This window comes from Heteronotia binoei, chromosome 11 (assembly GCF_032191835.1).
Source record: "Heteronotia binoei isolate CCM8104 ecotype False Entrance Well chromosome 11, APGP_CSIRO_Hbin_v1, whole genome shotgun sequence".
Lineage (NCBI taxonomy): Eukaryota > Metazoa > Chordata > Lepidosauria > Squamata > Gekkonidae > Heteronotia > Heteronotia binoei.
The window spans coordinates 32,645,985-32,790,163 of record NC_083233.1 but is presented as its reverse complement, the minus strand read 5'-3'; the positions used below and the strand labels follow the sequence as shown (position 1 = coordinate 32,790,163).

The 144,179-nt window shown below is 45.1% G+C and overlaps 1 pseudogene; it reads right to left on the bottom strand.

Moving 5' to 3' along the window:
- Positions 1–57,218: 57,218 nt before the first annotated feature.
- Positions 57,219–116,209, bottom strand: LOC132578969 (mortality factor 4-like protein 1; annotated as a pseudogene).
- Between the last annotated feature and the right edge of the window lie 27,970 nt (positions 116,210–144,179).

The following is a 144,179-nucleotide window of genomic DNA, read 5'->3' as shown; positions in this document are numbered from 1 at the left end:
ACTTGCCCAATGGAACTACTCTAAGAGAACTATCCCCCTTAGGGGATAACCAGAGGGCAGACATATGAACGATAGGCCCTGGAATGCCACCTGCCTACTCTTTGGATTGCCGGGTCAAGGTAACCCATTGCAGCCGCTGTTGATGTGGCTCTGATCCGGAATGAGTGTGTACTGAACCGCATGCCACCCAACTGCAGCTTGGCTAGGGCCACCCAAAATTGATACTTGGTAAGGAGGGACCCCTCGCTATGGCGAAACAATGGTCCCTCCCCTTCCGGTCTGATTGTTGAGTACTGGCACAGAGCCTGTATTGGGCATAATAGATGTGCCCCTTTGCTGCTGATCTGTCTTGAATTGACAGTCAACACCACCTGTTCCCCTATAAATTTGACATCACTATCCCGTAATGCCCAATTCGACTGACTCCGGCGGGATTGCACCACCAGCTCGCTGACCCTAAATGCCTTGAAAAAGGCTGTCAGCGCTGCAGCATGGAACAATACACATTCATACTCAGAAGCACAGACTTCAGGTCACAGCCGTCTTAACCCCGCAGTACAGAGGGTGATATGGGCTTCCGGGCATCTGCCCGTGGCTCGCGCTCTCTAGTCCAACACTCCAGCATCTTCTTTATGCGGAAGTCCCCCGTTACTTCGGGGAAACCTTAGCTAATAAATGCTAAGACTGCCAGCTGTCCCTGAATGTATTTTACTGTTACTCCCCTATCCCTCTGATACATAGAATTGCATTAGGTGGCCAAGGGAACTGGCCAACTATCTGATAACCCCCCGTCCACTCTAAATGCTCTGAATTGCAGTACTGCCCTCTCATATGCTCGTCTCATGCTTGGGGCCAGAGCTAACAGGATTGCCCTACTGGCTGCGGCCTGCAAAGCTGTCACAGGTCCTGGGGCATTCACACTGGCCAGGGAGTCAACTGGCATAATCGCTCCATCTGTCAATGGGACAGAGTGTCCGGCACCCCGTTACACACACTGGGAATGTGCCTCACCAGGAACAACATGTTCAAATGCAGGCAGTGCAATGCAGGCAGTGCAGTGTGAAGGCTCTAATCAGGTTCATTACCGGCGCCAATCTGGACAACGAGTTGATAACATGTACCACTGCCAGGTTGTCGTACCAGAAGTGCACCACGTAGTTGGCCAACTGGTCTCCTCAAAGCCAGACTGCCACAAAAATGGGAAAGAATTCCAGGAATGTCAGATTCCTGCAAAGATCGACTGCCAACCAATCCTCCAGCCACTGCTCGGCATACCAGTGTTCCCAGAAGAATACCCCAAAGCCTGTGGAACCTGCCGCATCCAAGGAGATCTGGAGGTCAGCTTCAATCTTCATGTCCTCCCTACAGAAGGAAACCCCATTGAAGGATCCTAAAAACTCCTCCCACACCTCCAGGTTCCCTCGCATTTCTGCAGTTTTCCGTATCCTGCGATGGGGAAAGTGGAGCAATCCCATTGCATCACAGAGTCACCTAAGGAATACCCTACCTGGCACCACCACTTTACAGGCAAAGTTAAGGTGCCCCACGAGCTGCTGCAACTCGAACAATGACACCTTGCGCCTTAGTTTGAGGGCTGCGAGTCGAGTCTTAAGACCCTGGACCTTGTCCACAGGAAGTCATGAAGCTCACTGGAAGGTGTCCAATTCAATGCCCAGGAATGTCAAAACAGTTGCAGGGCCCTTGGTCTTCTCATGCGTCAATGGCACCCCGAGTTCCTTCGCCAGGTATATAAATGATTTTAATAACCAAGCACATCGCCTGGAGCCGGCTGCACCCACAAAAAGGAAGTCATCCAAATAATGAACTGTCTTCTTTAACCCGGACTTAACCTGCAGCGTCCATTCCAAAAATGAGCTAAATTGCTAAAAGACAGCACAGGAAACTGAGCACCCCATTGGCAGGGCCCGGTCCATATAATATTTCCCTTCAAACATAAACCCCAGCAACTCAAAATCCCCAGGATGAACTGGTAACAGATGAAATTGTGACTTAATGTTGCATTTTGCCATTTCCGTGTGCAGCCCACAACTACGCACAACTTTGACTGCTTGTTCAAAGGATGTGTATCTTACTGAACATAGGGAATGGCATCATTCACCGACCCCCCTTTAGGGTACGATAAGTGGTATATAAGATGGAATTCCCCTGGCACCTTCTTAGGCACCACCCCCAATGGGGAGACCCGCAGACATGTAACTGGAGGGATATCGAAAGGACCTAGAACCCGTCCCTCCACACATTCCTTGGCAATCTTTGCCCTTACCAAGTGCTTCATTCCCACAAATGATCGAAGGTTGGATGCCATACAAGGGCCCCTGGAATGGAATCCGGAAGCCATAAGTGAAGCCATCCAGTAAATAGGCCCTGTTGGCCACCAAAGGGAAGCCCACCAGATAATGCCTAAGTGTCATCAGGTGGATGGGACTGGGACCTTTTCCAGGTGGCAGGTTGCTGCCACCACCCGGGCGTTTAGTGCCCGTCTTTGTTCTGGACTTACTGCAGGTGGAAAAGGCATGCGATCCACCACATAAGGGGTATTCATGCTTGAACTTGCAAGCGTTATGGGCGCATACTCCCTGGAATGTAAACTCCCAGCACAGCAGTTGGGGTTGAACCGACTGGCCCGCCACTGGGCAGGCTCTGGGCGGATTAGTCTGCTTCTGCACTAAATGCCCACTGTCTGACCTGTCCCCGGCACTGGGCTTCTCAGGGGACATCAACTGCAGCCACAACTGCTGGTTGATCTGATCCCACAGTAGGGAAGGATTAACAGCCACCCTCATTTGAAAAGCCTCGTCGTATTGCAACCAGGCAGCTCCGACGAAATCAGTGTATGCCCAGTATACAATATTACAGTACTGGAGCAACAGTGCAGCCCTAAACGGCTGCGCCCATGCAATAACTCCAGCGTATATCAGGAAACCTGGCAGCCAATTGGCCCAGGTCCTGTCAACCTTCCTGCGTTTGAGCTTTTCTTTATCCTTCTCGTTCATCTCATCCTTGTTCTTCTTCTCCAATTCCCTAAAAAGTAGGCTGAATACATCCACATATTCCCCCCTCAGGATCTTGTCCCCCGTGGCCAGTGTAAGATGATCCCTCAATGGCACGGCTGTATCTCCAAACGGTAGGGAATGGAACAGGACTTACCTATAAGGGCTAGGGGGATAGGCCCATGTGTTCCACTGCGCCCTGGGCCATTCCATGGACTGGGACATCAGCATGTGCCCACCCCACGGTAGAACACCGGGTGGTGCCTGAGGTGCAGAACTTCCACTTAGGGTTGCTGCTGCCGCCATAGAAGTAGGTGTCTGGCTTGATCCCGTTAAAGTACACTGGTCCTGCCTCTTCTGTGGGGGTGCTGACACTGCCCAGGATGGACCAGGCTGGCAATAGCCTGACCATTGACCCACTTGCCCCATCAATGATGAACCCACAATGGGCATACTGGTGGGCCCAGGCATACCGCCGTGGCCCCAAGGTCATGCTTGAGAATGGTGTAAAAAGGTGCTCCTACCATCCACAGCCATAGGTGTTACTGCCACTGCCATAGGCTCAACCGACCTCTCAATCTCCTCTGCCATCTCCTGCTTGTGGACCACCTCCATGGGCATCATGCTCCTGCTTGGCCCTGCCCATTGGCTATGGTAAGCGTTGGCACCAGCATGGTTGCTGCCCTCCTGTAAAGCAGACAATCTTACCAGCACCTCTTTTTCAAAAGTTAACGTGCCAGACCAACCCGAGGCTCTCTGACACCCCGCCCAGGCCATGGTACCCCCAGCTGCCCCCCCTCTCTCCTCAGGGCCCCTAGCTGGTCAATGATAGCCTGGTACACTTGACTCTGATCCTCCCTCTCTTCCTCTGGTGGAACAGGCACGCCCTTTTCTTTGGTGGTTTTGCTGGCTGCTTGCCTTTGGGTGACCCCTGCCCCTTTTTGGGCCCCATACTGAACCTCTGATGCACAAAACCCTCCGCTTAATACAACAAGGGGGGGAAGGAATAAGGGTCAGCCAACAACACCCTTACTTGGCACCGAGTGAGCTCCACTCACCCCCACTGGGCTTGGAACTCTCCAAATGGGGCAGAGGGGGAGGGGGGGGAAGCCCACAGCCCCTTACTTGCCTAAGCAGACCTGCTCCACTGTGCCCTGGGGCACCTTGAGCTTCATCCCTCCGTTGAGGCCTCTCAACCACTCAACTGGTCCCACTGCGCCATGCCCTGCCAACCCCACCCTGCCAAAAAGGCCTTCAGGTCCAGCCATTCGCTGTCTCCTCGGTCTGAGCCTCCTGGCCCAGGAAGCGCCCACAAACCTGGCTGCCCAATTCAGAAGTGGGGGGGAAAGGACTGTCACCATCCGGAGGAGCCGAGCGCGGCTCGATGCCATCCCTCGTCACTGCTGCCACTTCGCCCTCACCCTGGGCGCTGAATTGTCCGAACCTGCTTTGACCAAAGGCCGACTACCAATGCCGAACCCGCCGCAGGCCCCCTGCTCTCAGCCCCAGAGCTAAAGTGCGTCCGTTCAGGTCAAGAGCCGAATCAAACTGCACCACTTGGGGGTGGGGGCGGGGCTAATATAGCCCCGACGCTCTGCCCCACACACAGTTCCCTGGATGCCCGGGAAGCCAGGCAGCCTCCCATCCTCAGGGGAGGCAAATGGCGGCCCCGCAGCCTGAAGCTGCTGCGTGGCGTGGGCAGGGTGGGGCCGAATTCTCAAAACAAAATCTTAAGGTCAAAATCTACTGCCATGGCCTGCTAATGTTTTACAAAGCACTTTGTACCGAGTTGCCAATGACCTGGAGAAAAAAGTATTCTACCCCTTTGATATGATAATGATCAGGTGATGATATTAACCTTCCTTCCATGAAAAGCCTTACCTGTCCATTTCCACATCTTAGGTCTCTATTCAATGGATAGGATATTTTTCTCAAGGTTGTTGTCAACCCTACATCTGACAAATGAAAAGAAGCACCCTCTCTTAGGTGAACTAACGTTTACTATATTGCCATTGCTCTAAAATAATCTGGTGGTGTGACTCACCAAAGTTCTTTTTGTTCAAAACATGAACCAAAACATTTAATGATTCCCTGCCATGTAGAAAGCATATATCCAGATCAGGGCATCGAAAGTGAGTCCCTCTTAGTCAACTTCTCATTTAGCAGAAGCAGAAATTACAGTTTGTCCTTGCAGGATTGTAGTACTCCTTTCCTGAAACCCAGCCCTATATGGCCTGGGACCTGCCTACCTGAAGGACCGTCTCTCCCCACATGTTCCCCAGAGAGCACTGAGGTCAGGAACACAAAACCTCCTCACTATCCCTGGGCCAAAAGAAGCCCGCTTGAAATCCACCAGAGAAAGGGCCTTCTCCGTTATGGCCCCTACATGGTGGAACCAGCTGCCGGAGGAGGTGAGGGCCCTGCGGGACCTTGTTCAGTTCCGCAGGGCCTGTAAGATGACCCTCTTCCGGTTAGCCTACACCTAGCTAAGATGAGAACAATGTAGCTTGCCAGACGTCTGTTTTATATGTAACTGGAATGTTTATTGGTTTTAAGGTTTTAACTGTTTTAAATATTTAATTGCCTATATATTTAAAAGTGTTTAATTTTATGTTGACCAATTTTTGGAAGCCGCCCTGAGCCACTTGTGGGAAGGGCAAGATATAAATCCTAAATAAATAAAAAATAAATAAAAAATAAACACAACAAACACTCATAAGAGAACATGCAGAAGGTCCAGTGTACACACCAAGTGTAACATGTTGCACATGCCCAGCTTTCCACATCTCACAGAAGAACATAGGACAACCTAATGTGTTTCAAATTAGCACAAAACAAAACATAATGCATTTGAAGAACCCTACCATTTGCTTACTTCCAGTGCCCAAGAGTCATTTAACAAATAAAGAGCAGAACAAATAAAGACAGTAAGGTGTAGTGGTCAGAATTCTGGACTACAAATAAGGAGACAAAGAGCCAAATCCCCAGTAAGACACAAAGACTATGGGTGAATCACACTTATTCACCCTAATCTACCTTACAGGGTTGTTGTGAGAACACAATGGAAAATGGAAGAAACATGTGAGCTGAATCTGAATTGCTTTTAAAATCTTACAACCCTTAAACAAGCCAAACATTGTTACGCTGTTGCATTCTTACCTGGAAGAAACATATTTTACATGCCCAGAAATTTACTAAGGAACTGATTTAATAATAATAATAATGAACTGTCAAGTATCCTGGAGGTGGGTGCCATGTTGGGGGTGTGTGCTTGTGTGTGTGAGTGGACTTGCCTTACTTGTTTCCCACTGCTATATAAGGTAGTGCCACCACTCAAGTTCTGCCCCTTTTTGTCTATCTACCTGTGGGATGGGATGCAAGAGAGGCTCCTTGTGTGTGGGGTGGGGAGTGTGTGCTTCTAGGTCTCATCTCATTTTTTCCTGTTCACTAATCAGTCTCACCAGACTAGGAGATTCTAGCCTATGTATGGAAGAAGGCCAGCAGCAAAGGTGAGACCATCAGAATAGAGTGTGAATTCTTTGCTTACTGTGACGCTGTGATAAACTCTAGAACTGAAGTACACAAGTATACCATAGTGCTGAAGGGTTCTTGCAGAACTGACAAATGGAATAAAACATATTTAACTTATTTAAGCTCAGGAGTCACTGATGTTACCTTGGCTTCCCCCTCTTTGGGATAGTTGCTGCTGAAACACTGAAAAAAGAGACTGATCAAGGCAGATGTGGCTCAGCTCCCTCCTTTGTACTTGATGGATGGAGTGCCTTTGACAGGTGACAGAACTTTTTGCCCATCCACCCCTCAAATGAAACACTACACAAGTTATGGGTTAAACTGGGACTTTATTTACACAAAAAACTGATCTGCACTATTACATACATCATAAAGCACAGGTTACATTGAGCTTGCAAAGCAAGCTTCCTAACAAGGTTTTTGAGTTATAAGCTTGTGAGAGTCAAAGCTCCCTTCTGATGAAGCTTATGCTCCCAAAACCTTGTTGGTCCCTGAGGTGCTAAGATGAAGACAGCAAGTGGCTTGAAGGCATGACAGATGGGGAACAGGACCAGGGTGGTGGGCCAGAAGCCCCAGAGGGAGCTCTAAGCCCCAGAACCCCAGAGGAGGTGTGCCTAATGTAAGGTTTTGCCAGTTGCTGACCCGAAGTATTCAAGCACATATAAATATGGTCAAGGTTTATTGGAAATCAGGTATATAGCAATGACCTTCTACTAAAAGGCCATTGCCGAGAATGGTTTGAATACAAACAATTCGGCCCCCACCCAGCCGAGTGGCCAATCGGCCGCGTTAGGCTGGGGGCTGTCCGTTGCCTCCCCGGAAGGAGGAGACAGTGGACTCTTCTCTTTTGGAGGCGGGGGCGTGGCCGGCTTTATAAGGCCAGCTCTGCCACCCGTGGCGCAGTTAGAATCGCGCTCTCGGCCCACCTGCCTGCCCGTCATGCAGTGCAGGCATTAGGCTGGTCGCCTTATTAGGGGCCAGGTAGGAATTTTTCACCTTCAAACATATTGGCCGGTTTGTGGCGTGTTTTTGCCTACCTTGTACTGTTGTCGATTGGCACTGGCAATTGGTTTGGACGGTGCTGTTAAATAGGTTGGTCACTGGCTGTTTATTGTTGGGAACATGTTGTGTGGGGTATTGGTGAGCTCCCGCGGCACTGCACCATTTGAGTGAATGGTGTCCCTGGGGTGACCGTTAAGCTGTATGGCCCAAGGTTGGCTCCAGGGAGCCTTGGGATCCCATCACTTGGAATTGTCCACATCCCGGGCTGTACGGCTTGGGGGATGGTGGAGCGCAGGTGAACGGGATCTTGTGCCTGGCCGGCCGGGTTTGAGCCGTTGGGTTGGCTCCCACCCAGGGCCTGGGGCTTGCCCAGTTCCAGGTTAAGGAGGTGGTCTGGTTGACCCCTGGCTTAACCTGTACCCACTGTTTTCCCCCTTGCCGTTTAAAGTTAATAAAGTGGCCCTTTAATCCATATCTTGTTGTCTGTCTCGTTATTCCGACTGGGGTGGCAATGGCGCACAAAAGTTAAGCTCTCCCTAGTATCCATTACAGTTCTCAGGCTTTGGCGTAAATGTGAGACATCTTCCCTGGGTCTTCAAGATTACAATGCATTCCACCACCACCCCTTTACTATTCTAAGTTGTTACCATAACTACCAGATAAGCCAGCTCCTTGTGATAGCTACCCTCCAGCACAGCATGGAAAAAATATGGTTACAAGCAAGCATGCAAGGTAGATACTACAACGCCTGTTGGGTAGATTTGTGAACACATGAAAAATATAATATATCCAAGGGGACTGTGGGACAGGGACAGCATCCCCAGGAGTGCAAAATGACAGCTTCCTTTAGTCTGGAAGGCACACCCATGTTAGAAAGCTGTGATGGGAAGGCAGCAAGAATCAACTTGGTGGGGGCACTGACTCTGACGCTCTGCATCTGGTGACTGGTGAGGCCAAGGAGGATCCCCAGGTGACTGACTACTGACCAGTGGTTAGGCACCCAGTCTGAATCCATGGGCAATGGTTACAAAGATCTGGAATCAAGGCAAGTAGCACCTCAAAGACCAACAAGGTTTTGGAGGCATAAGCTTCATCAGAAGGGAGCTTTGACTCTCAAAAGCTTATAACTCGAAAACCTTGTGGGTGTCTAAGGTGCTACTGGACTTGAATCAAGCATGTAAATCTGAAGGATCACTTGCTCAATGCCTGCCAGTTTTGCAATTATGAAAAGCACAGGAGCCTAAGCTGATTGAGACCATAGTTTGCCTGGAGAAGAGGTGGGGTGAAACCACAGCTCAATGATGGCAGAGCACTTGCTTTGCATGCCAAAGGTCCCAGGTTCAATCCTTCCATCTCCATTTAAAGGGAGCCAGATAGCAAGCATTGAGAAAAAAAACTCTTCTTCACCTGAGATCTTGTAAAGTTGATGATCTGAGTCAGTATAAAGCAGTTAAAATAGGTTTATTGATTAAAATGTGAAACATGTAACTGTGGCAGAATAATATACCAATTCTGGAAGCTGGTAGGTGGAACCAGAATCAAAGATGACAATAAAAATCATGGGGCAAGCAGGGAAGACACTATCCAGATAGGAAATGAAGGAGCAACAACCTGGTCCTCTCCAGAGAAATAGGTCACTCAGACTAAAGATCAAGTCATAAGGGTTTATTGTGCAAGGTAAAGCGTTCTTAGTCCCTTGGAACATCTAACTAACTGATGCGTCAAAAGAACTCAGCCTGGGCTTGACAGGCAGGAAGCTTACTGTGGGGGATGCGGCAGCTGGAAGGAGCTTAGAAAGCTATTGAAATAGGAAGCAGAAGACACACATTCCTGCGGGATCCAATGTTTATAACTTTATTGAATCAAGAGAAGCCAGCGAGCTGTCTCAGCGGGCAGAGTTGGCCCAGGAGGGCATCATGCCTAGGGATGCCAACAAATTTTGCATCATTCAACAGTTGCATCAGCTTTTTTACAAAACAAAAAGGTGCAAAAATGCTGCCAATTCAAACAGATCCACACCAGTGTTCCCTCTAAGCAGAGTTAGCGTGAGCTAGCTCACAGATTTTCAGCCTCCAGCTCACACATTTTTGTCTTAGCTCAGGAAGGATGATCCCAGAGCGCACTCATTTATGCAGTAGCTCACAACCTTAATGCCAGTAGCTCACAACTTTAATGCCAGTAATGCACAAAGTAGAATTTTTGCTCACAAGACTATGCAGTTTAGAGGGAACATTGATCCACACCCATTAAAGTCAACAAGAAGTACTTAGATGAACACTGAATGGCAGGATTTTTTTTTAAACAACACCATTTATTTATGACCGATTTATATGCTTTGTGACTGACTTAACCATTTACGATTTATATGCTTTGTGACTGACTTAACTATTTATTCAAACAACTGCCTGCCAAGTGAAGCAGTAGTGCTGCAAAGACAGAAGTAGCAGGATTATATTTGGCTATGCCAGAATGTCCATGTGCAAAAAGCCAACTGCGCTGTTAGAAAAGATCAGGGCTTTTTTTTTTTTTTGAGCAGGAACACAGCTCTGGCTGGCTTGGCATCAGGGGATGTGGTCTAATATGCAAATGAGTTCCTGTGTGAAACAATGGTGATGTCAAGGGGGTGTGGTCTAATATGGAAATGAGTTCCTGTGTGAAACAATGGTGATGTCAAGGGGGTGTGGTCTAATATGGAAATGAGTTCCTGGTGGGCTTTTTCTACCAAAAAAAAAAACCTCTGGGAAAGATTATGGTAAAACAAATTGCTGAATAGCTACAAATGGGTCAATGACTAGATGAATGGTTGATTGACAAACCAGCTCCCTGTTTGCAAATGTTGAACAGGACATGAATCCAAATGGCAGATGTTTGAGCTTCCTTTAGATCACAGTCCTCTGAGCATTTCACTTTGCCATGACTTGGCTCACCATCACTGGGCAGTACAGCAAAGACCCAGAGGTTCCTGACTCTATTCTTGCAGGCCTGTGATAGACCCCTAAAACAATGGGTAGCAGGGGAGGCTGTTACAATTCCCTGTAAAGTGGGTCAACTGTGCAAGGTTGAAGGTTGAGCTATCTAGCTCTTGGGGATGCTTGGTGAAATAAAGAAATACAGACGGGGACTGAGTATCAGAGAAGGGGTGGGGGAGAAGAAGTAAAGGCAGGGGGGAATGCGATGCTCCGCTCTGCAAGTTCCTTGCAGGTCCCTCTTTTATATATATTGCATACTTAAATGCCTCTAAATACCATCTGAAGGCACATATATAAAATAATACAATGTGCGAACGACAAAGCTATCAACAATAATGCAATATGCAAACTACAAAGCCGTCAACAAATAATTGTATTATTTTATATATGTGACTTCAGTTGGTATTTAGAGGCACTTAAATATACAATATACATAAAAGAGGGGACCTGCAATGAACTTGTGGAGGGGGCATAACATTCCCCCTGCCTTTACTTCTTCCCCACCCCTTCTCTGATACTCAATCCTGATCTTTTTTCTACTCCCGCAGCTTCAGTTACTCACCGCCTCTTTCATTCTTCCCATAACCCATGTCTGTTAGCCCTACCTCTGCTGCCAGCTTGGGGGAGGGGGAGGGGCAGCAATGACTCCCACACCCCTGTCACCTTCAGGTTTGCCAGGTCGGCCAGTGGGGAAAGCAGGTATTCTTGTGCTCCCCTTAGCTTTTCCAGGTCAGCAAGAAGGGCAACAACAACTCCTGCGCTCCAGATTTGCCAGCTTGGTAAGCATAGAGAGTGATGACTTCTGTTCCCCTCTACAGGGTTGTGAGCTTGGTGGGGGGAGGGGCAGTGATAACTCCTGCCCCCCACCTGCTGGATATGTGTGCAAAAAGTCAGTTTGGTGTAGTAGTTAAGTGCATGGACACTAATCTGGGAGAACAGGGTTTGATTCCCCACTCCTCCACATGAACCTGCTGGGTGACCTTGGGTTCCTTAGAGTTCTCTCAGAGCAGTTCTCAGTCAGAGCTCTCTCAGCCTAACCTACCTCACAATGTGTCTGTTGTGGGGAGAGGAAAGAAAGGATATTGAAATCTGCGCTGAGACACCAAGTGAAGGGCAGGGTATAAATCCAATATACTCCTCCTCCTCTCTCCCCCCACCCCCCATCCCTGCCATCTTCAGTTTTGCCACTTCAGTGCAGACTACAGTATTGTTTTGGGGATATTTACCTCCCCTCATGTATTTTTCTAGTTCCAGATTTTTCTGGAAACCTGGGGTATCCCTCAAATTTGTGGAACCATCTGTTTTCTGCCAGTGTGGGTCTAATCCATGGATTTAGATATCTGCAGATTGGCCCACACTTGGCTATTAGACATATAGACAATGGCACACATTTTATGAGGGAAATAGGGTGCAAGGGAACAATGATGTCAAAGAACCCAGCTGCAGGTTCAGTTTGGTGTAGTAGTTAAGTGCATGGACACTAATCTGGGAGAACTGGGTTTGATTCCCCACGGGTGAAGCAAAATCAAAAGAGGATTTGTGTGTGTGTGTGTGTGTGTGTGTATGCATGTTTGAAACAGCAGAGATGAGTAATTTGGTATCATCCTAGTCTGAGATAATCTTCTGTTGGCTGGTCATAAAAACAAAGTTTATACATTACAATGCATTATTGGAAATTTTATTTTTTTTAAAGTAACAGTTCCATATTGTATTACTTTTCCATGTCAAGTCAGTTACTGGTTTGTTTTGTTCTCTCCACACCTGTCTCTCTATACCTGTCTCTTAGAAGCAAGAGACAGTGAGCTAATTCTATAACTTCCAGTCTTCTGCATTTCTCTGCAACTGTGACATCTTTTCTTTCATACCAAGGAAGAATGACCTGAAAAATTTCTCACTCTCTCTTTAAATTGATGATTTATTCACAAGTAAATATTCAGTGACATTTCCAAATGACATGCTTGACTTGAATTCTTAATATTGACTTTCCAATTGGGCTTAAAATATTTGGAACTTTATAGAAAAGTTTAATGCAAAGATCAATAGCGTCATTTCCGGTTACAAATGTCAAGAAGTCTTGGCGGCCGGTGGTGGTGCCAGTAAAATCCACTCAACCATGAAAATAAAGCACAGTTAAGCAAACAAAAATGTTTATTTTTGTCTTCTTCATTTCCCTCCATCTCTTCCAATGCTGTTAATTAGGCTGAGTCCTATTTTCTTGGTCTTTCCATTACAATGCCAGTGTGATAAAGGCACATGAAATTCTGCATCCAAATTCAACTTATTTTTCATTATGATTGCCTAGCCCCCACTCCAGTAATACATACTTGCTGCCTAAATGGTAAAATACATATGCACTACTTAAATCATAGCTCTTAACTATTATTCTTCAACCAATTTGGGAGGCTAGCTATATCTATTGTATGCCAAACTAATTCCAATTATGGGAGCTCTATAAGTGAGATTATATACATAAATTTGTATGACATCTCTTATTTGAAATAATTGTTTCTTTTCTAACCATGGGAGCTTCTGCCCCTGGCGAGACCAATTCCCTGCTGCCCTATGGGAAAACTGACTATTGATTTTTACTGTATATTATTGATTTTGCCATATTTTAAAACAATTTTACTCGGTTTCAAAAATAGCATTGTGTTGTAAACCACCTCGGGGACTTTTTTATTTAGAGTCAATTTATAAGCCAGTGCTCACTCAACTATGAGCCTCTGTGTCTAAATGTGGCTTCAGACTGAAGGGAGGGGGTTGCTGCACACCAGGCCACCTCTCCTTCTTCAAGGTCTCTATTGCTGGCAACTCAACAGAGAGGATTAGAAGAGTCCTTGTAAGCCACCAGGATCTTGCATCTGGTCCAAAAATAATTTTGCAAGCTTGCCAGTTTGTTTTGAACATCCCTGTTTCAATTCCACGGCTCCCTTATGAGGAACAAACCTGGGTGTCTTTATTTTCACCTTTGCTGCTTCCTCATCCTGAATGTTTCTGGGTGCAGTTAACGCCCTTTTATATGTGGTGCAAAAAATGGAGCTTACATATAGACAGTGTGTAAATGGTATAAAGCAACCAGAAAAAGCATCAAAAGGGAGGGCCGAAACCAAAGCCAGCATACAGGTTCCAAAAATAATGAAAACAGCAATTCCAGTTCACCCCCTGCTCCTGCAGTTTCCTTGATGCAAGCCTGACACTTTCCATATTCTTCTTCCCCTGAAATACACACACACATACAAATTGCTACAGTAGACCCTCCAGGTCTTATTTTGGAATCATTCTATTCAGGTCTGAAAATTAACATGTTCATGGAGTCTTAAATCAGACACCTGAATTACAGGTTATGCCTTGCTTTTTCAACAGCTTTCTAGAACTAATCAGCTTGAGTGGGGGGAGAACGTAATGACATTCTAATGACCAAAGTAAGAAACAACAACAGAGTAGCTTGTCCTCCTTTGAAATTGGTACTATGCCTCCTACCGTGATACCAAGTTCTCACAGTATGCTTGCTGCTCCACTCTTGCCAAACAAAAACAACCTGAAGCCTTTAGGGAACCTCGCTCTTCAATAAGTGCAACTGTACAAGGTCTTCTTCATTTAAACGGGGGAAGGGAAATGTTCACATTTAATTATTCTAAGCTCCCTACAGGTGTCTGAAATAAGGGCTGAAGTTCACTCCGGATGCAACGAGGCAGCCTTTGGTGCTCTAAACCAAAAGGATCTTTGTGAAAACAGAGCTGCTGAATTTTGGGTAAGGAATAAGTCAAGTTTGTAGACTGACTGCATTTAGACCATTCAGTTTGTGACTTTGTTTGCTCCATTCAAAAAGGATGTTGAATTTAACACACAATGTCGTCAAATGTCTACAATTCGACACGGTCTCCACTTTTGCAATTGAAGCTTTGAATGTAAAAACAGTGAGATTTAAAACTGGAATTCTGAATGTAATATTGGTCTTCTTTTAGAAATCCTAACTAGGTCTAAATGGAAGTAAGTCCTATTTTATTCAGGGGGGCTTACTTCCTGGAAAAACTGCAGTTGTTTGGATTTTGGCAGGAGCCTCATAGGAAGCCTCCTAAACTGTCTATTATCAAATGCTAAATGAGCCTGCTTTGGCAGGAGGGCAGGATATAAATCCAAAAAAACTAAGCCTACTGCATGTCACAACTGGATATAGCTGAATGCCACTATATGTCTGCTGGACACAAACCAAAACTACTGCACATCTGTCGAAGCCAAACACATACTAAAAAACCCTGCACTGTGGGCTGCCCATAATCCAAATCTGAAATTAAGTATAATTCAACATCAGATAATGCTATTGAATTTTACAGATTTCAGAACTTACCTGTGAATACTGATATCATAATTCACAGAGGAGGATCTTTGTAGGCAAATTAGTTTTTGTTCTGAAGTGGTTGTGGTACAATATATGCACTATACTGGACAAGATGGTGGCCCATGAGGAACTGTGGGAAAAGAAGGGAGTGTGGACAACACTTTCCACCCTCCCCCAAATTGCCCCCTTAAGTATTCTCTGAGCTCTGATAGGCTTGAGCAGACTGGTTTCCTATAACCCTTATCCTCCTTTTAATGATGCTCAGCTGTGAATATTTGGTCGCTTCTGGAGCATGCTCAGTCCCCACCAGGCTAGTTTTTTTTAAGTCCTCCACTCTTTTGTTTAATTTTAAAAGGGGTTTTTTTTTTTGCATACATGGTTGTACCCCGGGTAGGTTGTTCCCCAAGTAGGTTGGGGGAAAAAAACCCTGCTATTTGTTTCATAACTGGTGCTAGTCTAGTTTTACTGCTCCTGCCAGTGGCCAGCCAGTTTACTATCAGAAAGCTTTTCTTCTGCTTTACCATTTGAATGCAACAATGCCATACTTCATAAATGCTTTTCATACCCTAATCTATACAAAGCAACTCCAGAGCAATTTATGTAATTCCCAAGCAGTTTCTGTATTCTCTCTGTTTCTTTTTGTTTTTCGTAATGACCCTGCGCTGCTGTAAAAATCATATCTTTCCCACATCAGTTTAGTGTTTGTGTGTGTGTAAGAAAGCAAGCAAGAGAGAGCGAGACAGCTCACAATACTTAAAAAACAGATTATACCAGGGCTTTTCTTGTAGCAGGAACTCCTTTGCATATTAGACCACACACCCCTGATGTAGCCAATCCTGCAAGAGTTTACAGGAGTCTTAGTACAGGCCTACTGTATGCTCCTGGAGAATTGACTATATCAGTGGTGTGTGGCCTAATATGTAAAGGAGTTCCTGCTATAAAAAAGAGCCCTGGATTATACTATTTGGGTATTCAAGGAAAAGTCCCATCAATAGTTCACATACTTTTCCAACTGCATTGCTAAACCTATATTTTAGACTTGATATGAAATTGGAAGGGACCATGTCCACTATCACTGTACAGAAAAGCTGGCCTACGTGCACATCGCCTTGACCTGGATAGCCTAGGCTAGCCCAATCTTGTTAGATCTCAACGGTTAAGCAGGGTCAGCACTGGCCAGTATTTGGAAGGAGACCTTCAAACAATACCAGGGTTGTAAGACAGGCAGGCAATGGCAAACTACCTTTGAATGCCTCTTGCCTTAAAAACCCCACCGAGTTGCCATAAGGCAGCTGTGACTTGATGGCAGAAGAAGATGAAGAAGAAGGAGGAGGAGGAGGTCTGTTTTGCTTTCCCCTCTTGGTTTCTCTGTTCTGAAATGACACTGAAGCAATCAAACAGAAGTTCTTCATGAGCCCCATGGAAATAAACAGGTGTCATGTATAGTGCAACCCTAAGCAGAGTTGTACCCTTCTAAGTGCATTAAAGCCAATGGTTTTAGAAGGGTGTAACTCACTTTAGGATTACATGGGTAATGGCATAATGGTGTGTGTGATGGCAGTGGCGTAGCTAGGGCTTTGGGGGCCCGGGGCCCAAGATTTATGTGGGCCCCCCTATGTGTGTGTGTGCACGCCTCCAGAAACAGGATATGATGTCACTTCCAGTGATGTCACTTCCGCAAGATGGCCACCACTTGCGAGGGAGCCCTGCTGGAAACAGGAAGTGATGTGACTTCCCTCATTTGCATATCAGAAAAGAAACAAATTTGCATAGTTGTAAATGAGAAGTGTTTCTTTCTCTGTGGGGTGTTTAGCAGCTTGTCAGAGAGCATCAGCGGGAGATGGGTGTCTGGTTGTGCCTACCAAGATGGCTGAAGCAGCATGCCTACCAGCGGGGAAGGCACCAACAATGTCTGTGCAGTTGCCTGGGCCAGTCCCATGCAACACTTGTGCAAAAAGCCAGTGTGGTGTAGCGGTTAGGATGTCAGAGCGAGATCTCAGAGACTCAGGTTCAAATCTGCACTCTAAAAAAAGCACATACAGGTTCCTGTTTCCAACCAGCAAACAGGAACTGAGGTGAACCATCAGGTGTCCCTATGAAAGGAGGAAAGATGGTATGGTATATAGCCTGATCTTGTTGGATCACAGAAGGTAAGCAGGGCTGGTATTTGGATGGGAGACCACCAAGGAAGGCTGCAGAGGAAGGCAATGGCAAACCTCCTCTGCTTTTCACCAGAATGTAATCATTAAATTCATTTAGGAATAGTAGTAATTAAGCATTCCAAGCCTGATTTTCTTCCCCCTAGGGCTCAAAGTGGCTTACAAAACTATTTAAACAAAGAAAGAAAAAGATATATAATACAATTTCAACATCCTGAACTGTTCCTGAATCCACTCCACTGGTCTGACTAAAGAGCCACAGAATACCTTAGGTTCACATCACTGCCCACACCCAGGTTTTAATACCTGTAACCAAAGCTCAGCCCAGATCTCTCTTAGGTGTTCCCAAGATTCCCCTCCCTTGCTAGAAGTGAATCTTGCTAGAAGTGAATGTTCGGGTTTAAACATCTGTGACACTTACTGGTTTTTACAGAGTCTATGTAGACACATATGTAACTATGTAATGAAGTGAATGATTATTGCCTGCTACATAAGTAAAGAGTAATTAATACTGCTAACTGTCTCCTAGCTTGTTTGCCCGGGAGAAGATCCCACGGTGTGCACGGAGGTTTAGGATTGCGCTTCGTGGGTCTCTCGGCATGGTGTGTGGGGTCCGGCCGGCTGGCGGGATGACTCAGAGAACTGGGCGCTGGGGGGGGTACTTTCCAAAGAGGAAGCCCCCTGCCCGCCTTTCTGGTGCAGGTTAAGAAAGAAGCTGCTTGCCTGCCCAGGGCTCTGGCTTGAGTTATTTGCTCGGGTCCGGCAGAATCATCGCCTTTCTCTGCTCTCTCCTACCAAATGCGAAACCTATGCACAGCTTCCTAGGAGGTAAGCCCCACAACGAGACTTGCATCCGAGAAAGCATGCTTCAGATCAGATGGAGGAAGTCTCTCGCTTCACAATCGGCTAGGACACACAGCCCTAACGGGACTCTGATCTGATTGTGGTGACCGTGAAACCGCCCCCGCCCTTTGCTCGTGTCGTGTGTTTGGGTTCTCATGAGGTTATTGAGTGCAGGGAGTGAAAAGAGAGATTCAAGCGTTAGCTCCTCTGGCACGCGCACCTTCTGAGGCAAGGCGAGGGAGGAGAAAAAGCGACGCGCCGCCGCCTTTGCGTGAGACGGAGAGGGGGGGGGAAAGGGGAGGGGGAAGGGCACAAGGAGCCCCGATGTGCACGCGCGCTCCCCGTCGCTGTCGGGCGCCGCGCCTCCATTCTTTTTCTCCCCCCCCTCGCAGCGCAGCAAACACGGCGTCACGGCCATTGTTTGGGGGCCCCCATTGCCAATGCGGGGACCCCCAGACCCGGGGCGGCGCGCTCCCCCCGCCCCCCCTCCTTACGCCACTGTGTGATGGCTAGAGCACTGAACTGAGAAGACCTGGGTTCATATCCTCAGTGCTGTGAATTTCACTTGGTGGCCTGGGATCAGTCATTCTCTCCCAGTTTAGCAGACTCTAAAAGGTTGCTAAAGGGATATATTGGAGAAGGGGAGAATTATATATGCTACCTTGAGCTGTCTGGGAGCCTGGAAAACTACTGCCAGTCAGATTAGACAGTACTGACCATGATAGGCCAAGGGTCTGATTCCATATACGGGAGTTTCATGTGAACAAACAGCAATCTAGCCCTCCAGTTTCTGCTCAGACATTAAAAATAATTAGACTTCACTTCTGAATATTTGCCCCATCTTATTCAGACAGCCAAAGGAAAACAGCGGCAAGTTGTTGCTCGATCTTTAGGCAGTAATGTAACACTCGTTACTGCTAGTCAAGTGTGAACCTTTACAGAAGCGGTACACATCTTTTAGCAGCTTCTGCAGTAAACTGCTGAATGCTAATGTTCCCTTCCTCTATCCAAATCTGTTAATCTAGAGGCAATCATTTTAAGATTACAAAGCTATCTTCCTTTCTTCTTCATTTGCTTGTCATCAACATTTCTATCAAGTGTATAAGTGCCTTTCAGCATCACAGAGCAATCTTGTCATAATTCTGATTCTTACATCTGTTCACAGTAGCTGCAATCCAGGACAATGATGCTGCCAAATCCTATTGATACCAATGGATCTTGGGTTGGTTTATCTGGCTGCTGAATTGTAGTCAATGTTTATGCAACTTGGAGTATTGTTCAGGATACATTTGGAAGAGTTTGCAAAAAACACCAGCAGGGATCTTCCATAGATTTCTCAGATGTGAGAGAGGACCAAATAACCACTAGAGATAATTTCACATTTCTCACCCCTATCATTTTGAACCCCTTGCCAAATCTCCTTTTCAACTGCAATTATTCCTTGTGAAATTCACATTGGTGATTCTTTAGAGGTTTGAAGAATGATCTCATACTGTCCAAGATTCTAGCCCCCATAACACTCATCGCTTCCAGATCAGTTTTATTTTGTTCCATCTCCATTTAGTGGGCTGCTAAATCTTTGGCAGTCATTTTGAGGATATGTGACTTAGAAGTGAAGTAAAATAGTTAAATCATGATGAATTGAGGCAAGCTATAACCAGACTCAGTCATTTCTTATGTATAATTGAACAAATCACTATATTTAAAGGGCTAAATAGTTGCGTGTGTTGATATAATATCAAAGGAGAGAGGAGAGGTAGTGGAGCTCAGAAGCTAGTGGCCATCTTGGTTGGTGCCATGCCATGCCCCCCCTCCCACACATTTCAGAGAGCTCTGAGAGAGAGCAGATAAGCAGTGCTATAAGGGTGAGGACTGGCTTTCTAAACAGCTGGGGAAATTGCAGAGAAGTCTGAGTTGTGCGCTTGCTGAGAATTTCTGAATTTGTGCGGTTGCTGGGGAACTGCTGTTTGTTTGGTTTGAGTGGGCTGAAGGTGATTGTTGCTGATTGATTAGGAGTGACTGTGTTCCTGGGGCAGACTGAGGCCCCACCCTCTTTGCATTATTAAGTTGCGCCTTGCCAGAGGCGCGAGCCGAAGGGCGAGAGCTAAAGGGCTCTTGGCCTGTGGCTCTTAGCCTGGGGGCTGTGTAAGGACCAGGAACCCAGATCCCTATTTTCTTTGTGTTCCCAATAAGGTAAGTAGACCCTCCAGAAGGAGAGCCACATAAACAAACAGGATTTAAAAGGGGACTGTATATTTTAAAAAAGCTATCATGAAGGTAGAATGCCAGCAGGGGGGTGAGGGCTTTCCAGTGTTTTGCACTGAGTGTCACATGTATGACTATCTGCCCATGGGATAGAAGTCTTGGGTGTGAGCTTGATGCCAGGAGCTCCTGGTACTCAGGGAACAAGTTCGTACCTTTAAGGCCGAGGTGACTGACCTGGAGAAGCAGAGACAGTCTGTTAGGCACTCGAAGAAGATTCTTGGGGATGTATTAGATGAGCCCCACTCTGAACGTGGCTGCCCCATTGCTTCCAGGGAGCATGAGGGTCGAGAGGGAACAGGGCACCGTGCTAAGGATAAGGGGAATGCGCCCTCAGAAGGGACCTCTTCTTCAGTTGGTGAGTGGGTATGCTTTCGCGCCAAGGAACCATCCATGGGCAAGGAGACAGGTGGGGTCTTAATAGTTGGTGATTCAATCCTTAGGCAAATAGACAGCTGGGTGGCAAAACCGCGTACTGACTGTATGGTGACTTGCCTGCCTGGTGCGAAGGTAACGGACATTACGCGTGTTATAGATAGGCTGATAGTGCTGGGGAGGAGCCAGTGGTCGTGGTGCATGTTGGCACCAATGATGTGGGGAAATGCAGTTGTGAGGTCCTGCAGGAAAAATTTAGGCTGCTAGGCAGGAGACTTAAGGCCAGGACCTCCAAGGTAGCCTTCTCAGAAGTGATACCTGGTCCACATGCAGGGCTGGAGAGACAGGCACAAATTAGAAGTCTCGTGTGAATGAGATGATGGTGTAGGGAGGAAGGGTTTATGTTTGTTAGGCACTGGGATGCTTTCTGGAATAAGCGGAAACTGTACAAAAGAGATGGTCTCCACTTCTCCCCAGATGGAACCAAGCTGCTGGTGCTTAAAATCAAAAAGGTGGCAGAGCAGTTTTTAAACTAAATCTTGGGGGAAAGCTGACAGGAGATGAAATGTCTCTAGTTTGGGAGGACTCATCTCAAAGAGATGAAGGGTTAGCTGTTACTTTTCTACTGGGTAATGGATCAGAGTTGTTCACTGAGATGGTGACAAACAGTATGGAGTGTCTGCCAAAGTCTTGAGGCAGCAGGAGGAAGGTTGCGGGCCTAACTTGCCTGGGAAATTATAGATGTTTGTATACCAATGCTAGACGTGTTCAAAGTAAAATTGGTGAGGTGGAATGTTTAGTGATGGGGGAAAACATAGACATTGTGGGAATTTCAGAAACTTGGTGAAATGAGGAGAATCAGTGGGACATGGTGATTCCTGGATATGTTATATCGGAAGGATAGGGAGGGAAGGGTTGGAGGTGGGGTGGCTCTGTATGTCGGAGAGGGTATACAGTCCAGTAAGACTGAGGTCAAAGAATTCGATTCCCTTCTAGAAATGCTTTGGGTCGAAATAGAGGGCCCAAAAGAAATTTAGCTAAGGGAATTTGTTATCCACCAAATCAAAAGATAGAGGATGATTATAATATGATGGAAGGATTAAAGATAGCGGCTAAACATAAAAACTGTGTCGTAATAGGTGATTTTAACTACCCGCAGATTGATTGGGGCAATATGTGTTCAGGTTGAGGGAAAGAAATTGGGTTTCTAGATGCTCTCAATGACTGTGCTATGGAGCAGATGGTCAGAGAACCTACCAGGGGTGGGGTGATCCTGGATTTGGTCCTAAGTAATGCCCAACACTTGGTGAGAGATGTAAAAGTGATCACACTGCTTGAGAGCAGTGACCATAACGTTATTGATTTCACCATTTGTATAAATAGAGAGTTGCCCCAAAAGACCAGCACAACCACGTTTAACTTTAAAAGGGGTAAATTCTCTGAGATGAGGAGGCATGTGAAGAGGAAACTGAAAGGAAAGGTAAATACAGTCAAAACCCTTGGGGAAGCTTGGAGGCTATTTAAAACTATAATCTTAGAAGCTCAGATAAAATATATACCACAAGTTAGGAAAGCCACAAACAGGTATAAGAAAAGGTCTGCATGGTTAACAAACAAAGTAATGGAAGCTGTAAAAGGTAAGAAGGACTCCTTTAAGCGGTGGAAAGCTAGTCCAAGTGAGATTAATAAAAGGGAACACAGGCTGTGGCAAATCAAATGCAAGATTGTGATCAGGCAGGCAAAAAGAGACTATGGGTGCGGTCACACTCACCATTAAATCCATCTGCAACGTGCCTGTATTATAATCCGCACAATCAATTTTCCGATCAGACAACAGCCAGGCTCCCGTTCTATCCCATGTGGGTCCCGTCGCTGGTCGATCAGATTTCTCTACCGGACCTCGTTTCATGAGATGTCAATCTGCATTAGCGCAAGCGCAGTGATGCTCGCTATCTGCAGCGTGTCGCTTTTAAATGGGTCAGATCACTAAAGTTTTGCCAGTCCGTTGGCACTACTTTTCCAGCACAAGCACTATGCGTGCAGAAAAGAACCCAGGAATTCAAATCAGTTTACATCTAGTTCACATCTACTTTCAAAAGTGATTTTTGTTTCCGGACATAAGGGCAGGTAAACGATTTATCGAGCCAACATTTGCTCGCTCATGCACTGGCACAGTGATATCACTTGCAGGGGCTTTGGGAGGGAAGCGGTGGTGTGCTTCCGACGAGTCGCCAACGATGGAGCGTTCAAACAGAGAAACTCCACTCAGGAACCGTCAGAAGGATTTTGTTCCTGATTTAAAGCAGTATCAAATTAGTCTGCGCCCCAGTCGTCTCAACGCGGGACTCAAACAAGCTAACCACCATTCGCAGATGCTGATGTTTGGACAACCGCTTAAAATCCGACATGCTTCCGGACTCCACTCATGTTCGTAGCAGGATTTTATGAATGTCTGACCTCACCCTATGAGGAGCATATTGCAAAAAGCATAAAGACCAACACTAAAATTTTCTTCAAATGTATTAGAAGCAGGAAACCAGCCAGGGAGGCAGTGGGGCCCTTGGAAGACCAATGGGTAAAAGGATCACTGAAGGAGAATAGGGAAATGGCTGAGAAGCTGAATGCATTTTTTTGCCTCAGTCTTCACTGTGGAAGATGAGAAGTGTTTGCCCGCTCCAGAACCACTAATTTTGGAAGGGGTGTTGAAAGACCTGAGTCAAATTGAGGTGACAAGAGAGGAGGTCCTACAACTGATTGACGAATTAAAAACTAATAAGTCACCAGGTCCGGATGGCATACATCCAAGAGTTCTGAAAGAACTCAAAGTTGAACTTGTGGATCTCCTGACAAAAATATGTAATCTTTCATTGAAATCTACCTCCGTTCCTGAGGACTGGAAGGTAGCAAATGTCACCCCCATCTTTAAAAAGGGTTCCAGAGGAGATACGGGAAATTACAGGCCAGTGAGTCTGACTTCAATACCGGGAAAGTTGGTAGAAAGCATTATCAAGGACAGAATGAGTAGGCACATTGATGAACACAAGTTATTGAGGAATACTCAGCATGGGTTCTGTAGGGGAAGATCTTGCCTCACTAACCTGTTACATTTCTTTGAGGGGGTGAACAAACATGTGGACAAAGGGGACCCAAATGATGTTGTTTACCTGGACTTCCAGAAAGCTTTTGATAAATTTCCTCATCAAAGGCTCCTTAGTAAGCTCGAGAGTCATAGAGTAAAAGGACAGGTCCTCTTGTGGATCAAAAACTGGCTAATTAATAGGAAGCAGAGAGTGAGTATAAATGGGCAGTCTTTGCAGTGGAGGACGGTAAGCAGTGGGGTGCTGCAGGGTTCAGTACTGGGTCTCATGCTCTTTAAGTTGTTCATTAATGATCTGGAGTTGGGAGTAAGCAGTGAAGTGGCCAGGTTTGCAGATGACACTAAATTGTTCAGGGTGGTGAGAACTAGAGAGGATTGTGAGGCACTCCAAAGGGATCTGTTGAGGCTGGGTGAGTGGGCATCAACGTGGCAGATGAGGTTCAGTGTGGCCAAGTGCAAAGTAATGCACATTGGGGCCAAGAATCCTAGCTACAAAAACAAGTTGATGGGTTGTGAACTGGCAGAGACTGACCAAGAAAGGGATCTTGGAGTTGTGGTAGATAACTCATTGAAAATGTCAAGGCAGTGTGCTATGGCAATAAAAAAGGCCAACACCATGCTGGGAATTATTAACAATTATGCTGGGAACTAAAAACAAATCAGCCAGTATCACTACCTTAGGGACCGCCTCTCTCCATATGTTCCCCAGAGAGCACTACGATCAAGTTCAAAAAATCTTCTCGAAATCCCTGGGCCAAAAGAAACCAAACTAAAAACTACCAGAGAACAGGCATTCTCTATGAAGGCCCCCCAATGGTGGAATCAACTGCCGGAAGAGGTGTGGGCCCTGCGGGATTTTAACCAATTCTGTAGGGCCTGCAAAACTGTCCTCTTCCAGCTAGCTTTTTAAGACGGAACCCCTGATAACATCAATAACACCGAGCCATCTTATACACAATTTGATTATATTATAATGTTATATTGTTTTATTGGTTTTACTGTTTAAATTATTAATTATATTATATATTGTTTTATTGTATCATGGTTTTACCATGTCTTGTTAGCTGCCCTGAGCCTGCCTTGGCGGGGAGGGCGGGATATAAATAAAAGTTGTTTTTATTATTATTATTATTATTATTATTATTATTATTATTATTATTATTATTATTATTATTATTATTATTATTATTATTATTATTATTATTATTATCATAATGCCCCTGTATAAATCGATGGTGCGGTCACATTTGGAATACTGTGTACAATTCTGGTCACCGCACCTCAAAAAGAATATTATAGCATTGGAAAAAGTGCAGAAAAGGGCAACTAGAATGATTAAAGGGTTGGAACACTTTCCCAATGAAGATAGGTTAAAACGCTTGGGGCTCTTTAGCTGGAGAAACATCGACTGCGTGGTGACATGATAGAGGTTTACAAGATTAAGCATGGGCTGGAGAAAGTAGAAAAAGAAGTACTTTTCTCCCTTTCTCACAATGCAATGAAATTGCTGAGCAGTCAGGTTAAAATGGATAAAAGGAAGTACTTCTTCACCCAAAGGGTGATTAACATGTGGAATTCACTCCCACAGGAGGTGGTGGCGGCTACAAGCATAGCCAGCTTTAAGAGGGGATTGGATAAAAATATGGAGCAGAGGTCCATCAGTGGCTATTAGCCACAGTATATATACATATATGTGTGTGTGTGTGTATAAGTATGTATGTATATGTGCGTGCGTATAAATATATATATATATATATACACACACACGCACACATTGGCCATTGTGTGACACAGAGTGTTGGACTGGATGGGCCATTGGCCTGATCCAAAATGGCTTCTCTAATGTTCTTATGTTCTTATGATGATGCTTTATTGTTTGGCTCTGGCTTCTTTCAATTGTACTTTCCTGTAAAACTGACCTGTTTTCTGGCACCATTCATACATCATATATATATATATAAAGCTGGAATGGGTCCAGAGGAGGGTGATGAAGATGGTGAGGGGTCTGGAGACCAAGTCCTATGAAGAACGGTTGAAGGAGCTGGGCATGTTTAGCGTGGAAAGCAGGTGGCTGAGAGGTGATATGATCACCATCTTCAAGTACCTGAAGGACTGTCATATAGAGAATGGTGTGGAATTGTTTTTTTTGTGTCCCCAGAAGGTAGGACCAGAACCAATGGGTTGAAATTAAATCAAAAGAGTTTCCGGCTCAACATTAGGAAGAACTTCCAGACAGAGTGGTTCCTCAGTGGAACAGGCTTCCTCAGGAAGTGGTGGGCTCTCTTTCCTTGGAGGTTTTTAAACAGAGGCTAGATGGCCATCTGACAGCAATGAAGATTCTGTGAATTTAGGGGGAGATATTTGTGAGTTTCCTGCATTGCACAAAGGGTTGGACTAGATGACTCTGGAGGTCCCTTCCAACTCTTTGATTCTATGATCTTTAAATCAGTACAGTTTATGCATACGTGACACACTTGGCAATTATAAATATTATTTAAATGCCATAGTAAATCCCATCTACTATGCATGTTCAATACAAACAAATATATACAATGAATCACAGAGGCACGGAACCAAAATGGCTGACAAAAAGAGAGAGAAACATAAAATGAAATGGGATAGAGAACACTCACTCAGTCCTAAATTTCCCTACTGTAATAATTGCCTGCCCTCCCTGTCTGAACTGAAGAATAGAATTTTCAGAACTTGTGTCTCTGGGAAGACTGGAAGTTCCCACCCTCTTCACCCAGATGTATTTTGCCCTTTTTGCTGGGGATAAATGCATCTTTTGTTGTCCATTTCTGAAAAAAAAGTTGCACCTCTGAAGCTCCTCAGGAGAGTTCAAGCATTTAACTCCACTTTTGACTTTGGAACACTCCTTTAAATATCTATTATTTCCCTTATTCTCCAGACACACATGACAGCTAATGATGCAAAGGTTTAAGAAAATTAAGATCCGCCATTCCAAACTACAGGGTTATAAGAATGGCTTTGTTAAATGATTAGTTTAATTTTTTTTCCCTTAAAAACCCCTGCACTTTAATGCCCTATAAGAGCAATTAGAATCAGTATTAACATTAGCCCTGGCAGAAGGAATTTCAGAATTATTTCTCATCCACATTAATGAGGCTTATTATAGAAAACCCTGAGGTATTTTATATCTCACATGGAAGAATATAATTAGACACAAATTGATGGGCTTGTGCCCAATGCAAAATTAGAGTTTATAGCGGATGATTCAGAATCTATTGTATATTATCCCAAGAAAAGCATCTCCAAAAGGGGTAACTAATCCTGTGAAATAATCTGTAACCAATCTGCCTGACGCTTCCCGTTTTCAGATACACAAACCATTATAGAAGCAGCCAGGTGCATTTTCTTTTACAGCTTTTTACTGAACACTATTGAATGTGTAATGACCTTGGCAAAAAAAAAAAAGTTATCTCCAGCAGAGTCTGAAGAGCTTTGTGAAAACATCAAGTTGCTTTCTATTGAGTCAGACTGTTGGTTCATCTAGGTCAATATTGACTACTCCGACTGGCAGTGGCACACCAGAGTCTCAGATGGAAGAGATCTTTCATATCATTGACTCCCTGATCTTTTTCACAGAAGATGTCAAGATTGAACCAGGATGTTCTGAATGCTAAGCAAATGTTCTACCATTCAGCCATGGCCCCTCCCATGGGTGTTCTTATGATTTAATAGTGGGAGGCTAGAAGGGAAATCTGCAATGGCCTCAAAAGCCACATAATCCAGAGTCCTTAGTTTATGAATAGTCAGCACTTAGCACTGTATGGTTTTAAAGATGCACATAAGCGAGATAAGGAACACGTGGGCACATTCACAAATGAGCTTCATGTATTGCAGGCATTGATTCAAGTATACCAACTGGACTGAAGGATAATCCCAAAGTTCACTGGGTAATGCCAGACTTCAGTGACACCCTTAAAGGGGTAGCTTGGTGAGCCAAGCACAGCAAATCTATATAGGTAACTAGAGGCATCTTCAAGTCCAGCAAGATTTCATTCCATAATTGACTTCTATGGACTAGAGTCCACTTCAGCAGATGGACAGAGTGGGTCCTAACTGAACAGTCATTTTATATATGAGGTTATGGGAAAAGTAATTAACAGCAGGGTCAAGGGGTCAGGTAATGCAGGAAGTACAGGGTAGGAAGTAGCTTGTAAAGTCCAGAAATACCCTTCACAATAGCAAAGTCATGAAAGGAAGGCCTAAACAGGATCACCATGTTTAGAGTATGTCTCTAAATACCAGTTGCTGGGTGGGCTAACAATGGGACAAGGATTGCTTCTTTCATGTTCCACATGTGGGTTTCTCAACAGAATCTGACTGGCTGTTGTTGAAAACAGGATGATGAATACAAGGATCCTTGATTTCCCTAAAAATTATGACCTAGTCCTGGCTCCAGATCTCTGTATTCATCCATCCCTCACATTTTATCCTTGAAGATAGATCCAAGTGGGCAGCTGTGTTGGTCTGAAGCAGTTGAACAAAGCAGGAGTCATAATGTATAAAATAATGTTGATAAGTATATTAGGTGGACTACAGCTAGGAAATGCATGTCCTTTTGTGCTTTACCTAGATTTGCAGAAACACCAACTGGCAGGAAACGTTATTACCTTTTATGGCTATCCAGACGAAATGGCCAAGCCACACTGCTTCACCATGTGATCACAGTCAGCTTGCCCTCTTAATCAACAAACTGCATGTATTTCAGCCCACAATACTTGATCCCCTTGTCTGATGAAATGTGCTTAGAGAGCACACGAAAGCTTACGTTCTGAATAAAACTTGGTTGTCTTAAAGGTGCACCTTGAATTCTGCTTTGTTCATTTTACCCTTGACTTCCTACAAAGAGCTCAGAGTGGCACATGTAGCTAGGATGAGCATATTCCTACCCCACAATTATCATCATCATCATCACCATCATCATCATCATCAAAAAGCAACTGGCCAAGATAATTGAGTTTCATGGCCACAGTCTGAATTAGGGATGCCAGCCTCAAGGTGGGACCTGAGGATCTCCCAGAATTACAGTTTATCTCCAGACTACAGAGATCAGTTCCCTTGGAGAAAGTGAATGCTTTGGAGGGTGGACTGCATGGCATTGTACCCCACTAAGGTCCCAGGCTTCCTCCCCAAATATCCAGCAGTTTCCCCACCTGGATCTGGCAACTGTATCCACCCATCCCCTGCCAGTGGCCTCAGGGGACCTGGCAACCCTAGTTTGAATCGAATTTAAACCCAGGTTTCTCCATTTCAAGTCCAATCGTCATACTACACTTGCTCTCTTGTATGTGTGGAATGGTACTGGATGTCTGATACTTAAGGCTTGTTTCTGGGGTTTATCTGAATTGGACTTAGGCTGATTCTTCTATTTCATAACAATAACTTTTTCCTTTTTAAATGTTGCAAGTTGAACTTGCATACAGACAGAAAGACAGATTGATTTGTTTAGAAGTCGTACTGAAAGCTCACTCATGAATCATCAAGGCTTTAATTCTTTGTGCTGGATTCAGGTCATGAATTCCGCATATCAAATTTGATTGCCAAATTGTCAGCAGCACTAATGCCACACTGAGTGTTAATCTTCCCTGAAACTTAATGATAAAATTTCCTTTTGAAACTCAGATTCTAGAGGGTTTTTTCTTCCCTTGCTAGGGACAAAGATTCTTGTTTTTAAACTTCCTAATTGGGTAGAAGAGAAACACTACATTTTGACTTCAGTGACTTCTAACCAGGAGCAAAAACTTTGTGAAATGTACTGTAGCTAGGCAACACAACTTTCTTGATTATTTAAAGAAGCAGCGCAGGACACAAAATGCATTAGTGAAGGAATTTATCATGTGAACCAGATCTGCACAATGACCCACTAAACTGCCCACCATCTGCTTGTAGTCACTGGAAGGATGCATCATCAAGAAGAAGGTACCGTTGACCCATGGAGGACACTTGCTTTGTGTGCAGAAGATATCAAGTTCAGTTTTCAGTGTGTCTGTCAGGCTCTGTTCATTAATACTATTGCCAAATACTGACTACTAACCATAGTAATTAATGCCTAGATATGCTCACTAACACAGGGGGGTGAAATAGTGAAGAGGGAGGGGGGGATGTAGAGAGTAGCTTCCCAAGAATATCAAAGGTTGCCAAGTCCTCTTTGAAGTAAGAAGTATGTGCCAGGTTCTCACCTCCTCCCTAGCGGCGGCAAGGAAATTGCCACCGGGAAAATGTAACCACCAATGGAAAAGATAAGGGGAGAAGGTTGTGAAAACTCTCACATGCAAAAGCAGCCTTTGTTTTGGGAATTGGGGGTAGAAGCAAATGCTCTGATGTAGAATGTTAAATACCAATGATTTGAACTGCTCTCCATCAGTTCCAATGCCTACCAAGCTGGAGTAACTTTGGAGTATCCAATAAATGCAACTTTGTTTCAAATGATAAGCCTGCTTATTTGTGAGCTTCAATGAACCCCCGCCTGACAGTGTCCAGTATTTTAAATAAAGGATTTTAGGAAGCAGGTGTTGTTAAAGACCTTTCTCAGCCTAAGATTCTGGAGAACAGCTGTCTGACACAATACCTGATACCAAGGCTCATTTTGTAGCAGGAGCTCCTTTGCATATTAGGCCACACACCCCTGATGTAGCCAATCTTCCAAGAGCTTACAGGGCTGTTATTACAGGGCCTACTGTAAGCTCTTGGAGGATTGGCTACATCAAGGGTGTGTGGCCTAAAATGCAAAGCAGCTCCTGCTACAAAATGAGCCCTGCCTGATACCAAGCTAATGGTATGAATCAGGACTAAGCAGCTTCATATGATCCATAAGATGCTTTGGTGGGACTCCATAGGTAACCACTGCGTACTGCTTTGCGACTCACAAAAAAGAGCTCACTCATATATTAATTTGGCACAGTGAGTTTCCTTTTGTGCATGGTCAATGGCCTTTTGAATACTGTAACTTCATTTTGAATGAATGAATGATTCATTTGTTTGTTTAAAGGATTTGAATGCTGCCCTGCCACCCAATCAGAGTCAACAAGGCAGCTAACATAAGAACAGTAAAACATTTAAGCAATTAAAGTTAGTTAAAATTATAAAATTCAATTAAAAACATGAACAAACAACACTAGAAAGAGCACCAATAACCATTATTGGGGGGTATGTCAGATGAAACACAAGTCTCACTTGCTGGTGAAAGATACCAGTAGAGGAATGCAGACAAATCTTCCTGGGGATAGCATTCCAAAGTATTAGTGCCACAACAAAGAAAGCCCTTTCTAAAGATGCCTCCTCTTTTGACTCACATGGCAGGGGCAACTGGAGTGGGACCTCCAAGGATGACTGGAGTGAGTGGGTAGATTCCTATGGGAGAAGGCAGTCTTTAAGGTATGTTGGTCTCCGGCCAGGTTAGTAACAGTACCTTGAAATGATCCTGAAATCAAATTGGAAGCCAGCATTAATTAAAATGGAATGATATGGTCCCTTTGACCCACTCCAGCCAGCTCTCTGACCACAGCATTTTATACCAACTGTAGCTTCCAGACAGTCTCCAAGGACAGCTCCACATGCAGTGCTTTGTTGTAATCTAATATAGAAGTTACCAGACCATGTTCCACAGTGGCAGGATCTTCTCTGCCCCCCTGACCACTGCTGCCCTCTGTTTATCCAACAGCAAGCCTGGATGCCCAAGCTACAACCCTGTTCCTTTATAGAGAGACTGTGGAGTCTTATGAGCAAAAATTCCACTTTGTGAGCTACTGCCATTAAAGTTGGAGTGAGCGATTTGGCTGCTGCATAAATTAGTTTGCTATGGAGCCATCCTTCCTGAGCTAAGACAAAAAATGTATGAGCTTGAAGCTAAAAAACTGTGAGATAGCTCACTCTAACTCAGTTTAGAGGGCACACTGACTGCAGCTCCATCCAGAAGAAGAGATAAGCCATTAAATTTCAGATCGTTAGCCCTTATCCATTCCATAACTGCCTCAAGGCACCTGTTCATGGTTTCCACAGCCTCCTTGGGATCTGGTGGTAGTGCAAGATAGAACTGAGCATCATCTTGGTGGCAGCTCAGCCCAGATCTTCAGATGAAATTAACCTGATTCATGGAAAAACTGCTGAGCTCGTTGTAGAATGCCCCACAGCTCAATATACCATATCTTCTGTTCCCTGCTTTGCAAGTTTGGTGTAGTGGTTCAATGCGCGGACTCTTATCTGGGAGAACCCGTTTTAATTCCCCACTCCTCCACTTGCGCCTGCTGGAATGGCCTTGGTTCAGCCATAGCTCTGGCAAAGTTGTCCTTGAAAGGGCAGCTTTTGTAAAATGCTCTCTCAGCCCTACCTACCCCACCTACCTCACAGGGTGTTTGTTATTGTGTGTGTATGTGTGGGGAGGTAGAGGAGATTGTGACTGCTCTGAGACTTTGAGATTTAGAGTATAGTGCAGGATATAAATCCAATATCATCGTCGTCATCATCGTCTTCTTCGTCTTCTCTTCCTGTTCCCACTCTGCTTCCTGACTATGCAAGTTTTTATTTCTTGGCTCCAATGATTTGCTGCTTGCTCCTCTCTTCCTTGTTTTACCCATTCAGGGTGAACTGAGCTCAACATGTCCTTCTGTTGGTTGTTTAACTCCTTGATTAAACACGCTGGCACCTTATTGAAGAGAACTGTTGACAATCTCAAACAGTTCTACTTAGACATAAGTTGATTTTTTATTCAGTGGAACTGACTCCCAGGAAAGTACTTTTAGGATCACAGCCTGAATCTCCTTGAGGTAAGCAGTCTATAAATGCTGTAAATAAGAGCTACAACATCCCCCTCTCTCCAGGACCTCTCAAATGGATCAAATTATGTTACATGGGTTCAAGGGAGCTAATGTACCATTAGGTCCATCCTCTGACTTTACACCAAATGGATGATCTACTATCTGCATCAACTTCCTTTGGGGAAGAACACGCTTGTTGCATAGGAATGACCTATGAGGGCACCCAAACTATCCCTTTTTATAAGCTGTCAAACACACACGAACATTCATAAATGGATCATTTGGATGTGTGATTGTCTTAGATTTCAGTGGTGTTCTTGGTCTTGGGGTGGGTTTTTTTTTTTTTTTTTGCAACATACAGAGACTGTAATTTTACACAGCAAGCTGAACTGGGAGAAACAGCTGAGAAAGGAATGAAAACCTCAAATTAACGAAGAAGGGTGTCTGACCACATGTGGAGATGCGGAGCTAGCTGGAGTGACAAGGCCTGTCTATCAGTTCCATGTGGAAATGTCATATGGAGATTTCTGCAGGGACTTGCTTAAAATGGATACATTCTCCATCCTTCCCCAGCATGCAACTGTCTATCTTTTTTTTACTTATAAAAAATAAAATGACTGTTCTTGGCAAAATACAGCTGTGGGGGAGCAACTGTTTTTCATCCTCAAAGAAAGTTGCTAATCCCCCCAGGCCTTACAAAGAAGAAGAAGAAGAAGAGATTGAATTTATAATCTGCGCTTCACTCAGAGTCTCAGAGTGGTTTACAATCTCCTTTCACTTCCCCTCCCTACAACAGACACCCTGTGAGGTAGATGGGGCTGAGAGAGCTCTTTCAAGAATTCCTCTTGAGAGAACAAGCTCTTTCAAGAACTGTGACTGACCCAAGGTAACCCAGCAGGTGCATGTGGAGGAGTGGGGAATCAAACCTTGTTCACCTCCATACACTGAACCGCTTCACCAAACTGGTTCTGGTTCTTCTTCTTCTCCTCTCAATGGCAAGATAATGTTATAAGGAAAGCAAATAAGAAATCACATCTCTCTCCCCCCCACCCCCTCCCAGCCTAGGGTACCATGTGTGCTGGAATGAATACATAAAGCTTTTGTATTTGTCCCCTTGCCCAGTCATTTTAGAGGAGCAGGCAGTTTTGTGTAAGAGATCCTGTTTCAGACATGGAATTGCTCCCTTCATTATTAACAAGTGAGGCGAGAATCACACTGGCATCTTTCACTGAATCACATATATATGCACAGCCAGTGAACAAATAGTTTTTACTGCTTTCTGCCTGCTTCCCTAAGTGAGTTGTCTGATGGACAAGAATGATATATGCTTTGAAATCTCCCAAAGAGTAGAAACAAATTAATCACATTTATGGCTTGCAGTTGTTCTAACAATGATGAATGACAGATTAGTTTGGGAGTGTTGCTGAATCATACAATAAAATGTTTACTATTAACGGTTGGTCTCAGCTGCAGTTCTGCTGACCTTCAATATGTTCCTGACAGGCTCAGTTATCAAAACCCAGCATTTTGGCACAAAGCACAGAACCGTGCGCTTCTTCATACACAATACAAGTAATTGTTGATAAGAGCAGCCACTCGCTTTGCTTGCTTGTGACTTTCCCATTGCAGAAGAACAATTACAGAGGGATTGTCCTGAAGATTGAGTTCGGTACCATGAACCTATTTCTAGATGTCAAAAATATAGTGATATCAATGTATCTAATTCTCAGCATGACACCATCTGTGGATACTTAAATCCAGAGAATGGGATCTTGTACTGATAGGACAGATCTTTCTACAAACCTGAAAAAGCCCTGGTTTGCAGAAAAATCTGAAATCCACTCCAAAAAGAAGGATTAACTCCACCCCAAATAATAGAAGCAGTATCTATAGCTTTCAGACTCAAATGCCTTCTCAATAGGCCTTATGGCTATGCTAGGCAACCACAACATTATTGCTGGCTCTCAAACCTTGGTTTCTGTCCATAAAAAGCAGTAGGAGGAGACATGGCCCTTTCCAGACATGGCTATTTTGACCTTGGAAGAAGGATTCATTGGTTGACTTGCATGACTCGCATAACTCACCAAGCCCAGCTGCTCACTACTGTTCAACAGCAGCCACCCCACAAAAGCCAGTGTGGTGTAGTGGTTAGTGTTTTAGACAAGGATCTGGGAATACCCAGTGTGAATAAAGGTAGGGTGGCTGGTGAGTGTAGAGAAGGAAGCAAGAAGAGGGGAGAGGTTTTGTAGACTTTCAAAGAACAGAAATAAGAAATAGTTGGAAAGGGGACAATGAGACATCTAAAAGGTTCTTACAGGTCCTCTTGTGTCTATGTACAATACTCAGAAGAACCCCTGTTACAGACATACAGATAAAGCTGTTTAACATTAAGCTGAAATGTTTAGAAACTGGCTGTCACCTGACCTCTCTGCTGCCTTTCCCATCACCATGATGTCATGGAACTTTCACAAACATTTTAACAGCTGATGGATAGGTCTTCTGGCTATAATATCTTGATGCATTGCTACAGTGCAGTTTCTGATATGGAAGCAAAAGGCCAGTTGGGCTGAGGAAGCAAACTTCTCATCCAAGGACAGGCAGCTCCAGAGGGTAGAACGCCAAGCATTTCATGAGGTCCCAAAGTGGGTAAATCAGGAATGTCATTCTAACAATGTTATGCTTGGAAGGTTCCTTGATTAAATGTTCTTCAAGTCCTGGAGATGGTACTGAGTGGCCATATGTGGCTAGCAGGAAGGTGGACAAGGAAGGTGGAGGAGAGAGTATTGGAAGCAGGAGGGGCAGCAGACTTCAGACCAGTAAAAAACAAGGGACAGTGGTAGCAGAGACATGGCTGGTTAGGCTCATCCTGATCTAAATGCTAGCCAGCATATCTTTAAGCTCTGCAGGTCTCTAACAAGGCCAGATAATTAACTTAGAATAATAAGAGCATGTCCAAAACTAGCCATTCCCGTATTTTATGAATGAGCTACTGCTGCTGTGCCACATGGCACATTCTTTTCTAGCACATTGGACAGAGCCAACAATCTTTCCAACAGATTCAAAAGGGTAGGGATGGTGGCTCAGTGGTAGAGCATCTGCTTGGTAAGCAGAAGGTCCCAGGTTCAATTCCTGGCATCTCCAACTAAAAAGGGTCCAGGCAAATAGGTGTGAAAAACCACAGCTTGAGACCCTGGAGAGCCACTGCCAGTCTGAGTAGACAATACTGACTTTGATGGACCAAGGGTCTGATTCAGTATAAGGCAGCTTCATCGGTTCATATGTTCAATACCACACAAGATTCTATGCATGAGATTCTGCATCAATTTTTTTGATGTTTCACACATATTTCATTTTGCACATCTGAAGCTGTCTCCACCGCAGCCTGCATATATGATGGATGAGTGTGCAAGTTGCACTGGACATAGAACTCTGGAAGAAATTCATATTGCTTTGATAATCTTAGGCAAGTTAAAGACGCTAGTTGGTTATATCTGTGAGGGGAAGATCTTAAAAGCAGTGATAGATCAAGACATCTGAAGATCTAAGGATGTAAATTTTCATTCTGGGTTGTATTCCACTCACTCCAGGGAAGAGAACCCTGTTGTATAATGAAAATGCTCCAGATATGCTTCAATTGCAATTCCAGTGATAGCAATTCTAGCTTTAAAATGTGTTTATTTTAAATAGAGGGTCATTTCTTCAATACAGTATCTTAAAGACTTCTTACATTCGCTATATAATTTTTAAAATTTTATTTATGGTTCTTAGGTAAATATACATAGAAGTAAATAAGTATACAGTATTTTTTTCTAAAAACAAATCATAGCAGAGAATAGCGCTTAAGCTACCAATAAGCCATAATAAACCAATAAATCAATAATAATTAGAAATATAGCACTTGAGCATCTAATGGGTTAAGTGGAACTGTTCCTTGTGTTGCTAAGTATTCCACTATAGGAAACTAAATAGAGATAAATTTTGCCTCATGTTTGTCTATAGACGATATAATCATTAAACTATAAATTTTTGCTATAACAAAATGTTCCCACAGGCATTGTTGCCACTCAACAATTGTCGGTTTGGAATTAGATACCCATTTTGCTGCAATAGTAGTGCGGCCTACTGATAACAACATGTGTATCCCCACATTACTACTAAAATAATTACCTGGGTCTGACCATTTACTTAGTAATAAGACTTTAGGGTCTAAAGGTAGTTGACTATTAGTAATTTGCTGTATTTCTGTTATTATTTGTCTCCAAAAAGTTTGAATATATGTACAAGCCCACCAAGAATGAAAAAAGTCTTCCTTGAGGCCACATTTTTTTGTGCAATGAGAATCTATACTTGTGTTTGAATGAGCCATAATGCTTGAAAGTATATATACCATCTTGAGATGAGTTTTAGCATTTGGAACTTAATACCTTGGAAGTATAGCAAGAAGATTTCCAAATAGTTAACCAGTCTTGATTACTTAAAGTATTGTTTCTGATATTTTCTGTTGCCATTGTTTCTGATATTTTCTGTTGCCATTGTTTCTGATATTTTAGCAGAGAGGTATTTCCTATTTTTAAAATTATTTTAAGTATTTTAGATAACAATCCTGTAGTGTTACTGTTCAATTCCACCAATAGTTCTTGAAATTCAGTCAATGGTCTTTCCATAGTCTTTTTTATAGGCAATTCTAGCTTCATTGAAGCTTCTGGTAATTGTGGGCATCAAAGTGGGAATATATCCAGATAGCAAACCATTTTTGGCACATGATCCCTGTACTAAGGAGCAATGTTCCCTCTAAGCTGCAGAGTCTTGTGAGCGAAAATTTTACTTTATGAGCTACTGGCATTAAAGGTGTGAGATACTGCATAAATTAGTTTGCTCTGAGGCTATTCTTCCTGAGCTAAGACAAAAATGTGTGAGCTGGAGGCTAAAAATCTGTGAGTTAGCTCTCGCTAACTCAGCTTAGAGGGAACACTGCTGAAGGGTGATTGGAAGGGATTGCAGTGAAGGCGACTGGATCTTGTGTGAACCGCTCTTGAGTTTGTATTAATTTCCAAGATATAGACAAACCAGGTAAAAATGACTATGCTAAAATTATAGCCTTCAGAGTATAACTGTGGTAAATACCACTTTGGTAAGAATACTGAAATTACTATATTTATCTTAGAACTCCCCCATTACAGTAATTTACAACACTGTAACTATAAAGTTTATTATTACTTAATATCAGAGTGGTAACAACTAAATTCACAGCTGTATATCAAATTATACCATTGCAAAGTCCACACGGTCGTCAATGTGTACCTTCAAGAAATGCACTCTGTAGCCTATGTTTTACAATAACTCAGGGGATTCACTCAAAGAATGAAGAAATTATTTACTCCTGCATTTCCCTGCCAAGCGTTCAGTGCTTCATTTCTAGTAACAATACTGAGCAGCTGTAGAATGCTTTTAAGAGTTCTAAGAATTTCAGATCTTTTTGCTTGTTAGAATCCTTGATGCAATCCTATGCCAGATAGGTGTTGGAAATGTAAAAAGCATGAAGGCTCTTTGTACCATATGTGGTGGACTTGTGAAAGAGCTAAAATGTTTTGGCAGATGATTCAACAAGAGATATCTAAGATCCTAGGATATGAATTTAAAAAAGAAGCAGAGACATTTCTGCTGGGATTACAAATGGAGAATTTTCCAAAAGAAGATAGAACTTTAATATGGTACTTGCTCTCAGCTGCTAGGACATTGTATGCGCAGTTGTGGAAGCAAGAAAAAATACCAGAAAAATGGGACTGGACTTTAAAAGTTATGTCATGGAGTGAAATGGATAAGCTAACAAGAAAATTAAGAGACTGCGATTTAGAACTCTTTAATCGGGAGTGGAAGAAATTCAGAAGATATGTAGAAAAAGAGTGGAAAATAAAAGGACACTGGACAATTTTTGAAGATTAAGACCTTTAAGACAAGAATATAACTTTTGAAGGGTTTTTTTTTTTCTTTCTGAATCAATTTTTGTTTTTTTTCTTGATAGTTAAAGGTACCTTTAATATCTGTTTTCTAAAAAATAACACTGGCGGGGGTCAATTATTGGGGGGTGGGGTGGGAGGAAAGTAAGATGTGGGGTAGAATGATGCTTTCATCTTAAGGTTTTTATAAGTTGTAGAAATAGTTCTACTACCATATGTTACTAATAAAATTGTTTATACATGAAAAAAGAAAAGAAAAAAAGAATCCTTGATGCAATCCTGCAAACTAGGTCAGTACTGTCATTCCCATATTAGAGCTGGGAAGCTGAAAGAGAATGGTTGGTCCAGGACCAGCAAGAGTGCTCATGGCATAAGCAGGATTTGAATTGGGGTTGTTCTGATTCATAGCCACTATACCATGCCAGATCATTTGTAAAAGATATAGGGTCATTCAATTCTGACAAAGAATAGAATATAGCTAGCAAGGTTTTTCATAGCAACTTTAGAAGCTGGAAGATGTTGGTGGGGTTACTGTAGCCCTGGTTCTGGAAAGGATTTTTCACATGTCTTCAAAGGAAGAGTCACATTTACTGTCCTGCAATTTTTTTAAAAAAGAAACTCAACGTATCATTGACATTTGTGTTCTATTTTCTGTATTGTTGTGCCAGGCTGGGGAGTTTAAATGACCCAAGAGCAGGGGTGGAATTTTAGCAGGAGCTCCTTCGCATATTAGGCCACACACCCCTGATGTAACCAATCCTCCAAGAGCTTACAAAAAAGAGCCTTGTAAGCTCTTGGAGGATTGACTACATCAGAGGGATGTGACCTAATATGCAAAGGAGCTCCTGCTAGAATTCCACCCCTGCCCAAGAGCAAACCAAGCTGAGAGGCTTTGTGGGGCTGTGTACCAACACAGCAGGGGTCCCTCAGCTCAGACCAGATGAGCAGCACGGATGACCAGTGTGGGAGCTGACAGCAATCACTGTGGCTGCTGATGTTCTGAGACAAGCAACCGCTTTAGAAGGGACCACCAATTTCCAAAACAACATTGAACAGATTCCTTAAGAATGCAGGTTTTTAAAGTTACTTTTGACTCAAATGTCAGTGTGATGGAGTGGTTAATGTGTTGGAATAGTATCCTGGAGACTCAGGTTTGAATCCCCACTCATTTCATGGAAGCTTGCTGAGAGACCTTGGGCTAGTCACATATTTTCATACTAAGCTATCTCACAGGGTTGCAGTGGAGAATAAAATGGAGATGAGAATAATATAAGTTGCTTTGGGTCCCCATTGAACAGAAAGGTGGGATATAAATGAAATAAAACAACAACAGCAGTGGTTTTCTTAATGTCAAAAAAAGAAGGAAAAGTGATCAGTCTTGGCTTTCTTTCGCTGGTCATCATTTGATTCTTTAGATAATCTATATATGGGATAAAAAGGAACTTACAGAAAAGACTAATACTCAATATAATGAAAGTTGAGGTTAACACCACTAATTATGTTTGATTAAAACTGGACATGGAAAATGTGAGAACAGTCTGCTAGGTTCTCATCTGTGAAATTCCTTCTTCACTTAGGTGTCAAAAGACATCTTCTGTATCCTACTGGCCCCACAAGAACAGAACCACCTCTTCTGGAATGATCCCTGAGACAATGCCTTGTATTCAAGGCCACAAGTCCAAAGATTTGACTCTTAAGTTTACCTAAGGGAGAGTATCCATTTCTGATGATTCTCCACTACCTCTGCAGGCTGCTGAGTCCCTAGAAATGTTGTTCTTGGGGGCTAAGTGGAGATTTCTAATGGGAGAGGGAATTGGCAGAAATCATCACACCTTCTTAACTACTCTTTGGACCTGAATGATTGGATACGGGCTGAGATCAAGAAATTGTACTAAAATGTGTACAATGCTTTTAAAATTTTCAAGCCAATCTTTAAAAAACAGGATATAAGACAGGCCTTACTGAAAAAGATCAAAAGTCCACTTAGCATTCTGGTTCAAACACATACCAACCAATTCCCTCTTGGAAACCAAGAGGCAAGATTTATTGTTCCTTTGAGACCACCTACCTCCACCCTTCTTCCTTGCTTTCTTGACTCTGTTCATATTGCAACTTCTTCTGGGCATATTCACAAAGCTGTCTTATACTGAGTGAGATCATTGGCCCATCCTCTCAGACTGGCTGCTGCTTTCTAGTGTCTCAGGCAGAGGTCCATCACATCACCTATCACCTGATCCTTTTAACTGGAAGTGCCAGGGGACCTTCTGCATGACAAGTTGATATTCTACCACTGAACCATGGCCCATCTCCTTACAGGCAGGAACCTATAAAGCACAATGACAGAGCTAAATTCACACACATGGTGGTAGTTATATTCATCTCAAGGTCTCAGATAAGTAAAGCAGCTCACTATAAACCTGATAAAAATGGAAGTGTGTCACATTACCCAATCTAATGTTCCTGTAAAGCCGGAGTCCCCAACCCCTGGGTTGTGGGCTGATACCGGTCCATGGCCTGTTAGCAACTGGGCCGTGAGGCAGAGACACCACACTGCACCACCCCTTTTGCCGGCTGGGGACCCAGGTGGATGAAAGAGGCAATGTGGCCTCATTCTGAGGCACAGCAGCCCCACAACACCTTCTGCCCACCTGGGACCTGGGTGGACAAAAGAGGCAGTGTGGCCTTGCTCCAAAGCACCACCTCTTTCATCTGCCCAGGTCCCAGGTAGGTGGAAGGGGCAGCTAGGCAGTGACTCTCATCTACCCCTCATTTAAAGACCCCCTGGGGGGGCAGGGACGGGCTGGAGGGGCAGCCTAGGGCAGCAAAATACCGAGTACTCCCACACACACCGGTCCGTGGAAAAACTGTCTTCCACGAAACGGGTCCCTGGTGCCAAAAAGGTTGGGAGCCACTGCTGTAAAGAACAAGAAATGGAGGAGGAGAGCAACTGAAAAGGTTACTTTTTGCCTGGGATTTTTGCGCCAACCCCAGTAACAGTGCAGTGCTAAGTAGAGCTCTATCAGTTGAAAACCATGAACTGAGAGTGGTGTAATACTGTGTCAGACTGCACAGCAAAAAGGCTCTGTGCAACCCATTTTTCTTGCAACCTCTGTTGTGTGAGGAAAAAAAATATCCATCAGCACATCTGAAGACCTTTCTCTTTTTGCATCCTTCCCACTCCCAGTCACAAACGCCTAGAAGGCTCTTGAGAAAGATGCTGTCGGAGCTGCACCTGACAACACATTTTGAACCTGCATAGAGTAGAAATGAATAGAACATGAATAGAAAGAGAGTAGAACATGAATAGAAAATAGAGAGTAGAACATGAATAGAAAATACATGTAGCACAGATCAGTTATGAAGGACATAAGTGCATTTACATTTCTCCTTGTGTGATCTAGCCTCTCTGAGCCTAAACCATAGTGAGAATTCGGCCCCTTCCCAGCCGAGTGGACCATCGTCCGCTGAGGCTGGGGGCTGTCCATTGCCTCTCCGGCAGGATGGAGGCAGTGGAACAGCTTAACTTCCGGGCGGGGGGTGAGGCGCGGCCTTAAAAGGCTGGCCCCGCCTCCAAACACGCAGTTGGAAATCGCTCTCTGACAGGGAGCAGAGCGGCGTCTGCTTTGTCCGGAGCGGTTCGGCGTTGGGGCCTGGGCTCGTGGAGAGGATGGGTCGGAGTGCGTGGCTGTGTCAGCATTTGACGTGCCGCATTGAGATTGCTTGTACCTTGGCTGCGTGGCACGGCAGCGGAGAGTGGAGCCCGTGGGGCCTCGTTTGAGGGTGTTAGCGCTGTTAAGGCGCAGGACAGTTCGGTTGTTGGCTTTGGGGGAGGATATTGGGCGTTGTTGGTGCTCCGAAGTGGGTGGTTGCCCCTATAGGGGGGTGAAAAAGGGGGTCTTGCCTGTTAAGTAGGGGTTTGGGACCCCCCCTTTTTTACCTACCCCCCATTTTTCTTTGTAGGCACACAGGGCATTGTTAGTCAGGCTTGTGTAGGGGTTGTGTGCCCTGCCTTGGATGGTCCAGGATAGCCTGACCTCAGAAGCTAAGTAGGGTCAGCCCTGGTTAGTAGTTGGATTAGAGACCACCAAGGAGATCCAGGTTCACCAGGGCATTTTTCCAGTAGTTTTGGGCATGGGGCCAAAGAAGGGTCAAGGTAACAAAAAGGGGAAACAACCTGCTAAGAGGCCACCTAAGAGGCCTCCCCCTGACCAGCCCTTACCTGAGGACAGTGAGGATGTGCGGACCAGGCAGGCTATCATGGAGCAGCTGGCTGCCTTGGAGGAGGCAAGAGGGTTTGGGGGCCCTTCTAGGAGAGCCAGTGGGCTCATGGGTTCCAGGAGAGTGGCCACCATTTCCTTCCAAAAGGAGGCGCTCGCTTGGCTTTTTGTTTTGCAGGGTGCCGAAGGAAGCAGCGGTGGAACACGGGAGGTGGTGCTGCCTGAGGAGGAGCAGAGGGAGGAGCCTGATGCAGTAGTGGTGGTGCCGCCCAAGATTGAAGGTAAGTTACCAGCTTGACAGCTGGGTGTGGTATGGCCATGGGGTCCTTGGAGTCCCAATATGGCATCGGGTTCTGGGACGGCTGCGGGGTCCCAGGCATTAGGGGCATGCTATTTGGGGGCGGGGCTGCCTGTAGTGCAGCATTCAGTTTTAGGCATGCCGACCCTGCAAGTAGGTAGTTCGGCCACTACGTCTGCAATGGAGGGTGCTTGGGTGCCGTGGTACTCAGCTCCTATGGCAGGAGGTCAGGTTAGTGGCACGGGGCCAGGTGGGCATGCAATGGCGGGGGGGGGTTACTATGGGGCTGGCAGCAGACCCCTTCCACATCATCATCATGCCCCCCACAACAGAGTGGGTTTGGGGGGGTTCCATCTCACCCACCAGTCCCTTAAAGCTTGGTGGATTTTCACGCTTTGCCATTTGGAGACCCGGCTATGCCTCTAGGTGATCATCTTACTGTTGCCACTAGGGACAAGATTTTAAAAGGTGAATATGTAGATGTGTTTAGTCTTTTATATAGGGATTTGGAAAATAAGTCAAAAGACAAACTTGACGAAAAAGAGAAGGAGAAGCTGAAGCGTAGGAAGGTGGATAGAACGTGGTCGAATTGGTTACCAGGTTTCCTTATTTATGCGGGGGTCATAGCCAGGGCCCAGCCTTGGCGGGCTGCCCCCCTTTTCCAGTATTGCAATATTATATATAGGGCGTATAATGACTTTACTGGTGGGGCGTGGCTTCAGTATGACGAGCAATTCCGCATGCGGGCGGCGGTTAATCCTAGCCTCCCATGGGACCAGATTAATCAGCAGCTTTGGCTGCAGTTTATGGCTCCTGCAAAACCAAATGCCGGGGAGCAATCTGATAGCAGCCACCTTGTTCAGAAGACAGCGACTCTTACTGGCTCCCGTGCGACCGCGGCGCAGTCGGTTCAGCCACGGCTGCTTTGCTAGGAGTTTACCTTCCAAGGCATGTGTGCCAGGAAGGCGTGTAGGTATAAGCACGAGTGCCTGCTTTGTGGGGGGCCACATGCGTTCACGGCCTGCAACAGGTCAAAACCAAGGGGTGCTAATAAGCGGCCGGGTGCCAGGCCAGGGCAGCATGCTGCAAAAGGGGCCCAGCCCCATTCAGCTGAGGGTTCTTAAGGATTTGTTATGGGATTATCCATGTTTGGACGAAGCACGTTACCTTTTGGAGGAGTTTGTTCATGGGTTTAGAATTCCTTATCAGGGTCCACGGACCCCGTTTTCTTGTTCAAATTTGCGTTCAGTGAAGGGTTTAGAGCACACTGTGAGGGCAAAGATAAAGGAGTGTGCTGAAGGCCGAGTGTTAGGCCCTTTTGCTACCCCACCGGTTCCAAATTTGCAGGTTTCCCCCTTGGGGGTAGTGCCTAAGAAAGCGGCTGGCGAATTCCGGTTAATTCATCACCTGTCTTATCCCAGGGGACAATCAGTGAATGATTCGATACCAGCTGAGCTTTGTTCGGTAAAATACACTTCTTTTGACTGGGCCGTGCAGATTGTGCGGCGGTGTGGAGTGGGGGCGGAGCTGGCGAAGTGTGATATTAAGTCTGCATTCCGCCTTCTCCCAGTGCACCCACAGGATTTTGAATTGTTAGGCTTTACGTTTGAAGGGTGTTACTACGTAGATAGAGCGCTGCCAATGGGATGTTCAGTTTCATGCGCCGCTTTTGAGTGGTTCAGCACCTTTCTGGAATGGGCGCTACGTGCTAGAACTGGGTTGTGGAACACAGCACATTATCTGGATGATTTCTCTTTGTGGGCCCTGCAGGCTCGGGGCAGTGCCTTTTTCTGTTAAGGTATTTTGAGGGGTTATTCAGGGAGCTAGGGGTACCACTGGCTTCTGAAAAAACGGAGGGCCCTTCTACGGTTTTGACCCTTCTTGGTATTGAACTCAATACCATGCGCCAGTTTTCCAGGTTGCCCGAGGATAAGCGAGAGAGCCTCCTGGCACGGATCAGGTCCGTACAGTATAAGCGCAAGGGCACTCTCCTGGAGTTGCAACAGTTGGTAGGCCATTTGAACTTTGCATGCAAAGTGGTTACTCCTGGTAGGGCCTTTTTAAGGCAGTTTTGTGACGGAATGGTCACCCTTCATTTGCCGCATCATTTCACATGAGTCACTAGGGAGATGCGCGACGACCTTAGTGTTTGGGAGGCATTTTTGGAAGAGTTCAATGACATTTCCTTCTGAAGGGGGGATATACAGTTGGAAGCGGAGTTTCAGATTGTTTCTGACACTGCTGGTACCACAGGTTTTGGGGTTTATTTCCCGGGGCACTGGTGTGTCGAACAATGGCCACAAGAGTGGCTGGGTTCCGAGTTACGTCGGAACATGACTTTTTTTGGAATTTTTTCCTGTTGTGGTGGCCATTTTCCTTTGGGGTGATGCTCTTTCTAATCACATGATGCACTTTTGGTGTGACAACATGAGCTTGACATCTAAGTCCCCCCCAGTGATGAGATTGGTTAGGGCATTTACCCTGCGCTGTCTGAAGTTAAATATTTTGTTCTTAGCAAAGCATGTTCCTGGCATTTGTAATGGTGTGGCGGACTCTCTGTCTCGCCAACAGATGGAACTCTTTCGGCAGCTAGCCCCAGAGGCTGACCTGTTTCCCGTGTGCATTCCAGTGGAATTGTGGCAGATTAGAGGGATGAAGTTAGCCAGGCAATCCACCTCGCCATAGTGCCCAGCACCAAAAGGTCGTATAACCGGGCAGCTAGCCAGTTTTTTGCCTTCAGGGAGGGGGGCGGGTTACCAGATGTATGGCTGGTCCCTGTCAAGCAACTGTTGCAATTTTGTGTTTTGCAAAGGGAACGGGGCCTTTCTGTAAAATCTTTTAGGGGACAAATGGCCACATTGTCTTTTTTGAGTAAGGCGCGTGGGCATTCGGATGTTACTAAGGATTTTCGTATCCTAAAAATGTTAGAGGGTTGGTCTCGCGAGACCGGCCATCGGGCTGATGACAGACAACCCATTTCGCCATCCATACTCTTGGGGCTTCATGCCACATGGGCGCTTGTTTGTGGCTCGGTTTATGAAGAGGCGCTTTTCCATGCAGCCGCATTGACGGCCTTTTTCGGGGCTTTTCGAGTGTCTGAACTGGTTGCACTTTCCCGTAACGATGCTTCTGCAAGGGCCCTGCGGTTGGGGGATGTTAAATTATCTGGGGATTATGTGACGTTACGTGTCCGTTGGTCAAAGATGGACCAAAAGTAGCAGGGTTGCACGGTCACTCTGGGGCCGTGCTCGGAGAAGGAATTATGCCCAGTTGCTGCGCTGATACACTACATGGAATTGCGAGGAGGGTCAGAGGGCCCTCTTTTTTGCCATGTAGATGCATCACCCTTGACCAGGTATCAATTTTGGACTGTTACGAGCCGAGCATTGGTGGAGCTAGGTCTCGGCGGGGTAAGGTTCGGCACCCACTCCTTTAGGATTGGAGCCGCTTCTACGGCTGCAGCGATGGGTTATGGGGGGGGAGGATATTCGTCGTTGGAAGTCAAGGGCCTATCAAACTTATGTTCAGCCGTTACGGCCTTGAGACCTGGAATTAGACGTGTTAGCTGGCCATACCCTTCCTCCCCCCCTCAGTTTCTTGTGTGACCATTGGGGTTAAAGTTTGTTTTGCTGTTCAACAGTTTTAATGGCTTTTTTCTTCTAGGTGCTGTGGCTGGCATTGAAAGGAAAAGGATCCTTATACGTGGCCACAGTATTGTGTTTTGGGCGGCACATCAGGCCTGATGGAAGCCGGTTGGTTCGCAGCTGGGCCTGAGCGACAGAGCTGTCATTGAGTGGCAGGGCCGCGGGGCATGAGGTGGTCGGGGCTCCCGCCACTGCTATTTGGGGGTGCGAGGACCCATCCTTCCCAGATTTTGGTGATACATCTGGGAGAGAATGACTTGGGTTTGATGAAGGGGAAGGCCCAGATGGATATTGCCTTGATTGGCAGGAGGTGGCTGGGTGTCCTTATCCTGTGGTTGGCCATGTTGCCACGCCGGGTGTGGCGAGCAGCTTGGGACCCAGCAGGTTTGGAGCGTGCCCGCATTAAGGCCAACAGGGCCTTGCGTAAAGCCCTTGGTAGGGGGTTGGGTGTTTATGTGCCTCATCCTTCCATTAAGGCGAGTCTTGGGGACTTGTTTAGGGATGACGGGGTTCATCTTTCTGCAAAGGGCAATGAGGCCTTTTTGGCCGACTTGCGGCAAGGGCTGTTGCAGATTTTAGGGGTCGGGTTGGGTGCAGTGGCCTAAGCAGAGGCTTGGCACTGTAAGTGGCTGTTTGTTGTTGGAAATATGTTTGTTGCTGGGAATATGTTTTGGGATTGGTGAGCTCCTGTTGCATCGCACCATTTTTGGTGAAAGGCCTCCCTGGGTGACTGTTAAGCTGTACGGCCCAAGGTCAGCGCCAGGATCCCATCACACAGAGAGTGTCCACATTCTAGGCTGCACGGCTTTCAGGATGGTGGAGCTTGGGTGAGTGGCGATCATGTTGCTGGGCCGGCCAGGTCTGAGCTGCCGGGTTGGCTCATACCCGGGGCTTTGGGGGCTCGCCCATTTTCAGGTCAAGGAGGTGGTCTGGTACGACCCCTGGCTTGACCTGTCCCCACATTTTGCCCTTGCCGTTAAGTTAATAAAGTGGCCCTTTAATCCAATTTTGTGTCTTCTCATTATTCCAACTGGGGAGGCAATGTCCTCTTGTACACCAAATAATGCTAAATCATATCATTATTAACAAGCACTATTATTACATATATGATTAGACCTAGAATCACATACATTCAAATACACACATTGCTTTGGGCCAAGCAGGCTAATTATGTTACACAAGAATAATAACAACAGAAAACTTCCATTTTTATGTTTGATGCTTACACAGAAAAGAAGCATTTGTGCATCACTGTCATTTTGAGAACAGAACACTTCAGAATAGATTATCAAAATCAATTGTCATTTGGCATTCTGCAAAATCTTGCATCAAGTCAAGATGAATTATAACTACCAGCTGGGCTCACAGATCCATCTCCCTCCCCCCTAAAACAAATAAAAAACCTGCTTACAGTAGCAGAATTAAGAACAAACCACAAATATCGTCAGGGTCTAAAAATCCCGTAATGTATTCTGAGCCAGAACACATTAAAAACCCTCCTTGCAACGTTAAGCTAATTTTGGGGATTTATACGTTAATCTTTGGGAGGCAGATATATGCTCTCATAGAATCAAACAGTAAATTTAATGCAGGAGGGAGGGGAAAGCTGGTGAGTGGAAAATTGTGCAAGGAACACAACAACAGGAACACAATGAACAATGGAATAAATCAACATTAACAATGAAGCACATGTGAGTTGAAGGAAAACAAATCACTAAAATAAGAACCTTTGGTATTCATATTCAAGAAGTACACCATTCCTTTTAAGGCTTCTATAGTATAGCTGCTTCCTTGATCAACATATCCTGGGTCTTACTTATGAGAAGGAACACCCAAAAACTCAAACTGGGTGGAAGATTAAACCCAGGAAACAGTTCAGGGTGCAGTCATGAGGTATAACTGAAGACCCCTAAATCCCCAAAGATGAGTGAAGTCTCTCTCACCCATAAGTGTAGGTCTGCCTCCATCCTAAGATTCTGATTCAGTCCCTAGAACCAGATGTCACACTAGAGGGTTCATCCTCCACTGTTGCATCAAGCCTCAAAACAGCAGGATACAGATATATTCCAGCTTCAACAGAGGATGACTTCTTTAATTGAGCAGGTTTCTCCAATGAGTCAGAGGGCATGAATCATTGTGAGATGCTGAAGCAGGCTGTGGAAAGGTCCAGGAAAGTGAAGAGAGGGGAACAAGGGTGACTGGAACCCTCTTCTCCCCTTTTACTCAGGCTATCTTAGTCATTGTGAAAAGATCCTGGAAGTTGATCAAACCCAGAAACCCAATCCCAGAGGAACATCTCCTCAAAACTTGATATGGTAGTTGGGATGCTGATGAAATTTTCTATGACTATATTTTAGGCTACCCACTCACCAGCACAACAAATCAAAATGGAACTCAACAATATTTTTTCTCATATGATTGTCTACACAATTATATAGTAGTTATTCAACAGGCTTTTAACTCTCTGAGAACCATTATATCATGCAGAGAAGTCCCCAAGATATGCACCCTGAGGAACAACAGCTGATCTTGGAGGCCAGGGCTTTATTCCTCCCATCTCCTGCACTCCCCAAAGCCCCTACCACACCCTTAAAGAACAGAGCATGACTCCAATATTGATTCAGCCAAATATCTATACAATACACTGTAAAATACAACTCCAAATACATATTTTCAGTTGAAACACAGAGGAAAAAAATAATTCTTAAAAAGAGAGCAGAAGGGCAGAGAAAAGGAATGTCTACACATGGATAATCAGAGAAACTATTATGTAATGAAAATGGGAATTTGCTTTTCCCTAATGCTAATTTATGTACAAGAAGGGAAAATCAGCCACTTCAGAATTACTAAATTTGTGGGAAGGGGAAAATATTTTCTTTTACGATACTTCAGGTAATATTTATCAGGATTCTGGTCCTCAGTAGCAGTCAATATATTGGGCTTAAGGGCCTTATCGATTGAAGCACTGGTGGTATACTTCTGAGGTACCAGCACAGACTTCAACACTGACCGAGAAGCCAACCAAAACTCAATCAAAAGCCCCTTGAGCTGGAGCCACCATATTGGAATTCTCTAATATGGCAAAACACCCCCCCCCCCCCCAGCTTCTGTTGTCCTCTATGTAATCCTCATGATCCACAGTCCCTGATCTTTGAATTTGACTGAAGATAGGCAGGAAACAATACGAAGCTAGGCTCCAAGTAAGGAAGCTTTCTCTTTAAGGCATTCTGCTCCTTAGGAAGGGGAAAGCCTGGAATAGGCAGGAAGTTTTGTGGGGAACATTAGAGCTGTCTGAATAGCCCCCTTTGTAACTTATTAGAACAAGTTACCTGGCTCCTTGGAACTGTCCATGGTGCTGATGTGACAGATGACTACCCCTAATCTCCTTGTTCATGATCAATCTTTGGTTTTGATTTAGAATTGGATGCAGCTCCTGACTACTGCACAGATATTTCCTGATAGGTACACTCAGGCAACTCAACCCCAATGCAGCAAGCCCTACTAAGATGAGACAACACTTGTCTTTAACAGTGGTTTGCACATGGATGTTTAACTTCAGTGTCTGACAAATTGTCTGGCAAATGCAAAACTTTCTCCCATTTGCCAGATAAGTTTGGCCTAGCAAACTACTGGAGAAAATTGTTGGGCTTCTAAAAAATGTATTGCAACCCAAACTGGCACACAGAATGGAGATTTCCTATATAAGACCTTCTGAAATGAAAGGAGTGACACTGGAATCAAGGAAAGTTCTTCTACAACTCCTATTCATTTAAACTGGAGGTCTTTTCTCTAGATTTTAACCATGGAATATGAACAATCAAGTATGAACGGGCAAGAAGGTATTGATGGCTTCCTCCAAATCACGGGCATTCTTATCTTACCTCCTCTAATTCTGAACTTTTTACTATTTAGATCATATAAAGTGTTGTGAAAATTGTTATGCATTATTGCCCAAATCTTTGATTGTGTCATATATATTTTAGATAAATTCTGAACAATAGATACAAAACTTCTTGCATTTAGTAGGGTAACTAGATCCAGGTTGGGAAACTCCTGGAGATTTGAGGATGGAGCCTGGGGAGGACAGGGACAGTGGGTGACAATGCCATAGAGTCCACCCTCCAAAGCATCCATTTTCTCCAGGGGAGCTGATCTCCGTCATCTGGAGTTGAGCTGTAATTCTGGGGGATTCCTAGGTCTCACCTGGAGGCTGGCATCCCTAGCATTTAGTAAAGTAGGTCATTGCCTTCAACAGGACAGTTAATTGTTAGGGTATCACAGCTCTCTTTGCAGCTATAGAACATGGAAGATAGATTCACCAGGAGAATGACATTATGATGAACCAAAAAAACCCTAAAAGAAATTGACCGATAGATGGCAGTGTTATCATTGGGAAAGAAATCTTCAAGCAAGATTAAGTGCCATCACTTAAAAACATTTATGATTAACAATGAATTAATAAAGCCAATTATTACAATGGAAATTTTAAAATGGCATATACTGCTCGGATTAGATCAGCTGCCAGCACTTTTAAAATGTGTTTCGGTCAATTTAATCATCTCAATGGCCATCCTTATGATGCTAATATAAAGTAGGCTTGAGGATTTCAGAGGAATAAACTCCTCTCTTCCAAGGAGATAGACCATCTTGGGTTCAGAAACAGTTGGGTTTTTCCCTCTTCCCAGTTCTGCATTCCTAAGTTTTCCACCCAGGTAAATTTGATCTTTCTTTAGCAAAGGGAAGAAGAGATCAATAGCTGCAGTAGCAGATGGGAAAAGTTCCAAATAATTCAGAGGTCTTGCTGAGGAGGAGACAATCTCTTTGAGATGACTGCTTTCTAAGCTACTTGCTGTTCTGACATTTTCCCTCGCTCTTATGCATGGACACTTTGAGAATATTCATCACTATATTTAGCATGGTGGAACCAGGTATTATTTGGTTAAGATATTGAAAGTTAAACATTTTCAGTGTTTTAGATTATGCTGTGCTCCCAGAGAAGCAGGTCTAAATTAATGTCACACATAGCAATCACATTTAAAGATATGAGACAAGGATCCCTCTCTCTCCCTCACAGACACACACATACACACAGAAATGTAAATAGCTTAAATACCAACTTAATCTTGGGCAGAGAGTTTGGAGATAAAAAATGTCTTCACATAGTGGCATGATTACCTTCTTTTCATAAAAGGAGCTATTTATCTGAAATACCCCCAGGGGAAAAAATCTACAAAATCAGAGGAAGTACTTGTTCTGAATTTTTTTTAAAAAATGTAAAAAGTCTGGAGTTTTCCCTCTGGCATTACAACTATTGTATCACAAAAATATAATTGTTGAACTACTATGGACCTATTAAAATATTGTCTCTAAGAGAGTAGCACAGACTTGGATGGCATAGGAGCCAAGTGCAATGCAGCTGTTAGACAGCTGGACTCAGATCTGGGACACTCAGGTACAAGAGACAACCAGTTTGGTGTAGTAGTTAAGTGCGCCGACTCTTACCCGGGAGAACTGAGTTTGATTTCCCACTCCTCCACCTGCAGCTGCTGGAATGGCCTTGGGTCAGCCATAGCTCTCATAGGAGTGGTCCTTGAAAGGGCAGCCTCTGTGAGAACTCTCTCAGCCCCACCTACCTCACAGGGTGTCTGCTGTGGGGGAGGAAGGTAAAGGAGATTGTAAGGCACTCTGTGACTCTGAGATTCAGAGTGAAGGGCAGGGTATAAATCCAGTATCTTCTTCTTCCTCAAACCCTGGCTTGGTTGCAAAGTTTACTGGGTGAACGTTTGCCAGTCTCCCCTTGCTCAGTGTAACCAGCCTCACAAGATTGTTGGGGAGGGATTGTGGCTAAATGATAGAGCATCTGCAGAAGGACCCAGGTTCAGGACCCAGCATCTCCAGTTAAAGGATCTGGCAGCAGGTGATTTGAAAGGCCTCAGCCAGAGACCCTAGAGGGCTGCTGCCAGAGCAGTCTGAGTAGATAATACTGGCTTCAACGGTCCAAGGGACTGATTCAGTATAAAGCAGCTTCATGTGTTCAATGTCATATGCTGGCCTGGGCTCTGTGGAGGAAGGGCAGGATAAAAATGAGATTGATATGTGATAGCGAGCTCCTCGTGTTCTTCATCCCTTGTTAACCAGGCACAGGCTTGCAAGTGAACCGTGAGAATCAGGCACCTCCCACCAAGCCTGAGATTTTTGCCTGAAGGCTGCATTTCTGACAGCCATCAGCAGCTGACTGGGAAAATTATAACCCTGTCATATCTCTAACAACAGTATGGAACACCTTAGTAAGCCATCCCTCCTGGAAAGACTCTTGCCTTTTCTTTTCCCCACAATGTCCTTTCTTCATTTACCTTCAAGGTTAGCAAACGAAGGCTTATTTTTCAGTGCTGACCATAATCTGATTTTTGTCTTGGAAATGGGGAGAAAAATGATTAAATTCCTTTAAATGGTAATAGCGGTTTAAAGGAGAAAATATGTAATTGTAGGACTGCAAAAAAGGGGAAAGAACGCAGCTGGAGTGTAAGCTCTTTAGAAATATAATCTATAGACTCATGTAGCATAAGCAGATCTTAATTAAAAATTGTGGCAAATGGGAAAAAAGGATTCTCTTCCCCTCCCCAAAAAAGACACCCGCTGAAGATCATAGATACCCAGCTCCTCGTGTTACTTTTAATAAAGCCATCCTTTGATTCCCAACCCCCCAAAAGTTTTAAAGAACAAATTCTCAAAGCTTGTCAGTATCATACTGTCACAAAACATTGGCATGAGCATTTCAAGTAGCTGCTAAAGATTGAGACTAATAAACTATATGCAAAGCTCATTCCATGGAAGATGACCTGTCTGTCTTCCCAATCAGCTTCCTGCAGCTCTGAAAGATCAAGGAAACCACCAGAGCAGTGTGGTATGTGGTATCAGGGAGATGTCTTGTGGACAAGTGAAGTTGTGTCTAGTCTCTGGCCACCAAGATGTTTTGCCACAGCCATTAAATGAAATATTTAATCATATATTTTTCTCCACTAGATCTAGCACATCTGATGGAAGTACAATATTTTACACTGTATTTCATCCAACTAGAGACCTAAATGACAAAAGAAACCGAATGGGGCATGTCTGCTAAACATGTCAATGTTTGGGAACAAATGACTGTCTAGGTTACTGGAATAAAGTCACTGATATCCTGTTAATGTCCTTTTAAAGTTTCACAGTGTCTGCAGAAAGGAGGAGAAGGACAGACTCTGGCTAGGGATGGGCACAAACCAGGAAGATGTGGTTTGGTTCATGGCATGCCTGGTTCGTGAATCATGAACCTACACAAACTTTTAGGTGCCAAATGAACTGGTTCTGTTTGTGAGGTTTGTGATGCAGTAGAATGCCCCCCCCCAAGCATGCTAAGAGGCATCAAACTCTCAGAGGATCTCTGGCTGACTCTCCTTTACTTGCCCTCCAAGTTTTGTGAAGATTGGACTTACAGGGTCTACGTTATCCCCTCCCCCAAAGATGTGGTCCCAGAAAAGTGCTTTCTGAGGAAATGACAGGCATATATCCAGGAGTGTATAAAATGGATCCTTTGCAGGCTAGAGACATCAAACTGTGTGGGTCTCCCCCTAAAGCTCCTCTACGTGCCCTCCAAGTAATAGGCAGATTGGATTTAAGGGATCTGGACTCCCAAAGCAGATGCCTTCAGGAAAGTGCTTTTGGGGAAAATGTCAGGCACAGGTTCAAAAGTGCAAGCTTCACACATCAAAAGCACAGGGAACCTATTGGTGTTTCCAAGGCTGGAGAATTCCACCTCTCCCCTTGCTTTGAAGTTGCTTTGTCGGTTTTAAGTTTGGCAAACATTTTGTTTGAGTAGAGACAGTGTGTCTGGAAAGCCATGGCCTGCATGAAAATTCGTGCTGGTTGACCTGGGACAGCCATGAGCTGCATGAAAGTTCGTGCTGGTTGACCTGCCACGAACTTCAGTTTGTGAATCACAAACTGGCCAAAATTCATCACAAACTTTAGTTCGTGAGCCAGTTCATGCCGATTCCTAACTCTGGCTCCCCCACACAGGACAAAGTACAAAAGGGCATGTAGAAGGTCTTGTCTTTTTCCTCATAGTGAAAATATGAAGATGGAAAAGAGCACTCTGGCCCCAGCCAGGGTCTATTCATTGCCCCTTCCCCATATGCACAGTTAACCAATGCAGCAGACCCTTGTCCTTTCCAATCTGGGAAACACACACAGAGTTACTTTTTCTACTAAGGAAGGATCAGGGTCTGTCTAGGCAGGAAACGAAAAAGATAATAGGTGGGACAGAAAATAATAGAAGTAAGAAAAGCAAGATTTGTTTTTATTTTCTCTTCCTTTGTATCTTCTTTTTTAAATCTGTTTTAAAAGAAACAACCAGGCTCCCTATCTGAACAAAGGGTTAGTTCCCACTGTTTTGTTTCACCCATCTTATTATTAAAAGCAATACAATAAGATTGTTTAATACAGTAATATGCAACCAAGAATGTTGTTTAAAAAGAAGAGACTCCTTGGGAAAGCAAAAGAGATCCAAGCTATCAATTTGCGGCTTGCTGGTGAGACTTAAAATAATGCAAAAACTGTAGCACTCTTTTCCGCCCACTGAATAAAAATGCATCCAACTGTGTTTTGGAACAGACTCCAGTCTCAGTCATAGAACCTCCCTTTCTCCTCTCTTCCAGAAAGACCTGGGACACAGCAGATATTCACTACAGTAGTCCTTCAGTTTTCTTATTTGAGGAAACCAAAGTAGGGATGAAGAGCCCCATGGCGCAGAGTGGTAAAGCTGCAGTACTGCAGTCAAACTCTCTGCTCATGACCTGAGTTCGATCCCAGCGGATGCTGGGTTCAGGTAGCTGGTTCCAGGTTGACTCAGCCTTCCATCTTTCTGAGATCGGTAAAATGACTACCCAGCTTGCTGGGGGGACCCCATAAAAAGTCTGCTACAAAAATGTCGTGATGCGATGTCACCCCAAAGTTGGAAACGAATGTTGCTTGCACAGGGGACTACCTTTACCTTTAAAGTAGGGACAGTTTCCCATCACTGGCCTCAAGAAAGGTGAGTGGAAGGTTGCTTCTCCTCCTGTCCCCTTTTTCTTCTTAGGTAACATTTTAAAATATCTATGGAAGATGTGCATAGCCCTTGGTTGTTGTTGTTCAGTCGCACAATCGAGTCCGACTCTTTGCGACCCATGGACAAAGTCACGCCAGGCCCTCCTGTCTTCCACCATTCTCCGAAGTCTGCTCAAATTCGTGTTTGTTACATTAGTAACACTGTCCAGCCATCTCATCTTTTGGAGCAAGGTATAAATGGAAATAAATGAAACAGTTCAATTCCAGAGGACAGAAATAATAATAATAAAAAAAAACCTTATGCCAAATATACAAACAGAAAAGTGCTTAGTGAATTCTCACAGCTGCCTAGGTTGGTCAACTCTTGCTCTTTCCTGCTCTACAGAACTGGCCAGAGGCCTGAAGACATACCCAAGTAGTTTGTGGGTGTTTTTTTTTTAAAGTTCAATTCTGCACTAGTATCACTTGGTCTGTGGGATTAATGGTGTGACAAAAGGTGTTCATGGCAAATTTATTTTTTTACTGAGATTCCCTCTCCCCCAAAACATTAAATATTACAAGTTCTGGCATAGCATTGACTATTCACATCTTTCTCTGCACATTAAGAGGAATGCTGCATATCAGCTGCAGGTGGGTAGCAAGAATGGTTTCAGAACCCAGTCAACTGGAGAGTGTAACAGCAGACCGTCCTGCTGGCTCCAGGCTCCGTCAGAGGGACGTTGGGGAATCTTCAGATTGCATTGCTAGCAACCAGCAGCTTTGCTGCTAGGCTGCTGGGTCGATCTTTGCCTCCCTGGAGGGGAAGGGAGGATTGACAGCCCGTCTGGGCGCACGTTGAAGAAGGCAGGACTTGGCCATTGCATCGGCTGTACACCCGCCCCCAGCTTCTGTTCCTCGTTGGAAATTGGGCCGGTGGGAGCATTTTCTTTCACTCCTGGCTGGCTCATGGGTTGTTTGCAACACTTATCAGTGATCGGATCGCTGATAACCTGGGAAGGAGCGGTGCAGCGTCTGGCTTATTTCAGCAGCCATCGGGTGTGGGGCTTTGGAGGAGGAAGAGGAACTCCATGACAGCCTGTGCCTGAGTTGTTGTTATCCCCCCTCCCCCGTTTTTCTTGTTTTAGCTGAGTGGGGGCAATTGTTCTTCCTTTTGTGGAAGGGAGTGTGTGGTTTTTTCTGTTGTTTCATGATTTAAAGGGCAAAAGTGGTTTTTTTGCTGGGCAACTCCTGGTTGGATTGGAGGTGTGCTGTCGAGTGGAGTCAGACATATTGTGCTTCCCTTTCCTTGTGTGTGAGGGCGGCCATATTTGGTTCCCTTTCTTCTTGGTGGGACAGCGGCCATTTTAAGAGGATTTTTGAGGGAAGCCATTTTGTGGGACTGCTCTAGTTGAGCTGGCTTTCCATAGGCAGGGTTTTCTTACAGCTTTCAAGGGCTGCTATTTTAGTGGTGAGGAGGCTTTTGGGGTGGTGTGAGGTGCCACGTGGGTGTATTCTGTATGTCCTTATTGGTTCAGGGTTTCGCAAGATGTCAGGTAGAAAAGGGGCAGGAAAATCCAAAGGGAAACAGCCTGCGCCCAAGACCCCTAAGGCCCCACCAAAAAGGCCGCCACAGCCTTTGTCTTCTTTTGATGAGGGCGATGACGAAGTTCAGGTAGCGATTATGCAAAGGCTGCGGGTGCTTGAGGAAGCGTCTGGTATTCCTCCCTCAGAGAGTGTAAATGGGGTAAAGGCATCTAAAAGGGCGCTTCGGGCAAATTTGTTAACCAGGTTATCTATCCTTGAGGGCAGGGCTGGTGGAAACATCGTTGGCAGTGCCGTGGGTCTTGGTGTTTCTGATGTGGGATCAGTGACATCGTTGGGAGCTGCTGGGCCCGGGTCGACGTTGGTGCCTATAAGAGCGGTAGGTAAGGTTGGGAACTTTTCACAGGCTTATTCTGGGCTGGCTTGGCCTTGGGGTCTGTGGGGGCAGGCCGCACCTGCTGCACCTGGTGGGGCTGCAGGGAGTTCTGGTTTTTCTCCCTCCACAGGTATTGGCTCGCAGCCAAGTTGGTCTTGGCAGCATGGACAGGCAGGCCCTTATGGTGTTTAGCCAGGTGTGGGGCAGCAGGGTTTTGCAGGTTCTGTTATGGGGGGTTGGGGCATCCCTTCTCCTTATGCGGCGGTCCCTTTTACCACCTTACCTTTTGGGGATGTAGCTTTGCCTTTAGGGGATCATTTGTTGCCTGCAACAAAAGATAAGATCCTAAAGGGGGAGTGTGACGGAAAGCAATGGGTTAAGCATAAGCTGAAGATGCACAGGGCTGCGTCAGGTGACCTGAGGGTGGGGGCAAAGTGCTCTGAGCTCTCAGGGAGGGAAAAAAAGTTAGTTGAGGGAGAGAAACTGCTGAGGCAGGAGTTCAGTCAGTTGGAGTCTGACAGAGTGGAGGCCTGTCAGAGAAGTCTGTCAGTGGGGACCTGACAGAGACTGAGAGGGTCAGTTAGTGCCGGCCAGAAGGGCTAAGAGGGCAGTTGATCCTGTGAAGAAGCTGGAGACGGGGAAGTCTTCCAGAGACTGCCAGCTGGACAAAACCAGCCAAGAGGGCTGTGTGTGTGTGAGTCAGTTAAGACCAGAATGGTCACAGACACCGGGAAACTACTCTAAAGATCTAGTGAGGAGGCTGAGGGAGTGGATGTGGGTCTGAGACACCAAGAAGGGCTGAGAGGAGAGACTCCAGTCGAGGGGTGAGACTAGACACATCAATCCCAAGAGGCCAGACCTTGGCTAGAGGTGGAGAGTGAGTTAAAGGGAACGGTGAACTGTGTAACTGTGAGAGATCCAAGAAAGTAAAAGTGACTGTAAGCTTGAAACAACTGAACAAAGAATAAGCCTGTGTAAATATCTCCCATATCCCCAGTTAAGACTTTTTGTTACAATAAATCTGTGGTTTAAGTTAAAGTTCTCGTGAGCCTATATATTTTGTGGGAAGAATAAACAAAGCTGCTGGGGTCCCATCAACAGAACAGGTAAAAATACCCCGAAGAGACGAAAATATAGAGATCCAGTGAGGCCGTGAGGTGGGCGCTGCTATAGGGAGTATGTTGATATCTTCTCCCTCCTGTTCCGGGAGTTGGAGAAAAAGGATAAGGAAGACCTGGACAACAAGGAAAAAAAATTGAAGAAGCACAAGGTGGATCGGACTTGGGCCAATTGGCTGCTTGGGTTTTTTATCTATGCTGGAGTGATTGCACATGCCCAGCCTTGGGGGGTGGCTGCGCTCATCCAATACATGGATATAATTTATAAAGGGTACACTATGTATAGTGGGCCTGCCTGGACTGAGGAATTCAGGATGAGGACTGCTTTGTACCTTTCCCTTCAGTGGGATCGTATTCACCAGCAGCTGTGGCTACAAGTCATGTTTCCTGTGCGTCCAAATTTGGGCAACCGTTCCGATAGTGGTCATTTGCTGGCCAGGTCAACAGGAACCTCTTCGGCTTTGGCTGCCTCTTCCCGCAGTTCAGTGGGGCAGGTGGCTCAACCCTGCCTGCTTTGTTGGGAGTTTGGTTCTCAGAGAGTGTGTAGCAGAAAAGCTTGTCAGTTCAAGCATGAATACCCCATGTGTGGCGGCTCTCACTCCTTCAGTAACTGCCCAAAGGCCAGGCTGTGTGAGAATCAAAAGAAACCAGGAGGTGGGGGAGGTAATTATCAAGAGGGAAAAGGGGCCCAGTCCAATAAAAGTGGGACCTCTTGAACACTGGCTGTCCAGGTATCCGCGAAAGGTTGATAGTGTTTACCTGCTAAAAGGTTTTAAGTTTGAATTCAAGATTCCTTTTCAGGGGCCCCGGGTTCCATTTATGTCCAGGAACCTTAGTTCAGTTAAAGGTTTAGAGCAGGTCGTCAAGGATAAGATTGCCTAGGAGTTGGCTGAGGGCAGGATTTTGAACCCATTTCCCAATCCCCCTGTGCCTAACCTTAGGGTTTCCCCCTTGGGCGTGGTGCCTAAAAAGGCGCCTGGGGAATTTTGTTTGATTCACTATCTATCCTTCCCCAAAAGGAAGCCTGTTAATGCTGGGATTCCTGAGCATTTATGCTCTGTTAGGTATACCAGCTTCGATCAGGTCGTAGCTGCGGTTCGACGCTGTGGTGAGGGGGCAGAGTTGGCAAAATGCGATATTAAATCTGCATTTCGCCTTTTACCTGTTTATCCTGCTGATGTCATGAGGCTTGAAGTTGAGCTACAGGTCATGCCTGATGCTGCTGGGTCTTTAGGTTTTGGAGTTTATTTCCGTGGACACTGGTGCGCAGACATTTGGCCAGACTCCTGGATTCAGGTAGGTGTGAACCAAGATCTTATGTTTCTTGAGTTCTTTCCCATTCTTGTTGCAGTTTGGCTATGGGGGAACTATATGGCCAATCGCACAGTTCATTTTTGGGGCAATAACATGGTAGTAGTCCACGTCATTAATTCCCTTTCATCCAAATCTCAGGGGGTTATGAGGTTGGTGAGGGCCTTCACTCTGCGTTATCTGTGGCTTAACATATTGTTTTTAGCCAAGCATGTGCTTGGGGTGAATAACGGGGTGGCTGACGCTGTCTCTCGTAAACAGATGGTGAGGTTTCGTCAGCTGGCCCCAGGTGCCATCGAGAGCAGGCGCCAATGCCCCAGGAGCTATGGCTGATTGGAGAGCTGAGGCCTGCAGAATGATAGGCCTAGCCATTGTGCCTAGCACCAGGAAGTCTTACGAATGTGCTATGCGGCAGTTCGAGGACTTTAGGGGTTAGGTAGGGTATTGCATTGTTTGGCCCCTCCCGGTGGAGCAGTTGCTCCACTACTGTGTTTCTCTACAAGGTAAGGGACTGGCCGTGCAATCCATTAGGGGGCACCTGTCTGCATTGGCTTTTGCTAGCAAGGTGCTGGGTATAAGGAGGAAACAGCTGATTTTCGTCTTCAAAAGATGCTGGAGGGGTGGGCCAGAGAGGACGGACCTAGGCCTGACATGTGAAAACCTGTTTCCCTTCTGATTTTTAAGAACCTGAAGGGGGTTTGGTGCACGGTGTGTGCATCTTATTTTGGGGCCACTCTGTTTCATGCGGCATCCTTGGTAGCCTTTTCAGAGCTCTTAGAGTCAGTGAGCTAGTGGCAGGGTCCAGAAATGACATTTCTGGTAATGCTTTGTGGCTACAGGACCTGAGGTTAGTAGGGGGAAAGGTGGTCATTACTCTACGTCGCTCTAAGATGGACCAGCGTCAAAAAGGTACTGTGTTGGAGCTGGACACCTGCTCTGAGCTTGAGTTGTGCCCAGTTTCCACGTTGGCTGCTTATCTGGCAGTTCCGGAGACCAATTATGGGTTTTTGTTTTGTCACTGTAACGGCAGCCCACTGACAAAGCATCAGTTTTAGGCTGTGACTTCCCGGGCTTTAGCTAAGCTCGAGTTGTCTGGGGTGCGGTTTAGTACCCACTCCTTTAGATTTGGGGCAGCCTCTACGGCTGCTGCCCTGGGATATCCTTCCACCTCCATTCAGAGCCTGGGCTGTTGGCACTCATCGGCCTACAAATCTTATTTTTGACCTTGGCTCAGTTCCTAGCTTCATTTGTTTGTTTGAAATATTGCTGGTTCTTGTTCTAGTTTGACTGTTTTTTCTTTTTTAGATGCTGTTGTTCCTGGCCAGAGGAGCCGAGTTCTCATCTGTGAACACAGCTATGAGTTTTGGTCCACACATCAGACTCGGAGAACTTTGGTTGGCTCTCAGCTGGGACTCAGCCAATACGTTTCTAATGAGTGGCAGGGGTGCCGGGGTCTTCAGTGGCCTGGCCTGCTGCCTTTCTTATTCCAGGGGAATGCGGGCCCTCCTCTTCATGTTTTAATCATTTACCTGGGAGGGAATGATCTAGGGCCAGTAAAAGGCAAGGTGTTAGTCTTGCAGGCCCATGAGGATTTTCAGTACATTAGGGAGAGATGGCCTGGGACCACCATAATTTGGTCAGCCATGATTCCCCGCCAGGTGTGGCGCAGTGCTTTGGACCCTGCAGGTATTGAGCGGGCCCGTTACAAAGCTAACAAGAAAATTAGGAAGGCATTGGTAGGTGGGTTGGGCCACTATTTACCCCATCCGGATATTTCTTCGAAATTTCCTGACCTCTACAGAGGGGATGGGGTGCATCTCTCTGAACAGGGTAATATGCTTTTCTTGAGAGATCTCCGGCAAGGGCTGCAGGTAGCCTTGGGCATCCTGGTGGGTGCTAAGCCCTAAGTAGAGACTTGGCCTTAGTAGTGGCAGGTTTTACTGGGTTTATGGTGCTATGTGGCTAGGGGAGGACCATGAAGCATCCCCCTTTTGGGGAATTAGGGGTCTGGCTGAATCAACCTTGGTGTTTGATGACCCAGGGTGGGAGAATGCAGACCGCCCTGGAGGCTCAACTAGAGGGTGCCTTCCATTGAGACGTGCGTCTGGTGGTTGGACCCTCTGGGGCGTGCCGTCTTGCTGGGCCGGCCTGGTGGGAGCTGTGTCACGCGGCTCTGGCTGGGGGATTAGGTCTCTCGCTCATGAATGGCAGGGGAGGGGTCTGTTGAGACCCCTGGCCCTGACCAGGCCGCCGTTCTGGGTGCCCTTGCCATTTTTCCTTATGCTTAATAAAGTGGCCCATAGTTATACCAACACTTTGTGTCTGACTCTTCATTCTGACTTGGGGGCAATGTGTCGCTAGCAGCCGGCAGCTTTGCTGCTAGGCTGCTGGATTTATCTTTGCCTCCATGGAGGGGAAGGGAGGATTGACAGCCCATTTGGGTGCGTGTTGAAGGGGGCAGGGCTTGGCCGCTGCATCAGCTGTACACTCACCCCCAGCTTCTGTTCCTCATCGGAGATCAGAAGTTTGTTATGTAGGCAAGTGCTGGTCGCCCCATGTTTTAATAAAGTGGCCCATAGTTATACCAACACTTTGTATCCAACTCTTCATTCTGACTTGGGGGGCAAATATTCCTTTTGGAAGAAAAATGTGCACAGGCACTTTGACTTACAAGCACTTTGTAGCACTAAGCACTTTAAACTATTTTATGTAATTGTCCTTAGATGCATTTTGTAAATGAATTATATGTACTAACCTTAAAATACTAATCGTTGGAATGGATCATGACAATCATATACTTTGAAGTCTCATAAATTAATAATTACAAGCGAATTTATGATTATATTTGTTATTTTGTCACGTTTTTTCTTTGGGTTCTCAACCCCCAGGTGGAGGCAGGGGATCCTCCAGTTTGGAGGCCCTCCCCTGGCTTCAGGGTCATCAGAAAGTGGTGTGAGGGGAAATGTCTGCTGGGCACTCCATTATACCCTGTGGAGATCAATCCCAATAGGATATAATGGAAAATTGATCCATGGGTACCTTAGACTCTGGGGGTGCTGTTTTTTGAGTTAGAGGCATCAAATTCTCAGCATAGCATCTTGTGCCTCTCCTCAAAACACTCTCGAAGTTTCAAGAAGATTGGACAAGGGGGTTTGATTCTATGGGTCCCAAAAGAAGGTGCCCCTACCCTTCATTATTTCCAAATAGAGAGAAGGCATTTAAAAGCTGTGCGGTTCCTTTAAATGTGATTGCCAGAACTCCCTTTGAAGTTCAGTTGTGCTTGTCACAACCTTGCTCCTATTTCCACCTCCAATGTCTCCTGGCACCACTCCCAAAAGTCTCTAGATACGTCTTGAATTGGACCTGGCAACCCTATTTCCCAAATATCCCGAGCAGAGTTCACTAAACAACAGCAAGTAATGTGAACAGAAGAACAACAGCCAGATGAATTCATGATGATCAAGTTATCACACCTTTCCTATTGGTTTTGAAATCTTGAGCCAGTGTCAGTTACAGAAGCTTCCTTAAACAGAACTTAATGACTGCCCAAGAGATCTGGCCAAAAACAATACAAGAATTTAAGAAATCCTTGACTGGACCTTCCTGACATAAACTTCATCCCTCAAGGATTGGCTGATGCAACTAGACTTGCAGTATGACTGCCTCCGTACTGCTAGGATCACACTGTAGTAATATAATTGGGCACACTAGACTGGTATACAAGAGGCTGATGTGCATTAGCATACATGAAGAGCCAACAAAACATAACAGAATGAGCATTGGACTTAGGTCAGGAAGATCAAGATTCAAATCCTGACTGAGCCATGAAGCTCACCGGGTGCTCATGGACCAGTTGTCCTCAGACTCTGTTTCACTGGGCTGTTGGGAAGATAAGAATGGGTGATCATGAAATGATGGGAGACCATATGTGTGTTTTTCCTCCTTGGAAAAAGGGAAACAGGAAAAAAAATGCAATGAAGTAAATCATACACACATACCCTGCACAAAAAGTGGAGCTCATCATACTTTTTGCATCTTAGCTTTACCCTTCTTCTGCAGTGGATTTGAAGCAGCTGCTGCAGCAGCTAATGAATGCAAACCTAAATACCTTAGCTTTATTGCTACAAATAACCCCCGCAAACACGCCTGCTTAGTGCATTCTGCTAGCTCTCGGAATTCCTGTTTGATTCCAGCCATCCATAATAGTCAGGTAAATGTCTGCCAAATTAAATGTAACTGCCAGTTCTTTATGATGTGGGAAAAATCAAAGCAAATAAGCCAGTCTCTGCTTTCTTTTATCAGTTTGTCAATAATTACATTCCATGCTTAGCCATTTAATCACTCATCTATTAGTCTGAAAAGGAAAAGGGTTCTTTAGATTCCACCCCCCCTTCCCAGTACTTCATCTTATTTATCATCTGGCTAAAATACCCCCAAGCTGCAGTGAATGTGTGGTTTGAATAAATGCTGAAAAACAGACCTTTTAAAACACGTTAAAAATATCTATACCAGTGAACAAAACATGGTGTGCATTAAAGATCAGTATCTGGGGCATGTTTTTGAAAAAAAGTTGGTTTTTATACCCCACTCTTCACTACCCAAAGGAGTCTCTGAGTGACTTACAATTGCCTTTCCCTTCCTCTCTCCATAACAAATACCCTGTGAGGCAGGCAGGGCTGAGAGAGCTCCGAGAGAGATGTGACTGGTCCAAGGGAGTCCACAGTTTTATTGATTACAATGTAGGCTGTGACTAGTCCAAGGGAGTCCACAGTTTTATTGATTACAATGTAGGCTGGGTTGATAGGTGCAGCTGACAGCCCAGTTGCTGAAACCTGTCGGTGCGGACGCTAGCAGAGTGAGCGGTGTGATGAGCTCGACACTGAGCTCCAGGAAAGAAATCAGCCAGACACCTGCAACTAGTGCCAAAGTAGTGTATTTACAGTATATACAGTACGTGCTCTCTAGTGCAGTCCAATATATTGATCACAGGAACAAAACGCTCCCCCAGCCATTCAATTCTCAGAAAGAGACCTGTGCATTACACACACGGTTCATTTATAGTCCAGTCAGCCAATCCTGGCAGTGCATTGTCATGCTGACTCAGCAGGTTCCTTCACCTGTCCTCAGCCGGCTCAAACCAGCCTGCTGATAAGGCAGGTTGACCTAGCATGCCGGCTAGATCACCAGCTGTCATTGCAGAGCTGTCAAAGCTGGGTTAAGATAGATTCTTTCTCCAACACACCTCCTAATCTATCGAACCCAGTGCACCCAACCACAGTGAATTTTAACATTGGATACAGTTTACATTTATACCTGGTAACTGTACATCACTCACAATGTTTTGCATTGTTATACACACATGCCTTCACCTTTGGTTCACAGACAGCAACATTGCATACTTTACATATTTACAGATTTACAATTCCCAATCCAGGAATTCATTGTCACTGTCCTGGTCAGCCAGTTCCCTCTGGCGTTTGGCTTCAGCCTCCCTATTCCGTGCCTCGCACTCTGCCACCCAGACCTTCCACGCCTCAGCCTTTTTCCTGAGCGTTTCCTGGAACCCTGGTGGGTCTGGTTTAACTGTCAGTGTGACATAAGGCACCTTGTACCTGGCAGGAGGTATACCCTTTGTGGCCCTAGCAGATACTTGTGGCCCTGTGCTCGGACCGGGCTTGTCTCCTTCGAGCTGATCTGTTGCCACCTCCTGGCCTGGTTCCTTTTGTTGACTCAGAGGTTGCACCTCCTGACTTTCAAGTTCCACCTCCTGACTTTGCACCTGAGGCTCTGTGCCAACTTGGAGCTCACCTTCCTCTGCCTGTCTGCTTACCAGTTCCCGGTCGGGAGATTGTTGCTCCTGCTTAATTACCCTTGGCAGGACTCCAGCACCATTATCAGTGCTTGGCAGCAGTACAAGTTCTTTCTTAGTAGAATGTAACTGCGGCCAGCTGGCGCTTTCATTAAACTGGGCAGTCTTACTGAGCGTTATCTTCGCTTCCTTATCGCAAAAGCGATAACACCTGGCTTCTGGCTTGTAGCCCAGAAAAGTTAGGCTCTCTGCCCGGCCATCCCCCTCCCTCCTGTTCTCGGAGGGGATGCCAACCCAGGCTTTTGTCCCAAAGACTCTCAGATACCTTAAGTCTGGACACTTATTGTACAGCCTTCTATAAGGCAAGTCATTCACAGCTTTGGACCAAATACGATTATACACAAAAACTGCTGAATGCATGGCCTCGGCCCAATAAGCAATTGGCAACTTTGCATCTTCTAACATGCAGTACATCACATTTTGCAGTACAGCTCCATGCCCATTTTCTTGGGGTGTGGCTGGGTTCACTAAACGGTGAGCAATGCCCTTGCTCGCCAGCCAACGTTTTAATTCATTAGACAAGAATTCACCCCCGCGGTGGGTCTGAATAGCTTTGACACGCGTATCCAACTCCCTCTCCACCGCTTTGACCCATTTTGTGAATACCTTGTACACCTCGGATTTGTGCACCATAGTTAACACCCAAGAGTACCTTGTGTGGTCGTCGGTGGCCACTAAGCAGTATCTCCTCCCCGACAGACTTTTTGGCAATGGGCCTATAACATCTAAATGAATGAGTTCTAGGACACGCTTACTCTCTCTTTTGCTTTGCTTAACAACAGCACAAGCCCTGCTCTTGGTCTTTTTGCAGACCTGGCAGTCTAGGTAACACTTACAGGGTTTTACTTTCAGACTTGGCACCAACTGCAGGGTCTTTTTCAACGCTCTAAACCCACAGTGCCCAAGTCTCCTGTGGAGCAGATGTATACACTGATTGTGCACTGGCACATTTGACACCTGTGCCACCTGGGCACAATGAATCTGAACCACATATATGTTTCCCTCTCTTTTCCCAGTTGCAAGCAGCTTCCCCCCACCTCCTAGGATTTTACCACAGGTTTTTTCAAACTTCACCTGGTATCCCTGGTCAATTAACATGCTCACACTTAGCAAGTTCGACCTTAATGTGGGTACACACAGAACATGCTGCAGAGTGCAATTTAACACAGGAAATTCAACACTGCCTGAGCATATAACAGCTGCGGAGGTCCCGTCAGCTAATCTGACATGACTGTGCTCAGGAATGTCAACATTACTCAGCAACTCCTTGTCGCAGCAGAGATGGCTCGTTGCACCAGAGTCTAAAATCCAGGCAGACCCTGTGCTCTCTCCTGCAGATGTGACCAGCCGGGCTTCTTCCTCACATCAGCTGGTGGTCCTCTGCCCTCGCTGCCTCCATCCACGCCGCTTCCCCTTCTCTGGGCACTCGCGTAGCAGGTGCAGGGACGATCCACAACCATAGCAACGTCAGACAGCCAGTGCAGTCGGCTCCTCTTTAGCTTTTGGTTGCCTGCCAGCAGCCGAAGCCGGCTCGCTCTTGGACGCCTTCCCAGACGAGCCGATAGTCACACGCTCCTCAGCCGACACCCCCGGACAGCTCACTGCTGCAATCCTCTCTTGGAAGTCAAGCAGGTGGGCACACACGTACTCCATTGTCAGAGTCGCCACATCAACCGTCTCCAGGGATGTTATCAGGGGAGTAAACTCGGGCGGCAACGACGACAGCAAAATATAAACTCTGTTGTCCGGAGCTACAATTTTGCCCCTGGCCTCAAGCTCAACGAAGCAGTCCATTAGCTTCTTGATGTGCTGCCTTACACACCCTCCGGCTGGCATTACAGTGCGGAACATCTTTCTAGTCAAGGCCATAAGGGAGCCAGCAGTGGTACTAACATGAACCCCGCTGAGCGCGTCCCAGGCAGCCTTGGGAGTGTCCTTCCCATGCACATATACTAGTTGGTCATCTCCTACTGCTAGCACGATGTTTGCCAGCCCTTATCGGCTAACACAGTCTCGGCAGGAGATAACGCGGCAGGGGGATTACTTACAAGCAGCCATTGCCCCTCACGCTTAAGGTAGTGTTCCATTTTCAGGCTCTACACCGCGTAGTTGGCTGAGTTAAGCTTCTCGACGGCCACTGCAAGCTGCTGCTGAGCCATGATGCCGACTCCTCCACACAGCTGGCTGCCGTCCTCCCTCTGGCTCTCAAAATGAGATAGCTGGTGCTTCTTTGTCCTTCAACCGGTGTTCCTCGCCTCCGGCTCCTTCCGAACTCTTGGTCAGCTCAACTCTCACGGTGCTCCTCCGCGCAGCGGAACCGCTCTGGGCCCATAACCCTGTCGGTGTGGACACTAGCAGAGTGAGCGGTGTGATGAGCTCAACACTGAGCTCCAGGAAAGAAATCAGCCAGACACCTGCAACTAGTGCCAAAGTAGTGTATTTACAGTATATACAGTACGTGCTCTCTAGTGCAGTCCAATATATTGATCACAGGAACAAAACGCTCTGCCAGCCATTCAATTCTCAGAAAGAGACCTGTACATTACACACACAGTTCATTTATAGTCCAGTCAGCCAATCCTGGCAGTGCATTGTCATGCTGACTCAGCAGGTTCCTTCACCTGTCCTCAGCCGGCTCAAACCAGCCTGCTGATAAGGTCACTGTGACCTAGCATGCCGGCTAGATCACCAGCTGTCATTGCTGAGCTGTCAAAGCTGGGTTAAGATAGATTCTTTCTCCAACAAAAGCAAACCCCTCAATGTGTCTGGTTGGGAGACATCAAGGAAAGAGAATTAGTCTCATGGTCAGAAGCAGCAGAAGCTGCTGTCCCATCCTGTTACCAGCCTCTTGGGAACATGATCAACATGCCGATCCTAACTGTTCATTGTCATGCCTCCACCTTCAGAGCTTTTCAAGGGGATCCTCTTTTATAGTCTTACAGGGAGCCCACCCCTCAGGGTCATAGCCAGTAAGGGGGGGGGGCACAGGGTTGGTGCCCCCTATAGAATCTGCAACAACTCACCCAGTCTTCCCTAATCTTCCCTTTTAGTGAAAGGAAAGATTGGGGAAGACTGAGTGGGGGTTTCTTTTTTTTATTCAAACAATTTTATTAGTAACATATGGTAACAAATTTCAATTTCTTACTTCATTAATAATTACTTTTTTAAATCTATCCCATATATTACTTTCTACCCACCCCTTCCCCCGTTACTTGACCCCTGCCGGTGTTATATACTTAACATCTTAATATTAAAGGTACCCTTAATTAATAAAAACCAAAATTAATATCCTCCTCCCTCTTGTGCTTAGTCATTATCAAAAATTGTCCAATGTCCTTTTATTTTCCACTCTTTCTACGTATCTTCTGAACTTTTTCCACTCCATCTTAAAATACTTCTAAATCATAGTCTCTTAAGGTTCTTGTCAACTTGTCCATTTCACTCCATGTCATAACTTTTACTATCCAATCCTATTTCTCTAGTATTTTTTCTTGCTTCCACAACTGTGCATACAATGTCCTAGCAACTGAGAGCAAGTACCAAATTAAAGTTCTATCTTCTTTTGGAAATTTTTCCATTTGTAATCCCAACAGAAAAGTCTCTACAACTTTATTAAATTAGTATTTGGGAAGTCTGAATGGGGGTTTCTTAATTGAAAAGAAACTACCCTGTGCCTCCCTGCTGGCTACAGCCTTGCCAGCCCTGCACATCTGTATTTATTTATTTATTTTATTTACTTTAAATTTCTATCCTGCCCTCTCCGCAAGTGGACTCAGGGCGGCTAACAACATTCATATTTACAAGTTAAAAACAAATAAAACATAGTTACAGTTTGAAACCATTTCGTGGCGCTGTACCACTGCAATATAAGCGAGTTCTTATTTTCTGATGGTGATCACATAGTAACTCTATCATGATGTGGGGTGGCAGTTCTCTCCCGGCTAGATATTATGTTTCCACTTCCCAGCTAGTGCTAGGAACCAGCAAATTTTCTGCATGCAGTGAGCACTTTACCCTCTACACGAACATGCAAGTATCATCACAAGCATTTTACCCTCTACATGAATGCAAGTATACAACTCTCATCTTCTGCCTGAAGAAATATAATTCACATAGAGCTTTATATCTTGATTCTGCTGAATCTAGCCCAAGCGAACACAATCTGATTTCCCTGTTTTTATCCCTTATGGTTCCAGAACTTTACTTTCCTCCTGAAATCTTATTTATTTTTCAAACTTTATTCTAGAAAAGTAGCATGGCAGCTTTTGACTAACTTCCCACTTCTTTCCATTCATTCACTATCTTCCTCTCTACATTATCAATGAAGATGTATTAATTGATGAAAGACTTACAAAGACATAAAACCACCTGATTGCATCAAATTAATAATTTTGTAATATTTTCTCATTGCACATAAACAAATATGGGCATCAGTAAAACATCACATCAAAGAATTCTTGATGCAGCCATATGTAAGATTATTTCTTTTCTTTTTTTTTGCTGAGGTCTATTCAACAATTGTCATGAAAAAGGAAAGCAAAATGCTTGATTAATTTCAAGATGCTAGAAAAAAATGAAAAAGTGCATGTACGCAGATCTATTTTAAAAATGGAATAATAAACAAGTTCCAAATGGAAAACAAAAGTGGGCCACTTAGACATTTAAAAACTTGAGACAAATGCAGAGAAGAAGAATTTTAGAAGCATCCTTACCTGTGAATGTGAAGATTATTTCAGAAGGGTCAGTTCACATATAATTTGATTTCGTGGTACTTAACAGCATTCAATTGGATGTAGCAAATAATTCCATTCTATAACACTGTGGTTGTAATGATAAACTGTGAAATATGGCCACCATTATGTACATGGCATAATCTGTGATAATCTATTTATACATGTAGGCCACCATGTAATCTATCAAAGATTCACATGAATGTGTAAGCCAACTCTAGGATTTCTCCATTTCCTTAAGGTAGTACTCATTAGAAAGAGAACCAGTACTTTCACTTTCTCCTTAAGGAAACACCTGGGGCTTGCAACCTATTTCCCCAGAAAATCAATAGCAAAACTCCCACTGATCTGGAGTTTTGACGATACTAACTCCAGAGTAGTCTCATTAACTTCAAATGAGTTTCTTTGGAATGAGAGCCTTTCTTTCTTGAATAAATGTTTGGATATGAGGATCTCTGAAAAAGCCTATTGATTTCATTACTTTTATTTAGTTCTGAGTTGTTTGAAATGCTTGCTCCTAAGCTCATTAGAGTATGAACGGTTCAGGAGAACCCACTTAAATTTCATATCAAAGGCTAAGCATGAGAAGAAGAGGTTCAAAGACTCTCAGCATCTGCTTAGTTTTGTTTCCTCTGAAGTCAGCAGAAATGGAAATGTCTGAGGGATGGGTCAGACCCAGAAACTGTTTTTGGCTCCAGTGCTCACCTCTGGAAAAGGAATAGGGGTATTCTTAAAAAGCATAGGTGAGATATTTTAAAAAACCTCCATGAAAAGTGAACAGTGGTTTTCCTAAACAGAACATACAAAAAAGACCAGGCAGTATGTGATGTAAAAGACTTCTACTCAAGACCATGGTGAGCTGTTGCCAGTCTGAGAAGACAATATTGACTGTGATGGCCTGATGGTCTGGTTCAGTATAACACAGTTTCATTTGAGTTCATGTGGATTATAAAAGGAGGCCACAAAGAAAAGTGATGCTCTTCAAAAGCTCAGGTGGGTTAGTACAGAAAGCCACTAAGAAAATTAGCTTTCATTTTGTTTCGAGATGGCAAGGTTGGAAAGGGGTTGTCATTGAGACTTCTCTCTCCTGAGTTCCTTCTCACCAAGCCTGAACTCTTCACTGACTCTGGCACCTGAGATACCAACTTGTCAGAACTCAAGATACCTGGGACAGAGGAGTGGCAGCCTTGCACAGAGGTCTCCCATATCTCCACCATAACTGCTGTTTCTGCCATCAATTTGTGGGAAAGAAAAAAAAATGTGGGAAAGAAAAAAGACAGAAAGACAACTCTCAAGAACACATAAAAGTCAGTGACTGGAATGTTTAGATCCTGTCTTGTGCCTCATGATGATGGCATCAAGAGAAGGAGTGGATATGTCATAAAAGGATTAATGTTCTTTAAAGTAACTCCTATTAGCAGAGACTATTCACAGGCTGATAACAGACGGCCAGTTTGGGGCAGATGGGAGGTGTTCCAAATTGGGACAGCTCAATAAGAAGCATCCCAAAGCATCCACACGCTCCCCTGCAAGCCCTCCCCATCTCGTCCGTGGGGTGACTTGGTGTGATCCGACAGCTGTTGTACATCATCCCCTGTAGCATGGTTCAGGATCCTCCCCCCCCCCCCATTCGTTCTTTGGTTATGTGCATGAGTGTTCAAACACCCATGCACCGATGCACTTGAAACCAATATTTTAAATTTAAAAAAAGCTGGAAGAAGCTTGGGGCAGCTTGCAGGGTTCACACCACCAAGGCACCTTGTGTGTATGCTTCTGCATCCAGACACTGAAGAGGCAACTGGCATGTGGCTCAGAAACTTGCTACCCCTTCAACTGTGGTAGCTTTTTGAACCACTCTGAGGACACTGGAAGATGGGGTGAGTACAAGATGGGGATGGGTAACAGATGTGTGCATTCGGAAGGGTTTTTCAAGTCAGTTTCTGAGGTGTCTCTGGGTCATCTCAAGCTGCCAGTCTGTAATCACCCCTAGTGAAGGAAAGAGAGTCCATCCATTAGTGCCCTTTTTATACACTAACATTTTCATCTGCACATGTGAATATAAGGAACTGCCATATACATACCTATGGCCCATTTTTGCCCAGCATTTTCAGCAAGTCTACAAGGTTACTCTGAGCCTGGATAGCTGCAGTCCCTTAGTTGGGGTCTGAATGTGGAACCTTCTATATGTTCCACATCAAAACTGTCACTGAGAAATAAAACCTTCCCAAGAGCTAACAAACTATAGCCAAATTTGAGACAATTCTCAGCTTTGGGGTATAAGATTGGGGGTGCATAATTATGTGCATGTGCCCATTCTGGACTAAGGTAGACTACTTCTGTTACTTATCTCTACATCTGGGAAAGACTCTTAGATTTTGACCAGGGAATGCTGGAAACTTACCTGATAAGTCATCCCAGGCTGTTGCAGAGGTAAAAATGGGAAATCTTATGAATGCTACCAAGGAGAATTCTCCTTGGGAGAAAGCACAGAATACTACATTTCTATGATTCCATGATTCGAGTGTAGAATGTCAATTTGGGGACAGGGCTGAACCAGAATTAAAGGTCTAGTGTGGAACTGGTCAAAGTTTTAAAATTCAGTCTTAATGGCATTATCTAAGCTCCACACCAAACCCTATTTTCTTAGTGATTTCTTGTTATTAGTGATGTATGAAGCCTCCTGTGCAATGTGAATGCTAAGCAATATCCTCAGATGTTCAAAACAAAATCCCCCCTTTCAAAAACTCAAGGATCCAAATGATTCTCACACTACCATTGAGACTCATGTGTTGGAAAAGACACTGCATTGCCTAGAAAGCTAAGTGACACTTTGAATGTCATGTGTCACAATGCCTCATGCTTGAATAATGCAGGGGTGCTTCAACAGGGTGCCCATGAGTGCCATGATGCCCACAGATGCCTTTCCTGGCACCCACCAAGTATTTTTAACAAGTGGGTGGGTCCAGGCAAGGCTTTTGCCCACAAAGACTTCTGATTGGTCATTGGAGATTGCATTAGTTATGCGGACATTTAAAAACATTGCTTTGGCAGCAGCTGCCACTTCAGCACAAGGGTGTTTCCTGTATGACTGAAAGTGAACTGTGGTGGCCATTTTGTGGCAGAGACTGTGTGACTGTGCCCACCACAATATATCAAAATTCCCGGGGTACCTACAGGCTCAAAATGGTTGGGGACCCCTGTACTAGGGCAGTTACCCAGCATGATAATACATGAGGTCATCTGTGCTGATGCAAAAGGCAAACAGAGAAAATACAACTCATTCTAAACTGTGAACACATCAAAAGCATGAAGAGCTGAGATTTAAGAAGGAAAATGGACACTGCAAAGAGTTGAAGTTTGATTCCCAAGCACATTATTTGCAAGGATGGAACCACTGCAAATTAGGACTGAGACTTTGGGTGCTCAAGAATTTTGTGTTATTGCTAGGATTTTAAACAAATTGGGTCCAGTTTTATTAGGAAAGACCTCTCAAGTATTTGAGTTCCAATTTAGCTTTTACAGATTTACTGCTTCCAGATACTTTCAAGAGAGCATCTCCAAATGTCAAACCTCCTTCAGTTCATCCTTGAAAAAACCCAAAGATAAGCTAGAATTCCCCAATGTCTTAAGCACAATGTTGATGGATAAAAGATTTTGCTTTGTACTCCATGTTTCTTTACAGGGACCCTTAAAAGTTTCAGACCAGAAGTCAGAAATACTATGCTCATTGACCTTTTCTATACTACATATTGCTTCATTCTCTTGTGGAATTTCTTCTCTCTCCTTTTGAAAACAAAAGCTTTGCTAGCAGAAGCTGCAGCAACTGATTCCACAGAAGCTGGAATAAATTCAAACTGCATTTGATACAGACAATGGAAGGAAAATTTAAGGAGAGGTGTCATTTCAACGTGCCACTGAACAATTGCTATTACTAAGACCTGAATGTTCCAAAATGAACAGCTTGTACAAAAAGGAGCCCTGGGGGAGGGAAGGTTCACATCACCCCTGACAACACCACAGCAGATCTTGCCACTGAACTCTGCATGTGTGTTTTCACCCACAATGGCTTCAGGTTTGGTGAGGACTTATACCTTCAAATCACTGGCACAGCCATGGGCACCCGCATGCTCAAGACAATGGGACATCCTGGGTTGTCAGATTTACGTATCTTTGGCAAGAGATAGAAGGTGCCTGGTCTAGGTTCTTGGGAGTGTATCCATATAAATTTGTTTCTGTATGACTGTTGGCAATTTCTTCCACCCTCTGCATTGGACAGACAGGTCAGTGCCTATGAAAAAGAATAAATGAACATAAGTCTGACATTATAAACTACAACATTCAAAAACCAGTGTGGGGCCTTTTAACCTTTCAGGACATTCAGTTGCTGACCTAGGAGTAGCCATTCTCTTACAAAGGAATTTCAAAAAGAGATTAGAAAGAGAGACTGCTGAATTGCAACTGATAATGAAGCTCAAGGCAGCACATTATCCTAGACTGAACTGAGACTTAAGTTTCCTGTCTCATTACCGGTGCTGATTTCTCCACACCTACTAACCTTCTGCATATTAAACCTAATCTAATGAAGCCTGCTATTGTTATTTACCAGCTACATCATGGGTAGCCGAACTGCAGCTTGGGAGCCTCATCTGGCTCTTTCACACTTATTCTGTGGCTCTCCAAGCCCTCCCCCCCACCTCATCAGTTGGTCTGGAGAAGGCATTTGTCTCCTTAAATCACTGGTCCAAGCCAGCTGGCAGCTTGGAAAATGAATTTAAAGTTAAAGTTGCTTTCTTTCCCTCCCCCATCTATTTTCCTTCCTTCCTTCCTCTCTTCCTTCCTTGTGGCTCTCAGCCATCTGATGTTCATGTCTTGTAGCTCTCAAATCTTTGACGTTTATTCTATGTGGTTCTTACATTAGGCAAGTTTGGCCACTTCTGTGCTCTATTGTCATTTGGCACCTGAAATCATTCCACTCTCCAAGATACAAGGACAGAAGGATTCTGGCTGTATTTGCTGTTAATGGTTTAAGGTTATAAAAACAGTAAGAAGTAAAACTAAAGAGTCTGGCTGTATCTGAAGAAGTGAGCAGTGACTCATGAAAGCTCATCCTCTGCCACAAATTTTGTTAGAAGAAGAAGAAGATATTGGATTTATATCCCGCCCTCCACTCTGAAGAGTCTCAGAGTGGCTCACAATCTCCTTTACCTTCCTCCCCCACAACAGACACCTTGTGAGGTGGGTGGGTCTGGAGAGGGTTCTCACAGCAGCTGCCCTTTCAAGGACAACCTCTGCCAGAGCTATGACTGACCCAAGGCCTTGCTAGCAGGTGCAAGTGTTAGTTATTAAGGTGCTACTGGACTCCTGCTCTTTTCTACTGCTACAGACAGACTAACATGACTATCCATCTTGATCTTTCTGCTAACAATGCATAATCATGCAATGCTGTTTATTAAAAGCAACTCTGAAGCTAGATAAGCCTGGCTTCTAATCCCTTGGTAGATGAACTCACTTTCTGAACTCAATATTAGAAACCAGCCAACAGATGGGCTTATTTCTGGCATTTCTTCTAAATCACCCCCCCCCCCAAAAAAAAGTTGAGAATAAGATTCTAGCCCTGTAGGAGGAAAACAGAGGCCACAGAACCCATCCAACCACTGATTCTGAAGGTGCAGCCCAGGCTGCTCTACACAAAATAATCTAATTGGTTAGAAGACAGATTCTCAAATATGGCACTTCCCTGGACCATGGTCATTTGTTTTGAGACCCACCATGGTTACCGATGAGACATAATTGCATGTATGAAGGCGCACAAAATTATTTTTTAATCCCTCAAATGGATTTATCTCATTATCTCAGTGTGCACTGTGTGAGCCCACATATCATTGCCTGAACCATCTGTACATCTTTCAGTCGCTGTGGTCAGGAAATCCTAATTATCCAAGCTCTACTGTAATGTTAGTTATACTTATAACCAAGAATCCTGCTAGGCACCGAAGGGATATGTAGAATCTACTTAGGTCTCACTTAAGACCCTGCAGACACTATATTACAGAAATTAACCAGAGCTGCGGCTGAAATTCACCATTTTCCTAACCCCTCCACACACATATAACATAGCAAATGGATTTAATATTAAGGCACACACCGAGATCTAGAACAGATGGATTTAAAACAGGTATCATATGGCATTGTTACGAAAAGCATTTGGCTGTCCTCGCTTTCCTGGGCAGTCGGGAATTTCAGGGCTATCCTCTTCTCTTCTGGGTCTGTTTTAAATGGTGAACAATTACTAATTTCTGTGTGTGGCCAGAAAGACTATTTTTGTTTCTTTCTTTTGTGTTACATACCAATTTTGTTCTATTATCACAGCATTTGTATGTGTCTCTTTTGCACAAATGACTCCAAAGGACATAGAATTGAATGACACTATTGTGACTGAATTCATTTCATATGTCCTAGAAGACAACAAGCCTGTTCTGAGTTTGGGAAATGCATGAAAGAATCATGGACCTTTTGAAATAAGCCAGAGCTGTCAAAAATTCAGTAACATCCCTATATATGAGAGAAAACACTGGCAGCTTATGATACCCTTGCTGTATCTCTTTAGCAACACATATATAAGCAGAGTATTTTGGAAGGAAAAGAAAGGAAAGGAAAGGTCCACTGTGCAAGAACCAGTTGTTTCTGACTCTGGGATGACGTTGCTTTGACAACATTTTCACGGCAGACTTTTTTATGGGGTGGTTTGCCATTGCCTTCCCCAGTCGTCTACACTTTCCCCCCAGCAAGCTACCGTGGAAGGATGGAAGGCTGAGTCAACCTGAGCTGGCTATCTGAACCAGCTTCTGCTGGGATCCAACTCAGGTCATGAGCAGAGGGCTCCAACTGCAGTACTGCAGCTTTACCACAATGCACCATGGGGCTCTTAATTTTGGAAGGAAATAGGGTCCTAAATCAGGTGACAAAACCATATTTCATGCACTGGATTCCCATAGAACCCCTTGAGCAGATCTCTCCCAGTTTTAGTCAAGTCCAGCTCATGCCCAGCTTGGTTGGCTTCTTCTTACATGCCCAGGGAAATGCTGTTCACCTCTTTGAGGTCAGGCAGCAGTTTTTCTCCAGGCTCGTTTTGGCTGGGATCTTGGAGAGGTTGGTTGTTGTTGTTGCTTTTTTGCCATCTTCTGGGCATAGATCAGGGGTCACTGAGTGTGTGTGTGGGGGAGGTACTTGTGAATCTCCTGCACTGTGTAGGGGGTTGGACTAGATAACTCTGTGGGTCCATTCCAACTCTACAATTCCATGAAATCAAACTGTAAAACTTTCTCTGCACCCTCACACAAAGCCTGGTCCCATCCTGAAGACAGGCTGCCCATTAAGGAAGTAATCTCAACCATTAACAAGCATCCTTCCGTGATACAGTAGGAGAGTATTTAGGTTGCATTTTTGTGTTTTATATGTGAGAGTTAGGGTTAAACAAGACATTACAAGGGAGAAGCATGAACAGTTTCCTAACAGTTTTCTTTTTCTTTATTCTTTTTAACCTCATAAAAGCAGTAGCTTTGATAAAAGAGGAAGAACATGGGAGACAGAAGGTTGAATTCATTCCCATCCTGCCATTTGCTACTTAAAATGCCCCTCTTAGAAGCTTCCCAGGCCTTCACCCAAAGGGATATCCCATCTTCTTCCTGTCTATCCAACAACCATAAAATAGGAGAGCAGAAAGGTATTTCTTATCATGGAGTAAGCTACCTTTACATGCATATTTCTGAGCTTCATGACTTCACTAACACAAAGAGACCTACTTGCCAAACAAACCCTTCTTCTCTTTGTTGCTTGTCTCAGGCCCAGTCCCCAGGTCTGCTCCCCAGAGCAGAATCCTTTCTGGAATCCTTCAGCTGTAGCCTCAGGTCTCTGTGCCTTTACTGCAGGATTAGGTGCCGAAGTAGCTATGCCTCCACTGTCCCTCCTGAGCAGCATGCACTTATCTCTTCCTCCTGGCCCATAGTGCCTTTACCCTTGCCCCGGAAGGTCTGGTCCACTTAGGATTGGGAAGGACTCCTTTGCAGCTGAACTGCTGTTTCTCTTAGGGCTGCTTCTTTGTCCCCCCTCCTTCCTGACCCCAGATTAGGGTGCCATATGTAGGGTTTCCAGGTCCCCTCACCTGTCTGGAGGAGGGATTTGGGAGGTGTTCCTCAAAACCATAGAGTTTGTTCAAATACCAGATCATCCCTGTGTAATGTCCCTGTTTAGGGGATGGGTTTCCTTCACTGGCCATCTGGTCTGTGATGGAGAGAAGCCCCCAAAACTGGTTCCCCTGCTGGAACCTGGGGGCTTGCAACCTTAGTGGTGTGACACCTTTCCATCTGTGTTCCCACATGCAAAGATAGGGAGGCCTCATTTTCCTCTCAGCTGTACATGGGAAAAAACAAGTTATCAAGGATCATTTTGAATAGAAAAATGGAGGGAGAGAGGATTAAGCAATGAAATGTCTTGTTAAATCCAGGGGGAAACAAACCCCCAGCCTGCGTGCTGACTGCAGCATGCCAGATCATTTTATATGGTACCAAAGTCCAGGTGTGGTAACCAGTAAGAAAGACCTATACAGTACCACAAAGACACATTTGGGATGCGGCTTACCAGTGATAATTATCACAGAGTCACATTCAGCATCTATGCAGGGATCGTTTGAGTTCCTGCAAACTCTCTATTAAAGAAACAGCCTGGAACTGCGTTTGAAATCTGCAATCTCCCCCATATATACATATGGAAATGGGTTGAATATTAAGGTATGCACTTGGGCTCATAATGAAATCATTGGGTTGGAAAATTGTCGGCAATCTCTCCAGCTCTGCATAGCTACTTTTCCCTTCTCACCACTACAAATGTGAGAAGATTACCTTAGTAGCTATTATAGCCAGCTGAATTGACCAATGGACTACTGCAAAAATGCATGCCAAAGGACAGCCTCTGGACCAGTGCTTTTTTGTAGCAGGAACTCCTTTGCATATTAGGCTACACCTCCTGATGTAGCCAATCCTCCAAGAGTTTACAGCAAGCCCTGGAATAAGAGCCCTTTAAGCTCTTGGAGGATTGGCTACATCGGGGGTGTGTGTAGCCTAATATGCAAAGAAGTTCCTGCTACAAAAAAGCCCTGCTTGGGACTATATTGAAAATGTCACTATTGTTAATTGCAAGGTGTAGAAAAGGAAGCCCAACAAATTATTACAGCATGTGTTGTGCCATTTAATTTTGGAATGTATCTAAGTGGGCTTCACTGAAACCCCTCACTTTCAGTGAGAACTGAATACCACTTCCCACCGGAAAGATCCCTATATGATCATTATTTGCATCAAAATTGTGAAAAAGAAAACATAGGGTGAAAAGCAAGAAGCCTCTCCAAGTATTATTTTAGCCATCTGAAAAATCAGATGCCGACACATGAATGTGCTGATTTATATTGAAATGAACTCATTACCGTTAATGCTCACTGGCTTTGGATTACTTCATAAATCTCTTATCAGAAGTTAGTGGTTCATGAATTATCAAGTTTATTAACTCAGTTGAGAATATCAGGCTGTGCTTTCCTTTTTTTCCACATTGCTGACTTGCAAGAGGAAGTCACAGGGTTCTTGTAAACATCTTCTTTAGTGAAACTTCTCCATCTTTCTAGGGCCCACCAGAAACAAACATCACCAGTACAGAGTTGAGATAAGGCCTGTCAGTGGTCATGGCTGGCAGGATGGCAACCTTTATTCTCAAGGACCTTGCAATGTGGGCAAAAACCGGAGAAGTTAGGCAATCGTGTTAATATGGGCAGAAGATTCACTGTATCTTTTCATCTAAAATAACCATTTGAAACAAATATTCCTACTGCAGATATAATACTTCCAGGTATTGCACTTTTATGGGCAAGATATACTCCAGTGCTCCAGGGAGGGACAGTGGCTCAGTGGTAGAGAATCTGCTTGGTAATCAGAAGGTCCCTGGTTCAATCCCTGGCATCTCCAACTAAAAAGGGTCCAGGTAAGTAGGTGTGAAAAACTTCAGCTTGAGACACTGGAGAGCTGCTGCCAGTCTGAGTAGACAATACTGACTTTGATGGACCGAGGGTCTGATTCAGTATAAGGCAGCGTCATATGTTCATATGTCTCTATTAAGCATTCTCCCACCACCTCACCCTCTTCCACATGGTGGGCAACACTAGAAATGGCCAAAAGGTAAAGAGGAAAACTGAACCTAAAACCAGAACCAAAAGAGTTTATGATGATGATTCAAATACATTTGTGACTGTTGCCTATGGTCTCAGATGGGGTGATGGACTGTTGGCTGGTGGTCACTCACTCAAAGGTATGAAGTGCCTAAATCACTGCTGCCACCAGGTATCTCTTCTAGCGGTCCCATTCCTTCACATTTCCATGCTCTCTAGCCCAGTTACTCCTTGACTCTTTGGGGTTGCCTGGAAGATTGGTGTCCCTGGCCCCTGCTGCCCTGGCCAGCATGCCTCTATGGGGTTAGGGCTAGATGCTTCTTCTTACCCCTCAGGCCCTCCAAATTCCTTGGCTCCCTCCTCCAGTGAGGGGGTTCAACCAACTGAGCAGGTCCTGGTGTCAGTACCCAACTACCTCATCATCTGTGCCTTGCCAATTCAACTTGGCCATTTGCTCTCCCAGTCTGGTATCACCATCTGTGACTCTGTGACTTCCATTTTGTCTCACCAATTTGGTGTAGTGGTTAAATGCACAGACTCTTATCTGGGAGAACCGGGTTTGATTCCTCACTCCTCCACATGCTGCTGTTGGAACGGCCTTGGGTGAACCATAGCTTTCTCAGCCCCACCTACCTCACAGGGTGTCTGTTGTGGGGGAGGAAGGTAAAGAAGATTGCAAGTTGCTCTGAGATTCAGAGTGGAGAGTTGGGTATAAATCCAATATCATCTTCTTCCCTGGCTTCAGTTGGCTTTTGAACATGCTACCAATTGGAGCAATCCCTGACAGCCTGTTGGCATCCATGTGTTTCCTATCCTGGCCATGTTTTCTTCCTTCTGGGCTTTCAGGAGTGCCCCAGTTCTGCCTGGGCCCCACAGATCCCTCTGAGAGGCTACATCTGGAGTAACTATAAATATTGAAAGGGGGGAAAATGGAATCTATAGATGATCCCCATCAACTTTAGACTTTGAAGGCTTTCTTAGGAAGGGATAAAATGAAGCAGGGAGAAAATGGGAAAGGAATAATATAAGCAATGCACAATTTTCTTAATGTTAATGCGCAACTCTTTTTTAAACTTATTTTTTATTATTTTATATTCTTATGCAATATAAACATATTTATAAATCAACATAGGTGCTGCTCTCTAATAATAACCACATTTGTAGTCAAAACCATTAACAAAATACTAATCACTACCAGCAACATAACTACTTCTCCAACAATAATAGCAACGATGAAATAAATTCAGTTACCAACACTGGCAAAATAAAACCCAACGTCAGGATTGTAGTCCTTGTCAAAGAAATGGAGCTTTGGAATCTCTTTACCATGCCACCACATAGATAAAGAGACACCAGAACTAGAAACTCAGGTAGCAATTACAGGTTATACAGAGGAAGGGCTAGAGCTATGGCAATTCTCAGGAGCTACCAAATTGTACCAAATTGCAGGGGAAAGAAGACGATTTATACCCCGGCCTTCTCTATGAATCAGAGACTCAGAGCAGCTTACAATCTCCTATATCTTCCTCCCCCAGAACAGACACCCTGTGAGGTGGGTGGGGCTGAGAGGGCTCTCACAGCAGCTGCCCATTCAAGGACAACCTCTGCCAGAGCTATGGCTGACCCAAGGCCATTCCAGCAGGTGCAGGTGGAGGAGTGGGGAATCAAACCCGGTTCTCCCAGATAAGAGTCCGCACACTTAACCACTACACCAAACTGGCTCTCAACCAAGAAAGCTGGTTGTAGTCAGCATGATGACTGATGAAGCCTCAAAACCCTCTCTTGGACAAACTTTTCTCCCTTTTTCACAATACAGGAACTCATGGGCACTCAATGAAATTGCTGAGCAGTCAGGTTAGAATGGATAAAAGGAAGTACTTCTTCGCCCAAAGGGTGTTTAACACATGTAATTCACTGCCACAGGAGGTGGCGATGGCTACAAGCATAGCCAGCTTCAAGAAGGGATTGGATAAACATATGGAGCAGAGGTTCATCAGTGGCTATTAACCACAGCATATTGTTGTAACTCTTATGTTCTTAACTTTGGGCAGGGAATCAATTTGACCCCATTCCAAAGGTTTCTCAATGCTTCCTCCAAGCTGGTGACCTGGACACCAGTGAGAGAGGGACCCTAAGGGGAGTCAAGATACAGACTCAACATTTGCATACTTTCCACCTTCCCATGAGGATCCCTGCCATATACATATCCTCTCATATTTTCTTCATCCATCACAGTGCTGCACATTTCACTTTTGATGTAATATTGTGAAGAACATGATTTTCCCTCATTCCAAAGTACATAAAATCATCCCCTTCACATCTGGAATGGGGGGGAAGGATATACATTTTATAGGCGTCATCACTCTCCATTTTAGAAAATCACCATTGCTTCCACAACCTATAATTTCCTCATGGGAACCCCTCAACTAAAATACACTCTAAGAAAAGACTTTCTCAGCTGTCTTGTTAACAGAACCATCGAAAAAGCTGTCACACAGAGAAATTTGTCAAATTAATATTTTTAGAAGGCCCAAGTTTGGTTGCATTGCTCAATATAATATCCTGTGCTTAAAAAAGGCAGGCGAACATAGCTGGGAAGGCAAGGACATTGACTAATTCAGCACTGGCACGTCAAAGTAATGATGGGTTTAGCTTCCATCGCCTGCTCATAGCACATTTGCCAGCCTGACAAAGAATGTGTCACATTAGAAAGTGTTTGATCATGTTTACTGCCATTTAAGCTATACATAATTTAATGTTTTAGCCATTGCATGTAATTTCAGTAGGTTAAAACCATGTCATCATTTAAATGCTTCGTCTCATGGGTAGAAAGTAGAGGGAAAACATACCCAGTCAAGCTTTACTGGTTTATGCTTATGCTGTCTTGCAGTGGCTGAGTGCTGCATATGATAAAGCACTTCCCACCAAGGGTCCAGCTCATATCACCTGTCTACCACTGTTATTTCTGCCTTGTCTGGATTTGCATGGCTACAGCCAATCACTCACAGCCAAATGACTGATTTGCTTCCATATAAAGGACTGTGGACTATTTCTCTTCCCCCAGCATCCATTTGTGACTCTTGAGAAGTTTATTTCTGGGGCACAGGACCCTTGGAAAGTAACAGCCATGTGGGTAGATTTCAGGGAGGAATCACTCCCTTCTTCTGCTTCTGTCAGAGAAGCTACAATGACAGAAGAGGCAGGAGGCACATTTTTCTTCTTCCCCTTCCCAGTGCAACTGTCCAATCCACATGGCTATTAGTCCATGACCCTAGGAATAGACCTTACCACCATTTGAAAGGACTATGTGAGGGGGAGTAGAGAAAATCCATGATAAACAAGAATTTTGATAAATGGGACAGGAAAGTATTTATCTGTAAATATCTGCCCCAGTAAGAATCTGGTACACGTTCCTGCAAATTTGGGTACAACTTGTATTGAGATTCATTCCAGCCAGCCGTATTCTAGGCCAGTTTCCTTCTTCCAAGTAAACACACTTTTGCAAAGGAACGGAGAAACCAGTGATGAGGTATCTCTGGAGGCTTTTGCAAAAGGCCTTTCTTGAAATACTGATTCTGTGATCCTTTAGATCTGCCCTTTTTGCACATTTGGCAGATGAAAAAGAACACTGGGTCAGTGCTTAGGTATTCCTAATGGTGAGCCCAAGAGAGGCAGAAGTGTCTGGACCTTTTTATTGACTCAATCAGGAGAAATATTGTGATTCAAATTCACTTTTGGGCTCAGAAAACAAAGAAGTATTTTCCACTATTTTTTGGGGGGAGGGGGGAGTATTTTGGAGTTATCATATTCCCAAATGAACTAAGGAGTGCCCACCTCTCAGTAACTATGAGATAGAATAAATATGCATTACCTCCAAATTCTGTCCAAAAAGTCCCATCAAAGCAATATCCACCTAGGCCAGTGTAGAAAACTTGCTCTTTGATCGGAATGACTAAAGCATTCTGCTACTGATTGTCCTTGCCATCGTTCTTCCTGCTGTTTGCTTCACCTCTTCCTTACTGCCTAAACATTAAAAAAAACTATCTACAATACAAAGATCCGCAGGAACCTAAATGTGCACATGACAAGTTCCACCGTTTCCTTCAGCACCAAGGATAGCTCTATCCACATAGGAAGACAAAGCTTCAGTAAAAAAGGCCCTTGAAGCAACCACATGCAATATCAACAACAATATTTAGCATTTTTATTGTCCTTCCATTGTTTCGTGTACTTAGTATGCATTAGCTTGCTGCAATCTTTATATAGTCTTGCAAAAAGGGGCAATATTATCATCTCCAAATTACTGGATGGGAGGCTTGAGCCAATGCGTGCTTTGTTTAGTAAATTTGTGACAGATGTGAGATTTGAACTGGTTATCTCCTAGTTCATTCTGTTAGCCACTATGCCACACCATCTCCCCCAGGGGAATGTCAGCTCAGGGACATGATTTCTATTCCAAAAGCTGATGGAAAAGAGGCTCCCCTGAAGCTCTGTCAAAGTGAAAACCTAGGATTCCTTGCAAACCATATTCACCACATTGGGTCTTCTGGGGCAAGGAAGGTTCTTATCTGGGAGAACTGGGTTTGAGTCCCCACTCCTCCACTTGCAGCTGCTGGAATGGCCTTGGGTCAGCCATAGCTCTTGCAGAGCTGGGCAGCTTCTGTGAGAGCAGCTTCTGTGAGAGCTTCTGTGGGAAAGGCCAGCTTTTGTGAGAGCTCTCTCAGCCCCACCTACCTCACAGGGTGTCTGTTGTGGGGGAGGAAGGTAAAGGAGATTGTAAGGCGCTCTGAGATTCAGAGTGAAGGGTGGGCTCTAAATCCAATATCATCATCATCATCATCATCATCATCATCATCATCATCATCATCATCATCATCTTCTTCTTCTTCTTCTTCTTCTTCTTCTTCTTCTTCTTCTTCTTCTTCTTCTTCTTCATGTGGAAGACTGCAGTATCATTTGCATATCCTTTTAGAAAAAAGATAACATACCAGAGGTCCAAAAAATTATGCATGGTGTAAAGAAACATGGGAGAGAGAAACTTTCCTTCCTCTTCAGTAATATTAGGTCTCAGGGCAGCCAAAGGAAGTGATTGGGAGTAGATTCAGGAAGGCAAAAGTAAGTACCACATCAGACAACTCGTGCAGAACTCATAACAATGAGGGGCTGTGATGGCAATTGGCTTAGATGGATTACAAAGGGGATGGGCAGATTTTTGAAGGATACGTCTATCATAGTGCAATCCTAAATGGACCTATACTTTTAAACCCATTGTGGAACTCTGCTTAGACTTGCACTGTAATAGAAATAGCCTCCATAAATAGCCAAATGAGATCACTGGGTTCAGAGACAGAATGCCTTCTTTTGCTAGATTCTGGTGAGCAATCAGGAGGTAAGGGCAGTGGTCTACACACCATGCTTGCTGGCTTTCCTGACTGATCACTGAGGGAACCAGGATGCTGGATTAGATGGACCATTGGTATGACCCAGCAACAGTACTCTTGACACTTTGGTATTCCTATCCTGCTGATTTTTCAATGACACAAAACCAATGCTTCAACTTTTTAGCTTACCACTTTTGATCCTTTATGAGCTGTGTATTGCTTTTATGAGATTGCTTACAGCTTTGAGTTGATCAGTGCCTTAATAACACTCATTTGGACATGCCGCTTGAGACAGAAAATAAGCACCCCCCCACTCTAAGTCAAACTTGAGTCTGAGCTGTTGATAAAACTTGTACTTGCTCCATATTTCTCCCCCAATCTCTGTGTGTATTTGTGGAAGACACGCTAATGCCAATGCCGCAGAGATTCCATAATGTTCTGTTTTTTATTGCAACTTAATGTACAAACACTCAGGCACCTGAAGAACATGCTCAGAAGTCATGTTTATCCAGATTTGCATTCTGCCTCGTGTTTAATAATGCAGGAACACTTGCTTAACATTAATAAAATAATTTAAGTGTGTGTTATGCAATGTCCCATGAAGTGCATTAAAGCAATAATACATTCAAAGTACTTAAAAAAGAATGAGTCTAAGCAATAATGCACTGATGCAGCTAAGAGCTCCATTAAATGAACACAGAGGGAGAAACATCCGGCATAAAGAGTTTTGCCTGCTTGGTTTAATGTTTTGAAATTAATGTAGCATTTAGTGTTTTCGTTTGGTTTTTGAACTGTCATATATTTAAAAAAAAAACACCAATAAAAAGAAAATGACAAAATTGGGCACCTGATTCTATGAAAATGAAAATTGATTCCTCATGGAATCAATCCATTCCTCAATCAGAAGGAGGGAGAGGGAGAATTGTTTTTGTATTCAGCCTTTCAAGACAACTATATGAAATTCTTGCCTTTTATTTTCAAGAAACAAACAAAATTTGCCTAAATTTGATGGAAAATGAAGTTGTTAGTGGGCAACAATGGAGAAGAATAGAATGGCTGGGAGCTCCTTATTCAGGGGCCCATCAGCCCAATTAGACCCATCAGCCCAATTTGTTTGAAATTTGGGGGATATTTAGTGGACAGAAATATTAGGCTGCCAACAATATTGGTGTCATTTGCTTAAAGAACAGTGACTCAGCCCCCCTGTAAAAATTCCCCCATAGGGAATAATGGATCCCCATATTTTTAGTATCCCTTGAACCCCAAATCAGAATCCCAAAATGGTATGGAGGGACCAGAACACTCCAAAATATCAGTATGCTTCCTGTTCCTGAAATCCAAATCTGAAAAATATCATTTCCCCCCCAGATGTGGCCCAGATTCACAGCAGGGGACACACCAGAAAATACTTTGCCAATGACCTCCTCCTGTTACCTGGAATTGCCCATGTTTTAGGAAAAAGTACACTTCATTGACAAGCAGGAAATATAAGAAAGTGTAAGGAGAAGAAGGAGCTTGCGACACTGGAGCTTATTGCTGAACACAATGGGTGTAATGAAATAGGGTGGCTGATGGATGGGAAGGAGATAAGAACATAAGAGAAGCCATGTTGGATCAGGCCAAAGGTCCATCCAGTCCAACACTCTGTGTCACACAGTGGCCAAAAAAAATTATATATATATAAATTATATATGTCTGTTTATATGTTTTTATTGAATTGTGTATTTTATGTACACTTTATTTGAAATGCTGTTTTAAGGTTGAAATGTTTTGGTGTTTGCTGCCTTGGGGGCCATATTTAAATAGAAAGGTGGCACAGAAATAACCACCACCATCATCACCATCATAATCTATTAAAAAGCTTAATGTCCTGGCATTTTCCAGCTCTCCCATTGGCTGTGGTGCATACCACATAAGCCATTGGCTCATGAACAACCAGTCAAGATAACTTGTATGCCATTGGCTGGGTCTGCCCAGGGCAGATGAGGACTGGGCCATTGGGGAAACTGCTAAGCAGCAGCTGTTGCTAGGCAACCAAGTTTGCTTCTATCAGTAAAATGCAACCAACCTTGGTTCTCTCACTAAAAGGTGGGGAGAGGATGATGATGATGATGATGATGATGATACAATGAACTGGCAAATGCAGCTGGAGTGGGATGCCTGAAGCATGTTCATGTATGTATAGAGTCTACAGGCATTTGTCTATGTTCATGTGATCAGGATTCCTAATTAAGCACTGCTGTGCATGGGCACAATGTTCAAGGAATGCTGCTCAGGGACAGAGCTTGCTGCTGGGGTCCCAATCCACCTGCATATTTATCAAATACACTTTGTCTGGAAAGGGCTAAAAAGCACATGTTATTGTCAGGAAAACCCCTTTGCTTTGCTGTCTGGTATGAAGTGAGCTTTCCTGAATTCAAGCATGACACAGACAATAGGGATTCAACACCACTCAGGTAGTCCAAGTGAATTTCTAAAAATTCCATGTAAAGGCTGTACTGAAACTTCTGGGAATATTCTACAATGTATTTTCAGAAAGTTGGAAGAAATCCAACTAATAGATTGCCAACTTTTTTTTTAACGTTTCAGAAAGTAACAGCTGCTGAACAACTTGGTCCCCACTTTCCTGCCAACTCTTTTCTTGATTGATTTACACCTGTCTTAAAAGGCTGCCCTACTCCTTTGTCCAGCAGGGTTGTCAAACCCCTCTAAAATGCTTATGGGAAACATTCCCCATTTCTTCTTCTATGTTGTATACACTTAGCACTTCCATAAAACGGGTCCAATAACTTCAGCAGTGTAATTACTGTATTGGTTACACTTGCCAGCTCTCCAATTACTCTTAATTAACAGGAGTTTGGTGCAAATCAACTGTCTCAGTTGCAGCAATCAGTCACAATTGGTGTGTGCAGATGTCTAATGTCATTGGTCTACTGTTATAGAGGCATTTCTGAGCTACCAACCACTCTTTTCTTAGGCACAGAGGAAGTGAGTTTAGAGAATGGGAATAGCAAACATCCACTTCGCAGGTTCCTGCGTTCTTGGTATGACATCAAAATACAAACTTGTCAACAGCCATTTCCCCCGCCTCTGGCAAATAAGTGTTGCCTCTGGGCAACAGAGCAGAGATACTTTTCTACATTGAAAGAAAGCTGGTTCACCTCTTTCTCCTGCTGCTGCCACCCTGCCCAGTTAGGTGTCCAATGGGCTACAGCATAACAGTAACAGAGAGCAGGTAGGCTTCTAAAAAAGTGATAAGCATGTAGGCTTCTAAAAAAGAGGTTGCACATGGGTAATAAAGTGGCTTGGTTCAATCCACATCTGGCTTTCCTTGAACTCTTTTTGAGAAACATACCAATGAAGTTTTAGGGCTGCGCTGGTTGATCTGGTGGAGAGCCAGTTTGGTGTAGTGGTTAAGTATGGGGACTCTTATCTGGGAGAACTGGGTTTGATTTCCCACTCCTCTACTTGCACCTGCTAGCATGGCCTTGGGTCAGCCATAGCTCTGGCAGAGGTTGTCCTTGAAAGGGCAGCTGCTGTGAGAGCCTTCTCCAGCCCCACCCACCTCACAGGGTGTCTGTTGTGGGGGAGGAAGGTGAAGGAGATTGTGAGCCGCTCTGAGACTCTTCGGAGTGGAGGGCGGGATATAAATCCAATATCATCTTCTTCTTCTTTTCCTTGCACTGAATTATTCCGGTTACAATTAAAGCATTTCCCACACTGTCTGTGTCTGTTGAGTATAAATACAGATTTCATGTAATATATAAATAGTGTAAAATGCTTAATTACATGTAAATAATTTAAGACCAAATGGGAAAAGCTAAAAGAAAACTGCATTAAAAACTAGTAAGAGGGCAGCCCTGAAAGGATTTTTTTTGGGGGGGGGGAATGAGAAAAGCTCCCTGTAAATGAACATACTGCATTAGTTCTAAATATGTGGACACACTGCTGCTTAGTCAACTTACATTTTTTGCAAGTTATTTCCCCTTCCAGAATGCAGATGTCTTGCTTCAAACTATGCATTTTTTTGCTCACTAAAGCTTTAAAAGATGGGTGCCTGGTAACAACATTTGTTATGCAAAAATCTGAAATGCGGTTATTATCACCGAAATACATTACACATCCATACACTTGTCAAATTGTAGAGTAATCTACTGAAATCCACAAATGCAAATATGACAAAAGACATCAAAAGGTGATATTGCTTCGGGGAATTGATGTAAAAGCTTTATAAATTTGAAATTCAATGACATATGCAATAAAGATTATGGGACAGCTGGTCTTAAGTATTTGACTCTGGAATCATTATGTGGAAAGGATTGGTATCTATTAGCGTAGCTTAAAAAAAAACCTTTACAGATGCATGCATCCCATCTGCACCACTGTTGTGTATTCTTTTTAAAATTCTGGATGAGAAACTGAGGGAACGATTCTACAGGTATACTCTGAAATAAACCCCAGGTAATTCAACAGGGCTTACTCCCAGGAAATCACTCTTAGGATTGCAGTCAGAGTGATATAATTGCTCTCCTTCCCCCTCCTGTGCAAAACCCCCTCTTCCAAATGCAGTTCTAGGAGACGTTTCCTCCTCCTTAATGCAGTTTCAATTGCATATTACCAATATAAGAACATCTGTGTAGGATCAGTCCAAAGAATTATCTTGTCTCTTCCCAGACTCTGAGATCATCAAGCCAGATGCCTCTGGATTCTCAAAAGCGTGATGGAAACAGTTCTCTTCTATGTGGTTTGTTGCCAGTTCTCAACCTTGTTTTCCTCCCGCTCACCAACCAGATCCCCCCTCAGGGCCTGTGAAAAGGCCATGGAGAATAAAATCTCCCCCTTATTGTAGCCCCCTCCCAACAACTAGCATTCTGAAGGACACTGTCTATGAATATGGAAGTTCTATTTAGGCATCATGGATAATAGGTACCTTCAGGACTTTTTTTGTAGCAGAAACTCCTTTGCATAATAGGCCATACAGCCCTTCCAGAGCTTACAAGGCTCTTAGTACAGGGTCTACTGTAAGCTCCAGGAGGATTGGCTACATCAAGGGGGTATGGCCTAATATGCAAAGGAGTTCCTGTTACAAAAAAAGCCCTGGGTACCTTGTAATATGCTTTTAAAGCCACCAAAGTCTGTGGTCATTATAACATCTATGGTGGTGAAGGCCATAAATAAATATCTCATTGAGTGAAGTATTACTTTCTCTGATCTTTCCTGAATCTACTTCCCATCAACTTCACTGGGTGCCTACATATTTTGATATTATTTTTTTTGGGGGGGAGCTTCACTCTTCAATAATTTGATAAACTTCTATCACATTCCTGCCCCTCCCCCCCCCAGACTATGGCAATATGGAGAAACATCCAATAATGAAATGCTGTGGCAGCTTCCCAAACTCCAAGACTCTGCATATATTGAAATGCTATTATATTAGGTAATATTCACTCCTCCCTCCCTCCTTCTTCCCTTCCCTTCCCTTTCCTGTGGTTCTCAAACATCTGATGTTTAGTCTATGTGGCTCTTATGTTAAGCAAGTTTGGTTACCCCTGTCTTAAAGCATCATCACAATTAAAAAAAAAATGGAAACAGAACAACAGATTACAGCAGCCACCCTATTCCCAGCCTATAATCTGCTTCATCAAATTTGCCTTGACTCAAGAGAAAAGGCAGGATAGAATTTTTTCAATACATAATAATAAATAAATAAAAATTCAAAAGCTCAGCAAGACAACCCATTGCCTTTTAAAAGAAAGTTAGGAAGAGGCCCTACAGAGTATGTAGTACAGACTTCAGTAGGGCTCCACAGCGCTGGATCTGTGGAAGGGGGGAAAATTATTTATTTATTTATTTGACTTATATCCCGCCCTCCCCGGCTCAGGGTGGCTCACATTCAAGGTCATAAAAAACAATATTAATATAAGCCAAACATAAAAATAAGAATACATCATAGATAAAATATAGAAAACATATTATAAAACAATGTCAGGTGCTATTTGGTGCTATAAAAGATTTCCTGCTACAAAATTGCCACTGTCAGTGAAGAATTCCTCGCCACACTTCCCTGCTGAAGAGTACTTCCAGGAAAAGCTCGTCTGAGGATCTAAGCCAGCATACAGGAGAAGGCAACTCTTCAAATATATGGGGCAGCAGTGTCTGGGGATTTTGTGCCCAAGAGACTAGACGACAAAAGTCTTGACCAAGTGAAAACAAAACGAGGAACCATCGCCCCCCCAGTCGGAATGAAGAGGCAGACACAGGAATTGGGTTTAAAACCGGGCCGCTTTATTAAACACATAACACTGTAACTGGCAGGGGGTGAAACCTGAACCAGACAAGCCCTGGGGTCAACACCTGGACCCCGCCTTGTCCAAAGGGCGAGCCACCCTGCCCCCAGCACAAGCCCGCCGTATTCGGGTTGTAGCTGAGCGGCCAGGCCTCCAGCCATCACCATCTGGGCTGGCATCGATCTCCATGGAAAGATCCAACCAGGTGAGGCTCCCTGTGATCTGCATTCCCCGCACTGAGCCGTGTAGCCCATCTACGGTTCCTGCAGACCACCGTACCAACGGTGCTAGGCCAGAGGTGCTCCCCTGGAAAACCCTGTGGCCAAACCACCTCCAGCCTGCGACCTTAACCATTACCCGTAACAAAACTAAACTAACCGGCAGTACAAGGTAGGCGAAAAACACCCCCACAATGGCCAATTGTGTGGAGATGAAAAAATTCCTACCTGGCCCCTAATAAGGCGACCGGCATACGCCTGTACTACCGAAAGGGATGGGTGGGCGGGCAGAGAGCCAAAGGAACTGCGTGGAGAGGAGGCGGGGGCCGGGGCTTATATAGCCTCGGCTCCGCGCCTGCAACAAACACCCGTATGTGGGGTGATGTTGCCTCTCCCTCCTTCCTGGGCGGCAAAGGCGGCCCCCAGCCTGAGCGCCGGCGAGCCGGCTTGGCTGGGAGGAGCCGGACATTCTTTATATCACTAGGGCTGACATCATGAAATGAACACACTGAATCATTTTATGGTTCTAAGTTTGGAAGAAATGAATGTTTCATGATAGGACCTTCCATTTGTACATTGAGATAACTGTTATGGCAAAAGGGATCTTCCTATGGAGGGATAAGGCAGCCCAGTCCAGGGAGCCATCTTTTAAGGTCTTGGTGCAGTTCTGGGGAGGGGTGTGTGTAGAATATTGCTTAGTGTTGCGGTTGTCACTGACACATGCTGGTGCAGGAACAAAAAGAACTTCGGGACTCAATGGTTTATAGCAATGGCCCTCAAACAGTGGGTCAGGACCCCCAAAATCAGTCCTGACTCTTTTGTAGGTTGGTCATAAAATCAGGAGGAAGTAAGGGAGTGAGTTAAGAGAAGAGGCTGTGGTGGGAAATTTGCACTCAGAGTACCCAGATGCATTCAGGAGGTGACTGTAGGATACAGAACACTGGACTGTGGACTTGAGTCTCATCTAGCAAGTCAGTTTCTAGGTTCTTCAGATGACATCTCATGGCCTTGCTCCAGTATTGAAATTTGGTGTGCACTCTGATATGTTGGTTCAGAAGCTCATAGGATTCTAAGCATGCAAAGCAAATGATGAAGTCATTAATGAGACTGTGCTATATGGACAGGAGAATTCTAGAGATACATTAAAGTGCCTGCAGCTGCAGCCAATCACTGCACTGGGGACATTCACTTATCAGGGGTTTAAATCCCATTTTATCTCCCTTCCCAGGGCTGGGGGAAGGGGACAAACTCTGTTTGGGCACAGTCCTATTATGTGCTGAACTGGATGCTGAAAGCTAATGGTAATTAAAGCCCCATAGGAAAGGATTTTAATTTTTGTTCCTCACAATAAATAATATTAAATGTTTCATTAACACTAATTTCTTCCTAATTATAAAGCTGTGGAAAATGTCACAGTGCATATATTTGAAGTCTGCTTCAAATTAAAAAAATGCAACTTTATATAGAAAACCATTTAAAATATTTAATGATGAAATTAAGTCCCATTAAAGTAGTGCTCTTTATTTTCCAGAATAACAATTTCAGAGGCTGTTATCCCTTTTATCTTAATTAGGTCATGTATTTTCCTAAACAAAAGTGCTAAGGGGGAAAAAAAAAAGACTTTGCACACAGTTTCATTTCCTTATCAGTATCAGTTAACATTATTAACATACCCAGTGGGCATTTATGAACTTTCAGCTCGGAATTTTGGCATATTGTACATAAATTAAACCAACAAGTGAAAGGTATTTGAGAGTTTTACTGCTAATAGTCATTTGTAGAGTAACACCATTCACAAATATTTGTTTATAACTGAAAACAGCAAGTTTAGAAATACAACAAAAATGTCAAAAACAAAACTCCACGTACGGTTTGTAATGGGCATAAAAAGAGCGCCACAAACTCAGAGATGGATTTATGCACAAACTAAGTAAACATCATTTTAGAGCCTCAGATTAACATGTGGTGTCTAAATACCATTTTTTTTAAAAAGAAAATGTCATGGAGTTAGGGTTGCCAACTTCCAGATGGGGCCGGAAGATCTTCTGGAATTACAACTGATCTCCAGGCAACAATGATTAATTCCCCTGGAGAAAATGGCTGCTTTGGAGGGTGGATTCTATGGCATTGTATGGTCTTTCCCCTACCCAAACCCTGCCCTCCCCAGATACCATCCCCAAATCTCTATCCATTTCCCAATTGTATATGAGACATGAAGAAGAAGAAGAAGATATTGGATTTATATCCCGCCCTCCACTCCGAAGAGTCTCAGAGCGGCTCACAATCTCCTTTACCTTCCTCCCCCACAACAAACACCCTGTGAGGTGGGTGGGGCTGGAGAGGGCTCTCACAGCAGCTGCCCTTTCAAGGACAACCTCTGCCAGAGCTATGGCTGACCCAAGGCCATGCCAGCAGGTGCAAGTGGAGGAGTGGGGAATCAAACCCGGTTCTCCCAGATAAGAGACCGCACACTTAACCACTACACCAAACTGGCTCTCCGATCTTAAATGTGATATAGTTTAAGACCTCAGCATGTCTTAATCTGGCTTTGTACTAATGTAAACCAGGTTAATCTCTATTCTGTTTCCCTGTGGAACTGTCTTTTGTGATGAAGAGTTGGGATAATTTCAAATATTTCCTTTCTTCCCTGATAGCTGAACAAGAACATTTCTCTTTTGATTTCACATATGCCCAGGACTACTTAAACCTCCAGTTCTTCATTTTTATACTTTCTATAAAATGTATACATTTTTAAGATTACCATATTAATAGTTCAGCATGATACATTATGGATCAGTTTAGACATAACAGGAAGTCATAGTTTATTTTAACTATACCCAGTTTTGAAACCAGAATTTAGCAGAGAAAATCATCAAACTCTGGTTGACCTGCACATGGGTAGTTTAACTAAACCACACTTTTAATGTGATGTTTAAATTTGAAAAGGAATAGAAAATCTTGAACAATTTAAATTTCTTCATTGTCCACTTTACATTTGTGTAATTCTGCAGGAGTAATTACTTGTTTTCTTGATGTTCAGCTGTAATCCTGCTTTGGCAATTTTTGCTTTACCCTACATCAGTAGTGGTTTCAACTCTTCACTATTTTCTGCGAAGTGGTATCATCTGGATACCTCTAATTTTTAGTACCCCTTCCATCAGTTTTCATTCCATTTTTATCTAAATCTAATCCAGTTTTCCTTATGCTGTGTTCTGCATGCAGACTGAAGAATCAGGGAGATAATCTACATCCTTGTCTGACACCTTTGCCAATCGGAAACCATTCTGTTTCTTCATGTTCTAACAGTAACCTCTTGACCAGAATATAAGATGCTCATCAAAATAATCAGATGTTGTGGCACACTCATTTCTTTAAAAACTTGCTATAGTTTTTCACAGTCCACACAGTCAAAAACTTTGCTGTAATCTATGAAAAACAAACTGATTTTCTTCTGAAATTCTCTCATATGCTTCAGTAACCAACATACATATATTTGCATGCGTTTATTTATTTATTTCTGTGGATTTATATTCTGCCCTTTCCCAAATTGGGCTCAGGGTGGATACGATCCCTAGTGCCTTTTGCTTTTCTGAATCCAGCTTGAACATCTGGTTTTCCTTGTTCCATATAGGGAAGCAGCCTTTGTGTATGACTTTGAGTATCACTTTACTTGTCTGAGAAATTAATACAATAGTCTGATAGTTGCTCCCATCTTTGATGTCTCCTTTTTCAGAACTAGAATATAGACCGAACATTTCCAGTCACTGGGCCATTGTTTTGTTTTTCCATTTTTGTTGGCATATTCTTCTTAAAGTTTTGATAGATTCAATTTCTGTGGTTTGAACTACAGTTCCCAGGATTCTTTTGAAGGAGATCAAGATAGTTAACAATAAAGAACAGACAGACAGACAAGTAAAATCCTGTATTTAATAGTTTTACCATTTCAGCATTTTATCAGCTATGTGGTACACTTTGACTATTAATGTCAACATTTGTGTGGGTGAAGGAAAAATCTATGTGATAGTCAACATCAAGAGGAAAGGGAATTCTGTTATTTGAAGATAAAAAAAAATAGAATTAGTAGAAGGATGAGACTGGAAAGCAGAGACACAGAAGAGAAATAGGCTAGAACTGAGGATGCTTCAAAAATCTTTTATCAGAGGAACACTCCCCAGAATACACAATTTTAATCCATGTTTTTAATGTCATGGAAGGGAATTGCATACATATTCTTTTCACTCCTTTTCTGTCAAATTTTCTGGGTGTGTTTGCACTGGATGTGTGTTATGATTATGCAAATATGAGCTGCAATGTGTGAATACCTACAAAATATGTTTCCAAATGTGAATGGTACCACCAATTCCTACTAGCAAAAACTGTAGAATGAAAAGTTGAAAGCTACAGGATGGGATAAGTAATTGTCCAAATCAAGGTGACTAAGAGGTTATGAAAGAGGAAACACTTGGAGAACCACAGAAGAAGGGAAAACAATATAAGCAGTCCTGAACTCCTAGGGGTAGCAAGACAGGAAAGAACCACAGTAGCCAAACAGACCACAAAGAAGCAGTTCATTCATCCATGGTCTATGGACAGGCCTCTGGAGGAAAGCTGTTGTTGTTCAGTAATAGCCTTTCCCGTGATGATGTGACATTGCAATCTTTACTGGATAAGTTTCAATGACTTCATGAAATAATTATTCTTCCCATTAATGTATTAAACACTTTTACACCCCCAATATATCTCTTCTAAGATAATTATAATTAAAATAAAATATAGATGAAAGCCATAAGAAATAGCTTGCAGGGGAGGAAAACTGATTAATGACTGGTGAACATACGAAGTGGGAGTAGTGGATTTATATTACTTCATGTATGAAAGGCAGCTATTTTGGTCTGAATCATAATAGAACAGTTATTAAAAATGAGAGATTTACATTTGAGTCCCATCTACCCAATTAAACCAATGGGAATTATTTATAATTGCTTATTAGTTTGAGGAGTATAAATGGCATATGATTGAATAATCTATCAACTATTATAAAATCAAGTGGGGGGAATAAAATGGTACTTGATTAGCATACATCCCCACTACAACAAACACATAGATACATGAGAAGAGCAACCCCCTTCCATTTGTTGACTATTTTGTTCCTTAGTACAACGTCTTTGGGCTATCAAGAAGTCAAATTTAATCCTACCTCACACTGGCAGGTTCTCGATTCCATCATACAAGTTCAGGTATATTTTTAGCAGCTTGCTATTTCCTTCTATTATTCATTGCATGCTTAAGGCCAAATGCCATCCCTGCTTTCGTTCATTTTTTGCAGCCTCCTTTCTGAATTCCACTGTGACTCTCTGAACAATAACAGTCCCCTGTTTCTAATGTTTCTCTCTGCTGTTAAGATTATTGGAGAAGCACCAGAGAGACAATTGAGGAGAAGCCACCTGAAAAGAAACAAGGCTTCTTTCCTGTAAGTTGATGATTGACATTTGGAAAATAGCAAGAAAGTCCAGCTAGTGCTGTCAACATCGACCCATTCTTCTGGGATGTCTCTTGACAACAAGTTATGTAAAATGAGGACAAAAGGAACTGCAGTGATATCAAGTCAGAAAATAGTTTGGTAATAAGCCACCCACACAAACCTGGCTTATACTGAGTAAAATCCTTGATCTACCAAGGTTACTATTGTGTTCTCTGACTGTTAATAGCTCTCCAAGTTCTCAGTACAAAGTATTTACAGCCTCTACTATCTGATCCTTTCAACTGGGATTTTACCTGGTCTGTATGAAAAGTGGTTCTACCACTGCTATAGCCTAATCACACTCACCAGCATCTCTCCTGGGAAGGGGAATGGACTAGTGGTAGGACATATGCTTTGTATATAGCCCCAAGTTCAGTCCTTGTCATCTTCAGTATTGTCATTTTAAACCAGGTCATACCATTAGTCAGGGTTTGTTTTGTAGAAAAATGGGTGGTGGAGCTCATTAGCATAACTCATTAGCATATGCCACCCCCCACCAGCCAAAAGCAACCCAACACAAGAAAGGAGAGCCCCAGATGAGTGAGGCCTGTTAGGGCTGGCTAGAGATCCATCCAGCCCAAACAGGCCTCGCTTACCTGGAGCTCTCTTTGGCCACCCCCCCCCCCAGTCAAAAGGCCAGCAAGCTACCTGCTGACCAAAATCATGTAAGAAGTGGAGAAAAAGTGGCGAGGGCTTCTCCAGGGGTTAATGAAGGCTAATGGGGGTGTGGCAAAGCTCCTGGTGACTGGCTGATTGGCTGCTCTCCTAATTCAGGGATTATTATGCAGTTGCACCTACTATTTTTTATTATTATTATTTTATTTTTGTATTTATTTGATTTGATTTATATCCCGCCCTCTCCACTGAAGCAGGCTCAGGGCGGCTATTCAATGGACAAGGTAGGTGGGGAGGAGGAGGGGCGGCTTTCAGAAAGGTTCAGAAGCTGTGTTCCTGTGAGCTCCTGCTGAATTCAAGGCCTGTCCAAGGTCTGACTCAATATTGTCTTTTCTGGTTGGCAGTAGTTTTCAAGGTCTTTCCCAGCATGTGCATCTTGGGATCCTTTGAATTGGAGAGATTGTGGATTAAACCTGAGACCTTTAACACACAAGGACATTTTATAGCATTGAGTTGTAACTGATTGTAATACATAAGGCATGTCTTATAGCACTGAGCTGTATGAGCAGCCGTTCTATACTGTCAGTGCTTTAGATCAGCTACCTCACTATTATCAAAGATTTCAGGTTTTCACGGCTGGTAACATCATTAGGGTTTGTAGAATCTTTCGGTCCGAAAGATTCTACAAACCCTAATACCTCACTATTGCTTTGTAGTTTGGCAGTGGCAACCACAATATCTCCCAGCCACCTACCTTAGACTCTTGAGATGAGCCAGGGATTTCCCTGAAAGCCACCTGTGACACTTCCTTGTCAAGGCCATATTACTCTTAATAAATATGCATTACTGTGACCATTTCTTTAGTGAAGGACCTGCAAGGCCTCAGATTGGAAAAGGTAAGTGGTTATGTCACTTTGTTCTTCCACCTTTCTGCATCCACTACACTTCCATGTTGCCTGAGCAGGGATATTCCCTGACTTGCTGCAGACCCTCCTTCCAAACAAGCCATCTGTCCAATCCCCTTCACAGCTTGCTCCTCCCTTCTAGCCCTTCATCCAACCAGAAGTATCTTGGAAGCCTGTCTCAGCTGCAGCTTCCTCCTGGGTTATTCCAGGGTTTGATGATGTGACAGGTTCCTCGTGGCTGCCTTGCCTGTTCTGGGTGCATCCTGAATTGGCTGATGCAGCTGCCAGTTGTGTATGGCTTATCTCAGCAGAAGTGAGTTGCCCCTTTGTATTCAGGTCGGGTCTTGTTTCTGGACACTACCCAAGACCTAGGGTTGTCAGATCCAACTCAGAAAATATCTGAGGACCTTGAAGGTGGAACCAGGAGATCTTGGGGGTGCAGCCAGGAATAAGGTTGTGACTAGCACAATTGAATTTTGAAGGGAGTTCTGGACATCACATTTAAAGGGACCATGCTCCTTTTAAATTCCTTCCCTTCATTGGAAATAATGGAGGATGGGGGCATCTTTTTGGGGGGCTCATAGAATTGGATATCCTGGTCCAATCTTTTTGAAACTTGGAGGTTGAGCACCAGATGCTATGCTGAAAATGTGGTGCATCTACCAAAAAACCCAGCTCTCACAGAGCCCCAACTACCCATTGATTGATTCTTCATTACACCCTGTGGGGCCCAGACTCCATAGAGTATAATGGAGTGCCTAATGGACATTCACCTCCCCCTCTTTCTGATAACCCTGAAGTGGAGGAGGGCCTCCAAACCAGGGGATCCCAAGCCCCCAACTGGGGATTGGCAACCCTACCAAGTCCATATGTGCTGAGTTACAACTGCAGGATCAGACATGTGCATTTAAAATACAAACTCACCTTAAGGTTCTTTACAAAGCAGTGAAAAAACTGCTTATTTAGTCAAAAAGTCAGTGGCCATAAAAGACTGGAATACTCATTTAGCCATATCTTTCAACTGGGAAAGCAGACCTTTTCATTACTACATTGTTTAAAATGTTCTTATTACCAGCCCTTTGCATTTGAGGACTGGGAGGTTTTAAGAAAGAAATATTGCACATAAATTCACAGCAAGCTACACTTGCTATTCTTCGATCATGTTAACAGGTTAAGAAGTCTAAATTGTTACTACCTGTCTGTGTTCATACACTCTCTGAGCTGCTATTTCCAAACACTTTTCTCCCCCTAAACCTAGCGAAGAACTGAATGTTTACATCTTCTGTTGCCATGCAAACACTCAAAATCTGTCAGCATTTGACTTCCGATAAATAAAATTGGCAATTAGCAAGTTAAACTATTTGCAGCTATTCTTTACCAATGAAACTAAAACAGCAATGACTACAGCCTTGCTGCTTTCAACACATTTGCTGAAAAATAAACATGGCAAGCAATTAGGACACACTTTTGTCACTGACACAATACACATTTTCTGCTTGCAGCTGCATTCTCATGAGCTCATTCACAGTCAATCCACTCCCTGTTTAAGCAGATGTCCAATGATTTCATAGTGTCTTAAGTCCCATTGGTTTCATTGGATTTGAAGGTGATTTTTCAAAGTTCTCTTCTCCTGAGCCAAGGAATTTCTGCAAATTTTTCTTTGCATCTTCTATGAACTCTTTGTGTAGTAAAGACAATGATTTGGCCTGCTGTTCTGTTTCTCATGGTCAGCAATACTTTCCATCCTGTCTTTAAATATGCCATGACTCTAATGAACAGGACAGCAGGGTTTCTTTTGTAAGGATGAGTGAATGCTGCCTATTTCTTTAACATTTATGTGTGTTTTTGATTATCTGTGTGCATGATTTCAGTATGCCCCACGTTTATTTAAGTATTTTATTTTAAACATTTCAATGTTGCTTTCCCAGCAAAATATGGTCCCCAAGACACAAACCCTCCATGCATACCTGTAACATAACTGAAAGCAACCGAGGAGCAAGGGTTGATGGAAAGCACACTGATTTTTCTAGAAAACATTGGCACGTGAAAAGAGAAAATGTGGCAAAATAAACAATCATGGGTTGGATTGGTACAAGGCAAAAGCAAATCAAAGTGCTGATTCTTGGGTCAAAGCAGCAGGGATGAGAACTTCAAAATCATGCTTGCTTTTCTGGTATGATGGTTTGTAACATGGCTGCATAACCAAATCAACAAAATAAAGCTAGCATAAGCAAGGCTTTTTTTGTAGACAAAGCCCAGCAGGAGCTCATTTACATATTAGGCCACACCCCTGACATCACTATTGCTTCACACAGGGCTTTTTTTGTAGAAAAAGCCCAGCTGGAACTCATTTGCATATTAGGCTACACGCCTGATGCCAAACCAGCCACAGCTGTCTTCCTGTGCTTTTGCTCAAAAAGAGCCCTGAGCATGTAAGATACCAAATTATACCAATGTAAAATAAAGTCATATTGCATACTGAAGATGAATTCAAAGAAAAATGATACAGGTCCAAACAACATTCTTGCAAAGAAAAGAGTGGCTTACAAATGAAGTCTTGCTTTCTTCTCAGACCTGAACCACAGCATGTAGAAACACACTGGTTCCCCTCTACCCACTGCCCCTGAATTTTTAAGGAAATAAAACTGTGCTTTTAAACTGTCATAGTGCATGATTTATATATTATGCATTGCTCCTAAAAAAAGGACAAGACAGCTCATGGTGAAATGCAAGATTTGAAATACAGCACCTTGTTTGAAAAACTGATACAAAACAAACTTGAATGCGCAAAATCCATTTGTTGAAACATTTTATAGCGGCTCAACAAACACACTCAATTTATAGACAAGAACTGGTGCCAGTTTTCAGATGGCAGATCTGACATTCTCTGCTTTGTGATTTATTTGTGCTTGGTAATAACAAATATTTGCCACTGTGATTCAGCATCCAGAGATCTGCATTCTAGTTACAAAATGTTTTTTTTTCAAACTGCAAGCAAGAAAGCCAATCACAATATTTTATAACATATCTATGCTAGCCAACTTTCACATAAATTCCTAAAACTTATCACTGATCTCATCCTTCTCTATTTTGGAGGCCATTTGCTTCTTTATGTTCCATTGAAGTCTTGAAGCTTACCTGAAAATACTCACTTACTTTGTATTTCATCCTCAATATCAACTCTGCTTAATAAGAAGGGCTGATGATGGACACCAGATTCACGCCTATCTAAACACATACTTTCTCTTTTCTGACTAGTTGGACTAAGGAGAAGCTGATTTCCCCAGTTTTGTCCCTTTATCTTTCTAGAATTCAGACTGTGCTGAACATTGGCCTTCTCAGTAAGAGATTCTGGAACTGGAGCACTTGAAGTTGTTGCCACATCTTTCTGTTCATTTGTATTACTTAGCCCCTCTGCATTATCAGTACACATGACTGCGCTGATAAATAGGGCTGTGCATAACAAAATTGTTGAGCCAAGGAGAGAGAGAGAGAGAGAGAGATGAATGAGTGCCTCAAGTCATTCCTGTGGGTTTCCAGTACAGCATTAGTAATCTGGATTTCTTAGTAAAGCAAAAGTCCCCTCCCCCCAAATAATCTCTGTGTGCATTTTAAAAAAAAACTTTGGTCATTTGCCAGAAAATCAGTACCCACTTGTCTTTTTCTTTGATTCCACTGATTTTCTGAGCAATAGCATGTCTCCCTTCCAATCAGAGCCTTGCAAGGAAGGAGTACAGAGCACTCCCAGCCAATCACTTTTGGGGATAAAGAAGAAGAAGAAGAAGAAGATATTGGATTTCTATCCCGCCCTCCACTCCGAAGAGTCTCAGAGCGGCTCACAATCTCCTTTACCTTCCTCCCCCACAACAGACACCCTGTGAGGTGGGTGGGGCCGGAGAGGGCTCTCACAGCAGCTGCCCTTTCAAGGACAACCTCTGCCAGAGCTATGGCTGACCCAAGGCCATTCCAGCAGGTGCAAGTGGAGGAGTGGGGAATCAAACCCGGTTCTCCCAGAAAAGAGTCCGCACACTTAACCACTACACCAAACTGGCTCTCCTGCAGAGACCCGCTGTTCTCCCTCCCTCCCTCCCTCCTTTGTCAGGGATGGGGCCCTTTTGCGTTTTTGCAAAAGCTATGGTTGGGAAACTAGAGAGCTGGAGGGCAGCTTGTTCAGGGGCTCATAAAATCTGAAATCTTGATCCACTTTGCTTGAAACTTGTGGGGGTTGGGAGACAGGCAGCCTCCATTATTCTGCAATTTGGGTGTCATTTGGTTGAAAATAGCTACTCCCTGAAAATCCTCCATGGGAATTTATGACAGAATGATAGAAAAGGAAGCGGTCGGAATTCTGTGAAGGAAGGGATACGCTAAGACAAATGCAAAAAATGCCTATTGGTAATAATGGGAACAACCTGTCTCCTGAAGGACCACTGGATATAATGGGGGCCAGGGTTGTCAACTGATTTGCACTTTTCCCCCCTGGGACTGACATGACAGCCCCAGAGTGGAATGGTGGTTTCTGAGACCAGATAAACTGATGTGGGACAGGAATGATAGCCCCCAGAGCACTGATTTCAGTCCCAAGGTCTGTTGTTCCACTCTTGACACTGTCATTTGAGGGCCAGGACAGGTTTCTCATAATCCATTCCACATTTTTACTACAACTGTCATGTGCTGTTACGTATTTCAACAGAGCCCATACAAGTCAATTGACATTCCTGCCTCCTATTATATCCAATGGGCGATAGGTGATAGGCCTTTTCCATTGTTCTTAATAGACATTATTTTCATTTGTTATAGTCCATCTACAAAGTGGCAAGTGACAGAAAGGGATGGTGGAGTAGGCAAAGGAAGCCACTTTTACTTCATGAAAGGAAACAAACAGGCCACAACAAGAAAGGATGGCAAACGTAGAGTTTCCAGGGGAAATGTAAGGGGTTTTTGTGTGTGTGTGTGACCATCAGTCACTGAAAAAGTAGGAAAAGGCAGACTGTTGTTTCTTTAAATGCCACAGCAACTGGAGCTCTTGTGCAACAGTCATTTTAGGAATCTGTGGAGAGAACTGAGTCTGTGATGAAAGGTATATACTTTAGGGGTCTATAAAATTGACCCCCTTGATCCAATTAATTTGAAATCTGGGGAATCTTCAGGTTTCACAGAAGATTGTGTTGTGTGGTATTATCTTTACAAACAGTTATCCCAGACCCTTATATACAACCCCTAATTGAATGTATGGTGGTATTATCTTTATAAACAGCTGTCCAGAACTACAGAACCACCCAGATTTGAATCCATAATATCCTACCCCCCAAAAGCAATTGTGATACCTCCTCCCACCCCAACCCCGAATCCAGGATTATAACAACATTTTTATTGGCAGACACCACTCCTGTAAAAAATGGCAAAAAGGCAATTTTATCCGTGCGGGAATTTACTGATACACAGGTATGGTCCTGTTCATCAGCAGAACACCAAGGAAGGTATCTTGACACAACTGCACCTACTATCACATTGTGTTGTCATAATGTATAGTGAAGAAAAGATGCAAATGAACTAAAAGGATTAAAAGTCATACAGATTGTGTGCACTTCGCATCATGTACAAAAATCCATTTTTTTAAAAAGAACCACAGAGAATTCCTAATGATTTAGTTCTAATTTGGAACCATGACCAGAATCTGTGCAGAAGTGCAGAAACTTGATCCAAGCCAGCAATCAGGCACCTTTGCTTGTGGATGAAAGGGATGAGATGGACCGTGGCTCTGGCAGGACCTGCAAGAGCAAAAGCTGGCAATGCAATCTAAAGCAAAGTAACATGCTTCTAGGACCACTGAAGTCCATGAGCTAGAAAAGGCATAGCTCTGCTTAGAATTGCACTCTGGGAGTCACTATTGACCTAATAGTCTCAGGATATGGTAAAAAGGTCCATGATGCAGCAATATGAGTTAAGTTAAGAAGGCCTGGTTGTGGTCTCAGTCCAGGGCTTTTTTTGTAGCAGAAACTCTTTTGCATATTAGGTCACACAATGCTGATGTAGCCAATCTTCCAAGAGCTTATAGGGCTCTTAGTACAGGGACTACTGTAAGCTCTTGGAGGATTGTCTACATTAGGGGCATGTGACCTAATATGCAAAGGAGTTTCTGCTGCAAAAAAAAGCCCTGCCCCAGCCTAAAAGAATGTTATAGGAATTTGCATAATTTCATAATGAACAATGAAATACAGCACATTGGGGGACTTCCCCCATTAATGTATCCATTCTTTATAAAGAATCGGAGCTGTTTTATCTAGAGTCTTCAAGAGATAGTAACTTGTCTTGATGAGTCATAAACAAAAGTAATGGCTTCCCTCACTAGAAGAGGAGATATGCATTGCATCTCCTCAAGAGAGTCAAGTTAAGTTTCCATTTCACACATCCAGCTTATTTTCAGTGGAAAACAAAATAGCAACCATGGACCCAAGTAATTTCAGCAATGAAATATTCTTGCAATTTTTTTTGCTGCAATCACGTATTCCAGAAATTGTTCTCATACATTATTTAAATGTGCTCAATTTATCTTCAAATGATTGTAATTTAGTTATGTAAAAATACTCTCTGCTTTTAGCCTAATGTTTACTGAAATGTCGCATCATTCGTAACGCCAATTCTAAAGAGGAGGGAAAAATATAATTATATATATGCCACACATTTGCTGTTAATGTTATTTTGTTCACTTAAGAAATAAAAAAAGAGATCTGCTTGCCAACCAACATAGTTAACTTGTTTGCTTCATATAATTACATGCCCTTAAGGCACAGTTATCCAATTGATCATTCATGCAGTCAAAGCCAATGAAATACTTCCGTTCTTATCCTTGTGGAACCTACACAAAACAGAGAGAACGTGATATAAGAAGTTTCCAGAATTCTTGCATCCCTCTAAATCCTGGAAATTGATCTCTATTTGAGATGGGGAGTGTGCATGTAGAAGGGGAGAGTAGATTCTCTGGTCAAACACTCTCATGCCTACCAGAAACTGCTCTCATTTTTGTGAGCATCCCTACCAAAGACTCATAATAGCATGCTTGCAGAAAGTAAGCATGAGTCCATGGAGAAGTGCTTATCTTTCTCTGCACCATTTCCCTCTTCCCCTCCAGTTTATTTATTTATTTAGATTTTTTTAATGCTGCTTCTCCAGAGGAACATGTCCAAGGCAGATTACAAAAGAAAACAATTAAAAACAGAAAACATTAAAAATTGCTCATCATAATCCAGCATTTAGGACTCAGCCAGAGTATAAAACACAAATCATGAAGCTGTTCCAAATGAACAGCAGCTTTCTGGGTAAAAGCACAGTATCGAAATGGTATTCAAAGATCCACAGGAACATTGTGGCCTAATGCCTGAAACACAGAAGCGTAGATGCTGGGTGAGCTTCAAGGGTGAGGTGCAACTACTGAAAAAGCCCTGTGTTTCCATATCCTGTTTCTAAACACAAATCTTACCTTGTGAAATGGGGAGGGGCAAACCCTGCCATTGGCCAGTTATGTATGGGATAATGAATATAGCAAACTACAAACACAGCTGATATACTGGCTATTTTGCATTGCAAATAGGTCATCAATGCCAGTGTAAGGTATGCTTCACTTCAACAGCCATTACTCACAAGGTAAGCCCAAATGGTAAGTGAAGTCTTCTAATTCACCTGTAAACTTGCTCACAAAAGATGAAAGGAAGGGAAGGAGGGGCCGTGCTTAGTAGTACAGCATTGATTTGGCATAAAGTCCCAAATGCAATCCCTGGCATCTTTAGTTGAAAGGATCAGGTAAGCAGGTGATGTGACAGATCTCCACAAGAGACCCTGGAGATCCACTGGCACTCTGAGACAACAATACTGAACCTGATAGACCAATGGTTTGAGTCAGGATATAAGGTGACTTCATTAGTTTATGTGCCCTCAGTTTTTTTATTCTTCACTAGAATTTACTTCAGACTAACAATCCCTTAACCCAGGGGTGTCAAACATGTAGCCTGGGGGCCAAATCAGGCCCTTGAGCAATTAGCTGTCATCTGCTTCCTTCTCCCTTTCTCTTGCTTCCTTCTGCATCACAGCTTGCTTTGCAAGGCTTGCTCAATCACATAGGAGCTGCAGAGCAAAGTCTCTATTTTCTCCATTGGCTGAGACTCCTCCCTTTGGGAGGAAGGGGGGAAGAATAGCTTGCTTTGCTAGGATCTCTCAGTTGCACAGCAGAGCTACTGAGTCAAGCCTCTCTTCCTTCTATTGGCTGAGGCTCCTCCCCCTCCTGGTCCCCTGGGGAAGGAAGGAAAGAACCAGAACTTCCTTTGCTTGGTTCCCTGGATCCCATGGGAGAAATACAAAGAAAGCACTTTTAAGACCAATAAGTTCTAATGTTTTAAGCATGTTTTATTTTAAGTTTTTAAAAAAGCTTTGTGTATGTCTGTGTCCTTTTGAAGTTTATATCTCTGCTACCTAATCTTAAATAGGTACAAAAACGGTCTGGCCTGACATGGCTTGGCCCAACAAGGTCTCATTTATGTCAAATCTGGTCCTCATAACAAATGAGTTTGACACCCCTGCCTTAACCTGTGTGATAATTGAGGAGCATCTGCAACTGATGCCTGACACAAGATGATGTCAAACCCAACCTGTGTACTCCATAATTGCACCCCAAGGCTTCCAGATTAGCCTTGGTCTGAGCACCTAGGAGAACCCATTCTTTGGTTAATGCAAACACAAACTGATTTTTCAAATACAATGCATAAAAAGTATTAAAGAGTAATAAGTATATCTTAAATGGCTATGTGTATTTGCCCTAAATGAGTCTTTTGTGCTTCATGTTCTTGAAATTTCATTTCTGATGTGCAAAGCTTGAAAGCCGCTTGAAATAAATGCTATGTTGTAATTCCAGCAGGTAAACCAACATTTCCAAGTTAGGTAAGGTAAGGTAAAATTTTATTTGTATCCCGCCCTCCCCCGCCGAAGCAGGCTCAGTGCGGCGAGGAAGGTTTATTTCCCTGTTGCCTTCAACTCTTGATGGACTGGGAACACAGTTTATAAGCTCTGTTCTGTTAATGAGATTCTTTTCTGACCTCAGGAAAACATCACCACTTTACATGTTGCCTACTTGTAAATGAAGTTAGCACCATATTTTCAATCTTTTCCCCCATGAATGGTGCTACTAATTTATACCATATCAACCTGAATTGTAAACCATAAATGGAAGGAGAGGAAAAAATGCAGCTATAAAAATCCTGGAACTGATGCTCTTGATATAAAAGCCTCCATACTTTACACGTCTTATAAAAAGAAAAATGTAAACCAACGGCTGTTGAAGTTGTGTAACTTTAGAACGTTGCCTTATACATCAGCTGTAATGCGGCTTGCTGTCTCCATAAAAGTAATGAGACACTTGAAGAAACATGCAGAATTCTCGGAGTACTTTCTGAAAATCAAGATGGATTGCAGAGGACTAGCTCCCTGCCAAGGCTGCACTTCGTTTTAAACCCTGGCAGGCCTGCTTCTTCTCTCCGTTGTGTATTCATCAGATCACTTTGTGTCACCAGGAGCCTGAACTAAAGTAATGATTATCCAGCTGAGCAGTACGTTTCAATGCAAGTCAACTATCCCTGGCCTGGAAATTCATTCCAAATGTTTTTGCACAGTTAACAGGGAAGTTTCCAAGGGTCAGTCTGGAGATTCTGGAGGCTCCATGAATGAGCACATTTGTTTTGGCTAAAAAACAACCAGTTTAGACAGAGGCATGAGGAATGAAGAGTTAACTCTTTCCTTTCACTCTAAGGGAAAATCTGATGTCAGGAAAGTGACAGAGAGAAAAACTTTAGTGCCCTCTTCCTCACACCAGCTGCTCCTGGATCTTCCGGCATCATATCACTGCCTATGTGAGTGGGCACTGCATCATCTAGGTCATGTTGTGTCAAGATTGAAATAGCAGGGTTTTTTAAAACAAACAAACAAAAACAAGTCTAAAGCAGAGGTTTAGACTCATTTGTTATGAAGAGGGCTGGATCTGCCATAAGTGACACTTTGCTGGCTGGGTCTTGCATGCCATAAAATATAACACAAGGTACTGAATATAGAAACTTTATAAAGGTGATTTCAGATGTCAAATCTGTCTGTCTGTCTGTCTGTCTGTCTGTCTGTCTGTCTGTCTGTCTGTCTGTCTGTCTGTCTGTCTGTCTGTCTGTCTGTCTGTCTGTCTGTCTATCTATCTATCTATCTATCTATCTATCTATCTATCTATCTATCTATCTATCTATCTATCTATCTATCTATCTATCATCTGTCTGTCTGCCTGCCTGCCTGCCTGCCTGTCATCTAATCAAATTTTTATTTAAATGGCAATAGCAGGTGAATGACAATAGCAGGCTTGATTGGATTAAGTGTGATATGCAGTGGGGTAGTAGTCATGGAGATACCAGTACTGGTAATGAGACAGGAAACGTAGGTCTCAGTTCCATCCAGGAGGATGCAAAGCATAAATGGACATAAGTCTGACATTAGAAACTACAATATATAGTTGCTGACCTAAGAGGAACATGGCTTTGGAAAGGAGATTAGAAAGGAAAGATCCCCTGTGCAACCACCAGTCATTTCCGACTCTGGGGTGACGTTGCGTTCACAATGTTTTCATGGCAGACTTTTTAGAAAGAGATACTACTAAATTGCAATTGATAATGAAGTTCAGGACTGAATTTAGAGCTAGTTTTCCTGTCTCATTACCAATATGTGCGTTTATATTTTGGCATCTAAAATCACTCCACTCTTCAAGATATAAAAACCTATCCAAGTGCTCTAATTCCTAACCAGTGTCTTTTTGAAAAAAAAAAATCCAGATAGGAATAGAGAAGTCCAGTCTTTTAAAATAACCTTTCAGAATAACCCAGAATCACTTCCTAAATTTATATTGTGCTTGTCAAAAGAATCCATCTATCCATTCAACCTGTCCATCCATCCATCCATTCACCCTCCCTCCCTCTGGAGAAGAAGTGCGATTGCACACAAAAGTTTATACCTGGAATCAAATGTTGTTGGTCTTGAAGCTGTTTTCTCTCAGTCTCTCTTTCTCCCCCCTCCTTTCCTTCCCCAAAGAGGTGCAGCAGCCCTGCAGAAGGAAGCGGAAGCTTTCTATGTGTGTAAGAAACAGGAGGGGCTTATCTTTGTTTGCAGGAAGCAGTCATGGAGCTCTCTGTGTGCCTCTGTGTGAGTGTGTGTGGGGGGAGGGAAGCAGGAATCAAAGAGACATGGAGTTAGCTGGGAAAAAAGCAAGCAACAGTGGGGCTTCAATAGCAGCCTTGAAAAGAAAGCAGGGGAAGGAAGTTGTTCGGGGGCCAGATTTGAGCCCTGCACAGGACAGATCTGGCACATGGGCTGCATGTTTAACACCCCTGGTCTAAAGATTCAGTGTTAAAATGAAATTTCACCCAGAATGAAACAAAATAGTTTTTTTTAAGGCTTGGACCTTGAGCCAATGTAATACTTATAAAAGTAAAATATATTCGATAGATACAAGGAAATAACAGTGTGGGACTGTGCTGGCTCTTTCAATGCAGTCCTACACAGAGTTACTTCAGTATAACAGTGCACTTCCAAACACAATTACACCTTTCTAAGTGCACTTAAATCAATGGGTCTACAAGTCTTTAACTCTGTTTAGGATCACTGGTCTAAGATGGTGATAATTATGCTCAGAATCCCACTGTAAACCATTTAGAGCACTCCAGCTGGGTTCTAGATGCCTAACCCCTATTGCATCCTCCTTCCTACTTACAGGTTCTTATGGCAGGGCTGCCTAGTGGGACCCTATGGATGGATTAGTGGATATGGAGGCTGGGACCAGCCTGAAGGACTAGTCTGCTGATGAACTGTCAAGCCATACCAGGAAAAAGGCAGTGGTGTCCCCCAACACGTGCTTGTCAGAAGGGCCAGACAGAAACTGAAAGAGCTCAGGTTGACTGGTCTTCAGGGTGGACAGAGGAGGAGATGAGGTAGCCCTGGGGTTCTGGAGGAAACATAGGCTGGCAGAGGGAGGAGCTGCCTTGCCTCATGCTTGCCCAGATGCTGGGGTGGGCTTTAAAGGTGGAAGAGCCTGGGTGTGTGTGGAATGAGAAAAGAAGGCTGGGTGGACAGGAAGATGAGGAGGAATTAAATAAATTCTCCCCTTCCCAGGAGAGGAAACTTTGTAACAAAAGAAATAGTAAAGGTGTTGCATTTACTCCAGACTTTGGCATCTTTTGTTACGCAGCATCAAGAGCATTGAGAGACATCCAGTGCTCATGGTCCTACAATCTGATTTCGTTCTTGCCAGTATGTCCTACAAACTCCATCAGCCTTGGTGCCAGCTGAAATCACAACACTCTACTCTGTGTTTCCTTCTGTCTATGCTGGAGCCAGCAGAGTGATCAAATTCCACCAGGGAGGTCAAACCATCACACTCTGAATAGTCAAGGGCAGCCAAGTTTAATATGACACATGGACCTCCATTTGAGATCCTTTCAGAAATGCTGCAGAGACCGTAGCCTAGTTCAGGGTGAATGCACTCCAGGTAAATCTAGGTGATCTGAATAGGAAGGTTTCATGCAAAGTTGTTGGCATGGCTCAGATTTATACTGAACTGAAGTACTTTAGATGCACATTCTTCAAGGTGTGATGAAATATGATGAAGCACATCACTTGAGATCACATCACCAGATTGCATCAACCAAACATGAATTGCTTCTATTCAAAAGTGTTATATATGAGAGGTGGTGTGGAAATTTCCTAGGTGGTATGCTACCTATGAAGGGTCATTTACGTATGCCCCACTTGATGTTCTGGCTATGAGATGAAGAATATGCATGTATGAAATGGTCCCTGTATGAAGGCTGCATTTTTAAGAAAACTCCATTGTAAAGAATGCCAAAGAAAACCTACTTCACGTTGAACTTTCCCCATTCATAAATATGTATTTATCCAGTGCATTTTTATTCTGCTTTTTCTCCCAGGAGGTCAGGGAAACCTTTGCCTTTTCCACTTGACCTTCACAACAACCCTATGAGGTACATCGGGTTGAGAAAAAATTACTTCCCCATGGTCACCGTTTAAGTTTTCATGACAAGACCAGCCCTAGATCAACAGCCTTCCTGTAACAGTTCTCATCATCATGAAACCATGGTGTGGTGGAAAGTGTCGTCCATTCACTGCTGACTTACAGTAACCCCAGAGGGTTTTCAATGCAAGAGACTCTGGCTGCGATCACACACACACACTAAATAATGCACTTTCATTTCACTTTCAAGGCACCTTCCAGCTGGATTTTGCCAGTTCACACAGAAAAAAATCCAGATGGAAAGTGCATTGAAACTGGATTGAAAGTGCATTATTGTGTGTGTGTGTGTGTGTGTGTGATTGCAGCCATTCAGAGGTAGTTTGTCATTGCCTGTCTTTGTATAGTGACCCTGGACTTTCTTGGAGGTCTCCCACCCAGGTTCTTAACTAGGGCCATCCTTGCTTAGCTTCTGTAATCTGACAAGACTGGGCTAGCTTGCGCCACCCAGGTCAGGGCCATCAGACCATAAACCATCAAAATTCTGGACAATAAAGTTTGCTCGTGTCAAGTCAAGTGCTGCAACAAACAATCTGTGGTGGGAGGATGGAGGAATTCCCATTGTCTATTTGTGTTGCATAAATGTATGTGATTAAGAATGCAGCATATTTGCCATTTTCTCATAGAAGACGTCTGAAATTAATCAGCTTTGTATAAGAGTTCTTTTTTGGATCATCTTTGATCGTTAATCTGTTTCGTGTATTTCATTGACTTTCATTTCACACTGCCCCAAGTGTTAACCTTGGTTTTCATTAAGAACAGGTCTTGTTGCTTCCCAACCCAGTATCTGAGGAAACAAGATGCTTGCTTTTAAGAAGTCTTTTAAGGAAACCTGTAAGATCAGAAGTCTTTGAAGGAGGGAAAACTAAGGGGAGGGAAGCATACTTAATAAGATACAGTGAGTATAAGACAGTAAAAAACAAGATGCAAACTCCTCATATGACACCTCCTTATCACAAGCAACCTTTAATAACAGTGCAACTTTTTGGAATGAAAGTCACATTACTGGAGGCTTTCAGCTAAGTTTGATTCAAAACAAATGAAGGTTATAGCATATTTGCTTTAGGTGCCAGTTTCTTTTAAAAAGTTTCTTGTAACTGTTCTTTCCTCAAAAAAACCCCCCTCTCTCCTGGATTGGTAACTGAATGTATGTTGGTTAGAAGAAATAGAAAATATTCTAAGGCAGTTTACCATTGATGGTCAGACACTGAGGTCAAACAGCTGTGAATGGCTACTGTGACTGGTTGGTTGGTTCGGGGTGGTGTTAGAGAGTTTATTATGGACAGAAGAGACTGGAGATCAAATCTACCATATAATTCATTGGATGGTCTTAGTCCTGTCATTCAGTGTAAGCCCAGTCTACTTCAGAACATGGGGGAAGGGTGAAAAATAGATACATTATCATATATCTGTTTAGTTATGGAGTTTTTTTGAACTGCTGAAATAGAAAAGTTTATTTGGAAATCTGCAAATATCCCCCTTAAACAAAACAATAATGTTTCAGGAAAGGCATACAAGATGTGAATTTGTCCTATTTTAGAAGATGCATTCAAAGCCAAACCAACCCAAACAAACAAACAAACCTACAGTTCTGCTAAGTAGGCAAGACATGGACACTTAGACCAGGATACACTTTACCGATCCAGCATCAAGAAAATAGATGGAACATGCTCCACCCCCACCCCAGTTGCAAGTCCTCAGTCATGATTAGTTCTCCCTTACTGTTGGCAAAGAAAGTTTTTCCCCCAAGGTGGGGGGCATGTATTACCAATCACCTTTACTGCTCAAGGAATACTGGGTTTCATGAACATGGAACTGCGAAGCAAGCAGGGGCTCAAACTATGAAGTGTCTGTTGCATTTCCAGGGATGTTCCAACACCAAACCAATTCCCTGAAGTACACCATAAGGGTTATCTTTTGGAGATATTTCAGAACTGAAGGAAAGTCCTTCAGAACTGGGTTGTCAATTCTATCTGAAGACACACTCACTATTCACTGGACATGTGGATGTCTACTGTGCAGTGATGTGTGTGGGACAGGGACAATGGGCAAATGGAGAAGAGAGGTAGTTATGTTGCTTTGTTCTTCCACCTTTCTGCATCCACTACTCTTCTATGTTGCCTGAGCAGGGATACTCCCCGACTTGCTGCAGACCCTCCTTCCAAACAAGCCATCTGTCCAACCCCCTTCCCAGCTTGCTCCTCCCCTCTAGCCTTTCATCCAACCAGAAGTGTCTTGGAAGCCTGTCTCAGCTGCAGCTTCCTCCTGGGTTATTCCCTTTCTCCAGGCAGGGTTTGGTGATGTGCAGGTTCCGTTCCTCCTGGCTGCCAAACTCAGTTACTGAAACCAGTTACTGATAACCCTGAAGTGAAACCAGAATCTACAGTTCTGCCTTGCCTGTTCTGGGTGCATCCTGAATTGGCTGATGTAGCTGCCAGTTGTGTATGGCGTATCTCAGCAGAAGTGAGTTGCCCCTTTGTATTCAGGTCGGGTCTTGTTTCTGGACACTACCCAAGACCTAGGGTTGTCAGATCCAACTCAGGAAATATCTGAGGACCTTGGGGGTGGAACCAGAAGATTTTGGGGGTGCAGCCAGGAATAAGGTTGTGACTAGCACAATTGAATTTTGAAGGGAGTTCTGGACATCACATTTAAAGGGAGAACTCGGCACAACAGCTGCAGAAATTTAAGGATCTCTTCTGATGACACACACATGACACAGTATAGCAAGAAGCTTACACTGCTTTCTGGTGATTTTCACCTTCACTTCAACTCTGTTTGTAAAAGTTTCTTTGCTTTTGACGGTGGGATCTATTCAAGCCCATTTTTTCCTGGGAGGCTGAGGGTTTTTACTGGTACTGCTGCCTTCCCTGATTCAGGATTTTTCTGTTCTTTTTTGTTTTCTGCATCAATATTGCAGGGGTCTCCAAACTGCACTCAATCTCATCTGAAAAATACTTCAACATTTTATATGAACATATGAAGCTGCCTTATACTGAATCAGACCCTTGGTCCATCAAAGTCAGTATTGTCTTCTCAGACTGGCAGTGGCTCTCCAGGGTCTCAAGCTGAGGTTTTTCACACCTATTTGCCTGGACCCTTTTTAGTTGGAGATGCCAGGGATTGAATGTGGGACCTTCTGCTTACCAAGCAGATGCTCTACCACTGAGCCACAGTCCAGATGACTTCTTGCCTGGAGTGGCCTCTCTCATCTTTCCTTCTGCATATTGTTCCTGATTGGCCTTTTGAAATTCTTTCTGCTTCTTTCTGCAGATTGGTGTTGAGAAATTTGAGCAATCTGGTTTCTGGGACCCATGCATCCCAGTTCTTATTCCAGCCATTCTAGTGGATTAAGTATTTCACATGCTTTTCCTTAATGGCCATCTTCATGTAGTTGGCTTCATAGAGGAGTGGCCCATAGAAGCACAGCACCCGCTTGACTTCCTGGAATTTGGGCTTTGGGTCTTGCTTGGGTGCCATCTATAAGTAATGGCCTCCCTTCCCCATGGGAGCCACTCAACTGCACTGCCACCATCATCGCATTATGGCAAAGACAGCACCATCCCATGCATGCCTGTTTTTTTCTTTAAATACTGTCACCAGCGTACTTGGTGGTTTTCACATGCAATTCTACCCAAAATGTGCAGTTCTAAATCAGAAAGTTGTTCATCTTATGAAAAATGTATGCATTTCTGACTTGGTAGAAAGAAGAAACCCAATTATTTTACAAAAACAACAACAGCAACAAAACAACACCAACCCTGTCATATATCTGGGAAGGGCTGTCAGTTATGGAACATCTGCTTTTCATACAGAAAGTCTCAGGTCTAATCTCTGGCATCTCAAGTTAAAAGGACCTGATAGCAGATGATGTGAAAGACCTCTGTCTGAGACCCTGAAGAATTGCTGCCTGTCTGAGTAGACAATACTGAGACTTTGATGACCAATGATCTGATTCAATAGAAGGAAGCTTCATGTACCACAACATACATCTTAAAACATATAACGTTATATATGAAGCTGCCTTATATATGAAGCTCTTGGAGGACTGGCTACATCAAGGGTGTTTGGCCTGATATGCAAAGGAGTTCCTGTTACAAAAAAAGCCCTGTTCCCACTTAGGTCCCATATAAAATTAATGCAGTACTGAACTGGATGAACAGAGGGGTTGAGATGTCTGTGATTATGCACTGGGAGGAGGAAGATGGGTAGTATGTCAAAATCATGTGTGTGCACAAGGAAAAAACATACAATTATGCATGCAACACATATGAATGAGGAGCACCCACTCTACAACATCTCCAAATTCACCAGAGACCCCTGCTTAGTTCTAAATTTTCATAGGAAAACCCCTAAGTTAATTTTAGGCAAATCATGATGTAAGCCTATGTGAGGGGTTCCTGTTTACTCAGTTTCAAAGCTCCGCTCTGGTGACTTTGCCTTTAGAATTCAGGTAGATGGTTACCAGAGTCAGGGACTTCTCAGTAGTGGCTCCCAACCTGTGGAATCCCCCCCTTGAGACATTTATTTTATGTTCCCTCTTTGTTCACTTTGGTTCTAAGTTAAAACTGTCCAGTTTGAAAAAAACTGTTAGTCACAAGGATCTGGTTATTCTTTACTCCACTGTGGCAACTTTAATGTGCATTGAATACACATCTATATTTTATATGTTCATTTTAGCTGTGTTGGCTGTATTGAAGTAAGACAGGATACAAATCATTCAAAGCAAACATGCCTTCAATAACCTCTGAATAATACTGACTTACTTTAGAAGATTGTTGCTAGAATCACAGAGACAATTTAACTTGATTTTAATCTACTTGTATGCCTCCTACTGCCACTCAAGTTATGTGAATACCTTGCATCTTCAAAAGCAGCTGCAGCACAGACAATATAAGTATCAAAACGAGGCAACTTTTGTGACATTTCAGCTGAAACAAGTCACATCACCATCCTGAAGGTGAAGGCACCAAAACATCTTGAAAACCTTCACGTCTTTATATCAGAACTCGAAGAGGTTTTCTTTTTTTCAAAAAGTTATATTAGACAAATGCCATCTTTATATGTAATTTCAGGTTTGACATAATATAACTTATCTAGAGTGGCAGTTGCAAAGCAAGTCCTGCTCTGTTTCAAGCACCAGTCCTGAAAAATGTTGACTTGGAGGATGCTAATGCCATTGACAGCTGAATGCCTACAGTTTTAAATTGGTGAGCACAGCACAGACCAAACCGACAACCCTGACATTTGCTCAGCTTTTTTCTTTAATCAGCCTCATGACAGTAAGACATATATCTATTTAAGAACAAGGACCATAACCAAACACATCAAAGCACATCTCTTTCCCTTCCCTCTTCCAGAAAAAAAGTAATCCAAACTTAAAAAAAAAATCAGGCACACTGAAGAATTTCACTATCAAGTTTGCTTTTGTAATATAGATTAATATAGACAATATTTTTATAATATAGACTAATAACCAATGGAGCCATAACCAATGCACTTTTCACATTTGAGTCTTGAGTCTCTTTACACAATATGGATATGGATAGTTTTCTGGCAGGTTATGTAGGTTTGTATTGAAAGGCTCATGACTGCTTGTTAAAAAATGGTTCCATGTTTGAACATGGGGACTTTAGCGACTGCAGTATCTCACCAGAAAGAAAAGAAGCCAGCTTACTATGTAGTGTATGGGGGCATCATCAGCTCATATGGCCAGAAGGGTTTGGTGACTTGGACATATTTAGAAGACACATAACCTCAGTGGGATTTCATCTGATCCTGCATAGTGTCATATTCTGGCCTTCACAGTCCTGTCTTTAGAGAGAAAAAGCATAAGGAGCAATAAGGGAGAAGGGATGGATTCATTAAAGGTAGTAGGCCTTCTGGGGGTAGTGGAGCTAGAGGAGTGAAGGTCATGGGTGGGCATATATTGCATCATGAGGACAGAGAAAGGCATTCCTCTGATACATTTAAAGAGTGCTTATGTTGCCTTTAATAGCATGGGGCGACCTCAGGGCAGTCCTACTCTCTCTGCCTAACCAACTTCACAGGGTTGTTGTGTGATGATGAAACTGGAAATGGAGTGTATAACCCTGAACTCCATGGAGGAAGGACAAGGCAAAAGGGCCCTGGATAAATAGAAATATTGCTACTGGAACACTGGGGTCATTTAAATACTTATCTGGACATGACACAAGGGAGGCCTCAGTGTCCCTGCTTTGCCTTTAACTGCCAAAGAACATTGCCCCCCCAGACGGAAGGAAGAGATGAACACAAGGGTTTGGGTAACTAAAGGGCCACTTTCTTTATTACATTAGTATAAGGGCTATAAACATAACCAGCAGCACGGCAGGGCCAGGGGACAAAAGACCCCTCCCTTGCCGCATAATGAGCGAGCCACCCTGCCCCTAGGTATAGCCAAAATGCATGGCTTGTACCCAGCTGGCCTAGCAAAGGTTATGCCCTGGAGTTCCAACCCCCAGCCACACGGCTAATGGGTGAATCAATCCATGCAAACCCAAGGCAGTCCGCTTCATCACTCAACCAGCCCGTACGGTCCAGGAATGATTTAGCGAGACCCCATGCCCCAAAACTGGGGTGCTACAGGTGTTCATCGAGCTGCATAATGAAAGTTTAGGCCAAAACCCAGCCATCGCGAGACCAAGCCTCTGCTTAAGCAGCTGTGCCCACTAAACGTCCAACACTTCCTTAAGCCCCAGTTTCAAGTCCTCTAAATAGGCGTCATTACCCTTGTCCAAAAGATGTACGCCATCATTCCTGTATAAATCCGCTCAATCAGCCTGGATCCCAGGGTGAGGAAGAAAGTGGCCAAAACCCCCCTCAAGGGCTTTTTAAAGTTCTAAATTGGCTTTGCGGTGAGCTCTCTCAATTGTCCGTGGATCCCATGCCCCACGCCATACTTGGCGTGGGATCATGGCTGACCACATGATCAAAGCCTGCGGCCATCTTGATGCGGCCACCTCTTGATGACTCTAAAGTCATCTTTGGCCTGCAACACAAGGGCTTTTCCCTTGAGCAGGCCTAAATCATTACCACCCAGATGTATCACCACAAGATGTGGCGGCAAAACGTGAACATCTTCTAACAATAGGCCCGACCAATGGAGTCCATGCCATTCAATGGTGGCCCACTTGCTGAGCCCCAGCTGTGACCCAGCTGAAGTCCTCCTGGCCCAATGGGCAGCCCAAAACACGAAGCTGTGTCCGCATATAAGGACGCGTCATCTCTTTCCACGGACCACAGCACCTGAGAAAAGAAGAAACAATGAATAACATAGCCCCCTAATAACATGATGCCAATTACTGCAGTGCAAGAGGGCGGACATAGCCCTTATAGGCCAAGGAACGCCACCTACCAAGCTTCTGAATAGAAGGCGGGGAGTACCCCAGGGCAGCAGCAGTAGATGCTGCTCCAATATGGAAGGAATGGGTACTGAACTTAACTCCCAACAGGCCCAGCATAGCAAGGGCCTTGCATGTCACTGTCCAAAATTGATGCTTCGTCAGGGGAATGCAGTCCCTGTGATGGAACAACAGGCTGGCACCCAAACCATGAGCAACCATGTAGTATGTTAAAGCTGCTACGGGACAGAGCTCTGTCGGTGCGGTAGTTAGCAGAGTGAGCTTCGTGACGTGCCCGACACAGAGCTCCAGGAAAGAAATCAGCCAGACACCTGCAGCTAGTGCCAAAGTAGTGTATTTACAGAGTATGCAATAAGTGCTCACTAGTGCAGTCCAATATATTGATCACACAGGCAAAGTGCTCCGCCAGCCAGCTAACCCTCAAAGAGAGACCTGTGCATTGCACACACAGTCTACTTATAGTTCAGTCAGCCAATCCTGGCTGTGCAGTGTCATGCTGACTCAGCAGGTTCCTTCACTTGTCTTCAGCCGGCTCAAACCAGCCTGCTGATAAGGTCACTGTGACCTAGCATGCCTGCTAGATCACCAGCTGTCAAAGTAGAGCTGTCATCCTGGGTTAAGATAGATTCTTGCTCCGACACACCTCCTAATCTATCGAACCCAGTGCACCCAACCACAGTGAATTCCGACATTGGATACAGTTTACATTCACATCTGGTAACTGTACATCACTTACAATGTCCTGCATTGTTATACATACATGCCTTCACATTTGGTACACAGACAGCAATGTTACATGCTTTTCATATATACAAATTTACAGCTTCCAATCCAGGAACTCATTGTCACTGTCCTGGTCAGCCAGTTCCTTCTGGCGTTTGGCTTCAGCCTCCCTGTTTCGTGCCTCACACTCTGCCACCCAGACCTTCCACGCCTCAGCCTTTTTCCTGAGCGTTTCCTGGAACCCTGGTGGGTCTGGTTTAACTACCCATGTAACATAAGGCACCTTATACCTGGCAGAAGGGATGCCCTTTGTGGCTCTAGTGGATACTCTCAGCCCCGTACTCGGACCAGCCTCGCCTCCTTCAGGCTGGTCTGTTGCCACCTCCTGGGCTGGTTCTGCCCCTGTGCTCAGAGGTTGCACCTCCTGACTTTCAGGTTTCACCTCCTGACTCTGCACCTGAGGCTCTGTGCCAACTTGGAGCTCACGTTTCTCTGTCCCTCTGCTTGCCAGCCCCCGGTCGGGAGATTGTTGTTCCTGCTTAATTACCCTTGGCAGGACTCCAGCACCATTATCAGTGATTGGCAGCAGTCCAAGTTCCCTCTTCGTTGAATGTAACTGCGGCCACCTGGCAGCCTCGTTAAACTGAGCAGTCTTACTGAGCGTTATTTTCTTTCTCTTATCGCAGAAGCGATATCACCTAGCTTCTGGCTTGTAGCCCAGAAAAGTTAGGCTCTCTGCCCGGCCATCCCCCTCCCTCCTGTTCTCGGAGTGGATGCCAACCCAGGCTTGTGTCCCAAAGACTCTTAGAAATCTCAGGTTTGGAATCCTATGGTACAGCATTCTGTAGGGCAAATCATTTACAGCTCTGGACCAAGTTCGATTATGCACAAAAACAGCAGAATACATGGCCTCGGCCCAATAAGAAATTGGCAGCTTTGCATCTTCTAACATGCTGTACATTATAGTCTGTAATACGGCCCCTGTACGCTCTGCCAGCCCATTTTCTTGGGGCGTGGCTGGGTTTGTTAAACGGTGGGCAATGCCCTTGTTCTCCAGCCAACTTTTCAAATCATTAGATAAGAATTCCCCCCCTCTGTCGCTCTGAATAGCCTGGAGGTTTACACCTAATCGCCTCTCAATCGCTTTGACCCATTTAGTGAACACCTTGCACACTTCGGATTTATGCACCATACCAAAGACCCAAGAGTACCTTGTGTGGTCGTCAGTAGCCACTAGGCAGTATCTCCTCCCCGACAGACTTTTTGGCAATGGGCCTATCACATCCAGATGGACGAGTTCCAGGGCACGCTTACTCTCCCTTGTGCTTTGCTTAGAAACAGCACAAGCCCTGCTCTTGGTCTTTTTGCAGACCTGACAATCTAGGTAACACTTGCAGGGTTTTACTTTCAGACTTGGCACTAACTCCAGGGTCTTTTTCAACGCTCTAAACCCACAGTGCCCGAGTCTCCTGTGGAGCAGATGTATACACTGATTGTGCACTGGCACATTTGACACCTGTGCCACCTGGGCACAATGACTCTGAACCACATATATGTTACCTTCTCTCTTCCCAGTTGCAAGCAGCTTCCCCCCACCTCCTAGGATTTTACAACAGGTCTTTTCAAACTTCACCTGGTATCCCTGATCAAGTAGCATGCTCACACGTAGCAGGTTCGACCGTAGTGAGGGTACACCCAGAACATGCTGCAAAATGCAATCTAATACAGGTAATTCAACACACCCTGAACAAGTAACAGCCGCGGAAGTCCCGTAGCTAATCTGACATGCCTGTGCTCAGGAATGTCAATATTTTTCAGCAGCTCCTTATCGCAGCAGAGATGACTCGTAGCACCAGAGTCTAAAATCCAGGCAGACCCTGTGCTCTCTCCTGCAGACGTGACCAGCCGGGCTTCTTCCTCACACGGGCTGGTGGTCCTCTGCTCTCGCTGCCTCCGTCCATGCTGCTTCCCCCTCTCTGGGCAAGCTCGAAGCAGGTGCCGGAATGATCCACAACCATAGCAACGTCGGACAGCCAGTGCAGTCGGCTCCTCTTTTTCAGCCTTTGGCCGTCTGCCAGCAGCAAAAGCTGGCTCACTCCTGGACGCCTTCCCGGACGAGCTGATAACCACACGCTCCTCAGCCGACACCCCCGGACAACACACTGCTGTAATCCTCTCTTGGAAATCAAGCAGGTGGGCACACACGTACTCCATCGTTAGAGTCGCCACATCAACCGTCTCCAGGGACGTTATCAAGGGAGTAAACTCAGGCGGCAACGACGACAGTAAAATGTAAACTCTGTCATCGGGAGCTACAGTCTTGCCTCTGGCCTCAAGCTCAACGAAACAGTCCGTTAGCTTCTTGATGTGCTTTTTCACACACCCTCCAGCTGGCATTACAGTGCGAAACATCTTCCTAGTCAAGGCCATGAGGGAGCCAGCAGTGGTACTAACATGAACCCCACTGAGCGCGTCCCAGGCAGCCTTGGGAGTGTCCTTCCCTCGCACATATACCAACTGGTCATCTCCTACTGCTAGCATGATGTTTGCCAGCGCCTTATCGGCTAACACAGTCTCGGCAGGAGTTAACACAGCAGGGGGATTACTTACAAACAGCCATTGCCCCTCACGCTTAAGGTAGTGTTCCATTCTCAGGCTCCACACCGCGTAGTTGGCTGAGTTAAGCTTCTCGACGGCCACTGCATGCTGCTGCTGAGCCATGATGCCGACTCCTCCACACAGCTGGCTGCTGTCCTCCCTCTGGCTCTCAAAACGAGATAGCTGGTGCTGCTTTGTCCTTCAACCGGCGTTCCTCGCCTCCGGCTCCTTCCGAACTCTCGGTCAGCTCAACTCTCACGGTGCTCCTCCGCGCAGTGGAACCGTGCTGGGCCCATAACCCTGTCGGTGTGGTAGTTAGCAGAGTGAGCTTCGTGACGTGCCCGACACAGAGCTCCAGGAAAGAAATCAGCCAGACACCTGCAGCTAGTGCCAAAGTAGTGTATTTACAGAGTATGCAATAAGTGCTCACTAGTGCAGTCCAATATATTGATCACACAGGCAAAGTGCTCCGCCAGCCAGCTAACCCTCAAAGAGAGACCTGTGCATTGCACACACAGTCTACTTATAGTTCAGTCAGCCAATCCTGGCTGTGCAGTGTCATGCTGACTCAGCAGGTTCCTTCACTTGTCTTCAGCCGGCTCAAACCAGCCTGCTGATAAGGTCACTGTGACCTAGCATGCCTGCTAGATCACCAGCTGTCAAAGTAGAGCTGTCATCCTGGGTTAAGATAGATTCTTGCTCCGACAAGCTCGATGTCAGAACAGGAACCCAAACTAATAGTATCCCCCCGTTGCAGTTGATCGGTCTTGGAACAACAAACTGTAACATATACAGATCTGCCAGCCAGACGAATGTCTTGGGCCATCAAGGCCCTCCCTGAAATGTTCCGTTTGGACTGAGCCACCAGCTCACTCACCTGCAGAGCCCCGAAAAATGCCATGAGAGAGGCGGCGTAAAAGAGCAGCGTTTCGTACTGTGACATGAACACCTGGCCCAAGACCAATTGCAAACCCCTAAGAACTGCAGGAGAAATCGGTTGCCTTGGATCCCGCCTGGGCCCAACTTCTCTAGACCAACCTTCCAATATTTTCTTAATACAGAAGTCACCGGTATTCTCCTGGAAACCCAAAGCAAAGGCCAACGCAGACAGCCGGCCCTGAATATATTGGACTGCTGATCCCCTGAGCCTTAAAGATACACTATTTTACTCCCCGTCTGGTGGAATAATTGCTTCACCAGAAGGGGCCATCTCCTTTGGAAACCAACTTTGCTCCTAAAACTTTCAAACTGGCATACTGCCCTGTTGTACGATTTTCTGGTACTAGGAGCAATGGCGAGACTTATTGCTCTGCCGGCCTTAATCCGCCAATCATCCATATCTCAGGGGGCACCATTGTCGGAAGAAGATCTGCATCTGGGGCTAGTTGGCAAAACCTCTGCATCTGTTTGCAGGAGAGAGCATCAGCCACCCCATTAGCCACCCCAGGCACATGCCTGGTGAAAAATAAAATATTGACTCTCAGGCAATGGAGAGTGAAGGCCCACACCAGCCTCATAACCCTGGGGGATTTGGAAGTGAGGGAATTGATAACATGCACCACAGCTAAGTTGTCATACCAAAAGTGCACTGTGTAGTCTGCCAACTCATCCCCCCACAACTAAACGGCTACCAAGATCAGGAAAAACTTCAAGAAAGTCAAATCTCTGTTCCACCCCGCATCTACTCATTCCTGAGGCCATTCCTCTGCGCACCAATGTCCACGAAAGTAGACACCAAACCCAAGGGACCCCGCTGCGTCTGATGTAATTTGCAGCTCGGCTTCCAGCTGTAACTTAGCCCTCCAAAAGGAGACACCATTAAAGGAGGTTAAAAACTCCTTCCATGGTAAAAGGTCCTCCCACATGCTGCGTGAAATCCAGATTCGGTGATGCGGCTGGTGTAATCCAGTGATTGCAATCACACAACCTCCTCAAAAAGGGGTGATCAGGAGCAACCACCTTACACGCAAAATTTAGGTGACACACCAACTGCTGCAGCTCCCTCAAGGTCGGCTTTCGCCGCAGCAAAAACTGAGCAACCATTTCCTGCAGACCTAGAATTTTGTCCCTTGGGAGGCATGAAGTTTGCTGGAATGAATCAGGTTCAACCCCCAGAAATGTCAATCGCTGGGTAGGGCCCTCTGTCTTCTCATGAGCTAGAGGAATGCCCAGCTCTGCCAACTGCGCTGCAAAGCTGCCATCAAATGGGCACACTGGCCGGAGCCTAAGGAGCCCGCAAATAGAAGGTCATCCAGGTAATACACCACATTGCTCAAATGAGCCTGGCGGCACACCGCCCATTCTAAAAAGGAGCTAAAGCGCTCCAAGACCACACAAGAAATGGAGCACCTCACGGGCAGGGCTCAGTCCATGTAAAACTGCCCTTCAAAATGAAAACCCAGCAATTCAAAATCCAAAGGGTGAACCAGTAGGAGGCAAAAGGTGGACTTTATGTCGCACTTTGCCAACTCAGCCCATACTCCACAGCGCCTTACCATCTGAACCGCTTGGTCAAAAGATTCGTACTGCACAGTACACAAATTTTCTAGTATGGCACAATTCACCGATTCCCATAGGGCTAAGATAAATGATGAATCAATCTGAACTCTCCTGGGGCCTTTTTAGGCACAAGGCCAAATGGGGAGACCCTCAAGGTATTCACAGGGGGTGTGGAAAATGGGCCAATCACCATACGCTCGGCTAATTCCTTCCCAATCTTCTGACGAACTATGTGCTCCATCCCTATAACTGACTTCAAGTTATTGGCCACAAATGACTTTCTGGGGCCTTGAAAAGGAATTCTAAACCTGAATTTAAAACCATTTAACAAATAAAGCTGATCTTCATCCTTTGGATAATCACGGAGCCATGCCTCAAGCACTGTCACCCTTATTGGGCTGGGACCCTTTACCAAATGGCTTATCTGCACTGCCCGGTCCCTGCTTGCGCTGTCCGTGCCTGAGTCTACCCCTGGAACAATTAATGAAGGAATGAGACCCCTCCACAAAGAGGACACTCATGTTTGTATGGGCAGTTCTTTTTACCACACATCCCCTGGGGACCCAAACTCCCAACAAAGCAGGCGGGGTTGAACCACCTGCCCCGCACTGCTGCAGGCACCAGAAGCAGTGGCTGTGCACTGCACAACATGTCCACTGTCTGACCTATCACCCAGGTTAGGTTGTGCTGGAGACATAACCTGCAGCCACAGCTGTGGCTGAATCTGATCCCATTGAAGGGCCGGGTTCAAAGCTGCCCTCATTCTGAACTCCTTATCATATTGAAGCCAGGCCGGGCCAGTAAAGCTGGTGTAGCTTTTGTAAATGATGTCAAAATACTGAAAAAGGGAAGTGGCCCTCCATGGCTGTGACCTGGCAATAATTCCAGCGTAAATAATGAACCCGGGCACCCAGTTTGCCCATGTGCTATCAACTTTTTGCTTCTTGATTTTCTGCTTTTCCCTATCATCCAAATCCTCTTTATCCTTTTTCTCCAGCTCCCTATAGAGCAGAGAAAATAGTATCTTATCCCTGATGGCCAGCAAAAAAGTGATTCCCAAGAGGTAAGGCCAGATCACCAAAAAGTAAAGCCTTAGCTGGCACAGCAGAGTATGATGGACTCCAAGGATAAGAAACACCCCAGCCACCATAGGGTGCCCCGGATGCTCCTGGGAACTGGCTGGGCAGGCTTCCCCAAGGACCCAAGGGTTAGCCAGGTTAAGGCCCCAAGCCCAAGGATGGGAATTATTAAAAGCTGCAGGCTGGCTATTGACAACCGGCCTGAAGGTGGCAGATGGCCACCACAGCCCCCAGGGCCAAACTGTGGTGGTGTGGTGTGCAAACTCACCCCTACCCAACTGTAAACTCTGTGAAACATCTGTGTCAGGCACCTCTGCTGGAAGAGGCGACACACCCTCCGTTTTGTCCTTGGAAGACCTGCTTTCAAGGGAAGACAAGCAATTAAGGATTTCTTCCTGGAAGCGCTTCTTAGCAGCCCGCTTGTCTGCCTTGGAAGCCAGACCCGTTACACCACCCGATAAAACCGGCTGCCTACTACCCGAACCCCCCAAAGCAGCTATTCTGGCTAAAACATACTGCTCAAAAGTGCAATCTTCCTCATCAGACGATGAAGGCAAAGGTGCTGAGCACTTAGGAACAGGCCACTGTGGTCTCGGTGCAGGGCTCTTGCCCTTGGATTTGCCCTGTACTTTAGGCATGGCTAACTCGTCCCACAAAGGCAGCAAAAATCCATCAACAGTCGCCGCTAGAGTGGCGGCCTAAGTAAAGCACAGCCTAAGCCCCCACCAAAATGGCTGCCCAGGGAATATCCCCAAAATGGCCACCACCTTGCCCTGGCAACAGGGGAAGAAGAAGCTAACAGTTAAAGGAAAAATGGCTGCCAGGTGGCACAGAAGCCAGCAAAGACTCTCCCCTGCAATGAAACTGATCAGGAATGCCCCTGTTGCCCTTCAAGACGGGAAAGAAACAGCTCTCAAGCAAGGACGTGAGGGGTTTTTTTTGTTTTTTTGTTTTGAAGGAGGTGGGGGGGGCTGTCAACCGATGGTGGCAAACCGCAGCATCCTTAATGGCTCCCCCTAAACCTGGCCCCCCAAAATGCCCAGTGGAAGAAAGAACCAAACAGTAGGCGGGGGGGGGGGGCATAAAAATGCCAGCTGCGTGAATGCACCACGACCAGCAGCAAACTGCCAATTCCACGACGCTGCCAGAAATGCTCCCAGACTCCATGCTGCCCAACAAAGCTCGAGATGCGTTCCTTATCTTCGCCGGAGGTAAGCCTAACTGCTGCGGCTCCAAAAAGCCACGGTGACTAACCACAGGCCTCGTGTGAGGCAGGAGCAAACGCTGCGCTCTGCCTTGCCTGAGCACGAGGTGAAGAATGAGAGGAGGGAGCAGAGCCCGCTGTTAGGGCGTGTCTGCTCTGCCTCCACCCCTGATGATGCCCTGCCTGCTCCTCCTCCTTGCGAGAAAACAAAATGGCCCCCAGACCCAAGGTTATGCAGCCTGCCTCTGGATGGTAGCCGCACTTTGTCTAGGTTCACTCAACTGTCTTAGAACAGTTGCCCTATAGTGCTAATGCATGGGGTAGGGTTGCCAGGCCAGGGCTGGCAACCAGTGCGAGCTTTAGGGGATGTGGACATCGAAATAAGTGTCATGCTGATACAACAATTTCATTTCTGGTGGGAACATAGAAAGGATGCTATAATTAAAGTGTTAACCTTCAAGAATTAAACTTGAAGGTTAATTCTTCAACCTTCAAAGTCGTGAACAGTCTGGGACTTACATATCTACAGGACTACCTCTCCTGTTATGTCCCTCAAAGAGCTTTATGTTCATCTGAACAGCAGCTGCTTCTTGTCCCTAACTTAAGGACATACATTTAGCCTCAACCAAAACCAGAGCCTTTTTGGCTCTGGCCCTGGCCTAGTGGAATACTCTCCTAAGTTAGATCAGGGTCCATACCATACCATACCAAACCTTTAATGGCATAATAGATTCAGATAAAAATACACAGAATATAAAAATTTAAACATTGGAGATAAAATCAAAATAAAACCGAGCTTACAGATACATTCAAACATGCTCAGAATTAAATTTAAGGATGTCAGCCAGAAATTTTGCCACAGCCTCACTAACCACCCCCTCAGTATCACTCAATAAATAATAACAGGGTGGCAGAATAGACAAATCTGGAGAAAAAGAAAGCTTGCCAAATAAATCTTTACGGAGGTTATGGTAAAAAGAACAATCAAGCAATATATGCTGGATTGAGTCAGGGGTATTCGCTCCACAGGAGCAAAGTCTGTCGGCTAAAGGGACTCGCTGATATCTCCCTTGTAAAACTTTGGAGGGAAACGCGTTTAGTCTGGCCAACATAAATGCCCTGCGATGACTTGGAGTGGTTAGGTCTGATAGATAATTGGGCATTTTGCCACAAAAAGCATAAAGACCTAAGGAAGCTGGAGAGCAAGTATAAGGGAGAGTTGGCCGTAATTTCGTTTCCTCCAATTCCCACGAGTCTAGATCAGGGTCCTTCAGGATCTGCTTCATTTCTGCAGGGCCTGTAAAATGGAATGTTTTGCCAGGCCTTTGGTTGAGAAAATGTGTCTCATTTATTCCAGCCTCCCCCTGCTCCACCCCTGACCTGGTATGTTCAACAACTACTAGGGGTGATCACCCACTGCCCTTTTTAAAAATCAGGCACTTTATAGACTCACTAGCATGAAACCCATGCTTCGCTTTAGTCCAGTTATAACACATTTGTGTATATAAAGTATTTTTGTGTTGTAGGAAGGGTGTTTTTGTTTTGGAACTGGTTTTGTAATATAATAGCATAGTAGCCAACCTTCACAAAGGTGTTTGAATCATGTGAAGTGTATTGATGGAGAAAACAGATGAAGTGAATTTCGAAATACAACATTGTAATTCACTTCATCTATTTTCTCCAACAACAGACAACCGGGGCAGCCAAGCAGGTGGTCTTCCACCACAGCAGGGAGACCTTGTAGCCCTTGATATTACTTCAGGACCAGACCTTGTGTTCCCTGATCCATGCATAGAAGGGTTATGTGTGTATATATCAAAATCTGAGTCATAACCTGAATGATCCAGACTAGCCGGATTTCTTCAGGTTTCAGAAACTAGGGAGGGTCGGCTCTGGCTAGTATTTGGATGAAAGACCACCAAGGAGTACCAGGGTTGTGACACAGATGCAGGCAATGCAAACCACCTCTGATTCAACATCTTCTGCCTAAAAACCCTATAGGTCACCATAAGTTAGCTGTGATGGCACTTTCCACCACCGCATAAAAATCTGCATATGTATTAATTTATAAGGGAAACATTTCCCCCTTTATTTTAATAACTGAAATTTATGCATCATCACAGAGAATCTTAATTGTATGAAAACAGATTTCAAGAAGATCATCCTTTTCCACTTTAAAAATGTCAGAGACTTTTTAAAAAGAGCTGCCAAAACTATGAGGATGCAACCTGTGTACAGCGAGCGTGCAAAAAAATTATGTGTTCTCTGAGACGCTCTCTTAAAACCACTGAACAATTCAGTCTTCACACCTCTACATTAAGCCTTCTGCTTAGATTAGTTCCAAAGAGCTTTTCTTCTATTTTAATGTCAGGGAAAAAACCCAGTCTATCCAGCCATCATGCTAAACCGATAGAGAAGCATAGCTAGAATAAGAAGGTAGAGTCCTGATCTGATAGAATGGGCTGTACCACTTTAGCCTGCAGATGTGAAAATTACATTGTTGAATGCTTCCATAATGTTAAAAAAATGCCTTGCATGTAGAAAACAAACCCAGCAGCAAACAAATGGAACTTGAACCTCCCCCCCCCCCCCCCCGTTTGTCTTGGCTGCAGGAAGTGATGAAAAATGAAATTTAAAGATGCAATTGCCCCATTTGCAGCCCATTCTACCACCCCAGTCCACTGCATGTGTAGATTAGATCACATTTAACTCAAGGGGGAAAAAAAGATTCACAACCTCTTTTAACTGTCTGATTATAGAGATTTTTGTTTTATCCTCACGTGTGAAGGCAATGCAGAATGTGTCAAGTTAAGGCACTAGTTTAAGGCACTGCAAATTGAGGAGTCCTTGCAAAAATTGTTCTTTTTAAAAGAAAGGATTTATAAATACACTGGGAACACTTAAACATAATTATGGCAGTCTCCAGGATATTGTTCTACTCAAAAGAGCTTGTTATGTCTTTAGTAATGAAAACACAATCATTATAAATAACACTTTCTCCTACACTGATTAATTTAATGCCTAACTGCAGTTAAATCACATATTTTCATTTTGTGGGCATCTTAAGATTCTAGTCCTTCACAAATGGCAGGTGCAAACTTTAAATATCAATAATGGACTCTGTTAAAGGCCTTGAGAACAGGCAGGTTTCATACAGAGATTTTCAGAGGATTTGAAATGATATTTTAAAAGAGAAAATGCTAGGATACAATAAGTTCTCAAAATCTTTGTTCTGGGGGTCTCTGAGGCTCCCCTGAAACTGAAGTCCATTTTGCCCCCTGAACACTTTTTCCAGAAGTTTGGAGGGGTGGGTCCTCCAGAGGAACCTCTGAATCAGCATAGTTTTCTTTAGCTCTTGCTCAAAGCCTAAGATGTTTACAGGAAGCATTAACCAGCCAACTCGTCGGTGGCCCTTTCCACATCTGGACCTCATAGGGTTGCCAAGTCCAATTCAAGAAATATCTGGGGACTTTGGGGGTGGAGCCAGGAGACTTTGGGGGTGGAGTCAGGAGACATTAGGGGTGGAGCCAAGATCAAGGCTGTGACAAGCATCATTGAACTCCAAAGGGAGTTCTGGCCATCACATTTAAAGGGACGGCACACCTTTTCAATTCCTTCCTTTCCTTCAATAGGAAATAATGAAGGATATGGGCACCTTCTTTTGAGCTCATAGAATTGGACCCCCTGGTCCAATCTTTTTGAAACTTGGGGGGTATTTTGGTGAGAGGCACTAGATGCTATACTGAAAATTTTGTGCCTCTACCCCAAAAAACAGCCCCCCCAAAGCCCCAGATACCCACAGATCAATTCTCCATGATTTTCTATGGGAATAAATCTCCATAGGGAATAATAGAGTTCTCAGCAGACATTTCCCTCCCTCCCCCCGCTTTCTGACGACCCTGAAGTGGGGGAGGGCCTCCAAACCGGGGGATCCCCTGCCCCCACCTGGGGATTGGCAACCCTACCTGCTTAGCTTCCAAGATCTGACAAGATTGGGATTGCCTGGGCTATCCAAGAACTGAACAGAATTTTCTTGCTCAAAACTCACCTTTTCCAACTTACCGTTTGCTCTCTTTGGGGGGGGGGGGGGAGAGACACTGTCTGCTTCAGGGGTCATTTTGTAGAAAAATAGGTGATGGAGCTCATGCAGGGATTGCTATGCAGCTGCACCTACTATTCAACGGACAAGATGGGGAGGAGGGGGAACCTTCAGGAAGGTTCAGGAGCTGTGCTCCTGCGAGCTCCTGCTGAATCCAAGGCCTGCCTTGATCTATTTTTCATGAAGAAATTTGCAGAACCCACCCCCACTGCTGCATTTAATTAAAAAAATTGAAATCCTAGAGACACCAAGCAGCCAGTTCTGAAACACGGAACTGAAACTCTGTGGTCGTTTTGCTTTCTCTACCATTTCAGCCAGCACCTGGCTTAAAGGAAACAAGCCCCCCTGCCAGCCCATGTGGGGGGGCAGACTGTTAGGTTCAGCCAGTCTGGGCCTTCTTCACACTAAGAAAAGTTTGTGCCACTCAGTGGCTGTCCTGGACTCCCTTCTTGGTGGGGCTCGGCCGGCAGCGGCCGGCCTCTTCCTTCCTCTGCCGCTCTCCTCAGGAAGCCCGTAGCTCGGGCTGCAGCGGCGGCGATGGCGGCGGCAGGTGGCCTCTTCCTTCCTTTGCCGCTCTCCTCACTGAGGAGAGTGGCAGAGGAAGGAAGAGACTGCCCGCCGCTGCTGCAGCCCGAGCTACGGGCTGCCTAAGGAGAGCGGCAGAGGAAGGAAGAGGCCGCCCGCCGCCGCCCTCCGCCGCCGCCCGAGCTACTGGCTGCCTGAGGAGTCCTCAGGCAGCCCGTAGGTCGGGCTGCAGTGGCGGCGATGGTGGCGGCGGGCGGCGGCCTCTTTCTTCCTCTGCCGCTCTCCTCAGGCAGCCCGTAGCTCGGGCTGCAGCGGCGGCGGCGGGCGGCAGCCTCTTCCTTCCTCTGCTGCTCTCCTCAGGCAGCCCGTAGCTCGGGCTGCAGCGGCGGTGATGGCGGCGGCGGGCGGCGGCCTCTTCCTTCCTCTGCCTCTCTCCTCAGGCAGCCTCTAGCTTGGGCTGCAGCGATGGCGGTGATGGCGGCAGGCGGCTGCTGCCTGTGCCTGGGCCGGCGGCGCTGGTGGTGGTGGCAGCGGCGGCCCGGCGCTGTGAGGGAGAAGCACCGTTCTCCCCCCTCCCCCGCTTCCGGATTTTTGGAGAACGGGGGAAGAGGTCACAAATTTGGGGGTCCCCCGCCAGGGCGGGGGGGGGGGGGGTTGGGAAGTCTAGGACCTCAACCCGGGTTTTTCCCGACTTGTAGCTGTTTACCTTGCATTTTCCTCTGGTTATTGCAGCATCCTTATACCCAGGGCTTTTTTTGAGCAGGAACGCACAGGAATGCAGTTCCAGCTGGCTTGGTGGCAGGCAGTGTGGCCTAATATGCAGTGAGTTCCTGCTGGACTTTTTCTACAAAAAGCCCTGCACAAAACAATGGTGATGTAAGGTGTGTGGCCTAATATGAAAATGAGTTCCTGTTGTGCTTTTTCTACAAAAAAGTCCTGCTTATACCCCAGGGCAACTGTGGGGCAAAATCAGGGCAACCTCAATTAAATGTAGAAACAAAAAACCCAAGATAAAAACGGGCGAACTCGAATGTAGTGTAGAATGTCAGTTTGGGAACAAGTCTAATGGGGGAAAGGCCCAATATTTTGATGGCCTAAAACACCCAAATACAGCTTTGCTCCACTTCTTTACATATAGGCTACAGCCCTGCAGTTCTTGGGCTGATGATGCTTAAACTAGCCATAAGATTAGAATTCATTAGCTTTAAACCCTGTAATAAATACTTTCAAGCATGATTTTAAGAGGCTGCACAGATTAATAAAAGTCTATATACTGTGAATGAGTAAACACAAGCATAATACACACACTGGGCAGATTTTTGCTAGTTCAGTTTCCTGGTAGATAGTTATGGAAAAGATGGAGATTCTTCTCCGCTAGGTTAAAACAAACAAAACAAAAACAGTGCTTGTATTAAGCCAGCACAGTTTAGTACCAGAACTGTATTAACATATACAACATTAGCATTTAAACCACTCCAGCTGTACATTTGGGGGAAGCTGTGCTTCAAATTCCATCTTGCATGGAGACCAGGGTAAGCCCCTCTGAATACCAGGACCTTCTCAGTGGTAGCATCTATTCTGGAATACTCTCTCCCATGAACTAACTTTCTTTGAGAGCCAGTTTGGTGTAGTGGTTAAGTGCATGGACTCTTATCTGGGAGAACTGGGTTTGATTCCCCACTCCTCCACTTGAGCTGCTGGAATGGCCTTGGGTCAGCCCTTGAAAGGGCAGCTTCTGGGAGAGCTCTCTCAGCCCCACCCACCTCACAGGGTGTCTGTTGAGAGCGGAAGGAAAAGGAGATTGTAAGTTACTCTGAGAATCTGAGATTCAGAGCGTAGGAGAGGGTGTAAATCCAATATCATCATCAACAACAACTATTTATTTATTTATTTATTACTTTAAATTTCTATCCTGCCCTCTCCACAAGCGGACTTTTCCTCCTCCTTCGTTGTCGTCAGTACTGATTTTTTTGAAACAATGGATGACTTTGTCTTGCTTAGGGCAGCTTTTAGAACATAAGAACATAAGAGAAGTCATGTTAGATCAGGCCAATGGCCCATCCAGTCCAACACTCTGTGTCACACAGTGGCCCCCCAAAATTATATATATATATATACACACACACACACACACACACACATATACACACTGTGGCTAATAGCCACTGATGGACCTCTGCTCCATATTTTTATCTAACCCCCTCTTGAAGGTGGCTATGCTTGTGGCCGCCACCACCTCCTGTGGCAGTGAATTCCACATGTTAACCACCCTTTGGGTGAAGAGGTACTTCCTTTTATCCGTTTTAACCTGTCTGCTCAGCAATTTCATCGAATGCCCACGAGTTCTTGTATTGTGAGAAAGGGAGAAAAGTACTTCTTTCTCTACTTTCTCCATACCATGCATTATCTTGTAAACCTCTATCATGTCAACCCGCAGTCAACATTTCCCCAAGCTAAAGAGCCCCAAGCGTTTCAACCTTTCTTCATAGGGAAAGTGTTCCAGCCCTTTAATTATTCTAGTTGCCCTTTTCTGGACTTTCTGCAATGCTATAATATCCTTTTTGAGGTGCGGCAACCAGAACTGCACACAGTACTCCAAATGAGACCGCACCATCGATTTATACAGGGGCATTATGATACTGGCTGATTTGTTTTCAATTCCCTTCCAAATAATTCCCAGCATGGCGTTGGCCTTTGCCCCCCCAGTTGAAATAAGAGACAGACACAAGTATTGGGTTTAAAACCGGGCCGCTTTATTAAATTCATTAACCTGTGAACTCGGCAGGGATGAACCTAACCAGACAAGCCCCTGGGGTCACCCACGGACCCCGCCTTGTCCAAAGGGCGAGCAACCCTGCCCCCAGCACAAACCCGCCGTATTCGGGTTGTAACTGAGCGGCCAGGCCTCCGCCTTTCTCCACCTGGGCCAGCATCGATCCCCCATGGAAAGATCCGCCCGAGGTGAGGCTCTCCGTGATCTGCAATCCCCGCACTGAGCCGTTTAGCCCATCTGCGGTTCATACAGACCACCCGCACCACAGGTGCTAGGCCATAGGTGCTCCCCTGAAAACACTGTGGCCAACACATCCCCGGCTAGCGACCAACTTATAAAATACCTATAAACCTAGCACTAAAAGGCAGTACAAGGTAGGCGAAAAACAACTTCACATGGGCCAATTATGTGAAGCTGAAAAAATTCCTACCTGGCCCCCAACAGGGCGACCGGTTGAAACCTGTACTGCCAAGGGAGAGGTGGGTGGGCAGAGAGCCAAAAGACAACCACCCCCATTCAGGGCGGGGCCAAGGCTTATATAGCCTTGACGCCACGCCCCTCCTAATCCCCGGATTGACTCACCTGTCAATCACTGTCCCTATTCTTCCGCGGGGGCAAAAGCGGCCCTCAGCCCGAACGCCGGCTACGCCGGCTTGGCTGAAAGGGCCGAGCCTTGCCCCCCCAGTTGAAATAAGAGACAGACACAAGTATTGGGTTCAAAACCGGGCCGCTTTATTAAATTCATTAACCTGTGAACTCGGCAGGGATGAACCTAACCAGACAAGCCCCTGGGGTCACCCACGGACCCCGCCTTGTCCAAAGGGCGAGCAACCCTGCCCCCAGCACAAACCCGCCGTATTCGGGTTGTAACTGAGCGGCCAGGCCTCCGCCTTTCTCCACCTGGGCCAGCATCGATCCCCCATGGAAAGATCCGCCCGAGGTGAGGCTCTCCGTGATCTGCAATCCCCGCACTGAGCCGTTTAGCCCATCTGCGGTTCATACAGACCACCCGCACCACAGGTGCTAGGCCATAGGTGCTCCCCTGAAAACACTGTGGCCAACACATCCCCGGCCACCGCCAATGCCAAGCCTCAGCTTAGGCATTAGTGCCCCAACGGGCGGCCCAGAGCCGACCGCAAACCCTGCCGAATCTCCTCTATGAAGGCCCGGTTGCCCAATTCTGACAGATGCACCCCATCTGACCGATACAGGTCAACATCGTCGACCCGTATGGCCGGATGAGGGAGGAAAATACCCAAGCCATCTTCCATGGCTTTTTGTAATGCCCTATTAGCCTTGCGCCTAGCGCGCTCAATCCCACCAGGGGAAAGGGCATACCTCCACACCCTGCGTGGCAGAATTGCTGACCACACCAGGACTACCCCAGGCCATCTACGTTTTATTTCACGGAGATCGGCCAATGCCTGCTGCGAGAGAGCTTTCCCCCGCAGCATCCCAAGGTCGTTACCACCTAGGTGAACAACCAATATGTGTGGAGGTGGACCAGCCCTTTCCCTGAACAATAAGGGCATAATGCCCGGCCATCTCAGGCCCCATCGGCCGAGCCACTCCACAACCGCCCATGCACTGAGGCCCAGCTGGGTGCCCACTGCCGACCGCCGCGCTTGATGAGCGGCCCAAAACACCATGCTGTGCCTGCAGATGAGAATACGCCGCCTCTCACCACGAGCCACAGCACCTGAAAGACAAAAAAGGGGTCAGACCGGTGAACTTAAACAGCAATACTAACCACGCTCTGACCCACCGCCCCTTATGGCCCCAATGGGCGAACATACGTCTTGAAGGCCGCTGACCGCCAGCGCCCAATGCGCTGTATGGAGGCCGGCGTGTAACCCATTGCAGCCGCCGTGGAGGCAGCTCCAATGCGAAATGAATGGGTTCCAAATTTTACACCCTTCAAGCCTATCGCGGCCAGAGCCCGACAGGTCACCGCCCAGAACTGGTACCTGGTGAGGGGTGAGGCATCCTCATGCCGGAAGAAGGAGCCCTCCCCAGCACCTCTAAACTGAAGATATTGCCTAACGGCCCACACCGGGCACAGCTCCTGGACCGCACACTGCCCCAAGGTGATGACGGACCCCTTTCTCCATTGGTCGGTCTTGGACCGCCTTATCGTCAATACAACCTGCCCCTGACCCAGTTTGACGTCTCCTGCCTGGAGCGCCCGCCTGGAAACGTCCGTCTTGGATTGCAACACCAACTCACTGATCCTTAGGGCACCGAAAAAAGCCACCAACGAAGCCACATGAAACAACGCGGCCTCGAAGGGGGAAGAACAGATTGCCGGCCAGCTGCCGAAAAGCCCCTTCAAAATAGATGGGGAGATAGGCTGCCGGTCATCCGTGCGTGGGCCACGCTCCCTGGCCCAGCCCTCCAGCATTTTCCTGATCCGAAAGTCAGACGTACTATCTACAAACCCCCGGGCCTTACTAACGAAGGCCAACGCTGCCAGTTGGCCCCGAATCGTCTTTAGCCCCAAGCCCTTTTGCTTCTGATGTACACAGAATTGCATAATGTGGGCCGTGGGAATCGGCCAGCAATCCTGCAATACAGCAGCCCTCCTAAAATCCTCAAATTGAGAGGCCGCCCTATCATAAGCCCTTCTCGTGCTAGGGGCTAAAGCCAACTGAATGGCCCTACCGGCTTTAGCTTCCCAAGCCGCCATAGGTCCAAGGGCATCTGCTCCGGGCGCAAGTCCGCTTCTGGGGCGAGCTGCCGAAAACGCTCCATCTGTAATCGAGATAGAGCGTCCGCCACCCCATTGCAGACCCCGGGAACATGCCTCGCCGTGAACAATATGTTCAGTCGGAGGCAACGCAGCGTAAAAGATCTCACCAGGTTCATGACAAGCGGGGACCTTGACGTTAAGGAGTTGATAACATGTACTACTGCCATGTTATCACACCAAAAGAGCACGGAATGGTTGGCCAGCTGCTCACCCCAGAGCCAAACGGCGACTAGGATAGGGAAAAATTCCAAAAAGGTCAGGTCCCTACAGAGCCCACTGTCCAACCACTCCGTAGGCCATTGCTCTGCACACCAATGCCCCCGGAAGTACACACCAAACCCAGTAGAACCGGAGGCGTCAGAGGAGATCTGAAGCTCGGCTTCAATCCTCAGTTCCTCCCTCCAAAATGAAACTCCATTGAACGCTTCCAAAAACAACTCCCAAACTTCGAGATCCGCCCGCATTCCTGCGGTCACACGGACCCGATGGTAGGGGGAACGCAGCTGCCGCATAGCGTCACAGAGACGCCGCAAGAAAGCCCTACCAGGTGCCACCACTTTGCATGCAAAGTTGAGGTGACCCACCAACTGTTGCAGCTCCAACAACGAAACCTTGCGCCGGCCCTTCAAGGTGGCCAGCCGAGCCCTGAGGTCCTTTACCTTTTCCCCTGGCAGCCGAGAAGTCTGTTTGAGAGTGTCCAGCTCAACTCCCAGAAAAGTGAGTACTGTACTGGGACCCTCCGTCTTCTCCTGCGCCAGGGGAACCCCGAGCTCGCTGGCCAAATCTTGAAAAGCCCCCAACAACATGGCGCACTGCCCAGTACCCGGAGGACCCACCAGAAGGTAGTCATCCAAGTAATGCGCTGTGTCATTGGACCCCGTCCTGTCCCGAAGCACCCACTCAATAAAGGAACTAAAACGCTCAAATGCGGCACAGGATACTGAGCAACCCAAAGGGAGGGCACGATCCATGTAGAATTTGCCCTCGAAACAAAAACCCAGGAGCTCAAAATCCTCGGGGTGAACTGGCAAGAGACGAAATGCTGACTTAATGTCGCATTTCGCCATCTCGGCCCCAATTCCACAACCCCGCACCACTTTGACCGCTTGGTCAAAGGAAGTGTACCGCACCGAACACAGTTCCTCAGGTATGGCGTCGTTGACCGACGCCCCTTTGGGGTAGGACAGGTGATGAATGAGGCGAAACTCCCCAGGTGCCTTCTTAGGCACCACCCCCAGGGGGGACACCCTCAATGTTGCAACTGGAGGCGAATTAAAGGGTCCAAGGACCCTACCCTCCTTACACTCTTTGGCAATCTTTGCCCGGACTATGTGTTCCAGTCCCACTACAGACTTAAGGTTAGGAGCCATAAAAGGGGCCCTAGGCCCCTGATAAGGAATCCTAAATCCGAATGAAAACCCCTCCAACAAATATTGCCCATCGGCTTTCTTAGGGTACCTCCTCAAAAACTTATTGAGGACCCTCAGCCGAATGGGACTGGGCCCCTTTTCCAGGGGGCTGCTGATTGTTGCCACCGCCCCCGGGACGTTTGCCCCAAGGTTTTGGCTTGGATCTGCTACAGGCGGACTGGGCATGAGGCCCGCTACACAGCGGGCACTCGTGCTTGAACTTACAGAGCTTCCGGGAGCACACTCCCTTAGAAGTGAACTCCCAGCACAGCAGCCGGGGTTGAACCGGCTGGCCCGCCGCCGGGCGGGCTCCCGTAGCAAGCTGCTGATGTTGTTTTTGGACTAAATGTCCACTGTCCGACCTGTCGCCAGGGTTAGGCCTCGCCGGGGACATCAGCTGCAGCCACAGCTGCTGGTTGACCTGGTCCCAAGGCAACCCAGGGTTCACTGCAGCCCTCATCCTGAAGGCTTCGTCATATTGCAGCCACGCTGCACCGACGAAGTCTGTGTATGCCCTATAGATGATATCAATATATTGGAAAAGGGCAGCAGCCCGGGCCGGCTGTGCCCTAGCGATAACGCCCGCAAAAATCAAGAAACCAGGCAGCCAGTTTGCCCAAGTCCTGTCAACTTTGCGGCGTTTCAGCTTTTCTTTGTCCTTCTCGTCAAGCTCGTCTTTACTTTTCTTTTCGAGCTCTCTATAGAGAAGGCCGAAGACATCAACATACTCTCCGCGGAGGATCCGTTCCCTGGTGGCCCCAGTTAAATGATCCCCCAGCGGCAGGGAAGTGTCCCCGAAGGGGAAGGCATGCACTGGTATGCTGGCGTAAGGGGTCGGCGGGTAAAACCAACCGCTTCCAAACCCAGCAGGGGACAGTCCCTGCATCTGGGCGTATTGCTGCCCCCCCCAAGGCAGAACCCCTTGGGGGGGCGGCACTGTGGGAACTGCTGGTGTCGTCGCCCCCACCTGTGAACCCGCCATCTGCAATCCAGCACTGCCCAACCCCAACCCCTGCATGCCAGAACTCTGTAGGCCCCACGACCAGGGCAGGGCGGCGCCCCACTGACCAGCGGGTGTGCCGGGCTGCCCTGCCCCCCAAACCCCTCCCCCCATCCCCTGGGGGAGGGCGGGCAACTGTACCGGTGCCCAGGGCCACCCGTGAGTGTGTTGTGGAAACAACTTACCCCCAGCACCAACCGGAGTTCCTTCACCTGCAGGGTTTTGTGGCCCGAAGCCACCGCCAACACCACCGCTCAGCTGCTCACCAGATGGTCCCTCGCCAGGATCCTCCTCCTCGTCCGGCTCTGGCTGCTGCTCAGAAATCACCATTCCACCCTGCAATGCAGACAGCCTGGCAAGCATCTCGGTTTCAAAAGCAAGGCGCGTCGATTGCCCTGAAGCGCAACGACGCCCTTGCCAAATGGGGGCCCCCGCTGCAAGCTGTTGCTGCTCTAAAGCATCAACCTGGTTAATGATAGCCAACCGGACTTGCTCGCTCTGAGCCCGCTCATCCACCGAGCGCACGCGGGGAGGGCGTGCAGGCTGCTTGCCCTTGCTTTTTCCTTGACCCTTTTTAGGAGCCATGCTACCAAACCTGCCCTTAATGCTGCTAGTTGGTAATACCCCTACACACCAGCCCCCTCTGCCAAGCAGCAGATACCTATGTGTTCCTTTTTAAAGATGTGTTCCTTTTAGCAGGGACCACGCAGGGCAGGGACCACACAGGGCAAGACAACTCAACCCACCAGGCAAAGTAGCCGATAGATATGTGTTCCTTTTAAACAGGGAACACACAGGGCGAGGCAACTTCGTCCTCAAAATGGCCGCCCCTACTGCAAATGCCTCCTCACAGGGGCTGAATCCGATGTCAGTTTGCACAGCCCAGGTCCCCTGAGGAGCAGAACCACCCCGAATCAGGGCCCCGCCTCGAGGCCCCTGCTTAGTCTATCGTGCCCCAACTGGGGACCAGCAATGACCCCTGCACGCGCTTGTGAACTGGACCAAGTTTAAATATCCCTCGCTGCGCAACAGAAAATGGCCGCTTGTAACGGCCAGGTAAAATGGCCGCCGCGACTCCTTGCCGCCAAAAAAACGCTCAAAATGGCCGCCGCGCGCGCCTCGTGCAAAGCACGGGGCCACCCAACCGCCCAGAGAAGAGGGCCACCCAGCAACAAGGGGCTCCGCCGCGAGAACGCCCGCCACCAGCGCCCAATGTAGTGCCCAAGGGAACCCCCAACAGGATGGACAAGGCCACGCAAAGCGGCTGCCGCCCGCTCCGGGGCCGAGCCCGGCCGCCGCTGGACCCAGCTATGCTCCCCTCAAGCTCCCCCGGGGCCCTCTAAGTCAGCCGCCGCCAGCGCCAAGAGCCACCCACGCCCGTCACCAAACCGCCGTCCGTGACGATCCGACACCGGCCGCCAGCGCTACTGCCCACGCCTGCGCCAATGCTCAGCTCCCGACGCTCCGATCCCTCGCCTCTCCAAGGCCCGCCGGCCTAAAGACGACGCTCCAACCCACGAGGCTCTCCTTCAGAGAGCCAAAAGACAACCACCCCCATTCAGGGCGGGGCCAAGGCTTATATAGCCTTGACGCCACGCCCCTCCTAATCCCCGGATTGACTCACCTGTCAATCACTGTCCCTATTCTTCCACGGGGGCAAAAGCGGCCCTCAGCCCGAACGCCGGCTACGCTGGCTTGGCTGAAAGGGCCGAGCCTTTTTATTGCAAACGCACACTATTTTCAGTGAGTTATCTACCACGACCCCAAGATCTCTCTTTTGATCAGTCTCTGCCAGTTCACACCCCATCAGCTTGTATTTGTAGCTGGGATTCTTGGCCCCAATGTGCACTACTTTGCACTTGGCCACATTGAACCGCATCTGCCATGTTGACGCCCACTCACCCAGCCTCAACAGATCCCTTTGGAGTTCCTCACAATCCTCTCTGGTTCTCACCACCCTGAACAATTTAGTGTCATCCGCAAACTTGGCCACTTCACTGCTCACTCCCAACTCTAATCATTTATGAACAAGTTAAAGAGCATGGGACCCAGTACCGAACCCTGCGGCACCCCACTGCTTACCGTCCTCCACTGCGAAGACTGCCCATTTATACTCACTCTCTGCTTCCTATTACTCAGCCAGTTTTTGATCCACAAGAGGACCTGTCCTTTTACTCCATGACTCTCAAGCTTTCTAAGGAGCCTTTGATGAGGAACTTTATCAAAAGCTTTCTGGAAGTCAAGGTAAACAACATCTATCGGGTCTCCTTTGTCCTTTTTAAAATGCTTTCTCCTGCTTTCTGCTATTTTAATCGTGCTGTTGTGCTGTCTATGTTGATGTCTCATTTTTAGTGGCTATTATTTTGTTCTTCTGCCACTAGCAAATGTTTGCAATATGGACTAGAATTCTTTTTTAAATAAATGAAGTAAAGCAACTTGGAATTAGTAAGTGGTTCTTATTTTGTTTCTTGTTTGATATGTTTTCCTCAGTGTTTTGGTTCTCTGCTTTCCACCGTTGGTGTTTTTGATTATTTGTACTATGTATGCAGTTTGCATGGCTTTTATACACAATTTATGTTGACTTTATATGTACAATTGGGCTGCATAATACACGTATAATATTGATTTATTGACGTCCAAATGGCTTTGAAAAATGCATGCCTTTTAGAGGCAAAATTAGGAGCAAGGATAATCACTCACAAACTGAAATGGGTTCAATTTGCATAAAGGTGGAGCAGAAAAACAATAGGTTTGTTTTTGGATTGAAGCAGCTGGAATGGCAAAATCAGAAATCCTTAACCACAGCCCATGCCCACACATATAGGAATGAATAGCAGGCTACACAGACACAGAATATTATCTGTAGTGAAGTTTGATCCCTGGCAACTTTTTAATACGTATATACATAAAGAAATAAAGCTTTGGGGTCAAGTCAGGACCTGAACAGTTACATTGATGTGTACCTAGCACAGGTGAAACCGTGCAAGCCGGAATCAGCTTTCCAACTCGATCACTCCACAAGGGGCAAAGTTTTCCTCTTTAATGTGCTTTCAAGGGAGATATTACCTTATCAGCCAATGTCTAACACCTATAAAAATTAATGGGAAGCTTCCATCTGTGTTAATAAGAGTTGCTTTGGGCCATAAAGCAGGATGTGTTTCATAAAAATGTCGCTGCTAGATTCCACTTGTACAATATTTATGGTAAAGGCTAACATTTTTTAAAAGACCATCCCCAGCATACAAGACACACAAGAAAAGGCTTTGGGGATTTTAAAGCCTTTGTCACAGTATCCATTGCTGGGGGCAGCATTACCAGCAATTCTTGCATGGGGGTAAAACTCATGCCCATCAGGAACAGAAGAGTGCAAAAGAAGTTTGCTGTGCCAAAATGGAGGCAAGGAAAGGCCT